This window comes from Erythrolamprus reginae, chromosome 7 (assembly GCF_031021105.1).
Source record: "Erythrolamprus reginae isolate rEryReg1 chromosome 7, rEryReg1.hap1, whole genome shotgun sequence".
NCBI classification, from domain to species: Eukaryota; Metazoa; Chordata; class Lepidosauria; order Squamata; family Dipsadidae; genus Erythrolamprus; species Erythrolamprus reginae.
Genome location: NC_091956.1, coordinates 68337402 through 68467686, shown reverse-complemented (window position 1 = coordinate 68467686; position 130285 = coordinate 68337402). Strand labels below are relative to the sequence as shown.

The 130285-nt window shown below is 39.0% G+C and overlaps 2 protein-coding genes across 4 annotated transcripts; one reads left to right on the top strand and one right to left on the bottom strand.

The window, feature by feature from the left end:
- Nucleotides 1-11172: 11172 nt before the first annotated feature.
- Nucleotides 11173-32318, bottom strand: ZNF330 (zinc finger protein 330). Of its 2 annotated transcripts, none has more exons than XM_070757754.1 (10): nucleotides 32132-32318; nucleotides 30938-31067; nucleotides 29836-29855; nucleotides 29647-29717; nucleotides 25293-25372; nucleotides 23857-23983; nucleotides 22914-23018; nucleotides 20439-20485; nucleotides 15359-15476; nucleotides 11173-12200 (listed from the first exon to the last, which is right to left on the bottom strand). In XM_070757754.1, the coding sequence occupies exons 2-10, from the start codon at nucleotides 31055-31057 to the stop codon at nucleotides 11926-11928; spliced, it is 963 nt and encodes a 320-aa protein (XP_070613855.1). In that variant the 5' UTR covers nucleotides 31058-31067; nucleotides 32132-32318; the 3' UTR covers nucleotides 11173-11925. The 2 variants fall into 2 exon arrangements, with proteins under 2 accessions (XP_070613855.1, XP_070613856.1); XM_070757755.1 differs by lacking the exon at nucleotides 32132-32318 and adding an exon at nucleotides 31387-31405.
- A 17890-nt stretch (nucleotides 32319-50208) lies between these two features.
- Nucleotides 50209-129991, top strand: RNF150 (ring finger protein 150). 2 transcript variants are annotated; one of them, XM_070757752.1, is made up of 7 exons: nucleotides 50209-51169; nucleotides 109667-109917; nucleotides 110258-110329; nucleotides 110704-110786; nucleotides 111961-112057; nucleotides 113654-113864; nucleotides 128289-129991. In XM_070757752.1, exons 1-7 carry the CDS (start codon nucleotides 50665-50667, stop codon nucleotides 128405-128407), a joined length of 1338 nt encoding a protein of 445 aa, XP_070613853.1. In that variant the 5' UTR covers nucleotides 50209-50664; the 3' UTR covers nucleotides 128408-129991. The 2 variants fall into 2 exon arrangements, with proteins under 2 accessions (XP_070613853.1, XP_070613854.1); XM_070757753.1 differs by lacking the exon at nucleotides 50209-51169 and adding an exon at nucleotides 108727-108786.
- The last annotated feature ends 294 nt before the right edge of the window (nucleotides 129992-130285 follow it).

Here is a 130285-nt window from a genome sequence, read left to right as displayed (position 1 = left end):
AAATAAAATAAAATAAAATAGAACTTTTTGCCATTTCATTCTGGAAAAGTCCAATTAGATGAAACAGGAGAGTTTAAAGAGTTGGCCATTATTTTTCCCCCTATTCATATATGAGTTTAATATTATATAATATTAGAGCAATATTTGTTTCTTCGCTTTTTGCAACGTTAGTATTTGTGGACACACAGTTCTTCACAGGAAGACATCTGGTGTTTTCAACATTGCAGTTCCTGGGCTCAAATAAGCGGTTGAGAATCAAATAAATTGCTCAAGAAAAACACAGGCAGTCAGGCACTTCACACTTCACCAGCTAGTGTCTAGCTCCAAAGAAGAGGGAATCACCAGTGCCATTTTGAGTCCTGCTAGAAGTGAGAATTTTCAGGGCGACTTGCATCTGAAAAGATTTGGATTGTCCTGGATTCATAGCTCCGACTTGAGGAAGAGGTCTGGCCAGGAAGCCCTTTGCACAGCTTCATCTGACGTGTGAGTTGCATTCTCTCTTAGATCAATATGCCTGTATACATTCACTCATGTCCTAATCACCTCCCAGCTTGATTATTATAACACAGTATAGTGGTACCTCGGTTCTCGACCACAATTCGTTCTGGAAATGTGGTCGAGAACCAATTTGGCTGAGAACTGAAACAATTTATCCCGTAAGATAAATTCCCCTTCTCAGCTGTCTCTCTCTCTAGCTTGCCGGCTTCTGTCCTCAGCTCTCTCGCTCGTTCTCTCGCCCACTTCTGTCCCCGTCTCTCTCTCTCTCTCTACTGCAACAATATCGCCAAAAAGGCTTCTAGAATTATTAACCTGATCCTATGTAGCTTCTGCTCCGGCAATCTCACACTACTCACCAGAGCTTACAAAACTTTTGCCAGACCCATCCTCGAATACAGCTCATCTGTCTGGAACCCATATCACATCTCGGACATCAACGCCCTCAAAAATGTCCAAAGATACAATCCCGGGTATAAAATCTTGTACTCTGGAAACATGTTTATCTATATCTATATCTATATTATATCTATCTATCTATCTATCTATCTATCTACCTATATTTATTTTATTTATTTATTTATTCTGTCCGATATATAATACACATTGAAGAGAAAGATATGTAATAATATAAGTAAAGAAAAGAATAGAAGATAAGATATAAAAGTATTGGTGAACATATTTGAAAGGAAGAAAAGATAAATGAGATAAGGAGAGACAATTGGACAGGGGACGGAAGGCACGCCCCTTACTGACCTCTAAGGAACCTGGAGAGGTCAATCGTGGATAGTCTAAGGGAAAAATGTTTGGGGTTAGGGGTTAACACTACTGAGTCGTGTAATGCGTTCCATGCTTCGACAATTCGGTTGCTGAAGTCATATTTTTTACAGTCAAGTTTGGAGCGGTGAATATTAAGTTTGAATCTGTTGCGTGTTCTTGTGTTGTTGCAATTGAAGTTGAAATAGTCATTGACAGGTAGAACGTTGCAGCATATGATCTTGTGGGCAATATTTAGATCGTGTTTTGGGCGACGTAGTTCTAAGCTTTCTGTTCTTCAAAAAGCAAAACAATTAGACATGTCATTGTGTTTCATATACACAGTGCAGTTTTTTCCATTTTGGTTCTAGTTTATTCTTACTTTTATTTTTTTTGTACTTCAGTAAAAAAATAATAATAATAAAAGGATTTTAAAAATAGACAAAGGACTGTGAGAAAACAGTTCCACTGACGAGAAGGAGAAAACATTTTTTCCACAATAACAGGAAATTTGTACATTGCTTGGATGCTTGTTCTGAACTCAATAAGCCAGTTTTCCTTTCAGTTTACTTTTAAGCAAATGCAGGTTGATTTTAGAGTTTTGCCAGAGTGGTGCAGCAGTTAATGCTAGTTATGGTCTGTCTGCTATTGAATGTAAAGGCCAATCACCCTCTTTGAGCCCTACTTGCTTTAACAGGGCTGTGAGGTTAATTGGGCTCCTGAATGGGGGAAAAAGGATATGCATTAAGTGAATGAATTTGTGGTGCATCATCAATTCAGGCAAATCATTACTTGATATTGCTGCCACCAAGTGATGTGTATTTATATCTGAATAAATATTGAGTCATAATCAAACGTTTTTATCTTTCCTTTATTTAAAAAAATGTAAAGCTAAATAAAGAGAGTAAAAGCATTATTTCCCCTATGCTTGAAAGAAGAAACAGAATATCTCCGAGACTGCCTTCTGCCGCACGAATCCCAGCGACCGATTAGGTCGCACAGAGTGGGCCTTCTCCGGGTCCCGTCAACTAAACAATGTCGGTTGGCGGGCCCCAGGGGAAGAGCCTTCTCTGTGGCGGACCCGACTCTCTGGAACCAGCTCCCCCCAGAGATTAGAACTGCCCCTACCCTCCTTGCCTTTCGTAAACTCCTCAAAACCCACCTTTGTCGTCAGGCATGGGAGAACTGAGATATCTCCCCCGGGCCTATACAATTTATGTATGGTATGTTTGTATGTATGTCTGCTTAATAATGGGGTTTTTAAAAATATTTTTAAATTGTAAATTATTAGATTTGTCATGAACTGTTTTTATTGTGTTGTGAGCCGCCCCGAGTCTACGGAGAGGGGCGGCATACAAATCTAATTAATAATAATAATAATAATAATAATAATAATAATAATAATAATATCCAAATAAAGCAGGTGTTGGCCAACTTATTTTTAAAATTTAACTTTTACATAAATGTAAATTGAAAAGCATAATCCAAAATAAATAGCAACTTAATGTCTCCATATTCCATACCGCATTCTCCTCTCTATGCCAGAATAAAGGCTTTGAGCTACAAAGTGAGATTTCATATTGGACATATCATAGAATATAAAATAACAGAGTTGGAAGAGATCTTGAAGGTCTTCTAGTCCAAACCCCTGCTTCAGCAGAAGACTTTATGCTATTTCAGACAAACGGTTTTCCAGTCTCTTTTTAAAAGCTTCCAGTGAAGGGAACAGCCACAATTTCTAGAGATATCTGTTTTGATGATTACCGTATTTTTCAGAGTATAAGACGCTCCCTAGTTTTGGGAGATGAAAACAATGGGAAAAAGAAATTGTATTTCTTTGCATGTAAATCTGACCCATAGAAATATCAAAGAATTGGAGAAATGTACATTATGGCAGTATATTAATGCCAGAAAAGTGTCTTAAATGTAGTCACAGTAACTCCTCCCAATTATTTAAATAGAACTACTCATTTCAGATTATACTTTTACAGATCTTTAAATTTGATGTGGCTTTCTGGAAGTACAGTTATTCTCTACTTTTTCAAAGAAGATACAATAGCACCAGGCCTTTTCAGATCAAGCATTTATTTTAAAAAGCTTGATAAGCTTGTTTTTTTGTTTGTTTTGTCAAACAATTATAGGGTGGTAATTTGTACAAATAAAACTTTTAACAAAAAGTTCATCTATTTACTCTGCTTGGTTGGGTGGCCTATACACCTATGGCAATGTCATTATTTTTTCTTTTTGTATTAACCCGGTTGCATTCAAGAAGGCTTGATTTTGTACATGTCAATGGAGGTGTAATGATTTCTTACATAGAATGAACACTTTCTCTTTTGTAGGTCTCTTTCTTTTGAACAACTTAACCTTGATTCTAACCATCATTTAACTGAATCCTTTCTCATTGTTTGGAAATTATTTAAGATCATTTTTTTAAAAACAGGAGAAACCCCCTCCACAAATTAAATAAACCAATCTCTTTCCTTACTCTGATCTGACCAATTGATGCTTATGGGTATTAAATGTTGTGGGAGGCACACATGAAAGATAGGATTAAAAACTCTGAAAAAATAGAAAGTTATTTTTATCATGATTATCAAGGAGATAAATTAGAAACAAGATAGACATTCTTAATACTAGTTAAACCAGTTATTGCTGTGTACAGTGGACATGTTCCAACATCAATAAAGTATGTCTGTTTTATTTTTCCTACTCCAAAATTCCCTTCACATTGCCACCATTGTTTTGCTCACATCTCTCCAAAACCGAGTTACTATTGTTCTCAGCCCTAGGAGAACATTTGCAAACAATTAGTTCTCCTACACACTTTCTCATTTGTCTAATAATTTGTCAAAATCACTGTGGTTGCTAAAAATAGGAGAAAGTTACCATGGCACTATTGTTCTCCTCACAATTTAAAAGTTGGTGAAATGTTTCACTATATGTAAGTTTTTACCACACTGCAGTAAAACAGAGGCCACAAGCTGTGAAGTAGAAAATTATACAAATATGAAAACAGCCAAATCTCTAAGCTCTGCAGAGCTCCAGTGTTTCAGCTGGAAAATTTGATTTGCAACATTTTTGGCTGTCCAAGAGTTGGGCTAGAAATAAATTGTTTCAGCAGACACCAGTTGAACAGACATTGTGCAATATTTCTGGAGTGGTGTCATTTATAGAGTGAGTCCAAAATTATATTTTAGACTGCACATCATGGCAAAGCCATTGTAGTTTGTATTCCGTGACTTATGATTTGATGACATATTCAATAAACCACACTAGTCAAACCATCATTTAATGTGGTCCATAAATGCAAAACTGTAAAAAATATGACTTTAGCAATCGAGTTGTCGAAGCGTGGGAACTCATTACCGGACTCAGTAGTGTCAACCCCTAACCCCCAACATTTCTCCCTTAGACTATCCACGATTGACCTCTCCAGGTTCCTAAGAGGTCAGTAAGGGGCGTACGTAAGTGCACTAGTGTGCCTTTCGTCCCCTGTCCAATTGTCTCTCCTTATCTCATTTATCATATATCTTTTCTTCCTTTCATATATCTTCTCCACTATTTTTATATCTTTTCTTCTATCCCTCATGTCTAATACTTCATGTCTATTCTCTTCAATGTGTATTGTGTATTGGACTAACTAAAATAAAATATAATAAAATAAAATAAAATAAAATAAAATAAAATAAAATAAAATAAAATAAAATAAAATAAAATAAAATAAAATAAAATAAAATAAAATAAAATAAAATAAAATAAAATAAAATAAAATAAAATAAAATAAAATAAAATAAAATAAAATAAAATAAAATAAAATAAAATAAAATAAAATAAAATAAAATAAAATAAAATAAAATAAAATAAAATAAAATAAAATAAAATAAAATAAAATAAAATAAAATAAAATAAAATAAAATAAAATAAAATAAAATAAAATAAAATAAAATAAAATAATAAAATAAAATAAATAAAAATTTGGGCCACCCATAAAATCAAACTATTAAGGAAAGAAAGGTTGAATGTAACCGACTGGGTAATCTCAATTTTGACAATGCTGGGATCCTTTTAGAACCCCCAGTATCTTTAAGAAAGCATTATGTGTTGCAGTATAGCATAAAATATGTTAGAATAGGATTGTATTATAATTATATATATCTGGACCTCTAGCATAAAAATGCTCTGCTTATTATAATCCAGGATAGGAGGGCACTAAACTTGCCTAGTCTGCATTCCTGGTAATTACAACAGAGAAACAAAAGGGCTCTCACTAATAAACAAAGTTTACATCACTCCAGACAGAACGTTATATGATCAAAGGGGGAGATTTACATTGCCTGAAGCATACACAGGATGAGAGGGTGATTAAGGAAGATTAGTTGAGATAAGGTAGAAGGCTTCAGAGAAACTAGGTGTGAGAAACATCTGCTTTGAGGAAGAGGTTCTAGGAAATTGTTTTGTGATATTTGTGGGAATAGGAAGAACTCAAAGATATGTTATTGGATGTATCACTTGACATGTACGTGTAATTATCCCCATTTCCTTATGTTCCCAAATAAAAAGAGGTGCATGGCTCTATACCATGTCACTTCACCCAGAGAGAGAATGTGCCCAAGTCTCCTTTCTAGGATTCGCGTTCGTGAGTGACCCCACACGGCTGGGTTGCACTTAGTCCCATTGAAGACATTGTCTCTGTAATAAAAAATGAGCAGCCAATTTGGTTTGCAACGTAGTCCATGGCACAGCATTAGGAGGCTCAGGATCTGTCAAAGTCCCTGCTAACTCAAATATGTGCGTGCCACAATAACTCTTTATTTCTCTTAGGCGCTTAACGAGCGGCTGAAACACTTTCACTCCAGGCGCGAGTGAAGCAGAAGGCGCGTAAGACAGGGAGCGCTTCTATTTAAAAACTTTCACCCAGCAACAACCGGCGGCTGACAGCTCTTCCATTTTGGCGCCTGCTACAGCGACCAATAGGAAGCAGGTAAACAATTCCTATGGGTTATTACGATTTCTGCTTAACAACACCTTTTAACAAGTTAACCTAGATATAGAAAATTACAGAAACTTCAGGATTCAACAGTCTCCATCAGGGACTTTGGCAGCATCCACTATTATGATTCCTTGCTCAATAGTGCAAATATTACCAATAGGAGATTAATTACTCTAAAACCAAAATTGTGGTGTTTTGCCAGGATTAAAAACTATTCTTGGCATATCAACAGGATTTAATATTGCACAGGTTTCATGCTTTAAGTACTTGAGGATGGTACTTTAGCCTGAAGTAACTGCAGGATACATGACACTTATGTTAAACTAAGTGCACAAATGCCAACTTGTTTTTTTACAGGACAAGAGAGGGACAGCTGTTAAATTATTTCAAGCCAAATTTTGTCTCAACTCATGTACAGAGCACAACCTGGGTAATTTCCCAGCTGTACCTCCATAATGAGTCTCATTAAGATTCTCTAAGGTGTTGCTTCAGATGATGTTGTGCCTTTAATATGTCCTCTCTTTCTCTCTTGAATCAGGTATGATTAAAGTAATTTGTATTTGTATTTATTAGATTTGTATGCCGCCCCTCTCCGAAGACTCGGGGCGGCTAACAACAATATAAAAAGACAATGTAAACAAATCTAATATTAAAACAATCTAAAAAAACCCCAATTTAAAGAACCACTCATACATACAAGCATATCATGCATAAATTCTATAAGCCTAGGGGGAAGGGAAATTTCAATTCCCCCATGCCTGACGACAGAGGTGGGTTTTGAGAAGTTTACAAAAGCCAAGGAGGGTGGGGGCAACTCTGATATCTGGAGGGAGCTGGTTCCAGAGGGCCGGGGCTGCCACAGAGAAGGCTCTTCTCCTGGGTCCTGCCAAACGACATTGCTTAGTCGACGGGACCCGGAGAAGGTCAACTCTGTGGGACCTAACCGGTCGCTGGGATTCGTGCGGCAAAAGGCGGTCCCGGAGATATTTTGTTCCGATGCCATGAAGGGCTTTATAGGTCATAACCAACACTTTGAATTGTGACCGGAAATTGATCGGCAACCAATGCAGACTGCGGAGTGTTGGTGTGACATGGGCATACCTTGGGAAGCCCATGATTGCTCTCGCAGCTGCATTCTGCACGATCTGAAGTTTCCGAACACTTTTCAAAGGTAGTCCCATGTAGAGAGCATTACAGTAGTCGAACCTCGAGGTGATGAGGGCATGAGTGACTGTGATCAGTGAGTCCTGGTCCAGATAATGCCTGTCGGGCTCTTATTTTTTTTTATTCTCGTTGAAACTTACCAAGGCCCTTACTCCTTTGATAACTCTTAAGTTTCAGTGAATGAAATCCTGATAAATTACAAACATATGGTCTTTTTTTAAAAGAAGAACTAAGGAGGGACTGGGTCCTACACCATTATTTATTAAATAATATATTAGGCTGACCTAAGCAGAACTCCTAAATTACCAATAGACCAGTCCTGATTAAAGAATATATTATGCTGATCTAGGCAGAGCTGGTAAATTGCCAGTAGATCAGCCCATAAGCTACTTTCTAAAATGTGCCTCAGGCCTCACAGAATTGGTTTACTCCAGACATAGAAGGACCTGGAACAATGTGATACTATTCCTCAGCAGGGTTAGAGGGAAGATTTTTTTAAAAAAATTGTCTATCCATAAGAATTATGCTCCTGCAGGGATAGGAAGGTAGAAGCTATTTACAGTATAGAAGTCCTCATAACTATAACGGAGCTTGCCCATTAGGTTCATAACTTGTAATGTTCATAAATTAGGTAACCCTGGGATTATGGTTATTTATGACCTTCAAGGTGGTGCCGTGGATATTGCCTACCTGGACTTCAGCAAAGCCTTTGATACGGTTCCACATAAAGAGCTGATACATAAATTAGTGAAGATTGGACTTAATCCCTGGATAGTTCAGTGGATTTCAAGCTGGCTGAAGCGTAGACATCAGAGTTATTGTTAATGGCGAGTATTCTGAGCAGAGACAGGTTACAAGCGGTGTGCCACAAGGGTCTGTTCTGGGTCCTATTCTTTTTAATATGTTTGTGAGTGAGATAGGGGAAGGTTTGGTAGGGAAGGTTTGCCTATTTGCCGATGACTCTAAAGTGTGCAATAGGGCTGATATTCTTGGAGGCATCTGTAATATGGTAAATGATTTAGCTTTACTAGATAAATGGTCAAAGCAATGAAAACTGCAGTTTAATGTTTCCAAATGTAAAATAATGCGCTTGGGGAAAAGGAATCCTCAATCTGAGTATTGTATTGGCAGTTCTGTGTTAGCAAAAACTTCAGAAGAAAAGGATTTAGGGGTAGTGATTTCTGACAGTCTCAAAATGGGTGAACAGTGTAGTCAGGCGGTAGGAAAAGCAAGTAGGATGCTTGGCTGCAGAGGTATAACAAGCAGGAAGAGGGAGATTATGATCCCGCTATATAGAATGCTGGTGAGACCACATTTGGAATACTGTGTTCAGTTCTTGAGATCTCAGCTACAAAAAAATATTGACAAAATTGAATGGGTCCAAAGACGGGCTACAAGAATTGTGGAAGGTCTTAAGCATAAAACGTATCAGGAAAGACTTCATGAACTCAATCTGTATAGTCTGGAGGACAGAAGGGAAAGGGGGGACATGATCGAAACATGTAAATATGTTAAAGGGTTAAATAAGGTCCAGGAGGGAAGTGTTTTTAATAGGAAAATGAACATAAGAACAAGGGGACACAATCTGAAGTTAGTTGGGGGGAAAGATCAAAAGCAACATGAGAAAATATTATTTTACTGAGAGTAGTAGATCCTTGGAACAAACTTCCAGCAGACGTGGTAGATAAATCCACAGTAACTGAATTTAAACATGCCTGGGATAAACATATATCCATCCTAAGATAAAATACAGAAAATAGTATAAAGGCAGACTAGATGGACCATGAGGTCTTTTTCTACCTTCAAACTTCTGTTTCTATGTTTTTGTGGCAGTTATTAAAAAATGGTTTGCTATGGGCGAGTTTTGCTGAAACATCAGTGTCCATCACTGAAATGAAATTCCAAAATGTTTTGGGGTCATGTGACGGTGCAATGCCACAAGTGGGCATTAATGCACCCTAGATGCCAAAAACCTGATTAAGTCATTGTGTTGATGAGTGAAGGCTGTTGCAACTTCAAATCTAGGTTGTAAGTACTGTATCCCAGAAATGTCTAGTATAACTTTGAATGGTCACCAACTGTCTGGGTGTAAGTTAAGTACTACCTGTACTTATTGATTGTGATTTCAAGGCTGCCCCCAACTCCTCTGCAACTCTATAGGTAGCTTCCAGATTGAAGAAACTATAGATATATGCCTTGACGACTTGGAAAACCCAATAGTAGTGACGTGAAACTCTAATCTTTCTTGTTGCCCTACAAAAGCCCTACCATAATATTTATTTTGTGGCAAAATGTTGGGTTGCAGCATCTCAGATGAAGATTTTGGTTCCTCTTATGTTGCTAACATTGTTTTTCTCCTCAAACCTTCCCCCATTCCAAACTCCTTTGTGTACTTTTAAAAAAAATATTTAGGTTTTCTTTTAATTTGCGTGCTGTTTTCAGCCAGAATTCTTAGACTTATTTTATGCATTTTCTACTACCGTGATGGTGAACCTATGGCAGGTGTGCCACAGGCGGCATGCAGAACCATATCTGGGGGCACGCAAGGCCCTTAGGTTTCTGAACTTTCAATAGGCCCATTGGGTCCATTTTTCACCATCCACAGGCTCCGGAGGCTTTCCTGAAGCCTGGTGAGGGCGAAAAAGAGCACAATGAATCTACCGGAAGTCCGTAGGCTTCAGTGAGTTTGCGTTTGGGCAGTATGGAAAGGATGTCTGCTATTGTTCCATTTGTCTACAACAATCATTACCTATAGTTACCCTTTCTAATTAATTTTCTCTGCAGCTATTTTTATCAACGATTTAGCTTCCGTCAGTTAACACAGCCATCCAATCACTGATACCTTTTGGGCTGCACCTCCATGTTCGATAAAAATGTATTTCCTCCCTATTAGCTAACATATTTAGAATAGATGCCCCTATACTAGCAAAATGCTATTAATTAAACAGCAACAATTACAGCAAATGCTTTAGTCATGGTTGCACATGCAAAACATTAAAAAATAAGGTTAACACTTGCCTGATTATTCTTTCCCACTGCTTACAAATATGTCACATTAATTTTATTCCGCTTTTCATTTTCAACTACAATTGTAATTTTCACTACTCACATATTGGAATTTCTTCAAATAGCAATGCCAATGATATACAGTAGTACCTATAGATACGAGTTGCTCCGCATGCAAGTATTCCAAGTTACGAGCCACGACGCAAGCAAAATTTCTGTTCGACACCCGAGCTCAAATTCGGGATATGAGCCGAGCTTCCACTAGGTGGCGCAAGAATCCTTGCTTCTGGTTATCTGGGCGCGAAAAACAAAGTCTAAAGGCATTCGTTCGAGATGCAAGTTGATCGACTTACGAGCTCGGGTCTGGAATGAATTAAACCCGTATGTCGAGGTACCACTGTATATCTCCACTATGTGAATAGCACACCCATGAAAACTCTTTTGACAGGCTATGTATACTGTACATGTGAATTTGGGTGCACAGAGAGAGCTATGGATGTAACATACGAAAGTTCTTCATAAGTTAGAATTTTCTAGACGTATTGTATTTCATCTGATTTATCTCTCCTGTCCGTTACCAGGCTGCAAAGGCCAATTTATCCGTACTAAATATATATTTAGGTTTTGTCCCACTACTTCATTTTTTCACTCTTTTACGAATTAGAGAGCTTCCATCTTATATCCACAGATTCAGTGCCCTCTTGCAGGAAAGTCTAAAAAACACAGAAAGTGAATATGATTGATAGATGCAGTGTCAGTTTTATGGCGATAAATAGAAGATCAAAAAATTTATTTAGATCACGTTGCAGGTGGTTGCAAAGTTTCCAATTAATGTATAGCATGTCAACATGGCAAGAACTGATAATGTTACAGAAGTAAAACGCAAAGAAATGTATTGATCGGCCTTGCTGACACAACCGCCAAGCTAAATTTAATTTCAATTTATATATTCAACTATAATAGCTTGCAGCGAGCATTTCCCCATCGCCAAAGCTGGATCAATATTTAGGAAAAACAAATCATTTGCACGTGACAGGAAATAACTTTTGATACAGAAAAACTGTAGATGCCCATTGCCACTGATTTTCTTAAAGGAACATGTCAAAACCCGCCACCAGAATTACTCAAGAACTTCACATTTGATGACTGCGTGGAAGCCAATGTTGCCTCGCTTTCCTCACTCTTTTATAACCTGAATGGCAGAAAGAATATGAGGTCCCCTAATGTCATGTGAACACCCACCCAGGATGATCCATTGGACCATCTAAACCCTTTCTTGGCCTAATTCTACTGCTCCATTCCTTCACTGCCTAATAAGCTTTCCTATCCAAAACCTTCCATTATACCAATGCCACACATAAATTTCACTAAGCACATACAGAGATCTTCTCACTGTTTATTCCTTTCCAAGCAAGGCCTAGACCTAGACCTAAGCACAGATTTTACCCCAAAGGTAAGTACTACTAGGTTCAAAGGGACTTAGTTCTTGCTAAGGTGTGCTAAGGTGTGTTTTATTCAGCAGACTCTTCATAGTGTGCATAGCCACTAGCGTAGGTCCTTCCTAAATTCAGGTTGCTGAACAGATCAGTTGCCTCCGAATCCGAATCCCTCCCTCCTTCCTCATTATCCTCTTCGTCATCCTCTGCCTCGTAATCATCGTATTCTTCATCATGATCTCCAGTATCAACATCTCTGCCAGATGCCAGATTCTTCCAATAGGCATCATAACCAGAAGCCCCATCAGCTTCGTCGCCTCCTGTCTGACGGCCAAATCTCAGGGAGCGAGCTGAGAAAAAGAAATGGAGAAAGGTACAGAAGTTTCCGTTATTCATTCATTCATTCATTCATTCATTCAATTTTTATGCCGTCCTTCTCCTTAGACTCAGGGTAGCTTACAACATGTTAGCAATAGCACTTTTTTTTAACAGAGCTAGGCTATTGCCCCCACAAACCGGGTCCTCATTTTACCCACCTCGGAGGGATGGAAGGCTGAGTCAACCTTGAGCCGGTGATGAGATTTGAACCGCTGACCTTCAGATCTACAAGTCAGCTTCGGTGGCCTGCAGTACAGCACTCAACCTGCTGCGCCACCCCGGCTCGTTATGTTCTGCTTATCTATGTATCAAGGAAAGTGCTATAGATATTGGGTATTCCAGGGAAAAGCGTGAGAATTTATCTTTTCTATGGAGCATCGTGGATACAACAAAAATTTGGAAGAAATTAGTTAACGAACCCCAGCGACCAGTTAGGTCCCACAGAGTGGGCCTTCTCCGGGTCCCATCAACTAAACAATGTTGTTTGGCGGGACCCAGAGGAAGAGCCTTCTCTGTGGCGGCCCTGGCCCTTTGGAACCAACTCCCCCCCAGAGATTAGAATTGCCCCCACCCTCCTTGCCTTTCGTAAGCTTCTTAAAACCCACCTCTGCCGCCAGGCATGGGGGAACTGAGATATTCTTTCCCCCTAGGCCTTACAATTTACGCATGGTATGTTTGTATGTATGTTTGGTTTTATAATAAGGTTTTTTTTAGTTGTTTAGTATTGGATTGTTACATGCTGTTTTTTATCACTGTTGTTAGCCGCCCCGAGTCTGCGGAGAAGGGCGGCATACAAATCCAATCAATCAATTAATCAATCGATCAATCAATCGATAAATAAATAAATAATAAGTCATTGCTTATTTGACCCCTATGACAATCATTAAGTATTGTACCACATGATACTTGACAAATGTATCTTTTTCTTTTTTGTACGCTGAGAGCATATGCACCAGGACAAATTCCTTGTGTGTACAATCACACTTGGCCAATAAAATTCTATTCTATTCTATTCTTAAGGAACTGATGTCCTTGGTTGTCCAGGCTTAATGATGCTGAGAGCTGAAGATTTTAAAAATTAAAGCTTTGTATATAAAAATACGTAGCCATTATATGAACGTTCGTTTTGAGACTGATTAAAAGTGACCTTTGTAACAAAAAGCAGAAAAGTAAATAGTTAAGTATTGTAGAAACTTGGAAAAGATACGGCACATAGATTAAACTACTAAGCTACTATGTAATACACTAAAAAAGATATCGCACATAGATTAAACTACTATTGTTTGTGATTCATTTTAAGAGACAGGATAACTGCACGTAGCATTTTAGATAAGGACAGGAGATAGGAGAAACGCACATATCGGGAGATGAAATTAATTTGTAACTCAGATTAGCTCTTGTACCTGGGAGGGGTCTGTGTTAGGGTATAAGTAACCTGCATTTTGTTCTGTAAGTGTACACCCCGGGGGGGGGGGGGGACACCGCGCTTTGCAAACCGCTTGGGACAGTAGAGAGATTACCATGGCCAAATAAACCCTTTTTCTTCTCCGAAGCCTTCATTGTCTGATTATTGCTTTTTAGGAATTTCAGCGAACAATGCTAATTGAGCCTGGAAATTCCCTGAGTAATTTATGTAATCCTAAATCAAAAGGCCATGTGAGTATGTCGTTTAGCAACAATTCTGGCAATCATCAATAACCAAGGGCCTTGTATATTCCAACTAACTGGCTTCCCCTTATATTTACTTGTTGGAAGCCTGCAGGGAAGGTTGCAAATCATGTGTCACGCCAGAGACATTCAGAGACATTCAGTAATTAAATAGTTAACTCATGTATGTTAATTTAGCTCCGCCCATTATGATGTAAATCCTGTCTAGTCACTTCCTCTCAGTTTGGGGAAGAAGGAGATAATCTCCATCTTGCTTAAAACTTTCTAGCCATGTAGACGTGCGTGAAAGCCTGTGATCAGGCAAAATTGATTTTATTGTTTTCTATTAATAAAAGTAACTTCGTTTTGAAGCTTTTCTCTTATTTCATCCATCGACCTCTGGATTAGATTCATTGCAGCTCACGCAGGCTGTGATTAATGATTCCTAATCTTGACATCGTGATCATGTGATTGCTGGATTGCTGCAACGGCCATAAGTATGAGAACTGGTTGTAAGTGCCACCAGTTTAGTACAGTCATAAGTCTGAATAGTCACTGAAGGGTCATTAAACCAGGGCTACTAGTATTGCAATAGGTAATGCATTTGTAAGTGTGTGACAAAATCTTCCACTAAAAGTGTTGTGATTCAGCCTGAGGCTGCTCAGGGACCAGCTGTGTCTCTGCTGGCTCCATGGCCGGAGGAGGAGGACAGCGCAGAGGAGGGGGCTGAACAGTCGGACGGGGGAGAGGAAAATCAGGAATGGGATGAAGGAGAACAGCATGAGAGCCCCGGGGGGGCGGGGGGGCTCTCCCCAGCCAGTAGCTTGGAGTCATTAGGTGATGATGCACAAGCTGTCATTGACATGAGACAGCGACGTTCAGAGCAACGAAAGGAGCAGTTAAAGAGATATTTTCACCATTGAAGTAGAAACAGCTGGGTTTGGGTGTGGTACTCATCAGCAGGGTTTAAAAGGCAGGCAAGCCCTTTAAGCCATGTGGAGTGTTATCAGCTTGGCGTGGCGTTATCCTGTCTTGTTTCTCGGCGTCTCTGTTCCTGGCTTGTGGCCCAGCAGCTTTGGAAGATCCGTGGGAGGTATAGGTCTGCTATCTACAGCTTTGGTTTGGCAGCAAGAATTCTGTATTGCTGCATGGACTTTTGGCCTTCGTGAATATATCTGAAGATAAAGCATTTTCCTGTTTGTAAGGACATTTTCTGTTACCTGTGTTTTTCTTGGATTTTATAAAACTGCCTTTGCCTTTTACCAGTGTGTCTGGCTTCTCTTTTTGGGTTGGTATTGGCTTCTGGAGTGACCCAGACAGAACAAAAAGTATGAAAACTACCCTTAAATTCAGAATAAGCACTCTTAATCAGTTGACATACAATGCTACACGCTCTGTTATCTCAGCCAAATCTTAAGTACGGTAGATCCTTACTTCCATTCTACTGGGTGTGAAAAGTACAAATCTTTGAAGGCAAACTTACTTGACATGCTCAGGTCCTTGGTTTCTTGTGTTTCGTGCCCACACTTTGGACAGGGGGGCTCTCTCCCCTTTTCATGTTTGAAAACCTTGCTTCGTGTATGGTCATCACAGAAGCATGCCTGAAAGTATAATTTATATATCAGTAGAAATGAGTGTTTGGGTGAACGATGAAAGTAAAAACAAATCTTTAAAGAAATTTATTACTTAATAACACATGTACTGGTTGCGGCAAGAATTGCATTTGCACAGAAATTGAAAGAAAAGGAAATACACTATTCTATTCTATTCTTAAGGAACTGATGTCCTTGGTTGTCCAGGCTTAATGATGCTGAGAGCTGAAGATTTTAAAAATGAAAGTTTTGAATATAAAAATATGTAGCCATTGTATGAACTTTCCTTTTGAGGCTGATTAAAAGTGACCTTTGTAACAAAAAGCAGAAAAGTAAATAGTATTGTAGAAACTTGGAAAAGATACGGCACATAGATTAAACTACTAAGCTACTATGTAATACACTAAAAAAGATACCACACATAGATTAAACTACTATTGTTTGTGTTTTATCTTAAGAGACAGGATAACTGCACGTAGCTTTTTAGATAAGGATAGGGGATAAAGGATGCAGAAGTTTTTTTAAAAAATTATGGAATGTGCAGAATAAGATATGATGACAAAACGCTGGAATAATCAAGTAGAAACAGAATTTTACAAAATATGGGACAAAGTATACGAATGGTGGAACTTTTAAAAAAGCAGTAAAAGTTAAAGTACAGTGATGCCTCGTCTTACAAACGCCTCGTCATACAAACTTTTCGAGATACAAACCCGGGGTTTAAGATTTTTTTGCCTCTTCTTACAAACTATTTTCACCTTACAAACTCACTACTGCCGCTGGGATGCCCTGCCTCCGGACTTCTGTTGCCAGCAAAGCACCCATTTTTGCACTGCTGGGATTCCCCTGAGGCTCCCCTCCATGGGAAACCCCACCTCCGGACTTCCGTTGCCAGCGAAGCGCTCATTTTTGCAATGCTGGGATTCCCCTGCAGCATTGCAAAAACACAGAAGTCCGGAGGTGGGGTTTCCTATGGAGGGAACCCTCAGGGGAATCCCAGCAGCCCAAAAATGGGCGCTTTGGCTGGCAAAAAGGGTGAATTTTGGGCTTGCACGCATGAATTGCTTTTCCATTGATTCCTATGGGAAACATTGTTTCGTCTTACAAACTTTTCACCTTAAGAATCTCGTCCCGGAACCAATTAAGTTTGTAAGACAAGGTATCACTGTAATAAGAATGTGGAATTATTTGAACTTATTATTTTGAAATTTTATAAGATAGAGTGAAATAGTTTAAAAAGAACATCAATGCAGAATTTCTGTTCTTTTTTCCTCTTTTTTCCGCTTATAGTGCGATAAGTTAGATGTGTTATTCACTATATTTTATTTCTTTGAATAAGTATTTTATAGATAAAGAAATTTAATTAACATAAGAATATAGAGTTAAATTTAACAAGTATCTAATATATATGTGTATTATTTCTGTATTGATCTGATCACAGTTAGGTTTTTGCTTTTTGTAGTAGTTAGACTTCTAAGATAAGCGGAGCAATGGCAGTTCCTTGAGTGTTTAATGTTGTATGTCTTTGTTTGTCTTTTTAAAAAAACAATAAAAAATATATTGAAAAAAAAAGAAAGTAAAAATAAATCCCCACAATTATTCTGCTCAAAAAAAAATAAAGGGAACACCCAAATAACACATCCTAGATCTAAATGAATGAAATGTTCTCATTGAATACACTTTGTTCTGTACAAAGTTGAATGCACACAACAGCATGTGAAATTGATTGTCAGTGTTGCTTCCTAAGTGGACAGTTTGATTTCAAAGAAGTTTGATTTACTAGGTCCCACAGAGTTGGCCTTCTCCAGGTCCCGTCGACTAAACAATGTCATCTGGCGGGACCCAGGGGAAGAGCCTTCTCTGTGGCAGCCCCGACCCTCTGGAATCAACGAACTGCCCCACCCTCCTCGCCTTTCGTAAGTTATTTAAAACTCATCTTTGTAGCCAGGCATGGGGAAAGTGACATATCCCCCAACTATCTTGGTTTGTGTATGGTTTGAATGGATTGTGTGATTATTTTACTATAAACATTCTTAAATTGTTTTTTAAATATTGGATTTGTACACTGTTTATTATTGTTGTAAGCCGCCCCGAGTCTTCGGAGAGGGGCGGCATACAAATCTAATAAATTATTATTATTATTGTTATTATTATTATTATTATTATTATTATTATTACTGCTCTTCAAGCAGAAGCCAGATTCTAGAAGAATCCTCAGATTGTGAACTAACTGTGGAGTCTCATCCTATTCTGAGGTAGAGATATAAGTAATCCTTGATGTATTACCAGTTGATTACTGATTGTTTGAAGTAATGACAACCTTACTCTTCCTACGATTATCTGATTTTGGGAGCCTAGCAACCAGCTCACCTTTATGGCTGTTGGTACTATCTCATGGTCATGTGACTGCAATTTACAATGTTTCTGGAGAATTTCCAGTGTTCATTTCTGGTTTCAGCAAAAACATCCATTTGGAGAAAATAATTTAACAACCAAGGCATTCATTTAACGAATACTGCAAAAAATGTTTAAGAATTGGGTCTGGTCATAGAAACATGGAAACATAGAAGACTGACGGCAGAAAAAGTCCTCATGGTCCATCTAGTCTGCCCATATACTATTTTCTATATTTTATCTTAGGATGGATATATGTTTATCCCAGGCATGTTTAAATTCAGTTACTGTGGATTTATCTACCACGCCTGCTGGAAGTTTGTTCCAAGGATCTACTACTCTTTCAGTAAAATAATATTTTCTCATGTTGCTTTTGATCTTTCCCCCAACTAACTTCAGATTGTGTCCCCTTGTTCTTGTGTTCACTTTCCTATTAAAAACACTTCCCTTCTGGACCTTATTTAACCCTTGAACATATTTAAATGTTTCGATCATGTCCCACCTTTTCCTTCTGTCCTCCAGACTATACAGATTGAGTTCATTAAGTCTTTCCTGATACGCTTTATGCTTAAGACCTTCCACCATTCTTGTAGCCCGTCTTTGGACCCGTTCAATTTTGTCAATATCTTTTTGTAGGTGAGGTCTCCAGAACTGAGCACAGTATTCCAAATGTGGTCTCACCAGCACTCTATATAGCGGGATCATAATCTCCCTCTTCATATGTTGCAACTTATGACCACTATGGTTTATAACCATAATTTCAGACTCAATTACAGTTGTAAGTCGAGGATTAATTATAATGAAATATAGGACTGCACTATCAATTGCAACAATTGATCTTTTGAATCAGTAAAATAATGGATTGTGTTAACACTAAAAACACAGAACAAAAGCAAACGATACAGTCATCCCATCAAATAACTGCACATATCTGCTGGTAAATACTGATGCCTGTATCAACCACCCTGCAGGAAATCCTATCACTTTTAAACAGCTGGAGAATCCAAAGCAGCATGGGTACCTGAAGACAATGAAATAATTCATTTACCAGAATTTCCTAAAAGGTATTACCAGTAGGTGTAAAAAAAAATGTAGGAAATTCAGCATAATTTCCTCTGGCAATCTCACACTACTCACCAGAGCCTACAAAACTTTTGCCAGACCCATCCTTGAATACAGTTCATCTGTCTGGAACCCATACCACATCTCGGACATCAACACCCTTGAAAATGTCCAAAGATACTTCACCAGAAAAGCCCTTCACTCCTCCACTCGAAACAGAATACCCTACGAAAGCAGACTATCAATCCTAGGTCTAGAAAGCTTAGAACTACGTCGCCTAAAACACGATCTAAGTATTGCCCACAAGATCATATGCTGCAACGTTCTACCTGTCAATGACTACTTCAGCTTCAATTGCAACAACACAAGAGCACGCAACAGATTCAAACTTAACATTAACCGCTCCAAATTTGACTGTAAAAAATATGACTTCAGCAACCGAGTTGTCGAAGCGTGGAACTCGTTACCTGACTCAGTAGTGTCAACCTCTAACCACCAACATTTTTCCCTTAGACTATCCACGATTGACCTCTCCAGGTTCCTTAGAGGTCAGTAAGGGGCGTGCATAAGTGCACCAGTGTGCCTTCCGTCCCCTGTCCAATTGTCTCTCCTTATCTCATTTATCTTTTCTTCCTTTCAAATATGTTCACCTATACTTTTATATCTTTTCTTCTATTCTTTTCTTTACTTATGTTATTACATATCTTTCTCTTCAATGTGTATTATGTATTGGACAAAATAAATAAATAAATAAATAAATAAATAGGGGTCTGGTCACATGTTGCAACTTATGATCACTATGATTTATAACCATAATTTCAGACTCAATTACAGTTATAAGTCGAGGATTAATTATAATCAAGTCCAGGACTGCACTGTCAATTGCAACAATTGATCTTTTGAATCGGTAAAATAATGGATTGTGTTAACACTAAAAACACAGAATAAAAGCAAGCGATACAGTCGTCCCATCAAATAACTGCACATATCTGCTGGTAAATACTGATGCCCTGTATCAAGCACCCTGCAGGAAATCCTATCACTTTTAAACAGCTGGAGAATCCAAAGCAGCAAAGCAGCAAATGAAATAATTCATTTACCAGAATTTCCTAAAAGGTACTACCAGTAGGTGTAAAAAAAATGGGAGGAATTTCAGCATAATGAAGTATGCTTTTAGCAATACCAGTTCTAAGGCAACTGCTGCAGACATATCAAAACTTACAACGCTTTGAATGAAAGGGAACCGGCAGATGGTAGCCCGAACAATAACTCAGGGCAGGTGGTGGTGTTTTATGGTGACTGGAGGGTAAATTTCAGCATCCCATTGAAATCACAGCATGAAAGTTAATCAAAATATAATAGAAACGGGACACAGACCATTAAAAAGAAAAAAAAACCCCACCACAAAGCATTTTTAATGTATGATGGGAAAAGAACGGTGAGAGCTGCCAGCAGGTTGAAATTATGGGAATACAAAATGTGATACATTTATTTGGAAATTGTTTTTGCTTGTACCTTGCACCGGAGACATGAATGCTGCCCCAACCGATTGCAGGAAACACCTAGTAGGCAAGATAAAAGGCATGGTTGAATGAGGAGTTTTCTCTTGTTTTCTTCTCTTTTTCTTTGTTTTGTCTTTTAAATCAAGGTCGGTTCTTTACTTCAGTGATTTTCAACCTTTTTTGAGCTGCGGCACATTTTTTACACTTACAAAATCCTGGGGCACACCACCAACCAAAATGACACAAAGTGACACTCTAAGACAATACATATTATACATATTATCTCCCCCTTGTGTGTGTGTATACACACTCTTGAACCATTTCCAAAAACAGGTGAGGGCTGTGTTTTTTCCTCTCTTATTCTTTGGGTGCTTTTTATCATATGCTTTAAATCAAGAGTCACTTCTCTCTTTCTCTTTTGTTTCTCTCTCTTTCCTCTCATTCTCCGCCTCAGTCATTTTCTCATTTATTTATTTTCTCTCATTTCTCTCTCCCTTCCTCTCCTCTCTCTCTTTCTTGCTTTTTCTGTCTCTTTCTCACTCACTCACTTTCTCTCTCTTGCTTTCTCTCTCTCTCTTTCACACTCTTTCTTTCTCTCTATTTCTCTCTCTCTCTTGCTTTCTTTCTTTCTCTCTATCTCTTTCTTTCTCTCTCTCTTTCTCTCCCCCCTCTCTCTTGCTCTCTCTCCCTCAGTCTCGCTCTCTTTCTTTCTCTCTCTTTCTCTCCCCCCCTCTCTCTTGCTCTCTCTCCCTCAGTCTCGCTCTCTTTCTTTCTCTCTCTTTCTCTCCCCCCTCTCTCTTGCTCTCTCTCCCTCAGTCTCACTCTCTTTCTTTCTCTCCCTCCCCTCTCTCTTGCTCTCTCCCCCTCAGTCTCGCTCTCTTTCTTTCTCTCTCTTTCTCTCCCCCCTCTCTCTTGCTCTCTCTCCCTCAGTCTCACTCTCTTTCTTTCTCTCCCTCCCCTCTCTCTTGCTCTCTCCCCCTCAGTCTCGCTCTCTTTCTTTCTCTCTCTCTTTCTCTCCCCCCCTCTCTCTTGCGCTCTCTCCCTCAGTCTCGCTCTCTTTCTTTCTCTCTCTCTTGCTTTCTTTTTCTCTCTCTTTCTTTCTCTCTTTCTCTCTCTCTCTCTCTCTTGCTTTCTTTCTCTTTCTCTCTCCCCTCTCGCACCACACCTAACCATGTTCCGCGGCACACTAGTGTGCCACGGCACACTGGTTGAAAAACACTGCTTTACTTCAATGGACAACCTTAGGCTCTCCCTTAGCAAAGTACAATGGAACTGAACACTTAGAGATGAGAGGAAACGGGGATTTTAATGAGGCACCAAGAGCAGCTTCATTTCGGTAGCAAATTGCAGGAGTCCTGATCTAAGACCAAAGACTGCGATGATTTCCCCCAAAGGCACCTCATGCGAGGAACTGTCCAACAAAGCATTAATTAATTAATTAATTAATTAATTAATTTATTATTTAGATTTGTATGCCGCCCCTCTCCGCAGACTCGGGGCGGCTGACAGCAAAAATAAAACAATTCATCACAAATCTAAATTGTAGTTTAAAATATTTTAAAACCCCATTGCTAAACAAACATACATACAAACATACCATTCATAAATTGTATATGCCCGGGGGAGATGTCTCAGTTTCCCCATGCCTGACGACAAAGGTGGGTTTTAAGGAGCTTTCGGAAGGCAAGGAGAGTAGGGGCAGTTCTAATCTCTGGGGGGGAGTTGGTTCCAGGGGGCTGGGGCCGCCACAGAGAAGGCTCTTCTCCTGGGGCCCGCCAACCGACATTGTTTAGTTGACGGGACCCGGAGAAGGCCCACTCTGTGGGACCTAATCGGTCGCTGGGATTCGTGCGGCAGAAGCTGGTCTCTGAGATATTCTGGTCCAATGCCATGAAGGGCTTTAAAGGTCATAACCAACACTTTGAATTGTGACCGGAAATTGATCGGCAACCAATGCAGACTGTGGAGTGTTGGTGAAACATGGGCATACCTAGGTAAGCCCATGACTGCTCTCGCAGCTGCATTCTGCACGATCTGGAGTTTCCGAACACTTTTCAAAAGTAGCCCCATATAGAGAGCGTTACAGTAGTCGAACCTCGAGGTGATGAGGGCATGAGTGACTTTGAGCAGTGAGTCCCGGTCCAAATAGGGCCGCAACTGGTGCACCAGGCGAACCTGGGCAAACGCCCCCCTCGCCACAGCTGAAAGATGTTTCTCTAATGTGAGCTGTGGATCGAGGAGGACGCCCGTCTTTGGACCCGTTCAATTTTGTCAATATCTTTTTGTAGGTGAGGTCTCCAGAACTGAACACAGTATTCCAAACGTGGTCTCACCAGCATTCTATTATTCAGTCATGAAAGTAACAGGTCCAATAATCTCCCACATCATGAGACTTCATTATTGAACTGCCCTGTGGGTTTGAACTAAATCACAGAAAAAGTTAAAATCATGCTTAATTTGATAATAGAGTCACTAGGAATAAACTTACATTTAAAGGTTTCAGCTTCCAGAACTTGGCAGCTGGCTTGATGCTCAAACTGATCATCCTCACAAAGGAAGTTATGGCAGAAGGAACAGCTAAATATCCTGCCACCTGTAGGATTCAATGGAAAGAGTGCAGATTGATCAAAACCAATTGCAGCATATCATACCAGAGACTGAAAACTGAAAACAAATAAAATCTGAACTTACAAAAATATATTAAAAGACCTCCAAACCCCAATGACTTTATGGCTTATTTACCGTATATGTTAAGCCGCACTATGTACAATGTGTTTTACCAAATAATTGTGTAAAATTGCATTCTCCTTTTCTTAAATATCTAAAAATATAGTTTTAAATTTTAATTTTTTAAGAAACAGACTTCAGAGGATAATCAGAACTGCGGAAAAAACAATTGCTGCCAGCCTGTCTTCCATTGAGGACCTGTATACTGCACGAGTCAAAAAGAAGACAATGAAAATACAGTGTTCCCTCGATTTTCGCGGGTTCGAACTTCGCGAATAGCCTATACTATGGTTTTTCAAAAAATATTAATTAAAAAATACTTCACGGTTTTTTTTCCCTATACCACGGTTTTTCCCACCCAATGATGTCATATGTCATTGCCAAACTAATAATTTTTGCAAATAAATAACAAAAAAAATAATTATAGTTAATAAATAATTATGTTTATAAATATCAGGATCACTAAGTGTCTTATTCAATGGTGAATACCAGTAATAATGTTGAGTAAATGGTTGTTAAGGGAATGGGAAATGGTAATTTAGGGGTTTAAAGTGTTAAGGGATGGCTTGTGATACTGTCCATAGCCAAAAATGGTGTATTTACTTCCGCATCTCTACTTCGCGGAAATTCGACTTTCGCGGGCGGTCTCAGAACGCATCCCCCGTGGAAATCGAGGGAACACTGTATTTACTGAAACAACTTACCATGATCCCAGACACCTCTCTCACATTCAATGCATTCTGCATCAGCCAGAGGGCAGATACAGGCATGGGTGCTCAAACATTTTCTGCCATGGCAAACCCAAGCTTCGCAAAAATCACATATTGCCCCCTATGAAAAAAGAGGTAACAGATTTATTATAAGCTAGGTCTGACTTCTAATGAAAGACATTTACTTTGACTACACTGCATTTTCAGGGACAATAAATCCCCCCCAGTGGACTCCTCCTTCTTACACTTTCTCAATTTCCAGTGGCACCTTTAATTTACTACCAACTCTATTTCCTATTCTTGACACAGTCACACCAACACTCCGCAGTCTGCATTGGCTGCCGATCAGTTTCCGGTCATAATTCAAAGTGTTGGTTATGACCTATAAAGCCCTTCATGGCATCGGGCCAGAATATCTCCGAGACCGCCTGCTGCCGCACGAATCCCAGCGACCGGTTAGGTCCCATAGAGTTGGCCTTCTCCGGGTCCCGTCGACTAAACAATGTCATCTGGCGGGACCCAGGGGAAGAGCCTTCTCTGTGGCGGCCCCAACCCTCTGGAATGAGCTCCCCCCTGGAGATTAGAATTGCCCCACCCTCCTTGCCTTTCGTAAACTTCTTAAAACCCACCTCTGCTGTCAGGCATGGGGGAATTGAGATATCTCTCCCTGGCCTATACAATTTATGCATGGTATGTTTGTGTGTATGTTTCTCTTTTTTAATAAGGGGTTTTTTAAAGTGATTTTTAAATTATTAGATTTGTTGCATATTGTTTTAATGTTGTTGTGAGCTGCCCCGAGTCTACGGAGAAGGGTGGCATACAAATCTAATAAGTAAGTAAGTAAGTAAGTAAGTAAGTAAGTAAGTAAGTAAGTAAGTAAGTAAGTAAGTAAGTAAATAATAAACAAACAAACAAACAAACAAACAAACAAACAAAACAAGATAAAAGTTGAAAAGTTCATAGGATCTGAAAAGAAAGCAGAATTCCAAAAGAGTTCCGCTAGTGATGGAACATGCTGTTTGGCCAAATGAAAGCGCCAAAGCACCCCAAGAGCTCCTGGCAACTTTTTCTGGATAAATTATCCCTGGATAAATTGTCTACTGTTGCCCTTTTCTAAGAGGTCTGTAAGGGGTGTGCATAAGCGCACTGTAAGGGGTGTGCATAAGCGCAATATTGTGCCTCCTGTCCCTGTCCTTCTGTCCTATTATCCTTTTTATCACTTTTTTATACTTTGTTATGTTAATACAAACTATAATTCTATACTTGTATGACAAATATATAAATATAATATAAATATTATATAATATAACTATAAAATAATTATTATATTATATAATATTTAATAATTATTTTATAAATATTATATATTTCTGCAATAATTACTTAACCCATCATAAAGCTTAGCCATGTAATTGACTTCAGATACATACCACCATTGCAAGCCCAGTGCTATACACTCCAGCATGTTTTATGACACAGTCTGAGGATTTCATCATACATTTTGTCTTTCCTATTACAAAGGACATAAGAATATTGTTTAAGAAGTTAAGAATTATTAATGTCATTCAATTAATATATTTCAATTAATTCTATCAACTTGTGGTTGCTTGTTTACATATCAAATTAATAATTTAGGGAAAGAAAGATTCCATTTTTGTTTTGTTTTAAAAATGTGGGATGTATGAACCACAAGGGGAATCCAGCTAGGATCCAAAGGTGGTTTTACAGCTCTTTGAACATAGAAACATAGAAGACTGACGGCAGAAAAAGACCTCATGGTCCATCTAGTCTGCCCTTATACTATTTCCTGTATTTTATTTTATTTTTAAATATTTTTTATTGATTTTTAACAATTTAACATCACACAACATAAAACAGTGCGTAGTGAATTGTGCCCACCACCCCGACATACACACATTCCCCACCACCAAATTGGGGGTATTTCTTGTATAATCCACTTAACCCAAGAGCAATATATCTGTTTACATATTATAGAGTGATTCCAATTTATTCCTTGTAGCTTGGTCTCGGATTCTGCTCGTCATATATCGTCTTACCTTGTCCCACCGTCCCATCAGCTGTCCCAACTCAGTTTCGTTATCCAAATTTATCCTTTTTTCCATAATTTCAAATTGAATATGGTCCACCATGTACCTATACCAATTTTGCATTGTCCATTTTGTCGCATCCTTCCAACCCAGAACTATTACTGCCTGAGCACTTTCTATTGCTGCTTTTTTTATTTCTCTAAATTCTCCCATCGCATTGCTTTTTACTAGTACTGCCATTTCCTTAGTGATTGTCCATTGTATATTTAACATTCTATTGATATCCTCTTTCACTTTTTGCCAAAACTCCTGCACTATCGGGCATTCCCAAAACATATGCATAAACACTCCTTTGTCTTGACACCCATGCCAACAATTCCCCCTGACATTCTGCTGAAAATGTGCAAATTGAACGGGAGTAAAATACCACTTATGTAATATTTTTCTTCTCATTTCCCTGATTCTTGTATTTTTAATTTTCCTTATATCTTCTACTATATTTTCCATTTCTTGTACCTCTACTAATATCTCATTTTGCCACCATTTAGTCAATCCATCAATCGTGTCCCCATCTGACTGCACTAGCAATTTGTATATATTAGTTGCTTGCGCCTTTATCCCCTCACTTTTTTCTCTTATTATTTTCTCTAACCCCTATTTCCTGTATTTTATCTTACAATGGATATATGTTTATCCCAGGCATGTTTAAATTCAGTTACTGTGGATTTACCAACCACGTCCGCTGGAAGTTTGTTCTAAGGATCTACTACTCTTTCAGTAAAATAATATTTTCTCATGTTGCCTTTGATCTTTCCCCCAACTAACTTCAGATTGTGTCCCCTTGTTCTTGTGTTCACTTTCCTATTAAAAACACTTCCCTCCTGAACCTTATTTAACCCTTTAACATATTTAAATGTTTCGATCATGTCTCCCCTTTTCCTTCTGTCCTCCAGACTATACAGATTGAGTTCATTAAGTCTTTCCTGATACGTTTTATGCTTAAGACCTTCCACCATTCTTGTAGCCCGTCTTTGGACCCGTTCAATTTTGTCAATATCTTTTTGTAGGTGAGGTCTCCAGAACTGAACACAGTATTCCAAATATGGTCTCACCAGCGCTCTATATAAAGGGAGTCACAATCTCCCTCTTCCTGCTTGTTATAGCTCTAACTATGCAGCCATGCATCCTACTTGCTTTTCCTATTGGCCGACCACACTGCTCACCCATTTTGAGACTGTCAGAAATCACGACCCCTAAATCCTTCTCTTCTGAAGTTTTTGCTAACACAGAACTGCCAATGCAATACTCAGATTGAGGATTCCTGTTCCCCAAGTGCATTATTTTACATTTGGAAACATTAAACTGCAGTTTCCATTGCTTTGACCATTTATCTAGTAAAGCTAAATCATTTACCATATTACAGACCCCTCCAGGAATATCAACCCTATTGCACACTTTAGAGTCATCGGCAAATAGGCAAACCTTCCCTACCAAACCTTCCCCTATGTCACTCACAAACATATTAAAAAGAATAGGAAAAAGCTGCTTGGATGAGAAGCAAAACACCTTCAAAGAAAAACCAGAAAATCCAGTTGCCTCTTGAAAAAGCACCTTTGGGACAACCATGACCTGGGTGACCGAGAATCTCCATAGACCAGTGGTTCTCAACCTGGGGTTCATGATCCTTTTGGGGGTCAAACGACCATTTCATACGGGTTGCCTAAGACTATGGGAAAAGACAAATTTTTCATGGTGTTAGGAACTAAAACTTCTATTCTGGCGCCTTGGAACATATTTTTACAATCAGACCAATCAGGCATTTACAGTGGGGGTGTCTCTCTGACCTGCCAATCAGCTTAAAGTTCTGTTGGGAGAATTGGCGCTAGACTTATGGGTGGGGGTCACCACAACATGAGGAACTGTATCAAGGGGTCGTGGCCTTTGAAAGACTGAGAGCCACTGCCATAGGCAATCTAGGAGAGATACTTGCTTCCCTCTTCCTCTCGCTAAATGAAACTCAGAAGTTTATTAGCACTTTTTCCAACGAGCAAATTTTTATTAAAAAGCACAAGCTTTCCTGAATTGCAGTTTATTTTATCACAAGCACAACTCTCACACTTCCAGAGGAAAGGGAAAGGTAATTGTTGGCACGGTTGCCAAAAGAAAAGAATCTTTATGCATATGTTCTGGGAGTATGTTGAAGTTCAGAAATTTTGGAAGGAAGTGCAGAACGAAATAAATAAAATGTGAAATATTAAGTGGATAATTACAAAAGAAATAGCGATATTAATTAAACAAAGAGAATTAAGAGACTTCAAAGAAATAAAAACTGCAGCATTGGAAAGCGCTCAAGCGGTAGTGGTATTGGGTTGGAAAGAGTCTATAAAATGGACATTACAGAATTGGTACTGGTACATGGTGGATCATATTCACTTTGAAATTATGGAAATAAGACTAAACAACTTTGACGAAAGTAAATTGGAGAATCTGATGGTACGATGGAATAAGGTGAAAGATTATATGCCAAGTAGAATTTGTGACGAAAAGGTGAAAAATAAACTCCAATCACTCTTTTCATAATAACAAATGCAAAATAGAGCTAAGGAAATATAGAATATAAATTAGTAAATATTTGAACCCCCCGCTATTGGTGGTGGTGGTGGTGGTATTGTCAGTCGGGTGATGGGCACATGCACTGTGCACTGTTTTATGTTTGTTTATGTAATTCTTATGTGCAAAACCAATAAAAATATATTTTTTTTAAAAAAAACTTTATCAGAATAGGGATGGTTTTGACTTACCTTCCCTACCAGTTCGCAAATGTGAGCGTGCGCTCACAATACTTAAATAATTACAGTGATACCTCATCTTACAAACGCCTCGTCATACAAACTTTTCGAGATACAAACCTGGGGTTTAAGATTTTTTTGCCTCTTCTTACAAACTATTTTCATCTTACAAACCCACTGCCGCCACTGGGATGCCCCGCCTCCGGACTTCCGTTGTCAGCGAAGCACCCGTTTTTGTGCTGCTGGGATTCCCTGAGGCTCCCCTCCATGGGAAACCCCACCTCCGGACTTCCGTGCTTTTGTGATGCTGCAGGGGAATCCCAGCAGTGCAAAAACGGGCGCTTCGCTGGCAACGGAAGTCCGGAGGTGGGGTATCCCAGCGAGGGGAGCCTCAGTGTAATCGCAGCATCACAAAAACACAGAGGTCCGGAGGTGGGGTTTTGAGGACTTTGGTGTTTTTGCAATGCTGCGATTTCATTGATGCTCCCTTTGCTGGGAAACCCCACCTCCGGACTTCCGTTGCCAGAGAAGTGCTTGTTTTTGCGATGCTGGGATTCCCCTGCAGCATTGAAAAAACACAGAAGTCCGGAGGTGGGGTTTCCCATGGAGGGGAGCCTCAGGGGAATCCCAGCAGTGCAAAAACGGGCGCTTTGGCTGGCAAAAGGGGTGAATTTTGGGCTTGCACGCATTAATCGCTTTTCCATTGATTCCTATGGGAAACATTGTTTCGTCTTACAAACTTTTCACCTTAAGAACCTCATCCCGGAACCAATTAAGTTTGTAAGACAAGGTATCACTGTATACCTAAAACCACTATACTTAAAGAAGTACAAGAATGAAAGCCTAAGAACCTCTGAAACATGAAATGGAGAAGAAAAGGAAACTAACCCCAAGCAGAAATCTAATTGCATATCTAGTAATCAAAACATTAAACCAGGCACACTTACCACACTGTGCACAAATGGGTAATTTTTGAGTAGAGTTGCAAAAGTAGCAAAAGGCTCTATTTTTCTGCCGCCTGTTAAAATAAACAAAACAGAATGAAACAAACAGCTAAACCAAACAGGATGAAACAAATAGCTAAACAAAATGTATTTAAACATTGTACCGTAAAATCCTGAAAAATAAATCTTTACCTTTGACATTTGTCACATTCCTGTAAAAGAAAGAAAGAAAGAAAGAAAGAAAGAAAGAAAGGGTTTTTTAAAAAATATCCATATTTTAGGCTTGGCCAATTAAAGGCAATTTGTAATGCAACGTAGAATACATACTTTGGAGAGGCAATGCACCCTGCTCACCTTTCGCAAGAGTCTGAAGACTCATTTGTGCCATCAGGCTTGGGGGCTATTAAGCACTTGTCCCCTGGTCGATGAATGAAATGTATGGTTGTGTGAGTCAGAGCGAGTGATTGGAAATAAATTGGGGTTCTTAAACTAGTTAATTTTAAGCTAATTGGATTTAAAATGTTTTTACTGTCTTTTTCATCTGTTGCTGCCCCGAATCCTCAGAGTGGGTTGGCATATAAATCCAAATAAATAAATAGATAGGTAGATAGATAGGTAGATAGATAGATAGATAGATAGATAGATAGATAGATAGATAGATAGATAATGATAGATAGATAGATGATAGATAGATGATAGATAGATGATAGATAGATAGATAGATAGATAAGTATATAGATGATAGATAGATAGATAGATGATAGATAGATAGATAAGTAGATAGATGATAGATAGATAGATAGATAGATAGATGATAGATAGATAAGTAGATAGATGATAGATAGATAGATAGATAGATAGATAGATAGATAGATGATAGATAGATAGATAGATGATAGATAGATAGATAGATAGATAGATAGATAGATAGATAGATAGATAGATAGATAGATAGATCATAATAAGAGTCAATCTATAATCCTTGATCTTTCTATATCATTCATTACTCTGACTGGACCTGTACTAACTTCTTGGTATTGAATATGTTTTAATTGTTTCATTTCTACTGATCATCTTTAAGTTTGAATCTCTCATCTTTTTCCCTCTTAAGTCCTCTATATACCATTAGTGAGTTTTATAAGGCTACACATGTGTTCTCCTTAGTGCAAGAAAATGTGAAAATATTTGACCCAGCCTTATTTCTGTGCAGGACAAAGGAATGAGATCACTTTTAAACGTTTGATTATTTTATCAGACATCTGACACTGAAAAAGTTTTAAAAACTAAATATTACCATCGAAGCATTGCAGGGATGTTTGGCCAAGTCAATATTAGCCCTCGAAGCTCTAATTTGTTTTTCCCGTTCCTTCCGACTTTCAGCTTTCTTGCGGGCACCTGTCTTCTTCTTAGGCATTTTTCACTTTCTGGAAAAAAAAAACATTTATCAGGATTAGTCTGCCCTATATTTTCCACGCAGAATGCATGCCTCCACTTCTGAATTTTTATTCATGAATCCGTAAAAATGCGCAGATGCAAAGGTGTAGAACTGTTAAATTTACAGTGGCCATTCCTGGGCACTGATCCCCAAATAGTGATAGATTATTACACTCCTCGGTAACAATAACCACTAAATTAGGAAAAGATACTCTTGTTCTTAAAATTATGAGCCACTGAGACAAAAAGTTAACAAAGAATGAAAATAAATTGTCTAATAGAGATAGAAGATATTTGACTACATCATACAATAAAACATCTTTTGCTTAACAATGTGTTGCCCAATAACTGGTTTATCCAGCATGCTAAGCGAAATCAAGCTTCCTGACACATCTGGTTTAAATCAAGCACAAAGCAAAGGCACCATCGTTCGAAATTCCTTGGAAAAAATGGAAGGAAAAGGAGTCAGAACAAGACAGGTGCGGGGCGTGAGGGGAGAAAAGTTTGAAGAAACTATTCCAGATTTCAGTCTGTTTGCAAGAAGAAAACCAAGCAGCGCTGATGCGGGCTCCCGACGAAAGTCTTCCTAATTGAGGGAGCCAGAAGCTGCTTCTTATTGTCACCCTTAACAGGAACACCCCCAACCTTGGCCGCTTTAGGACTTGTGGACTTCAACTCCCAGAATTCCTCAGACAGCTTTGCTTTGCTGGCTCCTGAGCTTTGCTGGCTGAGGCATTCTGGGAGTTGAAGTCCACAATTCTTAAAGCGGCCAACGTTGCAAGACACACACACACACACACACCCGCCCTGGATGGTATCCGCTCTCCTCCAACCAGGCGATCTCTAAGGCGCTTCGGCCTACAACTCCCACAATCCTCAGCTACCCCGTTTCGCAAGGAATTGTGGGACCTGTAGTTCCCCCCGCGCCTTGGCTGCCACGAATCTGGGGAAGGCTGCTCCACCGCCCGCCTTTCCGAGCGCCCACCGTGCCCGGGTGACCTCGGACCCGTCCCGATCCCTAGCTCGGGAGTCTCGCCCCCGACCCGCCGCTCACCGCCTTAAAGCTGGCCTTCAGTTCAAGGCCCTTCAGGGCAAATCAACCTCCCGGAGAAGCCGAAAACCGCGCGTGGGCTCCGGCCTCCGCTGCTGCTGCTGCAAAAAAAAGGCAATGCCGGCGCTCGCTGAGCATGCTCGAGGCCAGCGGAGCAGGCGCGGTTGGAGCCCCAGCCGCCGCTTCTTCCGGCTTTGGTTTTGCCCTCAGTCGGGAGTGAGGTGGTTGGTGGGGAAGGCTAAAGCCTCAGCAAGGAAGGGAGGGCCGCTTGAGTGGTAGACTGAGAAAATGGGTTTAATGCGCGAGGTGTAATGTAAACCGCTCCAAACTTGACTGCAGGAAATACGACTTCGGCAAGAGAATGCTCAGTCCCTGCAATGCACTATCTGACTCTGGTTTCTTCTACTGAGCACCGCACACCAAGACAACTAGACACAAGAACATTTTCTCCCGAACGCCATCACTCTACTAAACAAATAATTCCTTCAACACTGTCAAACTTTTTACTAAGTCTGCACTTCTATTCTACTAGTTTTTCTCATCATTCCTATCATCCTTTTCCTACCAATTATTATTATTATTATTATTATTATTATTATTATTATTTATTAGATTTGTATGCCGCCCCTGTATGACTGTAATTTTTTGCTTGTATCCTAAGATTTTTATTAATATTGATTATTCCCTCATTGCTTATTTGACCCCTATGACAATCATTAAATGTTGTACCTCATGATTCTTGACAAATGTATATCTTCTTTTATGTACACTGACAGCATATGCGTCAAAGACAAATCCTTTGTGTGTCCAATCACACTTGGCCCATAAAGAATTCTATTCTATTCCATTCTATTCTATTCTTCCCCAAACCCCAAAAACTTTAAGCTTAGACTGTCTACAATCGATCCCATTCCTAAGAAGTCTGTAGCACCATTGTGCCTAGCATCCCTATCCTACTGTCCTAATTTTCCGGTATCTACTTTGCTATTTTATTTTATTTATTTTATTTTATTATTTATTTTATTATTTTATTTTATTTATATGCCGCCCAACTCCCGAAGGACTCTAGGCTACTTCCATTCCTACAATCATTCCTACATTCCCCATTCCTACAACCCATTCCTAACTTTTAAGCTTGGATTATCCACATCCCATTCCTAAGAAGTCTGTAAGAGGTGTGCCTAAGGGCACCGTTGTGTTTAGCGTCCCTGTCCTACTGTCCCAATTTTCCTGAATCTACTTTGCCAGTGTTTCCCAACCTTGGCAACTTGAAGATATCTAGACTTCAACTCCCAGAATTCCCCAGCCAGCATTCGCTGGCTGGGGAATTCTGGGAGTTGAAGTCCAAATATCTTCAATTTGCCAAGGTTGGGAAACACTGTACTTTGCTATTTTATTTATTTATTTATTTTATTTTATTTATATGCCGCCCAACTCCTGAAGGACTCTGGGCGGCTTCCAACAGATAAAAATATTTTTTTTTATAATTTTAATTGATTTTTATAATAACAATATAACAGTAAAACATTCACACAACACATAACAGGGTACTCAATGTTCGAAGTGCCCAGCACCAAACAACATTCATACCTCTTCACCCAAATGGGGGCATATTTTATATATACCATTTTAACTTAAGAGCAGTACAGTAATCCCTCACTGTTCATCTTTTGCGGATTCGCTACTTCATGTTTATTTTTACGTGAAAGGACCGCCCTTTACTTGCAACGCCGCTGCGGCGTCCTTTTTCGTAATAGAATAGAATAGAATTTTTATTGGCCAAGTGTGATTGGACACACAAGGAATTTATCTTGGTGCATATGCTCTCAACGTACATAAAATAAAATATACATTTGTCAAGAATCATGTGGTACAACACTTAATGATTGTCATAGGGGTCAAATAAGCAATGAAGAAGCAATATTAATAAAAATCTTAGGATATACGCAACAAGTTACAGTCATACAGTCAACATGGGCGGAGAGGGGCGGCATACAAATCTAAATAATTAATAAATAAATAAATGGGTGATAGGAATGATGAGAAAAACTAGTAGAATAGAAGTGCAGATTTAATAGAATGTTTAAATAATGTTTATTTTTACGTGAAGACCTCCCTTTGAAGGAGCTGGGGAATCCCTCCCACAAAGAGATTCTGGGGGCGGAGCTTTGACGTCACTGGCAGGTTACTAAGGACGTCAAGGTGATCACTTCCTGGATTCCATGGAATCCAGGAAGTGATCACCTTGGCATCCTTAGCAACCTGCTGGTGACATCAAAGCTACGAACGCCAAACACGACCCCGAACTTTGCCTGAAGTTTGAAAAAAATTCGGATTTGTGTTCGGCATACCGAACACCGCAAAATTCGATATGGATCTGAATTGTGCGGGTTCAGTTCGCCCATCACTACCCAACACTAGTTAGGAACAATTCACCTTCAAACAGAAATGTTCGTTGGCTAACTTTGAAATGGTCATTTATCTGCTCACCAATCTAGCTCTTGGGATTGTTATTATATAGGGGGAAACAAGAGAATTGTATAATGCTAGCTTAAAGACTGTGGTTAAAAGGCAAGATACAAGATCTAATGTATATTTTCCAAACTGCAAAACAACAACAACAAAAAAGATTTTTAAACATGCTATGTCTTTTTGCTACCCTCTACTGGTCAAAATTTGTTACCTAGATGTCTCTTAATTTAATTTTTTTTAAAAAAAAATATTTATTTTGTCCAGTATACAATAATACACAATGAAGGTTATAGAGGATATAGGAGAGAAGAAATACGAGATATAGGAGATAATGTAGGACAGGGGACGGAAGGCACTCTAGTGCACTTATGTACGCCCCTTATTGACCTCTTAGGAATATGGAGAGGTCAACCGTGGATAGTCCGGTAATAAGTTCCACGCTTCAACCCGATTACTAAAGTCATATTTTTTACAGTCAAGCGATTAATATTAAACTTGAATCTGTTGTGTGCTCTTGTGTTGTTGTGGTTGAAGCTGAAGTAGTCTTTGACAGGCAGGACATTGCAACATATGATCTTGTGGGCAATACTTAGATCATGTTTAAGGCGTCGTAGTTCTAAGCTTTCAAGACCCAGGATTGTAAGTCTAGTTTCGTAGGGTATTCTATTTCGAGTGGAGGAATGAAGGGCTTTCCTCAAGCTGTGTTGGGTCCTCATTTTACCCACCTCGGAAGGATGGAAGGCTGAGTCAACCTTGAGCCGGTGATGAGATTTGAACCGCTGACCTTCAGATCTATAGTCAGCTTCAGTGGCCTGCAGTACAGCACTCTACCTGCTGCGCCACCCCAGCTCATGATTTATAATGCCAATGCATTTAAAGTGCACCCAATTTAGAAAGGACATGCCATGCCATATTCCTAACTGCTAACTGCGAGGACAATATGAATTTGCTTGGACCATTATAACCTCCTTCCAAGTGTCTTCGGTTTCTAAGACAAAAAACCCATTCAATTTTGCTACCCTTTAATAAGAAGTACATAGTTTAGCTGGCTACCACTTTTGCACTGACCCCAACTTCTGCAGTTTTAAATATAAGCTGAAAATCATACTATTGTCTCTTTTACACTAACCCATCTGGAACGGAGAACATTACTGTTAAAATATTCTGCTACTCAAACCTTTTTCTAACTGCATAATCACAGCTGTGCCATCTATCTAGAATTAGGAGAAAGTGCTACCATAGCAACATTCCCTGGTCATCTTTCCCATTAGAATTCACTGTTCCATCAGAGTCATATAAAGTAGGTACCGGTAATTGGCATTTTTGCCCTGAGTAGTATCTTCAGACTTGGTACCTTCTGTATAAGGTACTACTGGACAAACAAGTAAGAATGTTCTTCACCCAAGATCTGACTTCATTTTTCAGGTTAGAATATTTTCCGACAAATAATATGTAGCAGTTTCTTGCTATTTTTGTTTTCTAAGAATTTATTTGAGAGAACTAGGGGTGTATTTCTAAAGAATCAAATGTGTCAGCTGATATTTTGGCTGGTTGCATGTTACTTTACCATCTCATTTATTTAAAAAAAAACGATGGGACAGATCATGGATTAAAAAACAGTGGATGATATTTAATGGTCAATGAGGAAGTGAGAAAACAGTTCGATTTTTCACTCGTATTCATTATTTATAACTTGTGAACACCATGTAGGCATTAGGAAAGACTTCCATGCCATAAACATAGAAACATAGAAGACTGACGGCAGAAAAGGACCTCATGGTCCATCTAGTCTGCCCTTATACTATTTCCTGTGTTTTATCTTAGGATGGATATATGTTTATCCCAGGCATGTTTAAATTCAGTTACTGTGGATTTACCAACCATGTCTGCTGGAAGTTTGTTCCAAGGATCTACTACTCTTTCAGTAAAATAATAAACAAAGTGTTGGTAATGACCTATAAAGCCCTACATGACATCGGGGTAGATTACTTGTGGGCCTGCCTACTGCTGTATGAGTCCCAGCAACCGATTAGGTCCCACAGAGTTGCTCTTCTCCAGGTCCCGTCAACTAGAAAATGTCACTTGGTGGGGCCTAGGTGAAGAGCCTTCTCTGTGGGGGCCCCGGCGTCCTGGAATCAGCTCCCCCCAGAGATTTGCACTGCCCGCCAACCTCCTTGCCTTCCACAAGAGTCTTGACTCATTTATGCCACCAGGCTTGGGGCAATTAGATCTTAGCCCCTTGGCAGACAAATGTTATGTGTGCCTGTTGCCTGAATGGGTATGATTGATTTTTTCTTAACAAAATTGGTGATTTTAGATTAGTTTATCTAGTTTTAATTAATTGAATTTATCTATTGAATTTCACTGTTTCCTTTTATATGTTGTAAGCTGCCCCGAGTCCTCGGAGAAGGGCAGCATATAAAACCGATAGATAGATAGATAGATAGATAGATAGATAGATAGATAGATAGATAGATAGATAGATAGATAGATAGATAGATAGAGAGAGAGAGAGAGAGAGATGATAGATAGATAGATAGATAGATAGATAGATAGATAGATAGATAGATAGATAGATAGATAGATAGATAGATAGATAGATAGGATAGATAGTTAGATAGATAGATAGATAGATAGATAGATAGACAGACAGACAGATGCTCAGCTCCATCCAGTCGCTCCATCCCTTCCCTGAATTAAAAGACTATAGCATTGTAAAAAGAAAAAAAACACATTATAACAAAAAGAGCCATGGTGGTGCAGTGGTTGGAATGGAGTATTGCAGGCTAATTCTGCTGACTGCCAGGAGTTCAATTCTGACTGGTTCAAGATTAACGCAGTCTTCCATCCCTCTGAGCTCGGAAAAATGAGGACCCAGATTATTGAGGGAAAAAATATGACTTCAGTAACCGAGTTGTCGAAGGGTGGAACTCATTACCGGACTCCATAGTGTCATCCCCAAACCCCCAACACTTTACCCTTAGATTATCTACGGTTGACTTATCCAGATTCCTAAGAGGTCAGTAAGGGGCGAGTACAAGTGCACTAGAGTGCCTTCCATCCCCTGTCCTATTGCTCTCCTATATCTCCTCTACCTTTCTTCTATTCCTATACCTCTTCTTCTATTCTTTCATCGATATGTTCTATTACTATACCTTCTTTTCTATTATTTCTTAGATATATTTTACTATGAGTATCTCCTCTATAACCTTCATCATGTATTTTACTATGTCTATATAGATATATACCCACTAAACCCCTCATTATGTATTGGACAAAATAAATTTAAAAAAAACCCCGTTGATTCTTTAAGCTGCTTAGAGAAAGCTATGAAGGCACTATGAAGCGGTATATACGTCTAAGTGCTATTGCTATATACTTTAAATCAGTGATGGGTTCTAAATCCCATTGCTACTGGTTTGTGTATGTGCTTATGTGTGCGTGTGACACTTCTGCGCATGCGCAGAGGTGTCGGGTGGGTTGGCGGAATCTGCCACTGCTACCAGTGTGTAGAACTAAACCATACCAGTAGCAACCCACCGCTGCTTGTATATGAGTAGTTTAAACCTTTCAAATAGATGTTTTCATAAATACTGGTGGGAGTTAAGTCAAGTGAATGAACTCTATATCCTGCAAATCTGACTGTCAAAGATTTACAGCATTCATGAAACAACATTACCCTCTAGTGGCAACCTTGACATTAATTCTCTTGTATATTAGGCATGTTTATTTTTCAAGAAATATAATTCTAGCCAAAAGGCTTCATACTGTAGCCAGAGTAAAACACAGGAAGAGCCACTTGATTTCATTCCAGGCTCCAACCAAGCATTTCTACATATAAAAATAGTTACAATTAACTTTGATCTTATTTTGAATGTAGTTAGTATATAGTTGCTCATTACTTGGCACAACATTGGTCTGCCAGGCCTTTAAAGAGCTCACTGCTCAACATACTGTGTTCCATATTTATAGTAGGTGTAGAAGAGAATTCCTTAACTTAAAGTAATTTTACAATGCAAAAATATGCCTTAAAAATCTGGATTCAGTTTTAGCTCTTAATTTTTCTGTATTATTTGGCAAGCATTGACAGGCTTTCTAGCTACAAAATCAGAGCATATACAAAATCAGAGCATATACTGTGTTCCCTCTAATTTTTTGGGGGGGGGGCGGAAAAGTATAGTGTCTGAGCGGCAGTCCCTTCGGGACTGGGCGGCACCGAAATAATAAACAAACAAACAAACAAACAAACAAACAAACAAACAAATAAAAACCCCACCCTGTTTTGCCTCAGAGAATTTCAAAATAAAATACTGTACTGTGTGTTTATAACAGTGAGCTCATAATAGGGCAACTCTATCAATATCAAAATGCCACTTAAATAGTTGATTTTCTTTCTCTCTTCCTTACTCCCATTCTTTTTCTTTCTCTTTTTCTTCCTCTCTTTTTTCTATCTGTTTCTCTCTCTTCCTCTCTCTCTCCTTCCCTCTCACTCTTTCCCTCTCGGCTTCTGGGCAGGTTTGGAAAACTCTGAGTTGATGATGATTTTTAAGTGAGCGATTGCTCACTGCTCAGCTTAGAGGGAACTATGCTATGCAGTATAATATTTTTGAGATCTCTTTTAAAGCCTAATATGAAATTAAAAGATTTTTTTTGTATTTATGGGAAATCGAAGTGCTTACTGTGTATTATTTTGAAAATTAAAACAGGCTTCATTTTATATGCAATCAATACTCACTAATTTGTTGAGAATTCTATCTGTTTCTATCACAAGGACCTCTGCAACCTTGTTGCATTTTTCTAGTTATTTTCAAAGTAACTCACCATTTTGTTTTGTAAGGATACGTAAAATATTATACTGATATATCTATCCTAGTCTCCCTTAATTTTCAAATTTCAGCAAAAAACATGTGATACATACAGAACATAGTTTGTTGGCTATCAATAAATTAACTGCCTTGAAATGGCCCTGGGTTGGGCCTAGAGGCAAAAAGGAGCTGTGACATTCCTTCAATATACCAATATACCATAACATATATATGTGTGTGTGTATGTGTATGTGTATATGTATATATATATATATATATATATATATATATATATATATATATATATATATATATATATACACACACACACACAGAGTATATATATAATGAGTGTTTATTTATTTGTTTGTTTGTTTGTTTATTAGTTAGTTAGTTAGTTAGTTAGTTAGTTAGTTAGTTAGTTAGTTAGTTAGTTAGTTAGTTAGTTAGTTAGTTGCTGGTAGCAGTGTGGGGCTTTAAAGGTGATAACCAACTTCTTGAATTGCACCCAGAACATAATGCACATACTTTTAGGGTGGTGGGAGTTTCAATTCACTGTTGATGCTTGCAATTGCCTGGGTTATTTTTAAGGAGAATGCATGAGAAGAGGGAGTAGACACAATGGGTTATTTACATTTGCAAGAGTAGGATGAAATTATTTTAATAAGGTTAAAGGAATTCAATGTGGAATTCAATTAGAAGAAAATTTGGATATCTAGATGACAAAATTAGAGGTCAAGGTTGGGAGGTACAATGAATACTGAAAATAATTAATTTGGAATTACAGTATTAATTTTGGGGGGAATACATGCTTTACTAACCAAATACTGTTCTTATTGTAATTTGAAGGTATTTTAAAATGTATTGAAAAAAGTTTGTATGGAGGAAAAAATCCCCCCCCCCCCAAAAAAGTGGTTTTCTACGGCTTCATTCCTAGGGCTGAGTAAGAATGATTGGCCCAAAGTCACCCAACTGGCTTTGTACCTAGGCAGGATTAGAATTCGGTGTCTCCATGTTTTTAGCTTGGTGCCCTAATCACTGCACCAAACAGACATTCCCTAAGCATAATTAATCCCCAATCATACTTAGCAAGCTGTAAATCCCAGGTGATATCTTGAAACCAGCTTTGTGTTTATGCATGCATGTATGTTGTCAAACACAAAGAGAGCCTTAATACTGCCACTGGGGCATTCTTTTTAGCAAACAGTATACAGTATATTCAGTAATGGGCTCCTATGGGTATGGTCAGGTACGCAGTACCGGTAGCAAAATTTTGGTCAATTTTTCCCTTCTGGGTTCTGGATATGTTTTTCCTATTGCAGTAAATGAGGTTGAATGTGTATAATTTTAGAAGAGCTGTGCCTGTATGCGTATGTGTGTGTGTGTACATACACAGACAGTTTATATAGCAGATAATGTATATTTTTGTGTCCCTGTGTGTAATATGTATGTACACCTATGGCATATATACATAGAATTAAAGAGTATATTTTGGATGTTCTGTCATAATAAATAGGTAGGGAAATTGTATCTCTCTTTGAGGCGAGGCACCCTAACCCAAATGCTTGATATGAGTGACGTCAAGTTGGCCACCTTTAAGCCAGTCAGATGACCTTTAAGCCACCCCTGGTCACATGATATGTTATTTAAAATATTAGATTTGTTATATGTTGTTTTATTATTGTTGTTAGCCACCCTGAGTCTAGGGAGAGGGACAGCATACAAATCTAATAAATGAATGAATGAATGAATGAATGAATGAATGAATGAATGAATGAATGAATGAATGATCATAAAGACACTCCCACCGGGTCACATGGCCAGAAAGCCACACCCACCAAATAAGCCACGCCCACAGAGTGGTAGTTTAAAAAATTATAGCCCTTCACTGAGTATATTGTACATCAAAGATCAAAATCCTAACACGAAGGTTTGTAAGAATGAATAAAAGATAACAATTTCCATCAATTCAAGCCAATGTAGCAAACGTGGCCTAAGTTTTCAGAAGCTCCTTTCTTTCTTGAGTGTTTGCTTTTAAACTATAATTGGAAAGAGTTCAGGAATTGTGCATTCGGGCCAAATATTGGCTCACAATTTTTCTACAGCTGTGTTTGATAAGATTTTGGCAGCTGAGGAAGGAAAGTCCCAGTCTTAAAATAGTTCACCAGCTACGATTGCAACCAGGTGGGGGTTGCTGCTCCCGCTGCTACTGGTGCACTGGCGTGCAGCTCCTATTTTACTACCAGTGCACGGTATGGCCCATACTGGGTAGGAACCTGATACGGATTGCAACTATATGTTTTGATTTTGGTTTTGGTTTTGGATTTGCTTATGTGAACCCAGCTTTTGTGGCTGTAAATCACAACTGATCGGTGATGAGCTCCTGCAGGTATGGTGAGGTACGCAGAACTGGTAGAAAATTTTTGAATTGTTTTCTTTTTTTTCCCCTTCTGGGCTCTGGTTATTTTTTTCCTATCGCAGTAAATGAAGTTGAATGTGTATAATTTTAGAAGACCTGTGCGTGTGTGTATGTGTACATACACGTACCGTTTATATGGTGCCGTTTATATATTGGTGGACAATCAACTAAACATGAGCCAACAATGTGCAGCAGCAGCTAAAAAAGCCAACACAATCCTAAGCTGCATCAACAGGGGAATACACTCCAAGACCAGGGAAGTCTTAATACCACTCTACTACGCCCTGGTCCGACCACACCTGGAGTACTGTATTCAGTTCTGGTCACCACACTTCAAAAGAGACATTGAAACTCTGGAGAAGGTGCAAAAAAGAGCAACCAAGATGATTAAGGGACTGGAAACCAAGACTTACGAAGACAGACTGAGGGAACTGGGCATGGATAGCCTAGAGAAAAGGAGGGCCAGAGCGGACATGATAGCAGTCTACAAGTAAATGAGGGGATGTCACAGAGAGAAGGGGATCACTTTATTCTTCAGGGCACCAGAGGGCCAGACGAGGAACAATGGCTGGAAGCTGACCAAGGAGAGATTCAACATGGAGATAAGGAGGAACTTCCTGACGGTCAGAGCAATCAACCAATGGAACAACCTACCAGTGGACATTGTGAACTCCAACACTCTGGACATTTTTAAGGGAAGATTGAACTGCCACTTGACTGGTGTACTATAGGGTTCCTGCTTGGGCAGGGGGTTGAACTCGATGGCCTTCATGGTCCCTTTCAACTCTAACAATAAATAAATTAAATAAATAAATATAGTAGATAATGTATACGGCTCAAAAAAATAAAGGGAACACCCAACTAACACATCCTATATCTGAATGAATGAAATATTCTCATTGAGTACTTTGTTCTGTACTAAGTTGAATGTGCACAACAGCGTGTGAAATTGATTGCCAATCAGTGTTGCTTCCTAAGTGGACAGTTTGATTTCACAGAAGTTTGATTTACTTGGAGTAAATGTGTTGTTTAAGTGTACTTGTGTTGTTTAAGTGTTCCCTTTATTGTTTTGAGCAGTGTATATTTTTGTATGACTGTGTGTAATATGTACGTACACACATGGCATATATACACAGAATTAAAGAGTATATTTTGGATGTTCAGTACTAGTAAATAGATAGGGAAATTGTATCTCTTTGAGGCGAGGAGACCTTAACCCAAACCCTTGATGTGAATGACGTCAAGTTGGCCACCTTTTAGCCAGTCACATGACCTTTAAACCACCCTTGTCACATGATTATCAAGCCACTCCCACCTGGTCACATGGCTAGCAAGCCGCACCCACAAAATAAGCCATGCCCACAGTGTGGTAGTAAAAAATATTGCAGCCCTTCACTGCAACTGATCATCTAAATCCACAGTCTACATTTTAAATGTGGGAGAGACATTTATTTTTCTTTGCTGCTTTTTTTTCTTTACAGGACTGACAACAATGCATTTAATGACCATTCAAAGTGACACCACTGCTCAAAAACATGACTTATGACCATTTTTTACACTTACAGCCATTGGGACATTCTCCATGGTCCTGTGATCAAAATCCAGATGCCTGTCAATTGACTCAAATTTATGACAGTTAGTGTCCCAGGATCATAGGGTCAGCTTTTTTTACTTTCTGACAAGTAAAGTCAATAGGGAAGCCAGAGTTACTTAACAATCTAAAGCAGGGGTAGGGAACGTTGGCTCTTCTATGACTTGTGGACTTCAACTCCCAGAATTCCTGAGCCAATCATGCTAGCTCAAGAATTCTGGGAGTTGAAGTCCACAAGTCACAGAAGAGCCAACGTTCCCTACCCCTGATCTAAAGGGTTCCTTGCTACTTTCACAGCCTAAGTAAACATCCCAAAATGCTCCATCCCACCCTGTTTTCTGCCGACTACCAAACAAAATCAAGGTTTCTGGCAAAACATTAGGTTTCAAGCATTATTTGTTTTATTATCTAGAGCAGGGGTCCCCAAACTTGGCAACTTTAAGACATGAATTTCAACTCCCTCAATTCTTCAGCCAGCTATGAAGACCTCTGTTCTAGAGCAGTGTTTTTCAACCAGTGTGCCGTGGCACACTAGTGTGCCGCGAGACATGGTCAGGTGTGCCGCGAAGAAGGAAGCTCAGGTTCCGATCTTGCAACTTTTTGCTGAGAGAGAGAGAGTGAGAGAGATAGAGAAAGAGAGAGAAAGAAAGCAAGAGAGAGAAAGAGAGAGAAAGAAAGAGAGAGAAAAAAAGAAAGAGAGAGAAAGCAAGAGTGAGAGAGAGAGAAAGAAAGAAAGAGAGAGCGCGAAAGAGAGAGAAAAGAAAGTAAGAGAGAAAGAAAGCAAGAGAGAGAGAGAAAAGGAGAGGAAGGGAGAGAGAGAGAAATGAGAGAAAAAGGGGGAGGAAAAAAGAGAAATGAGAAAATAATTGAGACAGAGAATGAGAGGAAAGAGAGAGAAACAAAAGAAAGAGAGAAGTGACTCTTGATTTAAAGCATATGATAAAAAGCACCCAAAGAATAAGAGAGAAAAAAACCCCAGCCCTCACCTGTTTTTGGAAATAGTTCAAGAGTGTGTATACACACACACACACACACACACACACATGAGGGGGAGGAGACAGGGATGGAAAAAGAGAGAAGAGTGTCTTAGGGTGTCATTTTGTGTCATTTTGGTTGGTGGTGTGCCCCAGGATTTTGTAAATGTAAAAAAATGTGCCGCGGCTCAAAAAAGGTTGAAAATCAGTGTTCTAGAGAATACTATAGCAATTCGGAAAGGAGGAGGAAGCAGAAACCCAGATGACATAGAATTAATTCCAGATCTTATCTCCTTATACTTTTCCTAGGTACTTTTGTTTGTAGCAGAATCATCGACTTTGGGGGTTTTAAACGCTTTTGGGAAGAACGCAAAGGCTGCTCAAAGAAGGTACCCTGCATTTTCTTTCAAACATCTTTTGGTGCAAATTGGGTGTTCTGGGGCAGAGCTCAATTTTTGCTACCCCACTGCGTTCCCCCCCACCAATCCAGGCAGTACCCCAGCTCTGGCCATACCCCATAATCATCTCTTTTTTTTAAAAAAAAAAAAATTTAATTGATTTTTTAACAAGTTTAATATACACACAACATAAAACAGTGCATTTCTTTTCACTATGCACCCCATAATCATCTCAATTATGACAAATCATGGCTTGAACTATCTTGCCTTGCATGTTATCAGTATCTCTCGTATATTACATTTCACCTTTTAAGTTACATTACTGAAATAAATGAACGTTTGCACAATATTCTAATTTTTTTAGTTTTACCTGTACATACAGACAGTCCTTACTGTAGATAGAAGAAGGCAATTGACTAGAGAGACAAGAACACACTGCTGCTACAGGGCCTACATTGCTTTGCTAATGTATCAAGCAGAATCCAGCAGAATACATGGTAATTCATGATAGATACCCTGTTTTCCCGATAGTAAGACACCCCCGATTGTAAGACGTATTGGGGGTTTCAGGGGGGTCGGCTAATATAAGCCGTACCCCGAAAGTAAGACATATGTCTTACTTTCGGGGAAACACGGGGGTATTGCCGGAGGGGAGCCCGATGACGTCGCTTCCAAGTTCCCCGCGCGCCCCTCGCCTTCGCCTCGCCGCCACCGCCTCTTCCCCGGCTTGGCAAAGCGAAGGACGGCGCTGGTCCGAAGCGAGCCGAGCGGGCGGCAGCTTGCAGCGAAGGCGCTCGTCCCAGCAACCGAGTCCTGCCGAGGCTCGGCTGCAAGCGGCCAGCGAGGCCGACCAGCTCCGAGGCGAGCGGCCGGAGCTGCGCCCTCCTTCGCCCGCCTCCTTTCCGGCAGGCAGGTGGGGCTGCCCAACTGCGCAGAGCGGCTCCTCCCCTCCAGACACACGCTTCCCCGACACGCGTCTGCGGCTCCACGCGTGCACGCCGCTTGGAGCCCTGAGGTTGAACTTGGAAAAGGGCTCACGAGGCTCCTGTCCCGGGGCTGCCCTTCTGGACTCTGGGGAGATGCCTTCGGGAACGTGACCCTTTCAATTTTTTTCCAATGTAAGACATACCCCGAAAGTAAGACGTAGTGGGGCTTTTGGGGGTAAAAAGAAAGTAAGACACTGTCTTACTTTCGGGGAAACACGGTAGATTAGATTTATTGGATTTATATGCCGCCCCTTTCCGCAAACTCGGGGCGGCATATAAATAGGATAGATAGATAGATAGAAAGATAGGTAGGTAGGTAGGTAGGTAGGCAGGCAGGCAGGCAGGCAGGCAGGCAGGCAGGTGGATAGATAGATAGATTTTCCCTATCTATCTGTGGTTTTTAAATCAGCCAATTATACTGTAACAGTTTAACATTTTAATAAACCATGGGAGTTTATTATATAAAACAAAATAATCTAGCTCAGTATCTTGCTTACAGAGAGGATCAGAGTCAATTAGATATCTTTACATACTCATATAAATGTTATATAGGTAGAGATGATCAGACCTCTGCAAAGTGTTTGGAGAATGTTCGATGCTACGCCTCACAGAACTACTAATAGTTCTACAGCTATAATTCTATAGCTATAATTATAATTAGCTTATATAAAAGGATACCAAGTGAGGGCAGCTAGACATTGTGGTTTTATGAGAATATCCTTCGATTTGCTGCACTGAAGGAATTTAGGATCCACAAACAACCCAATTAATTTATATACATTATATTTAGTTAAATGGAACTTTTTCACAGGAGTTGCATGAAATTGTGTTAGTAACTAATGAGATTAAAAGCTCCCTGATACCCTTTCTAGACTGACAAGAATGAAAGCAAAGACTCTATTGTTTGAACAGATCTTTATCTTCTCTTTAATATTGGATTATGGGATGGCCCTTATACTTAATATGTTCTCTCAAGTTGTTTCTAACACACTTTCAAATGTGTGCCTAATCTCATTAGCACTACTTGAATTTTTAAATAGCTAACACTGTGTATTGAACAGATTGACTGGTTGGATGCTGCTTCTTGTTCTGTCGGCCTCTCTGATAGGAGCCTCCCGAAAATTCAAGGATACAAATTTCAGACACACACACGTTTGAAAATTCAAAACAATGTTCTTTATCACAAAAGTCAAAATAAACTAAGCACTCTTTTTGTATTGCAAAGAGCACTCTTCCCAAAACAATCCGGTAGTCTGTACAATGTCCTTTAAGCAGTCATTAAGTACTTAGCCTGCAGCTGTGGAGAAACTTCACACCCCTTCTTCTTCCAATGAAGGGAGACACATACACGCTGCTCTGCCTTGATTTCAAAGGCGTGAAAAAGCAACAAAGTTCAGCACACAAGATTCCTGATGAAATTGCAACAGATATTCTTCCACAATGGCCAAACCCACAATCTGTGATTTATAGCAGCAGCCCTAATTACTGGAGCCCCACCCAAACACAGGTGGCCTCCCTTATTTCCTGTAATATGTTCTTACTTGGTCTCTTCTACGCATAATTCTGCGCTTGTGTGGGTCCAAAATGTCATCATCTGAAGCTATAGAAGATAAGGAAGATTGACTGCCTTGGCTGTGTGCCAAATCCTCCTCTGCAGAGTCACTCCCATCTTCTTCTTCGTCCGAGGAAACTAAACTCTGCACTGATTCTGTCAGCAATAACACAGGCCTGTGAGATGTTGAATTTTCCCCTGCATCCACCTCCCCAAATCCCTGGGGCAGGAGCTGGGCCAGAGCCAACCACAACACTTCTCAAGGACTAATCTACACATTGTCACTGGGTGACTCAAAATTGGTGTCTCAGATAAATGGGGAAATGTCTGCATTTAGGGCTGTTCCTTTGTAAGTGAGAGGCAGACAAAATAAACTATGTTGGAGATGTTTGATTTGGGATTATTGCTCCAGGTTTCCAATTTATAATCTGGAATGTGTCCACATCTGTTTTTATGCAGTTCCTGTGCATTCATTTTTTCTTTGCAGGAGTCCCTTTTTAAACAAATGCAAAAGATGTTGCAGCGTCTTGAACTAGACACAACTCTTCCTTTCCTTTCCTCTTTTGTATCAAACTAAGCGCTTTGTTCAAGTAAAACACAGAACCATTGTATCTTTCCGTGAATAAACTGAGCTCCAGTAAACCAAATGTACAACATGTGAATCAATTCACTATTCAATAGAAATTCATCTCTTTCTTGTGCATAACAGTTAAATCCATGAATACATTTATTTAAAACATTTGCTGGTCAGTTTTGTGCTAGTCAGATTTTTTTTCCTAATGATCAAAAGCTTGAAACAATTCTTAATTCAAGATTTATGAAACAAGTTTTATTATTGTTTGTGTGTCTAGATTTTTTTTTTTACAAGAACTCAACGTAGTGTTCTGTCGGGCTCTCTGGTACACTCCTCCCAAAAATTCACAGGTACAAATTTCAGACACACACACACACACACACACACACATTTGAAAATTCAAAACAATGTTCTTTATAATGAAAATTCACTTAATCTAAGCCCTCTTTGGTATAGCAAAGAGCACTCATCTCCAAACAAACTGGTAATTTGTACAAGTCCCTTATCAGTTCTGTGATACTTAGCTTGCAGCTGTGAGGCAATTCACAGTCCTTCTTCTTTCACAAAGTGAAACACACTTTGCTCTGGTTTAGTTTCAAAGCTGGGAAAAATCAACACACAAAAGGTCAAAGTCAGTAAAGCAGTCACGAAACACAAGGATCAGATAATCCTCCACAATGGCCAAACTAATCATCACAGCCCCACCCAACCACAGGTGGCCTCATTTTCTTTGATAATAATCTCTCAGTTGTTGTTGCCTATGCATCGCTCTCCGCATGCGTGGCTGTATCATTAACTCTTGTTCTGAATCCAAGGAGGAGCTAGATAATTGATCTCCTTCTGAGCTGTCTGCCCCACTCTCCTCCTCCCTGTCACTCATGTCTTCTTGGTCAGAGGAGCCTTTATCATCAGATTCCACGGGGGGGGGAGGCAAAACAGGCCTGCAGCATGTGGATGTCTCCCCCACATCCACAGTCCTTGGGGCAGGAGCTGGGCCAGAGCTAACCACAACATGTAGTATGCGTGAAAATTCTGCTTTACTTCTTCTTCCAAAAGTTTGAAATGTGTTGGAATGTTGGAAGTTTGGAATGTATGAGAATAGCTGATCTGTAACATGGAAGTTGCCATATGATCTGGAAATAAAATCTTCAAGTCATATTTGATGTCTCATGACCACAGGGCAACATCCATGTAGTTTGCTTAACAAAAATAAATCAGAATTGGTGTGCTATTTGGTTTGTTTTAGAATTTCCCCAATTATTTAGTTAATTCCACACCTTGGGATCTTATAGTGGGTTCTCATTCTCATAATAACCAGTTCCAATTGAGATTTTTCAAGGTTAGTTGGATGCTGCTATCTGCTAAGAAGCAGTTATTGTTTACTTGTGTCAGTTTTCTTTTGTCCCCAGTGATATCTCTTGATGAAAATTTTATTTATTTATTTATTTATTTATTTATTTATTTATTTTGTCCAATATACAATGAGGGTTTTAGTGGGTATATATCTATATACACATAGTAAAATACATGATGAAGGTTATAGAGGAGATACTCATAATAAAACATATCTAGGAAATAATAGAAAAGAAGGTATAGTAATAGAACATATCAATGAAAAAATAGAAGAAGAGATATAGGAATAGAAGAAAGGTATAGGAGATATAGGAGAGCAATAGGGCAGGGGACGGAAGGCACTCTAGTGCACTTGTACTCGCCCCTTACTGACCTCTTAGGAATCTGGAGAGGTCAACCGTGGATAATCCAAGGGTAAAGAGTTGGGGGTTTGGGGATGACACTATGGAGTCCGGTAATGAGTTCCACGCTTCGACAACTCGGTTACTACAAAATGACACTATTCCTACAGGAACAATTGTGTGTGTGGAGGTGGGGGGAGGCTCCTACTGGATTGAATCTACAAAAAGTTAGATGCTCCACTCTTTAATTATCTGCTGAAAGCATCCATAAACACATCAGAAGAAACAACTGAAGCCATTATCCTCCCTCTGCTCGTTCTTCCACATGCTGATTCTTCTCTCAAAGGAATTGACTACCATAATCATGTAAATATCATCATCATCATTAACTACTGCTCGGGCCCCTGCCATCCCCCCGTCTACCGGCAGGGGTCGACCCTGCTCCTCGAACCCCCGAGCTGGCTTTCCGAAGCGGGGCGGCGGGAGCCCTTGACATCACATCCAAAGCTCCTCCCGCGCGCGACCCCTTCCAGCTCTTCGACTCCCCCCTTTCTCTTCTCCCCCCTCCCCAAACAAAACATTTCCGCTGGCGAGAGTCGGCCGTAAACCTCGCCCGGGCAAGGGGCGGGGAGGCATGGGAGAGGTCAAGAGCAGAAGTCGCCTCGACGCCGGCGGAGCAGCGCGCGGAGCTCGTCTCCCCGGGGCTTTTCCTTCGGCTGGTGAGGGAGAAGCAGAAGCCGCTTCGGACGCGCCCCGCCGGCAACGAAAAGGCGCCTTTTCGGCCAGGCGCGCCGGCCGAAGCCTCGCGTCTTCCCTCAGCAGCCGGCGGCTGCGAGAGGCGTGAGGCGAGGCGGCGGGCCACGGCTCGGCGAGGTGTGGGGGAGAGGCCATTCGCGCCCGTGAGGTGACATGCCAGCCTCGGGGTCGCGAAGGTGAGGGAGGCGGCTCGCCTCATCTTAAAAAAAAATTTTTTTTTGAGGGGGTCGCCTTTCGCGCGCGCAGCGGCGGGTCTCTCCCTGCCTCCCTCACGCGCACACACGCGCCTCCCCGCGCGCGCTTTCGCTCGCCCCCATGCAGACGCGCGCCCGGGGGGGCGAGCGGGAGCCGCGGAAGATGGCAATGTCTGTGATCCAAGCGTGCCGCAGTCTGGCTCTTTCAACATGGCTGCTTTCCTTTTGTTTCGTGCATTTGCTCTGCCTGGATTTCACCGTGGCCGAGAAAGAAGAGTGGTACACGGCCTTCGTCAACATCACTTATCCGGATTCCGGCGGCAGCGGCAGCGGCGAGCTACGTAGCGAAAAAACCGAGTGCGGCCGCTACGGGGAACACTCGCCCAAGAACGAGGTGTGGGGCCAGGTGGTCATGACCTCGGCCACCGCCGACAGGCAAGCTTGCGACCCCAACGCTCGGTTCGCCGCGCCGGGCTCGGGCAAGTTCTGGATCGCCCTTGTCCCTCGAGGGAACTGTAGTTACAAGGACAAGATCCGGCACGCCGCCTCCCAAAACGCCTCGGCCGTGGTCGTCTACAACGTCGGCTCCAGCAACGCCAACGAGACGCTGACGATGCCCCCCGCAGGTGAGTGGGAGGCACACAACCTCCCCATCAGCACCACACGCACACAAACACACACACGTTCGCCTGCACGTCCCTCGGATGGAGGATTTCACTTTAGGCTGCCAAATAGCCAAGGAGGTTATTAATAGCCCAGGCTTAGGCCGGGAGGAATATCCTAAAGGTTGGGCTATATGCGCCTGTCTTATTTGATTTTATTGATTTGATTTTTGATGGATTGGTTTTGTCCAATACACCAGTGTTTCCCAACCTTGGCAACTTGAAGATATTTGGACTTCAACTCCCAGAATTCCCCAGCCAGCGAATGCTGGCTGGGGAATTCTGGGATTTGAAGTCCAGATATCTTCAAGTTGCCAAGGTTGGGAAACACTGCAATACACAATGAGGGTTTGAGTGGGTATACAGTACACATAGTAAAATACAGGATGAAGGTTATAGAGCAGGGGTTCTCAACCTTTCTAATGCTATGACCCCTTAATACAGCTCCTCCTGTTGTAGTGACCATAAGTCTAGCGCCAACTCTCCCAACAGAGCTTTAAGCTGATTGGCAGGAAGGTCAGAGGGACACCCCCACTGTTAACGTCTGATTGGTCGGATTGTAAAAATATGTTCCAAGGCGCCAGTATAGAAGCTTTAGTTCCTAACACCGTGGGAAATTTGTCTTTTTCCATGGTCTTACGTGACCCCTGTCGACCCCCAAAGCGATCCCGACGCCCAGGTTGAGAACAACTGTTATAGAGGAAATACTCATAGTGAAATATATCTAAGAAAGAATAGAATAGAAGTTATAGGAATAGAACATATCAATGAAGGAATAGAAGAAGAGATATAGGAATAGAAGAAAGGTATAGGAGATATAGGAGAGCAATAGGACAGGGGACGGAAGGCACTCTAGTGCACTTGTACTCTCCCCTTACTGACCTCTTAGGAATCTGGATAGGTCAACCGTAGATAATCTAAGGGTAAAGTGTTGGGGGTTTGGGGATGACACTATGGAGTCCGGTAATGAGTTCCACACTTCGACAACTCGGTTACTGAAGTCATATTTTTTACAGTCAAGTTTGGAGCGGTTAATACTAAGTTTAAAGCTGTTGTGTGCTCTTGCGTTGTTGTGGTTGAAGCTGAAGTAGTCGCCGACAGGCAGGACACCAGGCAAGATCTAGTGCAGTGTTTCCCAACCTTGGCAACTTGAAGATATGCGCAATTTTGCTACCTCCGTCAGGTGCAGAAGCAAAATCGTGCTGGTTGCCCAAGCACTCACGAGCCGCAGCGGTGAGCCCAATTTATTGTTCCGGCTAGTAGCCCACTGCTGGTTGTATCTCATGTATATTTTCTTTTATGTTCACTGAGATCCTAGGCACCAAAGACAAATTCCTTCTGTGTCCAATCACACTTGGCCAATAACGAATCCTATTCTATTCTATTGAAAAGCGGAGCCGTGAAAGTGGGAAAAATTGACCAGGGAAAGTGTTGGGTTGAATGACAGTAGATGTTTTTTCAATGGACAATAATCATCAGGGGAGAACAAGGTCATGTGGTTGCAGCATAGGCTGGGGTGCCCCGCAAAATGCTAACGCATAGCTAACCAAAGCTTGGCTCACTGACTTTGCACAATGCAATGAAGCATCACGTTCATTCATAAAATGCTGGTGAGATGGCACAACGTATTGAGTCACAAGGATAGCCACACACATTTCCAGCTAAATGTGTTGGGCAGGACCTTGCAAAATGTCCTTGGCTTTATGGCTCCCCAGCTCGCATAAAACCAGATAATGTAATTTAATCAATCGCTGCTCATTCAACATTGGTAGGATGTGAACACAGCCTTAAAAAATTGTTGAGGAGACATCAGAAAGGAATAGATTGAACAGGAATCAGAAGCAAGTAGGAGCTTTGATGGAATATTGTGCATTTTATAATGGAGTAGAGGGGACATCAAGGTTAAAATACAGTACCTATTGCCGTTGGCGGGCCCCAGGGGAAGAGCCTTCTCTGTGGTGGCCCTGGCCCTCTGGAATCAACTCCCCCCAGAGATTAGAACGGCCCCCACCCTCCTTGTCTTTCGCAAATTACAACCTTTATCACCAGGCATGGGGGGACTGAGACATCCTCCCCCAGGCTTTTATATTTTATGTTTGGTATGTATGTGTTGTATGGTTTTAAATTGCTGGGGTTTTAGATATGTTTTATTTTAATATTAGATTTGATTCACTGTTATATTGTTTCTATTACTGTTGTGAGGCGCCCCGAGTCTTCGGAGAGGGGTGGCATACAAATCTAATAAATAATAATAATAATAATAATAATAATAATAATAATAATAATAATAATATTGCAGTGGTTCTCAACCTTTCTGATGCTGTGATCCCTTAATACAGTTCCTCATGTTGTGGTGACCCCCAACCATAAGTCTAGCCCCAATTCTCCCAACAGAGCTTTAATCTGGTTGGCAGGAAGGTCAGAGGGACACCCCCATTGTAAACGCCTGATTGGTCGGATTGTAAAAATGTGTTCCAAGGCGCCAGAATAGAAGCTTTAGTTCCTAACTCCATGGGAAATTTGTGTTTTCCCATGGTCTTAGGCAACCCCTGTGAAATGATCATTCAACCCCAAAGCGGCCCGGACCCCCAGATTGAGAACCACTGACCTATTGGAACAATGTTGAAAAAGCTGCAGAATCCTTCACTGTTTTATCCCATTGTTTTCAACCTCCCCTTCAAATTTAGTCATAAATCTCAGTTGCTAATAAGGAGTAGCTATGTTGACTGATACTGTGTTTTTTTGATGCAACATGGAAAGTTTGAAAGTTCTGTGCCACTTCCTGAGTTCATGGGTTTGTGGTTTCTATGCTGAGTAGCAATAGTGTAAGCAGTTTTAGTGGCTTCTTTGGCTTCTGTTACTGTAGTTGAGAAGCAGCTGTGCTACGCCAGGAATTCAATTAGATTAATTACTGCTGCAAGATTTTACTTGGGAATTGCAATCTTTGCACAATACCTGTGATTCAGGGCCAGAATTTCATTTATACACAAACATAGAGAGTGTATATTTCAAATATCTGTATATATAGCGTAAGCCTTTGTGTTATTTATCACTTAAAACACAATATTGAAGTTACTATGTGATGATGCTTCTGGACATAATCTAGTTTGCTGTAGTGTTAGAAAATGTTACAAAATAGTTTATTTTATTTATTTATTTTATTTATTTATTTTGACCAATACACAATGAGGGTTTTAGTGGGTATATATCTATATACACATGGTAAAATACATGATGAAGGTTATAGAGAAGATACTCATAGTAAAATATATCTAAGAAAGAATAGAAAAGAAGCTATAGTAATAGAACATATCAATTAAAGAATAGAAGAAGAGATATAGGAATAGAAGAAAGGTATAGGAGATATAGGAGAGCAATAGAACAGGGGATGGAAGGCACTCTAGTGCACTTGTACAGTACTCGCCCCTTACTGACCTCTTAGGAGTCTGGAGAGGTCAACCGTGGATAATCTAAGGGTAAAATGTTGGGGGTTTGGGAATGACACTATGGAGTCTGGTAATGAGTTCCACACTTCGACAACTCGGTTACTGAAGTCATATTTTTTACAGTCAAGTTTGGAGCGGTTAATATTAAGTTTAAATCTGTTGTGTGCTTTTGTGTTGTTGTGGTTGAAGCTGAAGTAGTCGCTGACAGGCAGGACATTGCAGCATATGATCTTGTGGGCAATACTTAGATCTTGTTTAAGGCGTCTTAGTTCTAAACTTTCTAGGCCCAGGATTGAAAGTCTAGTCTCGTAGAGTATTAAAGGTTGTAAAAGTTGTAAGTCTTAAAAGGTCCATGCTATATATTTATTTAAATACTGTTATTTGGACAAACTGGAGCGTACACATATTGTCAGTTTTGGAAGACATATTTCTTTTTTCATTGGGGGTGCTTTGGGCACACTCATATGTATACCCATATAACACCTGTGACTGCTTCTTCAGGGCCGTGACCCTAGTGAGCCAAGGATATTTCGTTTTTTTATAATTGCAAAAATAACTTTATACTCACAGTTATATGCCATTTTAAGATATTTCTGTACCCAATTTTCTTGCCAAACCCATTTCATATTTGTTTGCAAAATAAGAGTAAATATGAAGTTTCTTAAATTATGAAATTAAAAGGTGCTGAGTAACCTTCCACAGTGTTGCAGTTATTCTTCAAACCTGAGAAATCTATTAGACAAAATTAGATTTTTCTTTTAACACAGAAGCATTGCATATATAGATCTCATTGAATTTATTTCCAGCTAAATGACTTCAAAAGCATATTTCCTGCCTTACAAGAATTACTGTACAGGAAACATGAAGATACTGTATTTTATTAATTCAGTATCTTGTTTTCCCTAGAAACTCAAATGGTGTGTTTTAGATAAGGACTTGGGAAGTACAGTCTTTTAAAAAACAAAACATGCCATTTTTATGCTTTCTAGGCATAACTGACACTTTATAACAGCAATGTATTTTTATATTACTAAATTCAACAACGAATGTAGCAAATGACAGAATGCTACATCACTCCTTTATGTTCATCTCTATCATTTGCACTTTGGTTGCTTTAACAAGAAATGGGACGAATTTTCACTAAAATCTGGTTAAGTTCATTGCTTTTAGATTGTAAATTGAATACTTGGACAGATACTTAAATAGAAAACCATGTGTGCTGAGAATATTTAAGAAAAATGTAGGTTTAAAAGTTAGAATGATATGTTTTTTTCCATATAATTTAGCTTGCAACAAATATTTCACCATTTCTCTTTAATAGTGAGCTGCCACGAACTGCCATGAACATAATTCACAGCTTTTGAATACTTATTTTTAAGTACTGAAGTTAATCTTTTTTTTAATTTTATGGAAATATGCAAATATATTTAGTTCTCTGTTTTAAAAAAGGATAATTATTTCAGTGACATTCACTGTAATCCTGTACTACAGATGATGTTACATTCATATTATATGTTTTGAAACAGTAGAAAAGTCATTACTGCACTTAGAAATTAAAACAGCACTAGTAAAATTCTGCAAGTATAAATCCTATATTCAGTAACTCCTATCTGTTCCTTGAAGGCTTTCACAGAATTCAGTCCGGTCTTTAAAGAGCTGCAGTAACTGGAAAAGAGTTGGAAGTTGTAAATATCCCAAGAGCAGGAATTATCTCAAGTATCCTAGCATAAAAATCATCTTCAAAAACTTGTGAATTTATTCATGGCTAAAAGAAGACTTTATGTTAGAATAGAATAGAATTTTATTGGCCAAGTGTGATTGGACACACAAGGAATTTGTCTTGGTGCATATGCTCTCAGCCTACATATTAAAAAAAAGATATATTTGTCAGATTATTGAGATTATTGGCAGGATCAGTCACCATTACAATTGCACAAGATGGAAAAACTACATTAATCTATGAAAATTCAAATACATAGCAGTATTGTTCCTTTGAAGAAAAACCCTATTAGTTACACAATACTGTTTAAAGAATAAGACATACTATCTATCCTGAACAATTAAAGATCTTACAACAACATATCAGTGTGCTTGGTATGTGTAAGGTTCTTAACCTGCTTGGATGTTGTTGTGATTCAGCCTGAGGCTGCTCAGGGACCAGCTGTGTCTGCTGGCTCCATGCCCGGAGGAGGATGACAGCGCAGAGGAGGGGGCTGAACAGTCGGACGGGGGAGAGGAGAGTCAGGAATGGGATGAAGGAGAATAGCATGAGAGCCTGGGGGGGGTTTCTCCCCAGCCAGTAGCTTGGAGTCATTAGGTGATGACGCACAAGCTGTCATTGACATGAGACAGAGACCTTCACAGCAACTAAAGGAGCAGTTAAAGAAATATTTTCACCATTGAATTAGAAACAGCTGGGTTTGGGTGTGGTCCTCATCAGCAGGGTTTAAAAGGCAGGCAAGGCCTTGAAGCCATGTGGAGTGTTATCAATTGGAGTTGCGGTGACCTGTTTTGATTCTCAGTGTCTCTGATCTTGGCTTGTGGCCTCGCAGTCTGGAAGACTCGTGGGAGGCGTCTGTTTGCTATCTACAGCTTCGTCTTGGCAGCAAGAATCTGGTATTGCTTCATGGACTATTCCCTTCGTGTATATATTTGAAGTTCCAGCGTTTTTCCTGTTTGTAAGGACATTTTCTGTTACCTGTGTTTTCCTTGAATTATATAAACTGCCTTTGCCTTTTACCAGTGTGTCTGGCTTCTCTTTTTGGGTTGGTATTGGCTCTGGAGTGACCCAGACAGAACAGATGTGATGGAGAAAACTAGGTAACTATCAGGCTTGAGATGCTTAAACCAATCTCACTTTGCTGCAGCCCTGGTGAAATTTTCTGCCTTAAATGCTGTTGCTTTTAAGAGAAAAGCTGCCTCTGATAATCAAAGTGCATTCCTAGAGGAATTAGTTTCAGATCAAGAGAGGGAAGGAGGGAGGGAGAGAGATTGACTTTCTAAGCAAAGGCTCATTGCCTTTCCTTGCTAAGACGGTTATAGATTGTTAGTGATGTTTGATTCTAGGCACTGTTATTTGCTAGCCACGGGAAAGTTAACCATCTTTCCTGTATGAGTCAGGCAATTATGGTTGGTACAATAAGTATGAATAATATAAAAGTCAAATGTAATGGCAAAGCCACATTTTGAAGAAGAAATGTGTTCTGAAATTCCCCGAGTTTGCGGAGAGGGGCGGCATATAAATCCAATAAACCTAACCTAACCTAACCTTTTCAGTATCATCTTGGCTGTCAATTTTCTTTTAGTCTTGATTTAATAGGAAAGTGAACACAAGAACAAGGGGACACAATCTGAAGTTAGTTGGGGGAAAGATCAAAAGCAACATGAGAAAATATTATTTTACTGAAAGAGTAGTAGATCCTTGGAACAAACTTCCAGCAGACGTGGTAGATAAATCCACAGTAACTGAATTTAAACATGCCTGGGATAAACATATATCCATCCTAAGATAAAATACAGAAAATAGTATAAGGGCAGATTAGATGGACCAGGAGGTCTTTTTCTGCCGGCAGACTTCTATGTTTCTAAGCAAAGCTGATTGTCATTATGCCTATTTTACACCCATATCCCAATTCCTACCTTTTTAAAATAGAGCTTATATCAGTGTCATTTGAATGGCTTAAAAAAATCCCAGACAGCACTGTGTACCATTCCTAATATTGTCCATTTTTGGCATTTCTGATTATACCAATTCTCATAGCTACTAGCGCTGACATAATATATTGCAGATTTATTCTCATATGGAAAGCATTACAGTGGAATGCTCTTTCACATTTCCCCCATTTCTGCCAATGATTCCCCAGATAAAACAATAATGTAGTTTCTGACAATGTCTAGTTGTGTTGTGCGGCATATTTGTGTATGGGAAAAGAAACCTTTTGTGTTCATAGGGTTGAATACTTTAGTCAGTTAACTTTTAATAGCAGAGGAGGCAAATGCATAATGCCCAATTTTTAAAAAGCCTTTCACATGGATAATGCTATATTTGTGTATCTTTTTACACATAGCTTCTTACATAGCCCCGAAGTTAGTTGTTAGCTGTTAAAACTTGTGAATTATCCAGCTTCATCATCTTACAGGATTGTATATCTTGATATGGAAGGATTTGTTAGCTTCAGTGAACTTGGAAGTCAAGCTGCCAGCCAGAAGCTTTCAGTAGTGCTATTTTTTTCCTGGCAAGAGAGAAGTGAAGCTAAAATAATCCCCAATAAAGATGTGAATTTTTTTAAAAAATCAGATAAATCAAAGAGCAATTCACAGCTATGATAAGAGTATTTCAATAATCTGCTGCAGGAATCCCAGCGACCAGTTAGGTCCCACAGAGTGGGCCTTCTCCGGGTCCCGTCGACTAAACAATGTTGTTTGGCGGGACCCAGGGGAAGAGCCTTCTCTGTGGCGGCCCCGGCCCTCTGGAACCAACTCCCCCCAGAGATTAGAATTGCCCCCACCCTCCTCGCCTTTTGTAAGCTTCTTAAAACCCACCTCTGCCGTCAGGCATGGGGGAACTGATATTCTTTCCCCCTTAGGCCTTTACAATTTATGCATGGTATGTTTGTATGTATGTTTGGTTTTATAATCAGGGTTTTTAATTGTTGTACTATTGGATTGTCACATGTTGTTTTATCACTGTTGTTAGCCGCCCGGAGTCCACAGAGAAGGGCGGCATACAAATCCAATAAATGAATGAATGAATAAATAAATAAATAAATAAATCATGGAAGAAATCTAAGAGAAGCAAATAGAATTGAAAAAAGGAGGATCCTCTTTACAAACGAGGTGGAAAAACGTTTGCAGGGAAGGAGTATATTTACCATGTTTCCCCGAAAGTAAGACAGTGTCTTACTTTCTTTTTACCCCCAAAAGCCCCACTACGTCTTACTTTCGGGGTATGTCTTACATTGGAAAAAAATTGAAAGGGTCGCGTTCCCGAAGGCATCTCCCCAGAGTCCAGAAGGGCAGCCGCGGGACAGGAGCCTCGTGAGCCCTTTTCCAAGTTCAACCTCAGGGCTCCAAGCGGCGTGCACGTGTGGAGCCACAGACGCGTGTCGAGGAAGCGTGTGTCTGGAGGGGAGGAGCCGCTCTGTGCAGTTGGGCAGCCCCACCTGCCTGCCGGAAAGGAGGCGGGCAAAGGAGGGCACAGCTCCGGCCACTCGCCTCGGAGCTGGTCGGCCTCACTGGCCGCTTGCAGCCGAGCCTCGGCAGGACTCGGTTGCCGGGACGAGCGCCTTCGCTGCAAGCCGCCGCCCGCTCGGCTCGCTTCGGACCAGTGCCGTCCTTCGCTTTGCCAAGCCGGGGAGGAGGCAGTGGCGCCACGGCGAGGCGAAGGGCACGCGGGGAGCTTGGAAGCGACGTCATCGGGCTCCCCCCCGGCAATACCCCCATGTTTCCCCGAAAGTAAGACATATGTCTTACTTTCGGGGTACGGCTTATATTAGCCGACCCCCCCTGAAACCCCCGATATGTCTTACAATCGGGGGTGTCTTACTATCGGGGAAACAGGGTAGGAACTAACAGCAAATAAAAGTGAGTTAGTGTAAATAATAGACCAATTGTCAAACAAAAAAAGCACCTGGTACAATTGAAATGCCCAAAGAACTGATTAAAAGTGCAGGAGAAATGCAGATCTGAGTCAGCAGTATGGTATAAGACATTGGAAATGATTAGGGAGTAGAGTTAAATGAAAGAAGGCTGATACCAGATATTGTAATTGACTAAATTATTCTACTAATGTCTCATGCAAGCCAGCTTTTGATTCAGATAAATGTGAGTCATTCATGGGAATAGAAATGTACAGTTTGGTTTCAAAAAAGTAGAGAGGTGTGGACAGATATTTAATGTAAGGTGGAAGAAATTAAGAAAACTAAACAAAAAAAAACACATTTTGATTGTATGGATTATGCCATCATATAGATTATCTATGACACTGATAAAATGCCAAAACGCAGTTGTAGTTTTCCGGAGAATCTTTACCATGAAGAATTCCTTTATGAGCCAAAATTAGAGAAAGGGGGTAAAATAAGATTACCTGTTTCCTCTTTTATATGCCATATATATCATAAGAATGACAGAGTTGGAAGAGCCAGAATTAAAATACAGAGCCAGATCACTAACAGTGTGCTAGTGTTAAATATTAGGGAGATGCTTGTTTGAGTGGTGTGATGGCTAATAAGGAATGACCACAATTCTGCTGCTGATTAATTTGGTTGCGTGATGAAAAAAACCTCCCTGCACCCTCCTGTAGGTCAAAAATCAGCTGGCCAGCGCAGCTGAGATAGGCCAAAGCCTTGCATACCATCAGATATGGCTCCATGTGCCACCTATGGCACACGTGTGATAGGTTCGCCATCATGGCATTAGACTATCCTAGCTAGTAGACTTACAATATTTACATCATTTAGTTGTGTTTCATTCTGTAAACTGTAGTTACCTGAGTTTTTCTATACAATATGTTCAGTGTTATACAGTATGAGTTGGAAGGGACCTTGGAGGTCTTCTAGTCTAACCCGCTGCTTAGAAGTGCCCCACACCATTGTTTCCCAACCTTGGCAACTTGAAGGGTTCTGGACTTCAACTCCCAGAATTCCCCAGCCAGACAAATGGTTATCCAACATCCTCTTAAAAACTTAAAAAGTTGTGTTGAAGCATTCACAACTTCTGGAGGCAAGCTGTTCATCGGATTAATTGTTCTATCAGGAAATTTCACCTTACTTCTAAGGTGCTTCTCTCCTTGATTAGTTTCTACCCATTGCTTCTTGTTCTACCCTCAGATGCTTTGGAGAATAGGTGCTCTTCCTTTTGTTCGTGGCAGCCCTGAGATATTGGAACACTGCTATCATGTCTCCCCAATTCAGAGGATGTATTTCATGCAGGAATCCAGGGAACCTTCTTAGGAGACATTCTGTTACAGTATGATGTAAAGTTTGTTGAACACTCCTACAGTCAGTTGGGATTATCAGCCAGCCTCCATTTGTATTTTCAGTATTGGTTCTGTTGTGGTTAGCTCTGGCCCAGCTCCTGCCCCAAGGACTGTGGATGTGGGGGAGACATCCACATGCTGCAGGCCTGTTTTGCCCCCGGTGGAATCTGCTGATGAAGGATCCTCTGACCAAGAAGACATAAATGACAGGGAGGAGGAGAGTATGGCAGACAGCTCAGAAGGAGATCAATTATCTAGCTCCTCCTTGGATTCGGAACAAGAGTTAATGATACAGCCACGCAGGCGGAGAGCAATGCATAGGCAACAACAACTGAGAGATTATTATCAAAGAAAACGAGGCCACCTGTGGTTGGGTGGGGCTGTGGTAATTAGTGAGGCTGCTATAAATAGCAGCCTGTGGGTTTGGCCATTGTGGAGGATTATCTGATCATTGTGTTTCATGACTGCTTTACTCACTTTGACCTTTTGTGTGCTGATTTTCCCCCGCTTTGAAACTAAACCAGAGCAAAGTGTGTTTCACTTTGTGAAAGAAGAAGGACTGTGAATTGCCTCACAGCTGCAAGCTAAGTATCACAGAACTGATAAGGGACAAATTACCATTTTGTTTGGAGACCAGTGCTCTTTGCTATACCAAAAGAGGGCTTAGTTTATGTGAATTTTCATTATAAAGAACATTGTTTTGAATTTTCAAACGTGTGTGTGTCTGAAATTTGTACCTGTGAATTTTTGGGAGGAGTGTACCAGAGAGCCCGACAGAACAGGTTCCTACCATGGTTAGTTCAGACATGAATGTCTTCTCTAATTGCTGTCCATGTTTCCATAGCAGATTCTGAGATTTGAGCCTGGATATTTAATTATGATAGTCCTTGTGTATAGACTAGCCTCCTTGTGGTGTTTCTTGACGACGTGACTTTGTTATGGGGAGACATAAACTCACATGCTAAAAAGAATCAGGAAGCAGTTTTCTCTCTAATTTTTTTTTTTGGGTGAGCGGAAAAGTATAGTGTCTGAGCGGCAGTCCCTTCAGGACTGGGCGGCACAGAAATAATAATAAAATTTCCCTCTCGGCTTCTGGGCAGGTTTGGAAAACTCTGAGTTGATGATGATTTTTAAGTGAGCGATTGCTCACCTGCTCAGCTTAGAGGGAACTATGCCAGGAAGAGCATATATTTCAACCAGATCTATAGTTTAAATGGATACACGAGAAAAACAGTGTGCCTACATTAGTAGTGGTGAAATGTGTGAGAAAATTGTAAAAATAAAAGAGGTGAAAATAATGGAAACATATTGAAGTGAAAAAGTAGATTTCTTACTGATTACTTACTGAAAGAAATACATTCTTGACCTTTTCCTCACCTTAGATCCCTTCAGTTAAATTTTCTAGGCTCATTGAAGTATTTGTTTTGCTGTCATTGAATGGAGAACATATCCCGTTAAAGTTTTCAGTAGCTTGCACATTCTCTTTCTTTGTGGTTGGAGAATACTTTCTAATATTTTCTCATCTTTCTTCTTCCCCATATATAGCTTTGAATTCTCTGGCACAGAAGATTTTTTTATATTATATTCTGTATGGCAACTGATACATTCCTGCTGATAACTAAGGGGGAAAAACATTTTTCATTTAAGAGGAAAAGTTCCACTGGACAGAAAGAATAACAGTGCCACTTCTGAAATTATTATTCTGCTAGCTGTTTCCTCTCCTTTCCTCTCCTCTCCTGTCCTCTCCTCTGAGGTTATAATACACAAACCCAACGGTTAACTATATTATTAAGTAGAGAAAAATGCATACTTTTCTGTATCCCTTACACCAGTTTCATCTAATATATACAGGAACTAGACTGGTATTCTTAGCATTAAAAAATGGCATAGAATTTTATTTTTCTTTTGAATATGGACCTGGTTAAAGCAAATATTCGGTTGAACATAGCATAATTAAGGAGTACTAATTTTGTAGATCTCTCTTTCAAAGCAGTAAGCACAGTTTGTATTAGTGACACACTAAGGTGTTTGGAATTACTTGGTGTTCTGTCGGGCTCTCTGGTACACTCCTCCCAAAAATTCACAGGTACAAATTTCAGACACACACACGTTTGAAAATTCAAAACAATGTTCTTTATAATGAAAATTCACTTAAACCAAGCCCTCTTTTGGTATAGCAAAGAGCACTGGTCTCCAAACAAACTGGTAATTTGTACAAGTCCCTTATCAGTTCTGAGATTCTTAGCTTGCAGCTGTGAGGCAATTCACAGTCCTTCTTCTTTCACAAAGCGAAACACACTTTGCCCTGGTTTAGTTTCAAAGCGGGGGAAAATCAGCACACAAAAGGTCAAAGTCAGTAAAGCAGTCATGAAACACAAGGATCAGATAATCCTCCACAATGGCCAAACCCACTGGCTGCTATTTATAGCAGCCTCACTAATTACCACAGCCCCACCCAACCACAAGTAGCCTCATTTTCTTTGATAATAATCTCTCAGTTGCTGTTGCCCATGCATCGCTCTCCACATGCGCAGCTGTATCATTAACTCTTGTTCTGAATCCAAGGAGGAGCTAGATAATTGATCTCCTTCTGAGCTGTCTGCCACACTCTCCTCCTACCTGTCACTCATGTCTTCTTGGTCAGAGGAGCCTTCATCATCAGATTCCACCGGGGGCAAAACAGGCCTGCAGCATGTGGATTTCTCCCCCACATCCACAGTCCTTGGGGCAGGAGCTGGGCCAGAGCTAACCACAACACTTAGGGATGGTATTTTTAAATTGTTATCTAAAAATAAAAAATAAAATAAAAGATTCATACTTAGTTAGGCTACTTCACTTGACATTGTAAGCACACTGATGCCATTTCAATACTTCCCAAAGAGATCGGTGTCATTGTGACTACAGTGTAGACTTGTACTGGTCAATAAATGCTGCTGCAGAGTTTAAGGGAGGTGACCTGGAAAAAAATATACCAGCACCATTATTTAGGCAAAGGGGGCTGAAAAATTCTTTAAGGTGGGAAAGGTGATAATGTGAGTTGCCCCGAGTCCTCACAGAGCGGTGGCATACAAATCTAATGAATAAATAAATAAATAAAATAAATATTTGGATGTGATTTAAACAAATGCCTTCCTAATTTATGAAAGGTAAGAGGGAGAAGGATGTGCAGCACAATCAGTTTTGCGGGATTTTGTCTGTATAAAGTGTTCCCTCGATTTTCGCGGGGGATGCGTTCCAAGACCTCCCGCGAAAGTCGAATTTCCGCGAAGTAGCGATGCGGAAGTAAATACACTATTTTTGTTTATGAACAGTATCCCAAGCCTTCCCTTAACACTTTAAACCCCTAAATTACAATTTCCCATTCCCTTAGCAATCATTTACCATGTTTATTTATTAAAGTTTATTTTAAAAAAATGTTTTTTAAAGGCAGACAAAAGTTTGGCAATGACATATGATGTCATCGGGCGGGGAAAAACGTGGTATAGGGGGGAAAACGCAAAGTATTTTTTAATTAATATTTTTGAAAAACCGTGGTATAGACGTTCGAACCTGCGAAAATCGAGGGAACACTGTAATCTATTTCAGTAAAGTATAATTTTGGTCTTCCTGTAGAGTTGAATGTTTTGATCCGGTTTATCTAGAGGGAAAGATAGTATTTACTAACATTTCTCCAAGTGGAAAAAACCTAGTTAGGGGACAGAATATAATTATGATTCAGCTTCTGCTGTTAGTTAACCTAGAATAACATATATTACTCCATGATCTGGAGATAAGATAGGAGATATTGGCACTATCGTTTCCAGAATTCTCAGCCCACGTAACATATTTTGAAGGGGGGGGGAACCTGCATATAAGTATATACAATTTGTTCATTTTATTTATCACCTGAATTTTTGATATCTTGCTGCACTGAATGTAGGGTAGTTTTATTTATTTATTTATCTATCTATCTATCTATCTATCTATCTATCTATCTATCTATTTATTTATTGTTAGAGTTGAAAGGGACCATGAAGGCCATCGAGTTCAACCCCCTGCCCAAGCAGGAACCCTATAGTATACCAGTCAAGTGGCAGTTCAATCTTCTCTTAAAAATGTCCAGAGTGTTGGAGTTCACAACATCCGCTGGTAGGTTGTTCCATTGATTGATCGCTCTGACCGTCAGGAAGGTCCTCCTTATCTCCATGTTGAATCTCTCCTTGGTCAGCTTCTAGCCGTTGTTCCTCGTCTGGCCCTCTGGTGCCCTGAAGAATAAAGTGATCCCCTCCTCTCTGTGACATCCCCTCGTATACTTGTAGACTGCTATCATGTCCGCTCTGGCCCTCCTTTTCTCTAGGCTATCCATGCCCAGTTCCCTCAGTCTCTCTTTGTAAGTCTTGGTTTCCAATCCCTTAATCATCTTGGTTGCTCTTTTTTGCATCTTCTCCAGAGTTTCAATGTCTCTTTTGAAGTGTGGTGACCAGAACTGAATACAGTATTCCAGGTGTGGTCGGACCAGGGCGTAGTAGGGTGGTATTAAGACTTCCCTGGTCTTGGAGTGTATTCCCCTGTTGATGCATCTTAGGATTGTGTTGGCTTTTAGTTAATTCAATACAAGAAAAAGTTAATGACTAGCACATAATCATCCAATGATTATCATGACTGCTGGCAATCTGTTAAAAGGGCATTATAAATAAACGTTTATTATTATTATTATTATTATTATTATTATTATTATTATTATCTGAACCTAGTTTTAGGATGATAGTGATTATACAAATCTATCAGCTTGTCATAATTTGATTTGATTTTGATTTTTTACATTGGTGCATCTAGTTACGTAGATTTATTTGGGTTATGGGTTATGATTTTATAAGATGGGTGACTCCATTCACTGTGACATAGTCAAGAAACATTGGCTAAAAATAATGGGTATGTATACGATATATGAACCCAGCTATTTTAACCACTGTAGAGATAATCTATATTTCTCTTTGCCACTAATGTGTTTTACGTGTGTAGCATTCCTGAATTTGTACATTTAGTAGAAGTATAGGCTCACAGAATGACAGGGTGGCTAGAATTTCCAGAATCTGGAAAACCAAACTGTCTTTGCATTACTTGGTGAGGCTCACTAAATTGAGACTCTGCTTTGCTAGATGTTTTCTTAAACTCTCCTTAAAAACCAAGCAATAGGAAATTGTTGGGATTTTCAAGCTCTAATAAAAGAGTATTTTTAAAGACTATGCTTTCATGGGAGAAGAATGAAATGTATTAAAGCCCACAAAAATACTGAGTAAAGATAAAAATATTCCGGGGTAGAGGTTTAATTCCAATGGCATTCATTTTGTGGTAGGATTTTTCAGCCCACATAATGTATAGTACATTGCAATTGCAGGCAATATTATCCATCTTCTCCTTGAGTCTCATTTTGCTTGTAAACAGTTTTATAGTGTATGAAAATATGAACATACATAGCATTTTGGAGGGAAGTGTTTTTAATAGGAAAATGAACACAAGAACAAGGGGACACAATCTGAAGTTAGTTGGGGGAAAGATCAAAGGCAACATGAGAAAATATTATTTTACTGAAAGAGTAGTAGATCCTTGGAACAAACTTCCAGCAGACGTGGTAGATAAATCCACAGTAACTGAATTTAAACATGCCTGGGATAAACATATATCCATTGTAAGATAAAATACAGGAAATAGTATAAGGGCAGACTAGATGGACCATGAGGTCTTTTTCTGCCGTCAGTCTTCTATGTTTCTATGTTTCTATTTTGGGGAACTTATTAAATGCAGCTATCTATATAGTATAAGTAAATCTTGTTATGTTCTCCCTTTGATTATATGGAGCCACATATTTCTTGAGGGTAAAACAGCTGAAATATTTTTTGTGCCCATTTCAATCTATTATTTGTTTCGCACAATGCTGTCCTTTCTATGTGGCAGCAGCATTCAGGTAGTTTAATTAGATGCTTGAAAAAGTAACTAGAACTCAATTCTCACCTGGTTTTCTATGTGCAACCTGAATTGTATAACACTGTACAGTATGGTTATACTTGATCCATAAGGTTCCTGGAATGGACTAAGTACATGGGTGCACATATATTTATATATACTGTATGCACACACAGAAACACATTCATACACACACATACATGCTTGGCGGGACCCAGGGGAAGAGCCTTCTCTATGGCGGCCCCGGCCCTCTGGAACCAACTCCCCCCAAAAATTAGATTTGCCCCCACCCTCCTTGCCTTTCGTAAGCTGCTTAAAACCCACCTCTGCCGTCAGGCATGGGGGAATTGAGACCCTCTTCCCCCTAGGCCTTTACAATTCTATGCATGGTATGTATGTATGTATGTTTGGGTTTTTTTATATTAATGGTCTTTTAATTATTTCTCACATCAGACTACTATTGTACACTGCTTTATTGTTGCTGTTAGCCGCCCCGAGTCTCCGGAGAGGGGCGGCATATATATATATATTTATTTTATATATATATATATATATTTATTTTATATATACAGTATATATATATTTATTTTATATATATATATATATATATGTATGTATGTATGTATGTATGTATGTATGTATGTATGTATGTATATATATATGTATATAATTAATAAATAAAATAAAATAAAATAAAATAATACATATCCACCACCAACCATCAGGTTCTCAACCTTCCTAATGCCATGACGCTTTAATATAGTTCATGTTGTGGTGACCCCCAGCCCTAAAATAATTAAAATTATTAGGAAATTCAGAGGGGCCCCTCTAACTTACCTTGCTGCTGGTTCACTTCCTCCTGCGCTGCGTGGTCATACTTCATGGGCGCATGGGTGAACATGTGCTTTCCGTGTGCATGCATGCGCAGTGCCAATGTAAAAAAATTGTGCAAAAAAAGGTGAAAACAAGATGGCGACTCATGTGCAGTGATGGAAATTTGGCTTCTGCACATGCTCAGAAGTTACCATGGTACAGTTTGGGGTTTTTTTTGCTTGCAATCGTCTATTTGCATGTGGATGGACCCACCTGGAGACGGATAGAGGAGCTGTGTCTCAGTTCCTAAGACCATCAGAAATATGTGTTTTCTGGTGGTTTTAGGTGACTCCTGTGAAAGGGTCATACGACCCCCAAAGAGGTTGCGAACCACAGGTTGGGAATCTCTGTTATAGACTGTTGGTTCTAATGTTCTTAATCTATAGATGCTGTCAAGCTGATTCGATGATATAGGTTTATTGATGTATGTTTCACACACGTAAAAACCACCTAAAGATTTAGTTAATAGTTGCAATGTTTTATTGTAAGTCAAAGTCACTGTGGAATTGACCAATGGGATGTTGTGGACTGAGAGAGAGTCACTGGCCCAAAGTCATTTAGTTGGCTTTCATGCCTAAGCAGGGGGGGAAGGCCTAGAACTCACAGTGTCTTGATTTCAAGCCTGGTGCCTTAACTACTAGCCAAAAAAACCATGCACAGTATTGATAGGACTGTATTTTAATGTTGAAGAGTTGTGTTAAAACCAAGGGTGATTACATTTAAACACTTTAAGCCTTCTCTGTGGTGGCCCCGGCCCTCTGGAATCAACTCCCCCCGGAGATTAGAACTGCTCCCACCCTTCTTGTCTTTCGTAAACTACTCAAGACCCACCTATACCGCCAGGCATGGGGGATTTGAGACATCTTTCCCCCAGGCTCCTTATAATTTATGTTTGGTATGTATGTGTTGTTTGGTTTTAATATGTTAGGGTTTTAGTTATTTCTTTTAATATTAGATTTGTGCCACTATAATATTGTTTTTATCATTGTTGTGAGCCGCCCCGAGTCTTCGGAGAGGGGCGGCATACAAATCTAATAAATAATAATAATAATAATAATTATTATTATTATTATTATTACTACTACTACTACTTCTACAACAACAACTATATTTTCTTCCATAGTAGAGTTCCATGATAAATCTTGTGATGTACAATGCACTTCGCATATGATTTTTTAAAAATAGAAGTAACAGTGAACATGTAGTTGATTAAAAGCAGATACATGAATGGGATAACAAAGCACAAAGAAACAAAGGGCCTTTGTTTGCAAAACCATAAAAAAGAATTGAGTAATTCAATTGCAAGAAATGGATCTAATCAGGTGTTCATTCGACTCCACTTTCTCCCTTTCTTGCTGCCTGTCTCCCATGCCTATGAGCTACACTAAAAGAATTTCAAATGGCTTCTCCACATTCCAGTACCTTTTGCATGGTCATGCTACACAAAGACAGCATTCAGCCTGGTCTAGGTGCTCTCCTCGTTTTTTAATTTCATATGGTAGATTATTTGGCTTCTGAAGTTTACAATGCATTCATTGATTTACTGTAGTGTGATGTTTAAAAAGTTCATTAAGTTGTGTAATATTATCTCTAGATAATGGACTATTATATATACCCCAGTGCTTTTGTATCACTTCAAAGCATCTATATCACTTCTCTATTAGCAAACGTTGTTACTAAGAAAAGAACATTGTAGACCTTATCACAACTACAAGCCAATTGTATTAATACAGTATTGCCTAGGCCAGTGATGGCGAACCTTTTTTCCCTCGGATGCTGAAAGAGGATGCATGCGTGGTATCGTGCATGTGGGAGTGCCCACACCCATAATTCAATGCCTGGGGAGGGGGAAAACAGCTTTCCCCCTCCCCAGGAGGTCCCCTGGAGGCCAGAAACGGCCTGTTTTCCAACTTCTGGTGGGCCCAGTAGGCTCAGTAGCCAAAAATGCCCTCCCAGAGCCTCTGTGTGAGCCAAAAATCAGCTCACCGGCACACACATGCACGTTGGAGTTGAGCTAGGGCAACACGTCGCATGCCAGCAGATATGGCTCCATGTGCCACCTATGGCACCCATGCCATAGATTCGCCATCACTGGTCTAGGCCTATACAGCACATCAGATTCAATTGCCAAATGGTCACATGAAGAAATATAAACATAGCACATAGAAGCAACCAATTAGATCTTAGCTAGTTCCATCCTGGAATTTTATTGAAAATTTTATTGCAAATGTTCAATATCAATCTTCAGCCAGACTAACCCAAACAGCCAAACTGGTTCTCAAGATTAGATGCAAATAGCCAAAATATTGGCCTATGGTCAGCAATGTCTAAAAAGCACATATGGAAATCCAAAATGTTTTAATTCTGGGTACTTTTATATACTACTAAAATCCTTCTGCTAATTATGGTACCGTACAATGTTTCAAGTGTTGGGCTGATACTAGAGATGCTCAAGTTCTAATCTATTGTTATCCACAGGAGTTATTGAAAAAAAAATTCCTTGATGAAGTTGGTTCATATTAACTATCTCATTAACTGTAATTGTGTACTTTATTTCCTATGATTTAGGATTAGTTACAAGATTGTAATAGAGCCCCTACATTTTTATGTTATGCATGCCCACAAGTATGTTAAGAGTATAGCCTCTGTTGAGAAACTCAATATTTGTTTGTTTGTTTGTTTGTTTATTCGATTTATATGCCGCCCTTCTCCTTAGACTCAGGGTGGCTTACAACATGTTAGCAATAGCACTTTTTAAACAGAGCCAGCATTATTGCCCCCACAATCCGGGTCCTCATTTTACCCACCTCGGAAGGATGGAAGGCTGAGTCAACCTTGAGCCGGTGATGAGATTTGAACCGCTGACCTTCAGATCTACAGTCAGCTTCAGTGGCCTGCAGTACAGCACTCTACCTGCTGCGCCACCCCGGCTCAAATTCTACAGGGAATAATTCTTTAATTACCTTACATTCTTCTATGCTTCTAAAAATAAATCACATCTTAAAAATGAAAATCAATCATTAAAAGTACTCTTCTTTTCACTGACCCAATGAATAGCTGGAAAAGGAGATTCCCTCAGATACAAGTTTTTGCTGCTTCACAAGGTCCCCTAACTGCAGTTTCCTAATCTTTCCCAGGTTTGTAGAAAGAATTTGGCAGTAACAGCTAAAGATAGTGTAAGAAAATCTGCTTAATAAACATCTTGAATACCATATATTAAGGAAGGTGAATCAATAGTCTGGTAAAGTATAAGACCCCCTCCAAATTTATTTTTCCCTTGAATTTTGAGATAATGTGAGGTAGCATGAATAGGGCTGCTGAGATTTGATGTGCTTACTTTGTGAGGAGCTATTACATTTTATTTAAGTTTTAATGCATTATCAAATCAATAGAAAAAGTATGTTTACATACATACATACATACATACATACATATATCAGGTGTGAAATACTATTGGTTTGGCCTGATTCAGTTCGAAGCACAAATTGGTAGGAAAGGTAAGTAGATTTCACTGCTGACATATTATTATTATTATTATTATTATTATTATTATTATTATTATTATTATTATTTTATAATCAGATTTGTATGCCACCCCTCTCTGAAGACTCATATCATATATTTGTGTGTGTGTGTGCGTGTGTTTGTGTGTGTGTCTCTCTCTGTGTACTCTATTCTTAATAATTAATACAAAATCACATCAAAATGAATTTAGTATGAGGATATTTATGTTGTGTGCTTTCAGGTTAGTCTTGATTCCTGGCAACTTCCTGGACTAGTACCAGTAGGTTTCTTGGCAAGTATTAAAAACAGAAGGTGAGGACAATTGCAAACAGAAAAAGTCCCAATAAATTTACAATATTGCTGAAAAGTCTTCCTTCTTGCCCTTTGGTAAACACAAAACACATCTTCTGATGTTGTCCGTTAATAAATAGAAAGGCATTTTTGCAAATCTGTTCTGAATATTTTTGGTTGCATATCCTCTCTGGATTAGTGATCCACGTAACTCTTGCTGACATTTTGACATAATCTGATTTTAAATAACTGGAGACTTGAGGCACTTGTCTTGAAAGAAGAGCTTATGTAATGGGGAACAACCATTCTTCTTGCTGGTCACTTAACTGCCTCCTCAGATTTTCATCCAGACACTTACATTGTATGGTGAGCAAAGTGGCTTCCTGAAATGCTCAATTTTATGTTATATTTCTATTTCAATTTTGTGTCTAGCTAACCGATTTACATCCTTTGACATCCTGCAGGAATTGCTCCAATGTCCTTTCGACCATCTATTAATAGCCCCAGAGTATCATAGTATTTTGTATCCACTCGTTAAGGAGCTCTGTTCACCAGTGATCATCTATAGCTTATTCTTCAATCATAGAATTTTATGTACGGTATATTTCCTATTGAAAGGGCTGCTTGAGCATTTTGCTTGTAGAACACAGGTTTAGAATGTGTTGGACATAATCTAATTTTCTGGACAGAATCCATAGAGAGCAGTAAATTGTGACAACATTACCACAGAGATGATTTTAGACAGTTGTCATCTAAAAATTGTGCAGAATTTTCCTAAAATTCTTAATTTATTTTTTAGGAGAAGTATTTCTGTTTGACTTTGATTTGATTTCAATCAGTATTATGTTTCCGCAACATAATTTAAGACAACATTAATGTGTCTTAAATCAGTCAAAAATTGTTATCCATTAAGTGTTAGAAAACCAAACATAAATGGTAATCTTAACTGTTTCTGATATGTAGACAAACCCTTGCAATTTGCTTAACAAGGTTTTGCCATTAACTCCTTAGAACTGAGAAAAAGTGAGTGGCCCAACATCACCCAAATGGTTTTGAACCTTAGGTGGGACTAGATCTCCTGGTTTCTAGCCTGATGCCTTAACCAGGACATCAACTGGCTGTCAAATCAGACTATGATCTGTCTAACTATATCCATCACTATGATACTTTCTAGAGCAATGATTTTTATTTATTTATTTATTTATTTATTTTGTCCAATACACAATAATACACAATGAAGGTTATAGAGGATATAGTAGAGAAGAAATACGAGATATAGGAGAGACTATAGGACAGGGGACAGAAGGCACTCTAGTGCGCTTATGTACGCCTCTTACTGACCTCTTAGGAATCTGGAGAGATCAACCGTGGATAGTCTAAGGGTAAAATGTTGGGGGTTAGGGGATGATACTATAGAGTCCGGTGACGAGTTCCACGCTTCGACAACCCAAGTACTAAAGTCATATTTTTTACAGTCAAGTTTGGAGCGGTTAATATTAAGCTTGAATCTGTTGTGTGCTCTTGTGTTGTTGTGGTTGACGCTGAAGTAGTCTTTGCCAGGCAGGATATTGCAGCATATGGAAAACCTTTTTTCCCTCGGATGCTGAAAAAGCATGTGCACATGCTATCAGGCATGCACAATTGCCAATACCCATAATTCAATGCCTGGGATGGGCAAAAACACATTGCCCACCCCCCAGGGGCCCTGTTTCCCAACTTCTGGTGGGCCCAGTAGGCTCGTGTTTCGCCCTCCCTAGGCTCCAAAGGCTTCCTTGGAGCTGGGGAAGGGTAAAAACACCCTCCCCACCCCCCTGGAGGCTCTCTGGAATCCAAAAACACCCTCTCAGAGTCTCTGTGTGAGCCAAAAATCAGCTGGTCAGCACACACATGCATGTTGAAGGTGAACTAGGGCAATGGCTCGGGTGCCAGCAGATATGGCTCTGCGTGCCACCTGTGTCACCCATGCCATGGGTTCGCCATCACTGCTCTAGGGCGTCATGCAAAATATCAGGAATCAAACCTTTTGATATAAGTTTTCCTATATCACTGAGCAATGCCTTTCCATTGCTCCTAGGCTTCCCTTCTATTACTTGTCAGTAAAGCAAAACCTCCTGATGCTTCAGGAATTAATTTATTATTTTAGGCAGACTTGTTAGAAGCCTCGTGGTCTCATAGGCTTGGCTTTGTTAAAATCTTTACCATCTACAAAAATGAAGCCATACATAATAGTTCATTGCCTATGAGTCTATGGGAATGCTACAAGTATCGGTCAGGGTGTGGTCTTCTCCTTGGTAGATCCTTGATTAGGATATTGTTTTCTGCTTGATTGTCTGCTGATAATCCCTGCTCAATATTAGAAGAGCAGGATGCTCTATAAAAACAGGAAGCAAATCCACAGTGACTAGCACTGATGCTACCTAGTTGGATAATAAAACATCTGAAGACAAACCATCAAGCTCAGATAGCACAAAGGATTCTATAGTTCAACATCTTCTACCCCCCAATAAAAGTAAAAGCCATACCGTAATTGTAAGCTTGTCTTTCCTCTCAAATTAATAGAAGATTAATTTGTCACCTAAGAAATTTTTATGCAGCACTCATATTTTCTCTTCTTGCTCTCATTCTGATTTCTAGTTTCTCCAATGTTTTTCTTCTGTATTTTTTTTCATGCAACTCTAATTTAGATTTAAAGTTAGAAAAGGTGCTCTCAGATTCCAATTATTTCTGTCGCCATAGAATAACACTAATCTCTTCTTACAATATGTTCTGTCGGGCTCTCTGGTAGAATCCTCCCAAAAATTCACAGGTACAAATTTCAGACACACACACCTTTGAAAATTCAAAACAATGTTCTTTATAATGAAAAGTCACTTAAACTAAGCCCTCTTTTGGTATAGCAAAGAGCACTGGTCTCCAAACAAACTGGTAATTTATACAAGTCCCTTATCAGTTCTGTGATACTTAGATTGCAGCTGTGAGGCAATTCAAAGTCCTTCTTTCACAAAGTGAAACACACTTTGCTCTGGTTTAGTTTCAAAGCAGGGAAAAATCAGCACACAAAAAGTCAGTCAGTAAAGCAGTCACGAAACACAACGATCAGATAATCCTCCACAATGGTCAAACCCACAGGCTGCTATTTATAGCAGCCTCACTAATTACCACAGCTCCACCCAACCACAGGTGGCCTCATTTTCTTTGATAATAATCTCTCAGTTGTTGTTGCCTATGCATCGCTCTCCGCATGCGTGGCTGTATCATTAACTCTTGTTCTGAATCCAAGGAGGAGCTAGATAATTGATCTCCTTCTGAGCTGTATGCCACACTCTCCTCCTCCCTGTCACTCATGTCTTCTTGGTCAGAGGAGCCTTCATCTTCAGATTCCACTGGGGGCAAACCACAACACAATACCAAATAGTTTTTATCATTTTCTGTAAATAGTTTTATATTTTTACATTTTTACTTATTCAAATTAACATGTGAACAACAGATTTTAAATATTTTATAAGCCTTTTCCCCCCTTGGTTACTCTCATTGATGTTGCATCTTTAAATGACATAGTACCTTTTTCTGTATATTCTTATTTTGTTTCTATCCATCTATCCATCCATCCATGTCATGTAATAAAATCATTAGATCCTCTGGATTATAGTATATTACATAATTGTTGCTAAAACTCATCTGATTCTTCTGTTATTACCGTATTATTATTATTATAATAATAATAATAATAATAATAATAATAATAATAATAATAATAATAATACAACAGCAGCAGCAACAACAACAACAGAGTTGGAAGGGACTTGGAAGTCTTCTAGTCCAGGGGTCCCCAACCGCCGGTCCGCAGACCAGTACCGGGCCGCAAGGCATGTTGCACCGGTCCGCGGAGTCAGCAGCTGCTGTGGAGCCGGCGAGTGCCAAGCTGTTTCCTGTCTCTTTCCCCTCACGTTCACTTGGGACCGCCATTTGCCTCGGGCTGAGAAAACCTTTGCTTCCTTGCTTTCTTCCTTTCCTGTCTTTCTTCTCTCGTCGAAAGTGGTCTATTTCCTCCTTGCGAAGCCCTTGCAAAGCCCTCGCTCTGCCTGCAGCTCAAACGAAAAGGCTTTGGCATTGTGCAGCTCTTTTTTTGCTAGGCTCCCCCACTCTATTCCCGGGGTCCTGGGTGGGAGCGAAGCCAGGGGTGTGTGTGTGACCATGAAACCCCCACCACCAGCTCTGGTAATTTTCTTTTGGAAGGATTCCTTGCTGCAAGAAAATTACCAGACCTGGCAGTGGTGGGCGCTCCAAGCAGGCAGCGATCGCAAAGGAGGGTGACTGTGTCCGTGGAGGCACCTCCCCCTGCTCTGGGATTCCTTGCTGCAATCCCAGCCGGAATGGGGGGGGGATGTCCTCTGGAACTGCTGAAAGGCAAACGGCGGTCCCGAGTGAACAGGAGGGGAAAGAGACAGGAAACCGCCCCCTCCTACCCTTCCTCTCTCTGTCACCTCAACTTCCCCGCAAAATTAAAAAGGGGGGGGGAGAGAGACAATGGAACGATAAGCTAAACCCCCTTTCCGCCCCCACCGGGCCATAGAAAAATTGTCTTGCTGAAACTGGTCCCTGGTGGAAAAAAGGTTGGGGACCACTGTTCTAGTCCAACCCGCTCTTAGGCAGGAACCCTACACAACTTCAGACAGATGGTTATCCAGCATCTTAAAAACTTGCAGTGTTGCATCATTCACAACTTCTGTGGGCAAGTTGCTCCACCGATTAATTGTTCTAACTGTCAGGAAATTTCTCCTTACTTCTAAATTACTTCTCGCCTTGTTTATTGGAATATAGCATACAGCTGTAGCCAGTTCATGAGTTTTTAATTTTATATGCAGCACAATAATTGAGATACCAGTAATGCGTCTTTTTGAAACATGTAATTTAGCCTTTTTCTTTGTCTCTTCCTCCCCAAGATCTGATAATCTCCTTTGCAATATATCCTTCCTCTTCTCTTGAATTGTCAAAGAGGCATCTATTTTTATTTCTGTCATTATTTCTTCGGCATTTATTCTTCTTTCATTCCAAATTACAGTCTTCCATATGCCATTACTGTTCCTAGGTGAAGTTATAAATCTTGGTTTCTGCTGAGTATTGGGCTTGTTCTGTCAAGACTTTTGCATAACACTTTTTAAATAAATAAATAAATAAATAATTGTAGACTATCCTTGCACAAGCTGATCTACATGCATCTTTCCCTTTTAACAGTAAGGCAAATAACATAAGTTTGGGCACGTTTGTCTAGTATGTCATAAGAATATGCTGGCCTAATTTTCCCCCAGGAATGTTAACATTGTTTTACACAAGCTGAAAATTCTAATCTAACAGCTGTTTTACAAGTTAAAATACTATGGTCCATTTCATAGGCTATAACTAAAAGATGGAAGAGTGTAGCTCTCTTCTAGCAAAATTAATATTTCATCATTTCTCATGCCAAAAATGGGTGGCAATGCATGAGAACAAGGGATAGATTTATTTATTTAGAGTAAGAGCTGGAGAATGTGTACTACCTAATGTAAAATATGAGAGAGAGTTAGTATGTAGCCAACTGCAACTTGGATAGAAGCATTAGAAAAGCTTGCTGTAAAACTGCATTCCAGGTATGTGAGGACATTTTTTAAAAGTGTTACAGTATTGTTGTGATACACTGTAGAAACCTAGCAGCCTTCTTACTCAAGAATGGGTATTACAAATTACAATGGTTGTATAGAAACATAGAAACATAGAAGTCTGACGGCAGAAAAAGACCTCATGGTCCATCTAGTCTGCCCTTATACTATTTTCTGTATTTTATCTTAGGATGGATATATGTTTATCCCAGGCATGTTTAAATTCAGTTACTGTGGATTTATCTACCACGTCTGCTGGAAGTTTGTTCCAAGGATCTACTACTCTTTCAGTAAAATAATATTTTCTCATGTTGCTTTTGATCTTTCCCACAACTAACTTCAGATTGTGTCCCCTTGTTCTTGTGTTCACTTTCCTATTAAAAACACTTCCCTCCTGGACCTTATTTAACCCTTTAATATATTTTCCTTGTGTGTCCAATCACACTTGGCCAATAAAAATTCTATTCTATTCTATTCTATTCTATTCTATTTAAATGTTTTGATCATGTCCCCCCTTTTCCTAAAGTATCAACTTTAATACTTGGGCCAATCAAAAATATAGAACAGTTGCAGGAATCAGCTGTTAGACCCCTAAAATCAGGTGACAGAATATTTATGTAGCTTCCTCATAAGTACCATAACTCAAATTTTGCAACAACATGGAAGGAATGATAATGAACAACATGTACCAAAATGCTTTCCTTTGTTTACTCTCTTTAAAGATGTCATTTGAAATTAAACATATTGTGCTACAGCAACTCTTTTTTACAATTAGTTGTTCAAGCAAAAACCAAACAAGTTTAATAATTTCATTAGTGTCATGAACACGGTCTGCCGTAAATTAAAACTGACAAGCTCTATTAACAATCTACAGATTTCAGGAAATTTCTACTATTTGACCAGCTGGTTGTTTTCCTAGATTACAGTGGTTTGACTTTTCTACAAAATACTCTGCTCAGATAATACATTTTTAAAGAAAATGGCGAAAAGTGATTTTTATGGCTTTGATTTTTATGGCTTTAATATCCACAGCGTCACCAAAATGAGCCTATGTTGGGTGGGCAAGAGAGAACAAATGACATTATTTATGGGATGACATCATCATTGAAAAGCTGTAACATTTGTTTGTTTCAAATCTCATGGCAGCACATATACATTTCTAGATGCTCAAATGTGATGTTTCCTACATCAAGTTCACTGCCATTTTAGAAGAATCATTGAAGTGCTACTTCTGTAATAATGGTTAAGTGTTATTATCAGTCCTTGAATTACAGTAGAAGAGCAGAGTTGCCTGAAGTAGTCAGAAAAAAACCCAAGTGTTTGTACTTTAAAAGTGCAAGTGCTACACTGAGATTTCTCAGTATTAAAAAAACCCTATTTTATGAGAACAAAATGGACTGGAAAAACGGGAAGAAATTAACAACTATGTGATACAATCATCTATGTTTCTGTATTTAACAGTGGGCCAATTCCCCGGGGGGGGGATTTGATTTTTAATGGGGGCAATTGGAACCTTGTTTAAACCAAGTCAGTGGCCTGAGTGAGTAGGAGTTCACTTTTTGAATAGTAAGAATTATATGTCACTGAGTGGGGGCATCAGGATTTTAGAGATGCTTAGGTGGGGCATGGCCAAAAATAAGGTTGGGAACCACTTGCTTTAAAAGCTTTCCTAAAGCTTGGGAGGGCAAAAACAGCCTCCCCTACCTCTAAGGAGGCCCTCCAGAGGCCACAAATGGCCCATTTCCTGACTACCAGTGGGCTCAGTAGCCTGTTTTCACCCTCCCAGCTCCAGAGGCTTTCTTGGAGCCTGGGGAGGTTGAAAACGTCCTCCCCGTACCCCTGGAAGCCAAAAATGCCCTCCCAGAGCCTCCATGTGATCCAAAAATCAGCTGGAACTGAGCTAGGGCAACAGTTTGAGTGCCGGCAGATATGGCTCTGTGTGCCACCTGTGGCATTTGTGCCATAGGTTCGCCATCATGGGTGTAGGTGAATATTACATATATGTATACATCTACATATACACACACATATACACATTTTCCAACTTTGGCAACTTACAAACCTGTCCCAGCAATTTCGATAATAGTCAGGCCAGTTGTAAAATTCTAGAAGTATAGTATACTTCTAGTAAAGTAAAAGTATAGAAGACTATACTTCAGTAAGTGCATCCATGCAGCAACGTGGACAGTTTTGAAGGCCTTCCTACAGTGGTACATGTAAAACCAATGTTAACACAAGCTGCATTGACTACCAATCTGCACATGGGTGTGTTGTAATCATAGGTTTTTAGGCACTGAAATTTGGAATGGAATATTGCTGAAGGGTGATGTTTTAAGCCTAATGGGTGCTGTATAAAACCTTAATTCTTCCTCTATTGAAAGGAAGCAAGAGTCCAGGCTGAGTAAGCAAGTTGCAGAATCCATGACCATGTGGAAAATAATTAACTTGATATACAAGATGAAGAAAGCCTATAGCTAACTTCCATATAAGGAAATATATGCCTTACCCTTATTCCTTTGCCAATCACCAGTAAACACACAATCCAGGAAAAGGCAAAGAATGGAGCTTCCGTTAACCTATAGGGAAGTCACAAGGAGGTTGCCTTATATAGTGCATGAGTGAATGGTAGTAGGGGGATGGCTTAATGTATGTGGCATTCGCGAATTGGTTATTCTGTACCACATGTCAGGAAAAGTGAAATACAATAAAAGGAGTGATCTTGATTCAACCGAGGTCGTCTCATTGAGAAAATTCTCTCAGTTGCTTCATTTTGATGTGGCAATTATGGCATACTGTGCCTCCCTAGAGGTCGGCCCACTGAGGGAGGGCTGTTTGCCTTCATGGGTGCAATTCAAAGTGTTTGTTATCACTCTTAAAGCCGCCTATGGCATGGGTCCAGGTTATCTACAAAGCCATTCCCCAATGGAATTGGCCCACTCCATGGATGCTGGCAGAAAGGGTCTACTGCAGATTCCATCAGCCAAAGAGTTTTACTACGAGAAAATATATTTCTGCCTCAGCGCCTGATCCTTGGGCAACACAGTGGCTCAGAAGTTAAAATGCTGAGCTTATCGTCTGGAAAGCAGGCAGACTAAGTTCAAAGAATTCAAGCAAACTAAAAACCCTAGAGTGTTGTTACTTTCCCACTATTCGTACTTATTTACCTACTTGCATTTGTATGCTTTCAAATTGCTAGATTGGCCATTTGAGCACCATGCGACAGGATGAGTTCCCATCCTTGCCCCAGCACCTGCCAATGTAGCAATTTGAAAGCATACAAATGCGATTAGATAAATAAGTACCATCGGTGAGGAGGTAACAACACTTTATGACATCATGCTGACCAAATGACAGGAAATATCTTTGGACAGTGCTGGCTCAATGGCCTTGAAATGGAAAGGAGCATTGCCGCTTAAATTCAGCAACACAGATAGTCCAATTTTACCTGCCCTTTGGAACATCTTGCCACAGGAAGCGAGATCCGCTCACTTCTCTTTTAGTTTTCAGGAAATACCATACCTCAAAACCTGGCTATCCTAGTTTGCTTTGAGATATAAAAGAGAAGTGTTGACTGAAAGTGGTTGGTGCAGCAATAGAGAAGGCACCACCATTTTTCTGCTCCAAACCAGTAGTGAACTCTACTTACCTTTTCTACATGTTTGTGAATGGTCCCAATGCTTCTGCGCATGCACAGAAGCTTCTGCGCATGTGCAGAGCATTTTTTTGATGACGTTCAGGCTGGTGGGTGAAGCCTCCTGCCACTGCCAATACCAGTTCACTGTACTGGGTTGAACTGGTAGCAACCCACCACTGCTCCAGGTTTTTAGTTTGTTTGAATTTTTGGCCTTTTAATCTGTTTTTATATTTATAATTGTCTGTTCTGTCGGGCTCTCTGGTAGAATCCTCCCAAAAATTCACAGGTACAAATTTCAGACACACACACGTTTGAAAATTCAAAACAATGTTCTTTATAATGAAAATTCACTTAACCTAAGCCCTCTTTTGGTATAGCAAAGAGCACTCGTCTCCAAACAAACTGGTAATTGGTACAAGTCCCTTATCAGTCCTGTGATACTTAGCTTGCAGCTGTGAGGCAATTCACAGTCCTTCTTCTTTCACAAAGTGAAACACACTTTGCTCTGATTTAGTTTCAAAGCAGGGAAAAATCAGCACACAAAAAGTCAAAGTCAGTAAAGCAGTCATGAAACACAACAAACGATCAGATAATCCTCCACAATGGCCAAACCCACAGGCTGCTATTTATAGCAGCCTCACTAATTACCACAGCCCCACCCAACCACAAGTGGCCTCATTTTCTTTGATAATAATCTCTCAGTTGTTGCCTATGCATCGCTCTCCGCATGCGTGGCTGTATCATTAACTCTTGTTCTGAATCCAAGGAGGAGCTAGATAATTGATTTGCTTCTGAGCTGTCTGCCACATTCTCCTCCTCACTGTCACTCATGTCTTCTTGGTCAGAGGAGCCTTCATCAGCAGATTCCACCGGGGGCAAAACAGGACTGCAGCATGTGGATGTCTCCCCCACATCCACAGTCCTTGGGGCAGGAGTTGGGCCAGAGCTAACTACAACATTGTCCTTGCATATTTTATCACATTGTAAGTTGCTCAGAGTTGCCTCAAACCACAAATATAATTGAATAATAATCCTGTTCTACCTAGCAGTTCTGAAAAAGCAGTGACGCCAGCACTCATATTGACTGACTTAATCCTTCTGCTTTCAATAATTGGATAACAGCAGCCAGCCATCATTCCCTCTAAATCTGGAGAGCATCATGTTAAATGGTACCAGCTCATAAAGAAAGAGGAAGAACAAGAATCTGTTTTAAATTATTTGCAACCATGTTAGACTAATTTGAAATGTTGTACAGAGTAGAAACATTTAAAAGGCTTGTAGATGTAAGGCTCTTGCATAAGGTATATGTAATGTTTATAAATGTCAATTTCATTTTTCTTTGTGATTGTTGTACAGCAATACAGAGTATCCCAAAAAGGGGTAATTCAATCCACAGGAGATAATAAATTCAGGTAGTCATCACTGAATGACCACAAATAGGATTAATCATACTAAGTGGCATAATCATTAAGAGAGATACCATGCAACCACAACCTGTGATTTTATTTCTGGTTTCTCTGTTGATTATACTTGCTGGAAGCTGCCTGTTAAGTGTGAAAATTGGTATCCTGTGACTGCAGGTTGATGAGACAGTTGTAAATTTGAGGATCAGTCATAGTTACTTTTTTTTTAGCATCGTAGTAATTGTCAGCAATCTACATTGGGCTTACAGCCAATGATAGAAACACTGTATTTGAAACAGAGTATATGTGGCTGTTCAGCCAATAACACAGACTAAGATATAGTAAAGGTATTATTTTTCAGCTCAGATGCCAAAAGGGTGCATTTATGCATGATAGCATGCAAGCACGTGCCCACACTTATAGTGCTAAGCCCTCTTCCTGTCCATGCGCACAACCCCATGCTGCCACCCATGCATGTGCACAGACCTCATTGAGGCTTTCTAGAACTCCGGTAGGCCCACTGGGCTGTTTTTCACTGCCCCCAGGGTTCAGGAAAGCCTCCTGAAGCTGTTGGGCCATTTTTGTTGGGCGCACTGGAGTTGACATAGGGGAAGGCCTCGTGTGCCCTCAGATATGGCCCTGTCTGCCATATGTGGCACGATGCCATAGGTTCGCTATCACTGTCCTAGAATGTGAGAATATGAGACTTAATAAAGAACAAAGGGAAAAGCTGGAATTAGAACAAATAACAATAGCATTTAGACTTATATATCACTTCAGAATGCTTTAAAGCTATTCTCTAATCAGTTTTAGAGAGAGTAAGCATATTGCCCCCAACAATCTGAGTCCTCAGAGAAGCCCAGAAGATGAAGAAAGGTGTACATTGGTGAATCGAAGGCATTTTCTGTATCTCCATTGAAGAATATTATTTTGAATGTTTTAACTTAACTTATCTTTAAGTTAGAAATTAATAAGGACCAACAGACTCTGATAGTCACCTTTGGAATAGAAAGAAGCTATCACGGTAGCTGCCCTTCAATTCGGTAATTGATGTATGTTTGAGGACAGCTTTCATTCTTTTGCCCCTGATTCTGTGCATTAATAGCTTGGTATATAAAATATTTAGTAAATGCATGAATAAGCCTCCTTGTATTCTCCTGCTTGATCGTTCTAAAGAATGATGCATTTTAAAAGGAAAACTATTAAAAAATTAAATATGGCATTAAAAGGTTATAAAAGATCCCACTATTATGTCCTTTTTTAAAAAAAGACCATCTGACTAATAAGATTATAGTGTAGTGCTAAGTGAAAACTTTTACCAAGAGAATTGCCTGTTCCCAAAATATTTATGATATTTACATGATTATGGTAGTCAGCTCCTTTGAGAGAAGAATCAGCATGTGGAGGAACGAGCAGAGGATAATGGCTTCAGTTGTTTCTTCTGATGTGTTTATGGATGCTTTCAGCAGATAATTAAAGAGTGGAGCATCTAACTTTTTGTAGATTCGCTACCACCTGCTGTTCTCCTGCTTTCTTCCCTACACCAACAGGGGAATGGAGACAAAGATGTTGAATTGGAAATGTAGTTGTCCTGGTAATTTGAATTTGTTTTGTTTTAAAAGATATCTAAAGGCAGACTGACTTTGAGAAAACTTGCTGATGGCTTTTCCCCCCACATTCCTGGTGTTTGAATCCTATTCTATGCAATTAAATGCAATGGGATTTTGATATTCCTGTCACTGTGATGTATCAAAAGAAAAACAACGCATAGAAACATAGAAGATTGACGGCAGAAAAAGACCTCATGGTCCATCTAGTCTGCCCTTATACTATTTCCTGTATTTTATCTTAGGATGGATGGATGTTTATCCCAGGCATGTTAAAATTCAGTTACTGTGGATTTACCAACCACATCTGCTGGAAGTTTGTTCCAAGGATCTACTACTCTTTCAGTAAAATAATATTTTCTCATGTTGCTTTTGATCTTTTCCCCAACTAACTTCAGATTGTGTCCCCTTGTTCTTGTGTTCACTTTCCTATTAAAAACACTTCCCTCCTGAACCTTATTTAACCCTTTAAGGCATGTCTTGTATATGTATACAAACTTAAAATTTGTAACAATCTATATATATAAATACATAAAAACAAAAACCACTTACACATTAATCACAACATTGCCAGAACTGTAAAGCCTACACGTATGTTCCTCTTGGCTTCTAGTTGCTTATTAAGAAAGGATTGTTCAAAATGACCATCAGAGTATGAGTATTTCCTATATTATTATTATTATTATTATTATTATTATTATTATTATTATTATTATTATTATTATTAACAAGCTCTGATTCCAAGGAGTTTTACTCTTCCCTCCCAACCAGGAAAGAAATCTGATCCAAATGCAAAACATAAGCAGAGGAGTTTCAGTTTCACTTTTGCTTTCACAGTAACAAGCAGCTTTACTACAGAACAGTTGAGATAAGTTGTGCTCAGAGTTCTTCCTGTCTCCTTCTTGCTCACATAGCAAATACTGTATGAGAAAGAACAATACCCTCAACTCTTTCACACATTAACAGGACACTAGCCAGATGAATACCACTGGATGCTGAGACAGATTTCCCCCCTTATTTTTCTCTTCTGCTCAGACAAATCTCTTTGTTCTATTGTAACACCAATTAAAGGGAAAAGAGGCAAAAATGTAGGGAAAGATTTACAGATGCAATTAGGAAAACCCAAGTAAGAGAAGCTGCCTGTTTCTGCCATGGCCAGTTCTATGTGGCATGCTCCAAAGTCAGTTCACCTGACAGCCTGGTCATCCTCTGGCCAGCCAGCAAAACCAGGAGTGTTGTTTACCAATTCATCTGAGGGACGAATTGAAAGCCTAAGTTATGCAAAGAATGTCTTCATCTGTAACAGAAACTTAGCTCACCATCTTTAATGAAATAATAATCCCTTTTTAAACTACTCTTTAATTTTCAAGCTTTGTCAATTTATCAAGCCTCATCACATACCATGTTTTCCCGAAAATAAAACAGCATCATATATTAATTTTTGCTCCCAAAGATGTGTTATGTCTTATTTTCAGGGGATGTCTTATTTTTTTTCAATGAAGAATTCACATTTATTGCTGAACAAAAAAAATGAACATTTATTTTATAATGTACAGCAGTTGTCATCACAAACCAGCATAACCAGGCAAACTGTGATTCCTGTCAAGAATTTCTTACTACTACCGTATCATTATTTCCATATACAACAATTATACTTTCTTCAAATATATGTTATATACAGTATGTTCTGTTCGGGAATGCTGCGAAATGAAACATTTCCTATATCTTACATTTGGGGGATGCCTTATATTAGGCAATTCTACGAAACATCTATGTCTTACTTTCGGGGGTGACTTATTTTCGGGGAAACAGGGTAGTTTCATTGTGAAGAACAAGTATCAGCTAGTTGTAAATAAGGTTTTATTAATTATCAGAATATGAATTTTATACAATAAGATGCAATAACTGATGAACATTGCCTTGTTAAATGCAAATAACATTTTAACATATCACATTGTCAGATATCAACATTTTTAATGGACTATAACTCCAATTATATAGAATAGAATAGAATAGAATAGAATAGAATAGAATAGAATTTTTATTGGCCAAGTGTGATTGAACACACAAGGAATTTGTCTTGGTGCATATGCTCTCAGCGTACATAAAATAAGATATACATTTGTCAAGAATCATGTGGTACAACACTTAATGATTGTCATAGGGGTCAAATAAGCAATGAAGAAGCAATATTAATAAAAATCTTAGGATATAAGCAACAAGTTACAGTCATACAGTCAACATGGGAGGAAATGGGTGATAGGAATGATGAGAAAAACTAGTAGAACAGAAGTGAAGATTTAGTAGAAAGTCTGACAGTGTTGAGGGAATTATTTGTTTAGTAGAGTCATGGCGTTCAGAAAAAAAAACTGTTCTTGTGTCTAGTTGTCTTGGTGTGCAGTGCTCTGTAGCGACGTTTTGAGGGTAGTAGTTGAAACAATTTGTGTCCAGGATGTGAGGGGCCAGTAAATATTTTCCCCGCCCTCTTTTTGTCTGGTTTTCTGTTTCTATTCCAATATCTGTAGTCTGACTGGCTGTGAGATGATGATTAACTGTTCTTTATTAAAATTAATCTTTCACATTGTCTAGTATTAATTTTAGTGCCCCGCTACATTTTAAAGACTTCGTACGAATGTTCACAGACTATCACTATCCGAATAACAGCAAAGAAACAAACCAAACTCTCCTGTAGTTTCATAATGGCAATAGATTTGTTTGAAATGGAGAATCATTAGTTCCCCAGAAAGCTCTAAAGGCCCGGAAAATGTATTAAAAGAGGAAGGAGCATTAAGAGATAGTGAGGCTTTCATTCTAGGTTAAGCTCCCTTGGAATGCCAGAGCCCTCACTGCCTTGTCACTTTGGTTGATTGTGGGAATAAAAAGGAAAGCTTGAGATAGAGAAGAGATAATGTGCTATAGATCAGAGCAGGGTTAAATAAAGACACACATTTATGTTGGATTAAGTCCATATTTAAAAGATTACTAGGCCCAGATAATACAGAAATAGTGTGGCGTATTGTTTTCCACTGATACCTTCTCTCCCTCGCACAGACACAAATAAACAGCTTTGAAGCACTGAACAATTTATGAAATGGATTCATCTCCTGTTTTTGGTTTATTTTGTTTTATTAATACTGAGGTTTGGTATTCCTCTCTAATTAATAAAAGTTCGGGAGAACAAGCCGGATATGTATTCCTGCTGAAGCAGGGAATTAAAGGATTTTAAAGCTTTTGACATAATTGCACAATAATTTTTTTTTGCAAACATTATACATCGTGGCATCTATTTTAAGGCATTCAGATTTGCTTTTTCAGTACACAAATCAAGGAACAGAGGAAACAGACTGGATTTTCTCTTGTTCTGAATACAGTGTTCCCTCGATTTTCGCGGGGGATGTGTTCCAAGACCGCCCGCAAAAGTCGAATTTCCGCAAAGTAGAGATGCGGAAGTAAATACACTATTTTTGGCTATGAACAGTATCCCAAGCCTTCCCTTAACACTTTAAACCCCTAAACTGCAATTTCTCATTCCCTCAGCAACCATTTAGATTATTACTCACCATGTTTATTTATTAAAGTTTATTTAAAAAAATATTTATTAAAGGTGGACGAAAGTTTGGCGACGACGTATGGTGTCATCGGGCAGGAAAAACCGTGGTATAGGGGGGGAAACCGCAAAGTATTTTTTAATTAATATTTTTGAAAAACCGTGGTATAGCCATTTTGCGAAGTTCGAACCCGCGAAAATCGAGGGACCACTGTATAGTCTTCTGTGTGTTTTTCTCTTTTCTTTTTTGAAAGCATAGCCTTAATGTGAACGGTATTAAGACCAGTGTTCCCTCTAATTCTTTTGGGGAGTGGGCGGAAAAGTATAGTGTCTGAGCAGCAGTCCCTTCGGGACTGGGCGGCACAGAAATAACAAATAAATAAATAAACAAACAAACAAACAAACAAATAAAAAACCCACCCTGTTTTGCCTCAGAGAATTTCAAAATAAAATACTGTACTGTGTGTCTATAACAGTGAGCTCATAATAGGGCAACTCTATCAATATCAAAATGCCACTTAAATAGTTGAGCTAGTTTCAAACTAGATTTTGATTTTCTTTCTCTCTTCCTTACTCCCATTCTTTTTCTTTTTCTTTTCCTTCCTCTCTTTTTTCTATCTGTTTCTCTCTCTTCCTCTCTTCCTCTCTTCCTCTCTCTCTCCTTCCCTCTCACTCTTTCCCTCTCGGCTTCTGGGCAGGTTTGGAAAACTCTGAGTTGATGATGATTTTTAAGTGAGCGATTGCTCACGGCTCAGCTTAGAGGGAACTATGATTAAGACTCAGGTTAATTTTGCAAATCATACCTTTGTAAAAAAAAAAAAATCCAGAATCTTCACAACAATTGTCAATACAGACGAGCAGTTCTGCTGGAAGTTCATCCAGCTACTTATTTTCCTTCCCCCATTTAACCGTAAATCTCACAATGATAAGACAAATGGAGCTTAAGTCATGAGAAGGATCCTCAGCTCATCAAGAAGCAAGTCTGCCATGGCTGATATGAAAATTGTGGACAGAGCATCCATTGTGCTTCGGTCTCTTTTTAGTTATGTAGAGTCAGCTTTGCTGGTTTATTTCACTGTAAAGCAACATCTGCTTGTGATTCCCCCACCCCTCCCAGCCTTCTGCATTCTCTAAATCTGTTCCAGAGAATTGGGATATCTTCTAAAGCTAATCTGGGCTATGCAAGCATCCACTGGAGAAGGGAAAAACAAAGGCATGTTCTGCTGGATGTAATTGTGCTTATGAAATATTGAATTTAGCTCCATATCAGAATTGAAAGCTTTGTCAACCCAAACGTGAGATCCATAAAATCTGAAGTGCAAGTTTAATTCAAATTTATCGGTATCTATCTATCTATCTATCTATCTATCTATCTATCTATCTATCTATCTATCTATCTATCTATCCTATCTATCCATCTATCTATCTATCTATCTATCTATCTATCTATCTATCTATCTATCTATAACTAGGGTATCTATCTATCTATCTATCTATCTATCTATCTATCTATCTATAACTAGGGTATCTATCTATCTATCCTATCTATCTATCTATCTATCTATCTATCTATCTATCTATCTATATCTAACTAGGGTATCTATCTATCTATCTATCTATCTATCTATCTATCTATCTATCTATATCTAACTAGGGTATCTATCTATCTATCTATCTATCTATCTATCTATCTATCTATCTATCTATCTATATCTAACTAGGGTATCTATCTATCTATCTATCTATCCTATCTATCCTATCTATCTATCTATCTATCTATCTATATCTAACTAGGGTATCTATCTATCCTATCTATCTATCTATCTATCTATCTATCTATCTATCTATCTATCTATATCTAACTAGGGTATCTATCTATCTATCTATCTATCTATCTATCTATCTATCTATCTATATCTTACTAGGGTATCTATCTATCTATCTATCTATCCTATCTATCTATCTATCTATCTATCTATCTATCTATCTATCTATCTATCTATCTATATCTAACTAGGGTATCTATCTATCTATCTATCTATCTATCTATCTATCTATCTATATCTAACTAGGGTATCTATCTATCTATCTATCTATCTATCTATCTATCTATCTATCTATCTATCTATCTGATTTGTATGCCACCCCTCTCCGTAGACTCGGGGCGTCTAACAACAATAATAAAACAGCATATGACAAATCCAATATTTAAAATAACTAAAAATCCTTATTAAAAGCCAAACATACACACAAACAAAATAATGCTTTCATATTTTTTGATGCTCTCCAGAGAAAAAAGTTCAGCAGTCAAGGGAATTAGCAAACACTACTAACCATTAGGCACGTAATAGTTACAACCGGCAGTGGGTTCCGACCAGTTCTGACCGATTCTTAGAACCAGTAGCGCTGGTAGTGGAAGGCTCCGCCCACCCACCTGGGACACTTCTGCGCATGGAAAGAAGTGTTATGCACACATGGAAGCTGACAGCAAAATTATTTAGAACCCACCACTGATTATAACTGATCGAACAAAATAAAGCTATATATTTTTAATCACAAACGGTGGTATAATTCTACATGGCAACTAATATACATCTACAGTAGTCCCTCACCTATCGCTGGTGTTACGTTCCAGACCTGGCCGCGATAGGTGAAATCCGCGATGGGGAATTTATTGACTGATAGTACTTATTTAAGTATTTATATTGTAATTGTTTGGTAAGTTTTCATTGTTTTAAGTGTTTATAAACCCTTCCCACACAGTATTTATTTTAGACACAATATTTAAATACAGTATTTACAATTTTAGATATATATATTTTTTTAAAAACCTGCCGATCGAGTTCGGCGGGCTGTTTAAATCTGCCGATTGACTTCCTCAGAACGTGATGAAGTGAAGCCGCAGTAGGTGAAGCGCGGTATAGCGAGGGACTACCGTAATTATTTTTGTGTGATCATTATGCCTCAATAAAAAGAATACCATTTTCATGAAAGGATATAATGCCATTTGCTAATACCCTGAACAGTTCAAAGAGAGATCTACAGTAATTTCTATGTTCTTAAATGGAGAAGAGCTATCATACGTGAAAAATGAATGGTGTTGCTTGGTCTTCTCATAATGTTATGAGATATTAGATAAAATATATATATGTGGATATAAAAAGAGCATTTATAGCTGTTGTTGTTGGCTCTGGCCCAGCTCCTGCCCCAGGAAATGTGGAGGTGGAGTCAGGGGAAACGTCAACATGTCCTAGGCCTGTTTTGTTGCCGGCAGAGTCAGGGAGTGCAGTTTTAAAAGACAGGGGCGCAATTAGAAGAAAAGAAGCAAAAAGTTTTGCTTCAGACTCAAGTTTATCTTTAAGAAAAATATAAATATTTTAAGTAGGCGTGGCATCAAATTTAATTTTTAATTTTTGTCTCTTGGTGCTGAGGTTCAACTTTCTTTACATATTTGTTGTACAAGCTTAGTAATTGTATAAAAGTATTGCATTTATCACAATTCATCAACTAATGTATCAGGACATGTATAAATAGATTTATTTCAAATATTTTGAGTTCATACTTTTCCTATAGATGTAGATGAGAATTACAATAAATCAATGACATATTGTATTCTTTGCTGTGTTATAATTAAACTTGTCCCATGTTGGAGGAGTAAGTCAAGGTTGTTGCCTTTCCCCTACTTATTTTTATTGGCATTAGATAAATAGGCAATGTTAATACATCAAGAGTATAAAATACCAAGAGTCACATTCTAAACATAAGAAAAGAAATTGAAATTGCATACTTATAATTTACAAATAAGATACTGAGTCAAAAATGTTTTGTATTGATAGAGAAATATATAGCAGTATGGCTTTGTGTCAGGTTATTATAAATTAAATTAAATAAATATAAAATTCACATTTTGTTGTGGAATTTAAAAAGAAGAAAAACAACATATGCATTTAATAACAGGGTTTAACACTACTGCAGAAAAGTCAGAATATGGAATTTACTTGACAAAAATATGGATCTATTCAAGAATAATTATTCACAGATTTGGAAAAATATAGCCATAGATATTTCCAGATGGAAAAAGTTGAAGCTGTCTTGGTTAGGAACAACTGCAGCTGTTAAAATGAATTGTTTACAAAAACAACTTTGTCTTCCATTGACATATATTGAAAACAAGTTATTAAGTGACTGGCATAAACAAGTTATGAACTACAGTACATATGATCCAATTAAAAAACAAGGACTACATTCAAAATTTTACATGGTTGAAAAGAGTAAGGCAGACTGGTGTGTCCAAATTTTAAGTTGTATTACCATGCCAGTTGATTAATGTGGATTAAGGAATAAATTGTTAATCCTTATAAATCAGCACTTCTACAGAAAGGCAGGAATATACTGTATCTGTAGGAATATATCTGGATTACTACAAAGAGAAAAATCAAATTTATAAGACATGGAATATTAATCAATATGTTGAATGTCTGGTATAAATACAGAAATAGAATTAATCCAGAATTTTCTCTTTTTGCTCTGTTAAATGTTCACTTTAAAATTTTTTAAAACTTTCAAAAATATATTATCTACAAATGGACATTGAAGTGATAATGCTAACTGTAATCTATATACTATAAAACTCTCCTGTTTGTGTTGTGGTTGGCTCTGGCCCAGCTCCTGCCCCAGGGAATGGGGAGGTAGATGCAGGGGGAAATTCAACATGTCAATAACATGTGTTATTGCTGACAGAATCAGTGCAGAGCTTAGTTTCCTCAGACGAAGAAGAAGGTGGGAGTGACTCGGAAGAGGAGGGCTTGGCACATAGCCAAGGCAGTCAATCTTCCTTATCTTCTATAGCTTCAGATGATGATATTTTGGACCCACGCAAGCGCAGAATTATACGTAGAAGAGACCAAGTAAGAACATATTACAGGAGATAAGGGAGGCCACCTGTGTTTGGGTGGGGCTCCAGTAATTAGGGCTGCTGCTATAAATAGCAGCATGTGGATCTGGCCATTGTGGAAGAATATCTGTTGCAGTTTCGTCAGGAATCTTGTCTGCTGGACTTTGTAGCTGCTGCAACGCAGTAGTGGGTTCTAAAACCCATTGCTACCGATTTGCGTGCACACTCCTGCACATGCTCAAAAGCATCCTGGGTGGGTGGGTAGAGCGTCCCGCAGCCAGCGTTACCAGTTTGCAGAACCAGGTTGAACTGGAAGCAACCCACCGCGGCTGCAGCACCCCTATGGTCATCCATGGGCATGTGATTTTGTTGTTTTTTGCCAGCTTTTCACAACTATTGTCAAAGGGGAAATTTGCAGGAATTTAGAAATTCTGCTCTCAATGGTTTTTTCTTACTTGTGGTCATTCTATTTCTCTATTTAAGAGTCTTACTCAGAATCGTGGCACTACTTTTTCAGTAAATTCTGAGCCAGAATTTAGCTTGTAAGCAGCACTAAACAAACTATGAAAATAACTGTGTTCTGTTTAGCTCCTTTTAATGGCCAATGAACAAACACACACAAAAAGCAAAAAACCAACAACTAGAGACAATCAAGAAATAAACCCAGCGTGTTTTTCATCTCCAATAACACATAATTTGTACGTTTGATTTACTGTGAAATCCAGGTTGGCCCGCTTGTTGATCTTGTCTGAACAATAAATAAATTACTATACGTAGTGCCTTTTTAAAAAACCCCACATAATCTCTGTTAATAATAAAGAAGTAAATATTGAACCCAATTTCTGTTATTGTGATCGCATCACTAATATGTTGTTTGCTTTGATCTATACTATAGTTCATATTTACACTGAGCACTTGAAAATAACAGATGGAATCCAATGGAATTGAAAAATTCTTCATTTCTAATGCATAAATATTGCTGCACTATTAAGTATTCTGCACCTGATATTAGAACTTTAGTAGATAATTAGTATGTAATTTGAATTTGTGATATCTATAGGGGAGGACTAGAGATTAGATGCTGAATCTTTAAAGAGTAGATTATGATGAGCTCAGATACTGTAAAGTAGATAAGATCTGTGATTTAATATCTAGAAGGAGAATCAGGTGGAATAAAAAATGCTGTAGTTATAAAATGCTGAAAAATAGGGGATATGTACATAAATGGAAGAATAAACATAAGGATATACATAACAATTACCAGAAATGGAAAGAATTGTGTCATATGGTCTTAAACTGAAAAATAAGGCTCACAAGAAATGCCCAAAGCAACTAGAACAGCATTTCTAGCTACACCAAAAACAAAAAGCTTTGAATCTTGTATAGAGACAAAAGGCAGAAAAGTTGTGTCTTTTGTGTAGAGAAAGAAGCACATTGATAACAGGTGGCCATTTTAACATTTATTTTTTATGTCAATCTTCCTTCAGAAGGGAAATAAATCTCCTCACTGGAGTAGGAAGGGAGCTGCAATTTCAAGATAGACCAAGGAGGATAAACAAAGAGTGACCCAGAATTAAATAGAATTTAAGTCCCCAGGATGAGATAAATTGTATTGTAAAACCCTGAATAAATGGAAGAGATGGCTGCAGAACTGCTCACTGTAGTTTTTGAGAACTCCTGGAGAATTGGCAAAGTACCAGAAGGCTGGGGGACAGAAATCTTGTCCCCATTTTCAAAAGAGGAGGGGGACCACCCAGGAAATTACAGACATGTCAGTTAGGCAATGTCTACAAGAAGATTATTAAACTGCATATCTATGAGCACTTGAAAGGAATGCAGCAATTAATAAGAGCCAGAATGGGTTTCTCGCAAATATGTTGTGACAGATTGTTCTATGTTTTTGACAGAGTTACTAACTTAATAATTTGGTGATATTCTGTAAACACAGTGTACCTTGGTCTCAACCAAGCATTCAACAATGACCCACAATATTCCAATTAAAACTGCTAAAATACACAATAGGCTGGAAGATACAAGTGTTAGCTGGCTTTATCAGTTGTTGAATGATTCTCCATAAATTTGGAGAGTACTATTGAGTGGAACACCACTGACTCAGAAGGTTTGTGGGGTTGGTATGCAATCTGCATGGCGTTAAATTAGGAGGATTGGATACAGTCCTCTTAGACAAAAAAGAGATTAAAAAAAATATCTAGAGATTTTAACAATGAGCTGAAACGAACATGATAAAATCCAGCATTAAAAAATGTATGGGAGTGGGGAAATGAAAGGCACAAATACACAATTTGCCTTTGCAGTTGTATAAGAGAAAGGAACTGAACATTCGAGCAGCTCACAAGTTGAACATATGTCAACATCATGTTGCAGCTGCTCAAGAGGCAAATGCTATTTTGGGACCTAGCAGAGTCCGGATCACAGAAAGTAATTGACCTGCTCTACACTTCCTTTTTGGCCCCACTTGAAATACTCCCCCCCCCCAGTTCTAGCACTACGGTCTAATAAAGAGATTGACAGACTAGAGTTCAGGGGACAGTTAAACAAAATGGTCAGGCGCAGAGACTAAGTTTATTTATTCATTCATTTATTCATTCATTAGAATTGAAAGGGACCTTGCAGGTCATCAAGTCCAACCCCCTGCTCAAGCAGAAAACCCTACACCACCCCAGCTAGATGGCAGTCCAATTTTCTTTTGAATGTGTCAAGTGATGGGGTGTTCACAACCTCTGCTGGCAGGCTGTTCCATTGGTTGATCGCTCTCACCGTCAGAAAGTTCTTCCTTATTTCCAGGTTGAATCTTTCCTTGGTCAGTTTCCATCTGTTGCTCCTGGTCTGGCCCTCTGGTGACCCCCTCCTCTCTGTGGCAACCCCTCAAATATCTGTACAGTGTTCCCTCGATTTTCGCGGGGGATGCATTCCGAGACCGCCCGCGAAAGTCGAATTTCCGCGAAGTAGGGATGCGGAAGTAAATACACTATTTTTGGCTATGAACAGTATCACAAGCCTTCCCTTAACACTTTAAAACCCTTAATTACTTTTTCCCATTCCCTTAGCAACCATTTAGATTATTACTCACCATGTTTATTTATTAGTTTATTTAAAAAATATTTATTAAAGGCAGATGAAAGTTTGGCGATGACGTATGACGTCATCGGGCGGGAAAAACCATGGTATAGGGGAAAAAACAGCAAAGTATTTTTTAATTAATATTTTTGAAAAACCGTGGTATAGCCGTTTCGCGAAGTTTAAACCCGCGAAAATCGAGGGACCACTGTATACTGCTATCATGTCCCCCCTGGCCCTCCTTTTTGCTAAACTATCCATGTCCAGTTCCAGCAACCTCTCTTCGTATGTCTTGGTTTCCAGTCCCTTTATCAATTTAGTTGCTCTTTTCTGTACTTTCTCTAGAGTTTCAATGTCCTTTTTGTAGTGGGGTGACCAAAATTGAACACAATACTCTAGGTGTGTTGTTGTTATGCAACAGTCAAACAAAATGGAAACGCTATAGGGAAGATTCAGACGAGATATGTTGAAGGGAATGGGCCAACTCATCCTAGCCAATTTGCAGCGGGAGAACTCGCCACAGCCAACTCACTGCAAGACAACTCATTGCGGGACAATTTAACAATTCTATTTAATTATTTAAAATGAATAAAAAACTATTTTAATTTTCGCCATTCACATTTCTACCAATACGCTCTAGAAACATAGAAACATAGAAGACTGAGGGCAGAAAAAGACCTCATGGTCAATCTAGTCTGCCCTTATACTATTTCCTGTATTTTATCTTACAATGGATATATGTTTATTCCAGGCATGTTTAAATTCAGTTACTGTGGATTTACCAACCACGTCTGCTGGAAGTTTGTTCCAAGGATCTACTACTCTTTCAGTAAAATAATATTTTCTCACGTTGCTTTTGATCTTTCCCCCAACTAACTTCAGATTGTGTCCCCTTGTTCTTCTGTTCACTTTCCTATTAAAAACACTTCCCTCCTGGACCTTATTTAACCCTTTAGCATATTTAAATGTTTCGATCATGTCCCCCCTTTTCCTTCTGTCCTCCAGACTATACAGATTGAGTTCATTAAGTCTTTCCTGATATGTTTTATGCTTAAGACCTTCCACCATTCTTGTAGCCCGTCTTTGGACCCGTTCAATTTTGTCAATATCTTTTTGTAGGTGAGGTCTCCAGAACTGAACACAGTATTCCAAATGTGGTCTCACCAGCGCTCTATATAGCGGGATCACAATCTCCCTCTTCCTGCTTGTTATACCTCTAGCTATGCAGCCAAGCATCCTACTTGCTTTTCCTACTGCCTGACCACACTGCTCACCCATTTTGAGACTGTCAGAAATCACTACCCCTAAATCCTTCTGAAGTTTTTGCTAACACAGAACTGGCAATGCAATACTCTACATTCAGCTTCGTGTCTCCGGTGTGCACATGTGCGCGTTCAAGTGAGATTTGGTTCTGCGCATGCACAGGAAGCAAAATCTTGCGAGGGGATGCGCGTGTGCGTGAGATTTTGTCAATGTTTTTGCTTCCACGTATGCTCAGAAGCAAAAAAAAAATCACTGGAATTTCACACACATGTCCCCTCACAGCATTTAGTTAGGTGACTGTTCTATTGAAGTGTCTGAGTTTAATGCTTAAATTTCCATTTAATCATCAAGGGCACTTTGTCAGGGACAGCTACAGCTTCAATTTGATTATAAAATGCACTGGAATTGTCATCTCAGGCTACAAACATAGAACAGAATATAAAGTTCACAAACTCTGGATAAGCATGTTCCCAAGTGAAGGGGGGCGTTTGCCCAGGTTCGCCTGGTGCACCAGTTGTGGACCGGGACTCACTGCTCACAGTCACTCATGCCCTCATCACCTCGAGGTTCGACTACTGTAATGCTCTCTACATGGGGCTACCTTTGAAAAGTGTTCGGAAACTTCAGATCGTGCAGAATGCAGCTGCGAGAGCAGTCATGGGCTTACCTAGGTATGCCCATGTTTCTCCATCACTCCGCAGTCTGCATTGGCTGCCGATCAATTTCCGGTCACAATTCAAAGTGTTGGTTATGACCTTTAAAGCCCTTCATGGCACTGGACCAGAATATCTCCGAGACTGCCTACTGCCGCATGAATCCCAGCGACCGATTAGGTCCCACAGAGTGGGCCTTCTCCGGGTCCCGTCAACTAAACAATGTCGGTTGGCGGGCCCCAGGGGAAGAGCCTTCTCTGTGGCGGCACCGACCCTATGGAACCAACTCCCCCTGGAGATTAGGATTGCCCCTACTCTTCCTGCCTTCCGTAAACTCCTTAAAACCCACCTTTGTCGTCAGGCATGGGGGAATTGAAACATCTCCCCCTGGGCATGTTTAATTTATATATGGTATGCGTGTGTGTATGTCTGTTAGTATATGGGGTCTCTTAAATCTTTAAACATTTTAAAAACTGTTGGATTATTTATGATTTGTTGTTACATGTTGTGAGCCGCCCCGAGTCTTCGGAGAGGGGCGGCATACAAATCGAATAAATAATAATAATAATATTGTCAGTCATCCTATTGGTCCATGTGGCAGTAGGGATAACTAAAGGAAATTGCCCTCAAGTTTCTGAAAAGGAAGACTTCTGACAAATATGTTATTTCAGAAACAAGTCATGACCAAGGATCACATGAAAGTAACTTCTGCTGCCAGCAATGTTCAGCTCATCATAACATACTGCTCAAAAAAATAAAGGGAATACTTAAACAACAGAATATAACTCCAAGTAAATCAAACTTCTGTGAAATCAAACTGTCCACTTAGGAAGCAACACTGGTTGACAATCAATTTCCACTTGGTACAGAAGGAAGCATTCAATGGGAATATTTCATTCAATCAGATCTAGGATGTGTTCTTTGAGTGTTCCCCCCCCCTTTTTTTTTTGAGCAGTGTGCATTTGTCAAGAATCAAGTACAACACTTAATGATTGTCATGGGGTCAAATAAGCAATCAGGAAAGAATTATATTAATAAAATCGTAGGTATACAAGCAATGTTACAGTCATATAGTCATAAGTGGGAGGAGATGGGTGATAGGAATGATGAGAAAAAACTAGTAGTAATAGTCCCTTTATTTTTTTGAGCAGTGTATTTCAATTTAAAAAGGCACTTCAACTGCTTTATGTTAGAATAATTGTTTATCCAAATTAGAAAGTGCTGACCATGATGTATGTATATGTGCATTTATAATAAGGGTATTATAATTGTAGATTAGTTGGTTTTAGGCACATGCCTCTATGATTATGTAATTAAGATTATAATAATTAGAACTCTTTATCTGGAATGATGGTGTACAAAAGGGAGATGTAGTAGAGGTATAATAAAACCATGGAATGGAAAGTGAGAATAAACTGAAATGTTTCTCCTTCTTTCACGATGTTTTAATTTCATCTACTTAAAGTGTGGAAAGATTCATGACTGATAAAGGAAGTGCTTCATTGTGTGAGATTTGAAATTTTCTGCCATCGAATTTAGATCATTTTTAAAAGGGATAGGTGAATTTATATAGACTTGAGCTATTAAGTGTGTCTACTCTTGATAGCTGCTTACTATCCCCAAATCACAGCATATCCTAAATAACGGTTGTTAGGGATTATCTGGAAAGGTGTTTTGTTGTTCTCTGTTTGTGCTTGATGTTTGCCTGCTCACCAAATTTATAACACATATAACATGACTAGAAAGATCTTGGGGTTGATGCAACATAGCTTTCCTCCATAGGGGAAAGATTGTTTTGTATTGTAATATAATTCCAAGACATCCCAGTCGAAGTCCAATGCAAAAACGTAGGCAGAAGAATTTTGAGCCTCATATTTTGTTTTGCCAAAACTAAAATAAATTCTTAGTCCATACATATTGAAACCCTTAAAAAAACACCCTCATTTTCTTCTTGTCAGAATGTAATCTTAGTTGCACTGTTAAATAATTGGAACTCAGCAACCCTCGCTAATCTACTTTAAATCATCCAAAGATCTATCAATGAATTCTAATCTACCATCTGCTCGCTTTGTTTAGAAATGGGGCATTGTTTTTAGACGTCATAATAGTCTTTTTATTTAGACACCGGTTTCATTCAACAGGAATGACAGATTTTTTTTAAAGCTAAGACTATACACTTGTAATCAACACCAATATTGTAGGTTTTTTTCCTAAATGGCTACAAACAAGTCCACTTCACCAACATACAACAAATAAAGATCAGAGGTAACCGTTAGACAAACCCCTTAAAATTTAACTCCACTCAAGAGTCCTCATTAGCAAGGTCAATTAAAGTAACTGATACTGCTTGTGTATACACAAGTATTCATTACAGAATTATGTTACCGATAAGGAGTCAGCCTGCAGTTTCCTCAAATTAATATCTAGTTACTTCAAACATTCAGTATGCAAAGCTGTATCCATTCAGTGTAAATGTTTCCCTTGTATTTTAAAATGTTTCCCTGAGATTAGATGTCCATCCGTCAGGGGGGCATTAATGCAGATTCCTGCATGAGTGGGAGTGGGATTTCTGTGGGCTAAATGGTCCTTTTCAACTTTATGAATTTATGATACATCTTTTCCTTTTCAAATGGTGAATGTCAAATCAGAAAAGATGAATCAGAACAATCTTTCTCATTCTGTCTTGCCATTTATGTTGGATCCAGAATCGCTGTAAGAATGTTTACATTATTTTCTTGTTAATTTTTCACGGTTGCTTCAAATGTTATGAATTGTGGGCAGAGGTGGGCTCCTGCCGGAACGGCTACATTGCGTGTAGCTCCGCGGCTCTGGAATGCGAGTGCGGAATCCAGGGCAATTATGCGTCCTGCACCTATCACACGGGGACATGCGCCCGGGCACGTTTCAGTGAGTGGGGAAGCAAAAAACCTCGCCAGAACGTGCACGCATGTCCCTGTGTCAGATTTTGCACCCTGAACGGCTGCAGGAAACAAAATTGCCCTCGATCCCACACTCGTGTTCCAGAGCCACGGATCTGCATGCAATTAGCTGTTCCAGCAGCAGCTCATTGTGGGTCTCTATTTGAAATCATGGGACTGAGCAAGCCATGATTCTGGACAATTTGTTGAATAAACTTCAGTCATCTCAGAGACTAATGGATGGTATGATCTAAGAAACTAGTCTTCGGAGAAGGGCGGCATACAAATCTAATAAATTATTATTATTATTATTATTATTATTATTATTATTAATTATTATTATTATTATTATTTCAATACAACACAGCAAAGGAGATCACTATGCTGGATTTCGTATTTCATCACCAGTCGGGCGCTTCCCAAGCACCTAGGACTGCGTGATGTAGCGGCGAATTATGTTTGCCAATCCCAGTAAAGCAGCCTTTTGCAATTGACAGATGGAGATTTTGTCAATTCCAATGCTTTTCAAATGTCCACTGAGATCCTTTGGCACTGCGCCCAGCGTGCTAAGTACCACTAGGACCACTTTCACTGGCTTATGCCAGAGACGTTGCAGCTCGATTTTTAGATCTTCGTATTTCACTAATTTCTCTAGCTGCTTCTACTCAATTCTGGTGTCCCCTGGGATTGCGATGTCGATGATCCATACTTTCTTTTTCTCCACAATCAGGATGTCTGGTGTGTTATGCTTCAGAATTCGGTCAGTCTGAAGTCAGAAGTCCCACAGTAGTTTTGCTTGCTCATTTTCGACTACTTTTTTGGGCTTATGATCCCAATTATTATTATTATTATTATTATTATTATTATTATTATTATCATCATCATCATCATCATCATCATCATCATCATCATCATCATCATTATACTAGATAGATTACTATTAGAAGAGACACTAGGGGTTCCCAAACTTGAGTTGAAGTCCACAAATCTTAAAGTTGCCAAGTTTGAAGACCTCTGGAATAAACCCTTGTCTTGTAGCAGGACAGTTATAAATTCTGAAGGAACACTATTCCATTTGCTGAAAGGAAGAGATGCAATGGGACACAGGCTTGCCAAACTTAGCATTGGCACAGTGACAACCAAAACAGGAAGAAACATCCTTCTTAACATTTGCTCCAATGTATCACCAAATGTAATTGACAAGATGAAAACTTTTAAATATTCCAAAATGTCGCAGCCAGCAGATTCTTGTGGTAGAGGAGATGATGTTCTCCCTTACGGAAGGAAAGGACACACATACCTAGTTATTTTGGCACAGCTCTCTTGTGTTCTCAGGAAAAGGGGAAGGGAGACAAAGGCTTAAAGGATATGTACTTATGACTACATGTAGGGGTCACACTCTTTTTTGCTCCTTTCTAACTCCGAGAGTTCCACGGGAGAAATTGAAGAAATAAGAAAATTGAGATTTCACAATGTAGATCAGTGATGGTGAACCTTTTTTCTCTTGGGTGCCGAAAGAGCATGGGCATGTGCTATGCCCGAGTGCCCACACTCATAATTCAATGCCTGGGGAGGGCAAAAACAGCTTCCCCCAGCCCTGGAGACCCTCTGGAAGCCAGAAACGGCCTGTTTCCCAACTTCTGGTGGACCAGTATTTATTTATTTATTTATTTATTTATTCGATTTTTATGCCGCCCTTTGCTATACCAAAAAACTTAAACAGTTATTCTGCCCCCTTTTGCTTATTCAGGTATTTGGTAACCCACTAGTTATATAGGACATGATAGTATTACAGAGCTAAATGTGTCCTCTTGTTGCAGTATTTCGATACTATGACAGACCTCTTCCTCCAAGAATTTTATTTCATAGTTTTTTAAACTTGAATTTCAAATTCATAATTTTCATCTAATCAAGATTTTAAAAATGATGCTTTGCAAAAGCAGGCATCTGTCCTATGTTTTACCAGAAATGTAAGCATTTATTCTATGTAATGAAGCTGTTTTGCTTGCCATAACATACTGCATTTATTGTGAACAAAAGCTTTCTTTGCCATGTACAGTGTTCCCTTGATTTTCGCTGGTTCGAACTTTGCGGAAAGTCTATACCACGGTTTTTCAAAAATATTAATTAAAAAATACTTTGCGGGTTTTTTCCCTATACCACGTTTTTTCCCACCCGATGACATCATATGTCATCGCCAAACTTTTGTCTGCCTTTAATAAATATTTTTTTAAATAAACTTTAATAAATAAACATGGTGAGTAATAATCTGAATGGTTGCTAAGGGAATGGAAAATTTCAACTTAGGGGTTTAAAGTGTTAAGGGAAGGCTTGTGATACTTTTCATAGCCAAAAATAGTGTATTTACTTCCGCATCTCTACTTCGCGGAAATTCGACTTTCGCGGGCGGTCTCGGAATGCATTCCCCGTGAAAAGCGAGGGAACACTGTAATAGTTTTGGGAAGTGTTTTTGAAATCTCTAAGACTGAGAGGAAATGGTCCACAGTCACTGAATTGACCACCCTGCCTAAGACAGAATTCAGGTTTTTCTTCTCCTAATCAGCACCTTAATCACAAGACCAAATTGGTTCTCAATTATAACTAGGTTTCATTAATTTTAGAACAGCCAATTTTGTCTGGAACCAATCAATATCTCTCAGCCAGGTTTTCTACTCTAAATAATTTAATAGCCTCAGTACTACAATAAGGAAAATGTAAGAAACCCACAGAGAAGAAACTACTGTAAAAAGTGCAAAATAAATTTGTGAAAATAACTCCACAATATATAACAAAGTGAGACAGGATTTTCTCATTGTGTAAGTCTATCAGTCCAGGATTCTTTACATTTGCTTTCACATCTGCCTGACACAAAAAGCACCAAGATCACTTCCACCTTATGCTTATTGTAGGTTCTTTATTTCTGTGACCAGACAGCCTGGGTTGGTGCCATGGCAGTAAGACTGGAAATGTAAGTTTAAAGATATTATTTGGCAGAATCCAAGTGCAATTCAGGATATCTGTCGGCCAAGAATCTGAGTAATGCACGGGCAATTAGATGTTCCAAGTGTGGAATCACTATAAGTGAGGAAGAATTAACTCTTTTTGGCTGTCAAGCAGGGAGAGAGGGAAACTAGAGAGGGCCATTGGTAATAGTTAAGAAATGAAGCCATTCTTTTAAGGAGACAAGGGTTTTTTTTGTTTAGAAGAAACAATAGACCCAAGAAGACGAAGAGCTGCCAAGCAAGTTATAAAAAACTAGAAATGGATCCGGGCAGTGGTGTATGATGGAAAGCAGTATATTTGGAGCAAAAAAATTGATTCAAGTGGATAAATAAATTCTGTTCAGTAGGTTATCATATTCATTAAAATCTGAAATTTACAACAGAAAAAAGGGGAGGTGCTTCCTGGTGAAAAGTTATGGGTGGTTAGCTGTTGTGGTTGGCTCTGGCCCAGCTCCTGCCCCAGGGAATGGGGAGGTGGATGCAGGGGAAAATTCAACATGTCACAGGCCTGTGTTATTGCCGACAGAATCTTTTCAGAGTTTAGCTTCCTCGGACGAAGAAGAAGGTGGGAGTGACTCGGCAGAGGAGGGCTGGCCACACAGCCAAGGCAGTCAATCTTCCTTATCTTCTATAGCTTCAGATGATGACATTTTGGACCCATGCAAGCGCAGAATTATGCGTAGAAGAGACCAAGTAAGAACATATTACAGGAAATAAGGGAGGCCACCTGTGTTTGGGTGGGGCTCCAGTAATTAGGGCTGCTGCTATAAATAGCAGCATGTAGGTTTGGCCATTGTGGAAGAATATCTGTTGCAGTTTCATCAGGAATCCTGTGTGCTGGACTTTGTTGCTTTTTCACGCCTTTGAAACCAAAGCAGAGCAGGGTGTGTGTGTGTCTCCCTTCATTGGAAGAAGAAGCGGTGTGGAGTTTCTCCACAGCTGCTGGCTAAGTACTTAATGACTGCTTAAGGGAAATTGTACAGACTACCCGGTTGTTTTGGGAAGAGTGCTCTTTGCCATACAAAAAGAGTGCTTAGTTTATTTTGACTTTTGTGATAAAGAACATTGTTTTGAATTTTCAAACGTGTGTGTGTCTGAAATTTGTATCCTTGAATTTTCGGGAGGCTCTTATCAGAGAGCCCGGCAGAACAGTTAGCTATATCTGCGATTAGTTCTGCAGACAGAGATAGCACTGAGGTAGTTACCAGCAAAGGTTCAATTCTGACTGGCAGAAAATTTCTCCGGAAGAAGGAGAAATTATAGTACTATCCATTTGTGTTCTGGAAGACCCGTTCCTCTCAAAAACTGCATGGATTTAGTTTTGTTGTTGTTGTTTGTGAGTTGAATATGTTGGAGACAAAGATTTACAATGTGCTTTAAATGAGTCCTAAATGGTTTGGGGCCTTTTATGGATATTTGATGGGCAAAAGTCTCATTTTGCTTAATCACTTTATGATTTAACTGTTTTACAACCTAAAATAGATATTCTGAACACCAGTGACGATTAAATAATCTCAGTGAATGTGGGGTTTTTATATGAAGAACTCTGTTTTAAAAAAATTGAATTTAAAGACAAAAAGCTTGACGAGATTGTGATATTAGAAAACATCAAACTGAAAACAAGGACAGTGATTTTTTTTAAATAGATTTTTTCTCTCTGAAAAAAGTACCCTGTTTTCCCGAAAATAAGACATACCCCGAAAGTAAGGCATGTCAGAGGTTTTGCAGAATTTGCTAATATAAGGCACCCCCCCGAAAATAAGGCGTAGTCAAGTTTACATACGGTACGGTGGAAAAACATACGGTACCATTCAAAGCTGTTCATAGTGGTACCGTAATAATGTGGCATCCCCTGCTGGCCCCTTCCATCGCTTTGTACCGCCCAGTACAGCAGACACAGTCTGCTGCTGTCTCACCGCCATTACAGTCTCCACTACAGTGCGTAGACTGTAGTTCCTCTGGTGGCCAGAAGCTGCAATAGTGGGAGTATACTGTTGTACCATATAAGTGCCGTCGTTTGTGTGTGTGGGTGCCATACTGACAGGTACCATACCGTAATCAATGTACCGTACGGTACACTTTCTTTGGGGGTGTCAGCTTTTCCGCCTGTGAATTTGTCTTATTTGAGAAATATAAGGCGGCACCCCCCCCCCCCCCGAAAATAAGACATAGCACAACTTTTGGAGCAAAAATTAATATAAGACAGTGTCTTATTTTCGGGGGGGAAAGTTTGTATACTTAATTAGATTAACATACTCTACCTACCTGGGAAACGTGACCACTTAAATAGACTAATAGACTCAAGACAGAAAAAACAAAACTAAAAAATGGTGCCTTTTATTCTCACCATAGTAACTGGATAATTTGGTAAAATATAACTACAACAGTTGAAAAGTAAATGGAACATTTTGCAAGTACAGTATTTAAAAAAGATCTGAAAGAAGTAGTTAAGAAAAATGAAAAATCTGTTTCGCAACTTACTTCACATTAAAGCAAACTACTAGTTTTGAAAAGTAAAACAGAATACAGTATATAAGCACAGAGATGAAGAGGACTAGGGCAATTTTGCATTTTTGGAACTTAGAAGAAAATACATTTTTTTTTAAGAGTTGGAGCAATTTCAGAAGAACACAGAGAGGCTATTAGAGGAAAGATTGTTAAATTCTTTGAATTTCTGGACTGGTGCACCAGTTGCGGCCCTATTTGGACAGGGAGTCACTGCTCACAGTCACTCATGCCCTCATCACCTCGAGGTTCGATTACTGCAACGCTCTTTACATGGGGCTACCTTTGAAAAGTGTTTGGAAACTCCAGATCGTGCAGAACGCGGCCGCGAGAGCCATCGTGGGGCTTCCTAGATTCGCCCACGTTTCTGCAACACTCCGTCGCCTACATTGGCTGCTGATGAGTTTCCGGTCACAATTCAAAGTGTTCGTTTAAAGCCCTGCATGGCATTGGACCAGAGTACCTCCGGAACCGCCTGCTACCGCACAAATCCCAGCGACCGATAAGGTCCCACAGAGTTGGCCTTCTCCGGGTCCCGTTGACCAAACAATGTTGTTTGGCAGCCTTCTCTGTAGCAGCCCCGGCCCTCTGGAATCAACTCCCCCCAGAGATTAGAACTGCCCCCACAATCCTTGTCTTTCGTAAATTACTCAAGACCCATCTATACCGCCAGGCATGGGGGAGTTGAGACACTTTCTCCCCAGGCTTTTTTATATTTATGTTTGGGTATGTATATCTTGTTTGCTTTTTAAAATATGATAGGGTTTTATGTGCTTTTTAATATTAGATTTGTTTTCGCTGGAATATTGTTTTTATTATTGTTGTGAGCCGCCCTGAGTCTTCGGAGAGGGGTGGCATACAAATCTAATAAATTGAATTGAAATTGAATTGAATTATTGATATAAAGATTGGTACATCTTATAGGATCATTATGCATTTTGCAAAATTAAGAAATGTTACTCAAATGATTTCTACAACAGTGTTTTAATACCAGATAGAGGACTGATAATATAGACGTAACTATGCTGAAGAAACCCTAATTGGAATATTACATAAAAGAAAAAAATACTTTTTTCTGATAGACAATCTTAAACAGAAAAAAATCCATTTATGGTAGGTGGAATAAGCTGGAAGAAGTGATATTTTTTTCTTTAAAACACCAGGCATTTAAGATGAATTCTGTGCAAAAAGCAAGTTTTTTTTGTAGAAAAAAATATATTTTAGGAAAAAAAATATAAAATATTTAATTTGCAAATATTTGGAAGAGGAAATTTTATTTAAGCAGATTTGAAGAAAAAATGGAGTTGTTCTACATACAAACCTTCAACTATATCCAAAACTTATATTGACTAATTATTATAGCAGATTTGTTAGGCTGGAAGCTGGAGTAAAAGTAGAACCTAGAGAGAACTAAGAATTTATGCTCTAAATTATCTATGTTAACAGGGAGAAGATGAAAATAAAGCTATGTTATACAAAACAAAGAAATTTTGAATTTACAAATAAACTAGGGAAATAGTTGACATATAAGTCTATGGAGAGGGGCGGCATACAAATCTAATTAATAATAATAATAATAATAATAATAATAATAATAATAATAATAATAAGTGGGGGGGAAGTGATATTAAAGTTATAAGAAGGGGATACTTTAATAACAGATAATGTGAATATATGAAAAATGTTTTATCAGTATACATTTATTTATTCATTTAGGAAATTTATACTTCTGCCTAATCGGGCATGGCGACTCAAAGTGGCTTACAGAATATAAAATCTCATATAAAAACAATAAACTAATAAAAGAAATATAATAAATTAATATAATAAAATATCACACACACACACACACACACACACACTACCCCAGCAACAGCACCTTACACAAGCCATTTAATGGGCTTGTTACATAAATGTCATGAATTTTCCTTGGAATAGTCATATAACCTATATTTACTTAAGCTAACAGACAATCTGAGAGTATTTTTTAATGGTCCTATAATAATAAGGAGCTATGGGAAACTAACTAAAAGATTAAAACAGAAAAGGATCTAGGTTTAGATGGGCTACTGGCCTCTTATTACAGATGTTTTCAGGATGGGTTTTTACAACTTTAGAATAATGAATACCATTTTGCAAAATTGAAAGATTTCTGATAGCTGCAAAGACTCTAATATTAATTTGGCTGAAAAGTTGAGGATTATTTTGCAGAACTTTATTCATAAAGGTGAATGCAGGTTTTGAAAGAATTAATTCAAAGGAAAGAGAAGAATTGGGTCTACTTAATTTAAAATTGTATTTTACTGCTTATTGTATGATCTGGATGAAAGGACAGACGTTGCTGAGAAACATGAGATGTTTACAAGTAGACGGTCACTACCTGATGTTGGATGGCATGGATATTTATGGTATGTTAAAGTTAATATGGTCGTGACAAAATATTTTTTTAGATATGCCACTTTGAGAATACGGAATAGATATGACCCCAGGTTATGCTCAAAAATGCCTTTATGGATATTAGCATATTATACAGATATATCAGCAAACATAAATTCAATTTGCAAATTGATTTTGGGGAATAAGTTCTAATTCTCAAGGTAGGTCCTACATCTATGAACTTTGCTTCTTAAAATTCATAGAAAACCACAAAATGTGGGTTATATTCTGATCTCACTTCTTTAGGGAATAAAAAAGGAAAGCAGGTAAGCAGTTGATGACTTTTAACTATATATTTATTGGATTTGTATGCTGCCCCTCTCCGTAGACTCGGGGCGGCTAATAACAATGATTTTAAAAAACAGCATGTAACAATCCAATTAATAAAACAACTAAAAACCCTTATTATAAAACCAAACATACACACAAATATACCATGCATAACTTGTAATGGCCTAGGGGGAAGGAATGTTTTAACTCCCCCATGCCTGGCGGCATAAGTGAGTCTTGAGTAGTTTACGAAACACAGGGAGGGTGCGGGCAGTTCTAATCTCCGGGGGGAGTTGGTTCCAGAGGGCCGGGGCCACCACAGAGAAGGCTCTTCCCCTGGGGCCCACCAAACGACATTGTTTAGTTGACGGGACCCGGAGAAGGCCAACTCTGTGGGACCTTATCGGTCACTGGGATTCATGCAGTAGCAGGCGGTTCCGGAGGTAATCTGGTCCAATGCCATGCAGGGCTTTATTGTTTTTGTATTTTTTCCCCACTGATGATATCACTTTGAAGAACATAAAACTGTTTTGGGGATCACTTGGAGTATTTCTCTGTTAATCGTTCTTTCTTTTCTGATAGGTATTGATGATGTTGTGGCGATAATGATCCCTGAGCCAAAGGGAAAAGAAATAGTAAGCCTACTGGAGCGGAATATTACTGTGATGATGCACATAACCATGGGAACCCGTAACCTGCAGAAGTATGTTAGTCGTACTTCTGTCGTGTTTGTATCCATCTCCTTCATTGTGCTGATGATCATCTCCTTAGCATGGCTGGTCTTCTACTACATTCAGAGGTTCAGATATGCAAATGCCAGAGACAGGAATCAGGTGAGTGATACTTCATTTGCAAATAAATATCCTTTCTCTTCCTTTAAAAACAAACAAACAACATAAGTGGTGGTGTATATATGTTTTTACCTTCAGATTCCAGAAATCTGAGAAATACTGATTGGGAATTGTTAAAATGTAACAGCCAGAATTGATTTGGTCTATGTCACATTTAAATTTTTTAGTGCCATCATAACGAATATTTCTTCATAAGTATTAAAGGGGATATTCATTATTTATATTACATTTGGGTAAGAAGTATAGATGTATTCTCCAGCCATCTGGATAAGCCCCTAGTTTATCCTGTAAATATAAAAAGATTGTGGTTTTTTCCCCCCAGCGCCGTCTTGGAGATGCTGCAAAGAAAGCAATCAGCAAACTCCAAGTCCGAACAATAAGGAAAGGAGATAAGGTAATTTAAAAAATGCTTCTCTTTTAAAATGAACACTTTGTTTGGAGACAATATTAAGGACAAAATAATAATTAAAAAATAGAACTGAAAGTATTTTACTTGCAACAAAATGAAATGAGTAAAGAGTGGTCAGAAGATTGGATAAACCTAAACAAAGTTCATGCAAAGCTACCATTTTCATAGTGATCTTGAGTTTAGATTATCCATATACAAGGGGGGGAGGAACCAGGAGAGTTATATCCTATCACCATTTATTTGCACATCGATATTGGCCACATCAACAAGGAAGCATCTCTCTGAGTTTTACTTAACTTGCATTTTTGTTATTTAAAAATATTAATTTGTATTATTATTGTTTGGTGTGTTTTTTTTAGGAAACTGAGTCTGATTTTGACAACTGTGCAGTGTGTATTGAGGGTTACAAACCAAATGATGTTGTCAGGATCTTGCCTTGCCGGTAAGTTGTTATCATTATCATTACCTCAGGGACCGCCTTCTGCCGCACGAATCCCAGCGGCCAGTTAGGTCCCACAGAGTGGGTCTTCTCCGGGTCCCGTCAACTAAACAATGCCACTTGGCGGGACCCAGGGGAAGAGCCTTCTCTGTGGCGGCCCCGGCCCTCTGGAACCAACTCCCCCCAGAGATCAGAATTGCCCCCACCCTCCTTGCCTTTTGTAAGCTACTTAAAACCCACCTCTGCTGCCAGGCATGGGGGAATTAAGACTTTTTCTCCCCCTAGGCCATTACAACTGTATATATGGTATGCTTGTATGTATGTTTGGTTTTTATATATTAAGGGGTTTTAATTTGCTTTTAGTATTGGATTTTATTGTACATTGTTTATGATTGTTGTTAGCCGCCCCGAGTTTTCGGAGAGGGGCGGCATACATATCCAATAAAACTTGAAACTTGAAACTTGAATTATCCCAACAAATTTATTTTAATAAAGTAATTGGTTTTAAGAAACAATCAAGTTTCATCAAATTCAAATTCAAAGACAAATTCCTTGTGTGACCAATTGCATTTGGCCAATAAAGAATTCTGTTCTGTTCTATTTTATTCCATTCCATTCCAATCCAATCTAATCTAATCTATTGCCTGAGATAGAGGTTTGTATATTTAGTATTCCGTAATGTCATAATATTTGGGGTGTGTATAAATGTGTCTTAACATTTAAGACAAATGTATCACTGATGTCATAAATAAAGTATAATGAACTGTTTCTTTATCATACTGGGACAAAATGCTTTATTATCTATATTTATGTTTGGAATTGCTATTACGGGTGGTGGATTTGTTCATTTATTTGTGCTGGTTTTCCTATACAGTATATCCAAAACTTCGTCTGTATATATTTTTTTAAAAGTTTCTATAATAATAATTTGTAATATTTATAATAATGAAAAGTTATCTATCCATTTTTTTCTTTTTTTTATTCTAATAGTGCTTCATAATCAATTCCAAAATACTTCTGTTTTTCAGCTTTGACTTCATTTTTAGCTTTTTCTATTGATAAAAAAGTTTGCTATACAAATATGTTAAGATTCTTTATATTGCCAAACAAATTGTTTCAGCTTAATAATTGACAAAAAAACCCATTGAACTAAATATAATTTTCCTCCATTTCATAGGCATCTCTTTCACAAATCTTGTGTAGATCCCTGGCTCCTAGATCATCGTACCTGCCCTATGTGTAAAATGAACATACTAAAAGCACTAGGGATTCCGGTAAGCATGCCAAGTAATACAGTAAGTAAAACTGTATTCCTGCAAATATAATTTTTATTCTTCTTTTATAATGAAAAGCAAGTCACATATACTAATTTATAAGCAATGCAGCATGAAAGACCCAAGTATTCTATGGCCATTTTGTATGCTTACAAACGTAAATAAAGAAACTATTTAAAATTGGTACCATTTGGTATTGGTATAACAGTTTCTTCCCAATTCTAATGTTTTAAACACAACAAATTTCTTAAATCTTGAGTTTTCTAAAGCAGTGAAGGTTCAGAAAAAAGGAGTTGTAGAAAGAAAAATATAATCCTTTCAGCTGCATTGAGCTATAACTTTTCCTGATTCCCAAACAGCTTGGATTTGGTTAGTTTTGTTCCCAGAAAAACACTAGTTGCTTATACCTTTTAAGTGAGGAAGACTGTTTCATTGTAGACTCTACTGTTATTAAAAAGTTAAAGATTGCATTTGCTTAATTAAAAAGTACTCTTTTATATGCGTTTCTCTCTTAATATTTTAACTGAATTGATGCTATAAAGTACTACATGTAGTGTATTTTGGAGAAGAGATGGCCATCCCAAAAAAAGAAAGAATGCCCATAATAAGTATAAAATGTTTTGTATTCCAATTAATGTGAAAATGCTATTTATTGATAAATTGAGTTGTGTCTTAATCCCAGGCAATTTTCAACAAAAATCTATCATAACAAATATCTTATTTCTAGCTCAATATAGAAATAAATATAGTCTCCATCAACTTTTATTTTTGTTTAAAATAAAATGAAAATAAATAGTGAACGATAGGCTTCCTGATAACATATGGAATATATTGAGATGGGAACACATATCAAGTTATAAGGAAGATTTTTTGGGAGGGAGGGAAAACTTTTCCATCGCTATTGTTCCTGAACATTATCAGGCGGTAGGGAAAGCAAGTAGGATGCTTGGCTGCATAGCTAGAGGTATAACAAGCAGGAAGAGGGAGATTATGATATCGCTATATAGCGTGCTGGTGAGACCACATTTGGAATACTGTGTTCAGTTCTGGAGACCTCACCTACAAAAAGATATTGACAAAATTGAACGTGTCCAAAGACGGGCTACAAGAATGGTGGAAGGTCTTAAGCAGAAAACGTATCAGGAAAGACTTCATGAACTCAATCTGTATAGTCTGGAGGACAGAAGGAAAAGGGGGGACATGATCGAAACATTTAAATAAGTTAAAGGGTTAAATAAGGTCCAGGAGGGAAGTGTTTTTAATAGGAAAGTGAACACCAGAACAAGGGGACTCAATCTGAAGTTAGTTGGGGGAAAGATCAAAAGCAACATGAGAAAATATTATTTTATTGAAAGAGTAGTAGATGCTTGGAACAAACTTCCAGCAGACGTGGTTGATAAGTCCACAGTAACTGAATTTAAACATGCCTGGGATAAACATATATCCATCCTAAGATAAAAATACAGGAAATAGTATAAGGGCAGACTAGATGGACCATGTGGTCTTTTTCTGCTGTCAGTCTTCTATGTTTCTATGTTTCTATTTTACAAAGTTTCTCCCCGATTCTATGATTCTTTTCTTTTTCATTCCTTTTAGCCAAATGCAGATTGTGTGGATGACATCCCTCCAGATTTTGAAGCTTCTATAGGAGGGCCCCCAACCAATCAGATCACAGGAGCTAGTGATATCACGGTGAACGAAAGCTCCATAGCAGTGGATACTCCTATCCGGACAGTTGGAGTACTACAAGTTATTCAAGGTGCAGATCCTCTTCCGCAAGCTGGGGAAAGTAACAATACCACAAGCAGTAAGTCTCCATTGATGTCTTTGCTTTGAACAAAACATTACAGATGCAATTCATAAAAGTACATGAGGTGGCTTTTCTGAAATATTTTCATTCAGTGGATCCTTTGGATTCCAAATGGAAAACATTCAATAGGACTAGAATTTTCATAGTGGGCTATAGTACAATTCGTTTTCCCCGCTTGATATTAATTCAAAACCAAATCTCTCACTAGAGACGTGGAACCATAGGACCAACATGTTCAGCACACGATTGCTGAGTGGCTGTGATCATGCTGTTATATTGAAAAATAATGTTTTACAAGAAGACATGGGGATGTCAAGGTTATAAATTAAATTGTAAAATCTTGCAGATTACTCCCACTCGGTAAAAGACCTCGGAATATACTATTTATGTATGGTATGTCTGTGTGTATGTCTGGTTTAATAATGGGGTTTTTAAATGTTTTTTAAATTTATTAGATTTGTCATGAATTGTTTAATTGTATGCTGTGAGCCGCCCCGAGTCTACGGAGAGGGGCGGCATACAAATCAAATCAAATCAATCAACAAACAAACAAACAAACAAACAATACTAATATCAAATGACCTAAGTGCCAAAGCCCACTGCAACAACATCGCCAAAAAGGCTTTAAGTGTAGTTAACCTAATCCTACGCAGCTTTTGCTCCGGCAATCTCACACTAATTACCAGAGCCTACAAAACTTTCGCTAGACCCATCCTCGAATATAGCTCATCTGGAACCCATACCACATCTCGGACATTAACATCATTGAACATGTCCAAAAATACTTCACCAGAAGAGCCCTTAACTCTTCCACACAAAACAGAATACCGTACGAATCAAGACTTACAATCCTGGATCTTGAAACCTTAGAACTACGATGCCTCAAACATGATCTAAGTATTGCCCACAAGATTATATGCTGCAACACCCTGCCTGTTAATGATTACTTCAGCTTCAACCGCAACAACACAAGAGCACACAACAGATTCAAGCTTAATATTAACCGCGCCAAACTTGACTGTAAATCGTATGACTTTAGCAATCGAGTTGTAGAAGCATGGAACTCACTACTGGACTCCGTAGTATCATCCCCTAACCCGCAATACTTTACCCTTAGACTATCTATGGTTGACCTCACCAGGTTCCTAAGAGGTCATTAAGGCACGTACATAAGTGCACCAGAGTGCCTATTGTACCTTGTCCTATAGTCTCTCCTATATCTCCTATATCTTCTCTTCTATCCATCATCTATCTATTATATCTCTTTTATCTCTTATATTTTCTGCTATTCTCTCTAGTTATATTTTACTCCTATATTTCTCTTCTATACTCATTTTGATACATTCTACTCGTATATATCCTCTATAACCTTCATTGTGGATTGGACAAAACAAACAAAAATAAAAAATAAAAATTACTACATTATGCACTGAATACTGCTTACCCTTCAAAATATTTTCACATACAGACAAAATTCAATAATTATTTTTTTCCATGTTATAAAATATAGGTCTGATATAAATCAGTCTTGATTTGAAATATATATATATATATATATATATATATATATATATATATATATATATATATATATATATATGTAGATTGTTCTGAGTTCGGGTTTTGCCCTGTGTAATGTTTTGCATGTCTATGCGACGTTTCGGTGAAATCACATTCACCATCTTCAGGCTGGAGTTCCAATCTTTGTGTTGTTGTAAATGGAATATTAGCAAACTGACATTTCTTCCTAGCATGTAGTGTGGGGGTGGAGATTTGCTTTGAATGTAGCAAATAGATTGGGTGACTATGCTTCAGTGATCTGATTGGTTGGTGTAATCATAGTTATTAGAAGGAATGACATGAAGATTTTATGAAGTTTTTTGTTTAAGGCTGATTTCCAAATATAAAATTCTAAAATCATAATAATTAGAAGGATTGACATGTTGATTATTATGAAGTGTTTATTTTGTTTAAGGCTGGTTTCCAAATCTCTGGCAGGCGGGAGGTATCATCTCTTTTATTTAAACAAAGGGGTCTCCTCTCAATTTCGATAGCTTCTAGAGAGATTCTTTTATATAAATTCTCTGTTTTGTGGAGTAATTTAGTTTTTTCAAAGTCAATTTCGTGCCCTGTTTTTTTAATGTGCTGGACAAGGGAGGAGGTCTTTTCTTGTTTTTTGACTGCATTCACATGTTCTGCTATGCGTTGGCTCACTCTTCGGTTAGTTTGTCCAATGTATGTGGCTGCACATGTTTTGCAAGGGATTTCATAGATTCCTTGGTATTCCAATTGGATTTTATCTTTGGGGCTCCTTAGGATATTAGATATTTTTTGGTTAGTGCAAAATGAGGTTTTGATGTTATGTTTGTGCAGAATTTTACTAATTTTATCCGTGGTGCCTTTGATGTAAGGAAGGATGGTGGTGCCATTGTCCTGTTCTTGATCTTGTTTTTTGGGGGGTGTCTCTTTATTGATTAGGTTTGTTATTGTTTTCTCTTTGAATCCATTAGAAATTAGTACATCTTTGAGTTTGTTCAATTCAGTTTTTAAGTGCTCATGGTCAGCTAAGCGTTTGGTTCTGGTGATGAGAGTTTTGGCCACTGAGGTGATTTGTGCGGGGTGGTGGTGTGAGTGTGCATTTAGATAACGGTTGGTATGGGTTTTCTTTTGGTAGATAGTATGTCCTAGGCTGCCATTGGGTTTTTTATAGACCAGTACATCTAGAAAGGGAAGTTGATCATTGATTTCTGTTTCCATAGTAAACTGTATTTTGGGGTGTAGGCTGTTGAGATGTGTGAGGAAATTGTCTAGTTTTTCTTTACCATGTGGCCAAATTACAAAGGTATCATCAACATATCTCAGCCAAAGTTTGGGTTTGTATTTGGCTTGCTCTAAAGCATTATTTTCGAAATATTCCATATAGAGGTTGGCTATGACAGGTGATAGAGGTGATCCCATGGGGGCTCCCTCTATCTGTTTATATCTTTGTTCATTATAGATGAAGTATGTATTGGTCAGGCAGTGGTTGGTAAGGTCTAGGATATATTTGGGGGGTTTGTGTTTGTCCTGGATAGCTGTCAAGGCTTCTTTAATAGGTATTTGTGTGAACAGGGACACGACATCGAAACTTACAAGTAGGTCATCGGGTTGTAGGTTTTGTTTTTTAATTATTTGTATAAAGTGGAATGAATTTTGAACATATGAGGTAATAGTTTCTGTATATGGTTGAAGGTATTTGGCTAAAAATTTGGCAAGGTTTTGTAGAGGGGAGCCTATAGAACTGACTATTGGTCTGAGAGGTATTCCTTCTTTGTGTATTTTTGGAAGGCCATAGAGTTTTGGACATATGGAAGATTTTTCTCTGGGGATGATTTTTTGCTGGATTTCTTCGCTGATGGGAGAGGCCTTGATTTTAGATTTGGTGGTTTTTTCTAGGTAGGTGGTAGGATCTGTGCTTAGGAGTTTGTAGGCCGGGTTTTGTATATATATATATATTTCAAATCAAGACTGATTTATATCAGACCTATATTTTATAACATGGGGAAAAAAATAATATATATATATAACCGTTTAGTGACCTAGATATGTGCCTTTTGTCCAGCCTTTGAGGTATAAGCCCTATGATTTCTGACATTTAGTCCACGTTATTCTGGATAGATCTGGAAATCAGTTGCAAAGGTCTGTGTTTGCAAATCTTTGCTACTACCTATCCTTCTCTTCTAATCTTATTGCTACAAATGTACTCTTTTATGTGCTGTGAGGGAAAACAACTAAGCTTAAGCTTTCAGGCTACAGTAGCTGGCTTCAATTTCAGCAATATTTATGCTTCCAGGTTTTACTATTAAAAATGCAGCTCCAGCAACTGTTGTGGTTAGCTCTGGCCCAGCTTCTGCCTCAAGGACTGTGGATGTGGGGGAGACATCCACATGCTGCAGGCCTGTTTTGCCCCCGGTGGAATCTGATGATGAAGGCTCCTCTGACCAAGAAGACATGAGTGACAGGGAGGAGGAGAGTGGGGCAGACAGCTCAGAAGGAGATCAATTATCTAGCTCCTCCTTGGATTCAGAACAAGAGTTAATGATACAGCCACGCATGCGGAGAGCTATGCATAGGCAAGAACAACTGAGAGATTATTATCAAAGAAAATGAGGCCACCTGTGATTGGGTGGGGCTGTGGTGATTAGTGAGGCTGCTATAAATAGCAGCCTGTGGGTTTAGCCATTGTGGAGGATTATCTGATCGTTGTGTTTCGTGCCTACTTTGCTGACTTTGACCTTTTGTGTGCTGATTTTTCCCCGCTTTGAAACTAAACCAGAGCAAAGTGTGTTTCATTTTGTGAAAGAAGGACTGTGAATTGCCTAACAGCTGCAAGCTAAGTATCACAGAATTGATAAGGGACTTGTACAAATTACCAGTTTGTTTGGAGAGGAGTGCTCTTTGCTCTACAAAAAGAGGGCTTAGTTTAAGTGAATTTTCATTATAAAGAACATTGTTTTGAATTTTCAAACGTGTGTGTGTCTGAAATTTGTACCTGTGAATTTTTGGGAGGAATCTAACAGAGAGCCCGACAGAACAGCAACCATAGCAGTTGTCCAAAGATTCCCAATCTCCCTTTATTTATTACAGACTTTAGCATTACAGTTCTCAATACACCAGTTAGCCTCGTATCATTCTGTTCTATTCAATACATGATCTGGCCTCACCAATACTAGTTTATAATTCTTCTTAATTATCTGCTTTATCTTGCCAGATATCTTTTGCAAGTAATTTTTGTCTATATTCTTCTGGGTCACTTATGAAATATTTTTAGAAATAGATTTCACTTTCATATATCAGGGCAGCAAGATATAGCAACATGACGACTAGAGTTATGATATGGGTTAAATTTGGAACTGCCTGCAAAAATCTGTTAAGCTTAAGAATTGTGACATGTTTTTATAAATACCTGATGGTCTTCTGCATCCCTGATCAAGGATTGTAAGCCAATATAATATATGTTGGAGAAAATATAAATGTAAAGGGTATATTAATAACAACATCAGCTCTTCCAGGTCTCTGTACTACTTGGTTATGATTCAAGTCAGTGATGAAGGAGATATTTTGGCAGCAAGAGAACACCAAATTTAACTTTGTTTGCTTATTTATTTAAGGCAAGGTTGTAAAACTAGAGGAAAATGTGGGTATATAATTAGACCACCAGAGTTGTAAATTAAAAACCAGGAAGAGTCAGAATAAGTGGTTAGGGGCAATATAAAAACAAAATTGAATTTATTGAAATTCAGGTAAATACAGTTAATAGGATCATTTCCTGTTGTCCCTATCTTTCATATTCAATTTTTATAATTTCATGTCTCATGTAAGAATTTTATTTACAAAGTCACTCACTATGCCAAGCCTGAACAACAGAAAAAGGAAATTTTATCAAGAAAATGCCTTCCCATTCAACTTAATATAGCACAAACAACACAAGCCTTAAAAGGGATAATACTGCCATACATAAAAAAACATCTCAGAAACACTGATAGACTATTATAACTGCATTGCATCAGCATAGCACACAAGCCACTTAAAGCCCCCCAGAACATCCTAAGTAAATCCAAAGAACTACTGGTAGCAGCCTCAGAAGGAAAAAAAAACAGGAGCCATCCACAACATACAGTATAAAGATTGCAACAGCCCATGTAGAACTAACAGGCAGAAAACTCGCAGAATACATCCATGAACATCAACTGGCACTCAGAAGACATAATGACAACTCTTTAATCCCACAACATATAAACAGGCTTAACCATAATTTCAACTGTGACCATCCTACACTGAGCCAAGTTTAAAAATGCTGGAGAATTCCTGGAAGCCAGGCACTGTAATTGGCCATCAGTAGACATATTGGCATAAACAACACAGTGCAAAAAAGACCCAAACACCTCTCCACCAGCAGTCAACACTCAGGTGAATGTAAGCCAACATGGTTATGACCTATAAAGCCCTTCATGGCACCGGGCCAGATTATCTCAGGGACCGCCGTCTGACGCACGAATCCCAGCGACCAGTTAGGTCCCACAGAGTTGGCCTTCTCTGGGTCCCGTCAACTAAACAATGTCGTTTGGCAGGACCCAGGGGAAGAGCCTTCTCTGTGGCGGCCCCGGCCCTCTGGAACCAACTCCCCCCAGAGATTAGAATAGCCCCCACCCTCCTTGCCTTTCGTAAGCTCCTCAAAACCCACCTCTGCCGTCAGGCATGGGGGAACTGAGATATTCTTTCCCCCTAGGCCTCTACAATTTATGCATGGTATGTTTGTATGTATGATTGGTTTTATAACAAGGGTTTTTAGCTGTTTTACTATTGGATTTCTACATGCTGTTTTTATCACTGTTGTTAGCTGCCCCAAGTCCAAGGAGAGGGGCGGCATACAAATCCAATAAATAAATAAATAAAATAAAATAACATCAGATCAAAAATCAATACCCCAATCAAGAACTAGTACTTTTTTCATAATTGCCAATGATCATTGTCTGAGACAGTCATTAAAAGAAGAACCGCCTGCACGTAGTATCCAGTCATAAACATTTCCAGAGTAATTTAAAGCTCAATAACAGATTGTGCCTATCCTCTGGTTTAGAATTAAAAACAAACATTAAAAAATAGCTATCTGGAATTTTTAACAGCGATCCGTAAATTTTTAATTGAGCTGGAATATCTTCCTTTTATGGCTTCCTGTGATAATCCCCACTCGGTTAAAGACCTTGGTATACTAGTAACAAAAGATTTAAGTGTCAAAGCCCACTGCAACAATATAGCCAAGAAGGCTTCAAGAGTTGTAAACCTAATCCTACGTAGCTTCTGCTCTGGCAATCTCACACTACTTACCAGAGCTTACAAAACTTTTGCCAGACCCATCCTCAAATACAGCTCATCTGTTTGGAACCCATATCGCATCTCAGACATTAACACCCTTGAAAATATCCAAAGATACTTCACCAGAAGAGCCCTTCACTCCTCCACTCGAAATAGAATACCCTATGAGACTAGACTTTCAATCCTGGGCCTAGAAAGTTTAGAACTAAGACGCCTTAAACAAGATCTAAGTATTGCCCACAAGATCATATGCTGCAACGTCCTACCTGTCGGCGACTACTTCAGCTTCAACCACAACAACACAAGAGCACACAACAGATTTAAACTTTATATTAACCGCTCCAAACTTGACTGTAAAAAATATGACTTCAGTAAACGAGTTGTCGAAGCGTAGAACTCATTACTGGACTTCATAGTGACATCCCCAAACCCCCAACGCTTTACCCTTAGATTATCTACAGTTGACCTATCCAGATTCCTAAGAGGTCAGTAAGGGGCGAGTACAAGTGCACTAGAGTGCCTTACGTCCCCTGTACTATTGCTCTCCTATATCTCCTATACCTTTCTTCTATTCCTATATCTTTCCTTCTATTCTTTCATTGATATGTTCTATTACTATACCTTCATTTCTATTATTTCATAGATATATTTTACTATGAGTATCTCCTCTATAACCTTCATCATGTATTTTACTATGTGTATATAGATATATACCCACTGAAACCCTCATTGTATATTGGACAAAATAAATAAATAAAAATAAATAAATAAATAAAATAAGTAAATTTAAATGGCTAAAAGAGTGAGAAATGCTGAATTTGCTTTGATTTCTTATGTGACAGGATGATGCAGGAACTGCTAGATGAGCACTGAGGAGAGGCAACTCCTTCTCAAGAGGACTGTTTTTAAGTCCATTATGTGATCTACTGTTTTATTAAGGATTATGTTGCGCAACACTTTTGGGTTTTTGCATATTAGAAATACCGGGCTCTAGCTACAGCAAATATTTTAGTTTTAAACTTCCTGGAGTTTGTTGTCTGTTTACAGTGCTTAGAGTTTAACAGAAGTCATTGCCCTTCTAAAATATCAACCCAAGAGTTCATTCATTTTCAATATCTGCTGATGCTGTCATGACATAAATTTGGTTCCATCAGAGAAAGATCAGAGGTTATATAGTTTCAAACTACAGGCCATGGGTGTCAAGTTCTTTCAGACAGTCTCTCCAATCTATAAAGTTGTAACAATAGGATTGTTTGATGGTAGTTAGTTCTCTCAAAAATATATTCTCAAGTGGTTTCTAATTGTTGCAGTGGTTTCCAATGGTTTTCCTTTGAAAAGGAAAAACAATCCAGTTGAAATCCTATTTTGGAATGTCTTGTTCTTGCTTTTCCAGCTGTTCATATGATTAATAACATTTCCATATGGAAAAATAACCTTTTAAATAAACCCTATTTTTAGGGTTTCAGCTTTTATAGGAAAAGCTGAAGCAATAAATGTAATTGGATTTTTTAAAAATACAGCCTTTAATTATTTGGCACAGAAAATATAGTTGTTGTTGTTTTTTAAAAAAACTCTGCAATTGTTTTTAGAAAATATATATCTAATGGACCAAAATGCACTTTTAGGATCTTTTCACCTTGCTAATCTCAGATATATTAAGATATAACTTCCAAAATTCATAAGATGTTAGCTGAACACTTTGGGAGTCCTAGACTTAACATCTGGAGAATGCTGTATTGGAGAAAAATAGATGCATGTGTATATCTTGCCTCTGTGGGTTTTTTTTTAAATTAAAATAACATTAACAAATTGTAGTTTTGTTGCATCTTTTTAGGATGCAATCATAAGAATGCTTACTCTGAGTAACTTCTGACTTCAAATTAGCTAAAGGAGAAATGGGCAGAAAGCATTTGATAATGTAAACTGGCAATACCTAATAGAACTAATTAAAGAATTAAAATTAGGCAACAAATTTGAAAATGTCATCAGAAATATATATACTACCCAATCGGCTAGAGCAATAATAAATAGCGACATGACAAAACTAATTCCTATAGAAAAAGGAGTATGCCAAGGTTGCCCAATGTCACATCTTCTATTTATACTAACACAAAAAGTATTACTAAACAAAATACGATATAATAAAGAAATAAAAGGAATTAAAATAAAAGACGAAGAATATAAACTGCAGGCATATGCAGATGATATAGTCTTTTTTGTGTGTGCATGCTTTTTCACCCTCTGTGCATGTGCAAACATTATGTGCAGAATGCTTTGTGCATGCTCAGAGTGTTAAAAAAGGAAAATGGTGGTGTCCGGGCAGTGGGCGGAGCCTCTCGCTGCCGCCACTACTGGTTCTCTGAACCACTGCCGCTATCAGTATGCCTGAACAAGGCCAAACTGGTAGCATTTCACCCCTGATATAGACTAGCGGTAGGTTGCTCCCAGTTCAGCCCTGTTCTAAGAACCGATAGTGCCGGCCACGGGAAACTCCGCCCACCCACACAGGACGTGCATGCGCACATGGGAACTGTTTTAGAACCCACTACTGATATAGATGGTGTCATTGGTTCCAACAATATCTCAGTTAAATAACAAATAATTTACCGCATCCCTTTTTTAGTGATTAAAAAACAGATTTTATCTCTCCTAATAATGCTCATAACATTTCAGAATATAAGGATTATTTAAATGGTGCCCTTTCAAATACACACCAGAAACAATGTTGAATCTATTTCCATTGCGTTTATGAAATCATTTATGTGGCTTTTTATGTGCACAGAGATCTACATAAATACTCAAGGTTACAGAATGTTGAATTTGGCTCAGCTATAGTGTAGTGTTAGCAATAGCTGCATTTGTTGGTTTGGCATGCGAAAGGTGTTCAGTTGTGCATACGTGATATAAGCTTTTGCCAATTTACATGTCATTGCATTGCCATTTCCTTTGGCTGGCTATCAGCTGTAGTGGCATGGCACTATAAATCAGATCAGATTTCATTATACATTTCCTTAAATCAGATAGATTTTGTTTTAAATACAAACTCAAATACAGGTTGTTGGGGTCTGGATGGGTGTCAACAGACTCAAACTCAACCCTGATAAGATGGAGTGGCTGTGGGTTTTGCCTCCCAAGGACAATTCCATCTGTCTGTCCATTACCCTGGGGGGGGAACATTGACCCCCTCAGAGAGGGTCTGCAACTTGGGCATCCTCCTCGATCCACAGCTCACATTGGAGAAACATCTTTCAGCTGTGGCAAGGGGGACATTTGCCCAGGTTCGCCTGGTGCACCAGTTGCGGCCCTATTTGAACCGGGACTCACTGCTCACAGTCACTCATGCCCTCATCACCTCGAGGCTTGACTACTGTAACGCTCTCTACATGGGGCTACCTTTAAAAAGTGTTTGGAAACTTCAGATTGTGCAGAATGCAGCTGCAAGAGCAATCATAAGCTTCCCAACACTCCACAGTCTGCATTGGTTGCCGATCAGTTTCCGGTCACAATTCAAAGTGTTGTTTATGACCTATAAAGTCCTTCATGGCATCGGACCAGAATATATCCGGGTCCGCCTTCTGTCGCACAAATCCCACAAACCGGTTAGGTCCCACAGAGTTGGTTTTCTTCAGGTCCTGTCAACTAAACAATGTCGTCTGCCGGGTCCCAGGGGAAAAGCCTTCTCTGTGGTGGCCCTAACCCTCTGGAACCAACTCCCCCCGGAGATCAGAATTGCCCCCACCCTCCTTGCCTTTCGTAAGATCCTCAAAACCCACCTATGTCATCAGGCTTGGGGGAACTGAACTACCCTTTTCCCCCTAGGCCTATACAATTTATGCATGGTTTGTTTGTGTGTATGTTTAGTTTTAATAAGGGTTTTTTAAAATTACTTTAAGCATTAGATTTATTACATACTGTTTATTACTGTTGTTAGCCGCCCCGAGTCTACGGAGAGGGGCGGCATACAAATCAAATAAATAAGTAAGTAAGTAAGTAGGTAAGTAAGTAGGTAAGTAAGTAAGTAAGTAAGTAAATAAATAAATAAATAAATAAATTTACCCAACTCTTATTTAGAATAAATATGTGAAACCCAAAGCTTTCATCCTTTTGCCTCGAGTATTCTATGCCTATCATGTTTCTGTATTTAAAGATCTTATAGTATTTGATTAATTTTTATGGCCTTCATCAAAATAAATTAGCTTGATGTACAGTGGTACCTCTACTTACGAACTTAATTCATTCCATGACCAGGTTCTTAAGTAGAAAAGTTTGTAAGAAGAAGCAATTTTTCCCATAGGAATCAATGTAAAAGCAAATAATGCGTGCTATTGGGGAAACCACAGGGAGGGTGGAGGCCTTGTTTTCTCCAAGGAGATTCCTAGAGAGGCCCCACAAAGGCTTCTCCCCACCTTTTCCACCCGTTTCCTCCCAGGAGATTCCTAGAGTGGCCCCATGGAGGCTTCTCCCTCGCCTTTTCCGGTTACAGTTTCAGAGGCTCAGGTTTGTAAGTGGAAAATGGTTCTTGAGAAGAGGCAAAAAAATCTTGAACACCCAGTTCTTATCTAGAAAGGTTCGTAAGTAGAGGCGTTCTTAGGTAGAGGTACCACTGTGCTTTGTTGGTGCCCCAAAGTTTTGGGCACCAGGGATCAATTTTGTGGAGAGAGGTTTTTCTACAAACCAGAGGGTTTCACGTTCTGCTTGCATCCCTGGATGAGGTTTCGCTTGTTTGCACGGCCCAGTTTCTGGCATGCAATGGACCAGTGCTGGTCCGCAGATTCCCAGATTGGGAACCCCTGTTCTAAGATACATAAAATCACCACAATTCCTAATAAATGAATAAAATAATCTCATGCATACAGAGATGGAGGGGAAAAATAGAGAATTATTTATTTACTTTACTTACTTACTTACTTACTTACTTACTTACTTACTTACTTACTTACTTACTTACTTACTTGATTTGTATGCTGCCCCTCTCCGTAGACTCGGGGCGGCTAACAACAGCAAAAAGACAATATGAACAAATCTAATACTAAAAGTAATGTAACAAAAAATACCCAGTTTAAGAAACCAATCATACAGACATACCATGCATAAATTTTATAAGCCTAGCCTGACGACAGAGGTGGGTTTTAAGGAGCTTACGAAAGGTAAGCAGGGTGGGGGCAACTCTGATCTCTGGGGGGAGTTGGTTCCAGAGGGTCGGGGCCACCACAGAGAAGGCTCTTCCCCTGGGTCCCGCCAAACGACATTGTTTAGTCGACGGGACTCGGAGAAGGCCAACTCTGTGGGACCTAACTGGTCGCTGGGATTCGTGCGGCAGAAGACGGTTCCGGAGATATTCTAGTCTGATGCCATGAAGGGCTTTATAGGTCAGAACCAACACTTTGAATTGTGACCGGAAACCGATCGGCAACCAATGCAGACTGCGGAGTGTTGGTGTGACATGGGCATATTTAGGAAGGCCCATGATAGCTCTCGCAGCTGCATTCTGCACGATCTGGAGTTTCCGAACACTTTTCAAAGGTAGCCCCATGTAGAGAGCGTTACAGTAGTCGAGCCTTGAGATGATGAGGGCATCAGTGACTGTGAGCAGTGAGTCCCGGTCCAAGTAGGGCCGCAACTGGTGCACCAGGCAGACCTGGGCAAACGCTCCCCTCGCCACAGCTGAAAGATGTTTCTCTAATGTGAGCTGTGGATCGAGGAGGACAACCAAGTTGCGGACCCTCTCTGAGGGGGTTAATGATTCCCCCCCCCCAGGGTAATGGACGGACAGATGGAATTGTCCTTGGGAGGCAAAACCCACAGCCACTCCGTCTTATCAGGGTTGAGTTTGAGTCTGTTGGCACCTTATATCCTATATTCAGGGGAAACTCCAAGAAGAGAAAAGGTAGAAAAATATCTTTAAAAAAACATAAAAGGAGGAAACATTTGAACAATAACACAGTAGAATAAAATGTTGACAAGCCTGAGAGAAGGGGAAAACTGACAATCAAATTGAAGAAGAAATAGTATGGCATGATATTGGAAAACAGGAGAAAAAATTATAGATGTAGCATGTAGTAGAATGATTAGGAAAAATAAAAACCGTGAAACATAGTGACTAGAATAAAAGGCAGAAGAGCTGTGCACAGATAGAAACTGGAAACAATCATTACATAATACTGATTTTGGAGTTAAAGGGAAAGATGAATAATGGAAATAAGTGGGTAGAACACAGAGTATGAAAATTCCATATTGTGGCATTTTATTCAAGGCCCACTTGTATATTCATGACATGTGCATAAAAATTCAAATAATTACCTTCTGGTGGATGGTTGCATTTACATATTGACATTACGCACCTGGCATTCTGTTTTTCACTGTTTCAGTAACTACGATCCAACATGGGTGCACACTGGTTAGCATGTGGGTGTACATTACAGAGACAGAGTTGTAGTTCTTCAAATTAGCATGAAGGGCTATGAGCATACATTAGTTTTATCCTGAATATAATGGTTCCCAAGAAAACCTTTGGGGAATTTAAAATGAAATTTTGTTGCTGAATAGAGACTGTAAGATGTAAATAATTACAGTAAGTCCTTGCAGTGAAAGTCCTAAAAAAGAAATTATTAAAGGCAATTATTTTTTTTTAAACATATTTTATACTACTAGTTTTATGTCCATTTCCAATGTGGAATATAGAATCTGAGTCATCTATATAACCATCTATATAAAAAGTGTGCCAAGTTATTTCAAGACCGTTGCCCCCTTGCTTGGTAAGGAGACTCATTTCACTATTCTTGTTCTTAATTCCACTCTACTCAGAGAGTCTTGGGTTCATGCCCCATCATCTCACTACTTTGGCTGTTTTGATGGTACCTGTATTTATTTATTCAATTTTTTATGCCACCCTTCTCCTTAGACTCAGGGCGGCTTACAACATGTTAGCAATAGCACTTTTTAACAGAGCCAGCCTATTGCCCCCACAATCCATGTCCTCATTTTACCCACCTCGGAAGGATGGAAGGCTGAGTCAACCTTGAGCTGGTGATGAGATTTGAACTGCCTCTTTGTGGCACCATCTCAAATACTAGGATACTGCTATCATGCCTCCCTCCCCAGTTCTTTTCTCTAGACCAGCTATGCCCAATTCCTGCAACTGTTCTTAATATGTTTCCATTTTCAGGCCTTTAATCATCTTAGTTGCTCTTCTTTGCACTTTTTTTTTTCAAAGCCTCAACAACTTTTTTGTAACGTGGTGACCAAGTTTAAAAATGAAACATCTCCCCCTTGCCCATGTTGTTTTGGTGTTATATTGATTGTGTGCTTGTTTTTTAATATTCTGGGGTTGTTTTTAATGAATTTTTTAGCTTAACATTGTAATTGGATTGGTGGGTATTGGATTTGTTATTATGTATTGTTTTTACTTTGTTGTGAGCCGCCCTGAGTTTGCGGAGAGGGGCGGCATATAAATCCAATAAATCTAATCTAATCTAATCTAAAATAGATGAGGAGAACAAAATAGAAGTATGAAGATGATTTTTAAATGTTGAAAGACTGGCTCTAATTTTTCTTTCTTCTTTTCAGGTGAGCAAGAACCAGCAATCAGTAGTGATTCAGATATTTCATTGATTATGGCGATGGAGGTTGGACTCTCTGATGTGGAGCTTTCCACCGATCCAGACTGCGAAGAGGTGAAATCCTGAAAAAAAGGAAACAATCGACACATCCTTCTACTAAACTAACAGGCAGTAGCAGGAAGGAGAGATCAGTTGTGGTACACACGATTATCCATGTACATATGTGCACCTATGTAAGATTTGGGTCAGTAGTACATACACGAATACCCATATACACATGTGCACATATGTAACTTGAAAGGCATCCGGAACATTGTGCGAACTCCAGTTAATTCCATTCTGGGATGGTCATGAAAAGCAATAGTCACAGATGTGTCTGTCTGGATGCAGTTTCATTATCTATTACATTTGTTCATTTCATTGAAAATGGAAGTTGAAAATGTATTGTTCCAATCCACGTGCCAGAAGAATATGCCCTTGGTTGGTGGCTTAGAACCATATAACTGAAATGAAGTCCTCTCCTGCCCCCTGCCCCCACACCTTTTTTTAAAAGAAAGAAAGAAAGGGGATACCATAAGAGGATTATAGCTGACATTGATGGACAGTATTTTTCTTTCTTCTCGATAACCCAAGCTTATTCAAGTATTCAGTTTAGAGATCTGAACATTATGGTGGGTCACAAAAATGTATGAATGCCAGGTGTTTTCTACATGAAGAAAGCATGTCTTCAGGAAGAAATGGTGCTTCCAACTTTGACTTGATATGAAGACTCTTTTTATTAAGATATTATCGACCCTTGGAGATCTGTGCTTCCAGGGTTTTTTTCCCAGACAAGAGAACAAAGACTGGTTTGATTGAGGTTGGCAAATTGCTATTTCATCCTGCTGGGTCCCACTCTGAGCTTTAGGACGTTGATGTATAACTTCTGAGCGAGAGAAGAAGCGTGAAGACAACAATCGGGATGAAATTAAAGGTCAACCAATATATGTGGCCCTTTGTACCACTATATACTCTTCCTGCCTTAATGGCTTTCATAGTGATTGATTTGAAAGTAGCTTTAATTAAAAAAAAAAAGCTTTCCCAAGAATTTCTGACCTATGAATGAGTGGAATGTATTGATATTATTTGCGGTTAGATGGAAAGAAAATAATAATGTTGGTAGGAAGGCACCAGGGGTATGGTAGTTTAGGGTAGTTATCAATGGACTGTGATTGTTTATCATGCAAGGTGTATCTTGAAAATCACTTTATCCTTCAAAAAACATTATTAGTTGCTCTTGATTTTACAAATGACAGTTTACCAAGTTTCCAAGGAATATTTCAAGGATTGTGGAAAAAGGATACTCAGACACAGTCTCATCTCTATTTAACTACATCTCAACATGTTTGGTTAAATAACCAGTAATCCAATTCAGGGAGATCCTTTCATTCCTAGACAAGAGTAAAATTATAGTAAGAACAGACTGCTTTTCTAAATACCCCTTAATCAAACTGATTGTACCACATTTAAATTCACCTTAAAATTATTCAGAAATTCTCAGGCATTTTTATTATGATGTGTGAAAATATGCTACAAACACCTTTTATTGTTGTTTATGGTCCACATGTGGAATATATAGGCTAAACCTGGATAACTTTAGAAGTAAATCAAAAGGTGATTATTTGTAATCTTATTTCTGAATCACAATTTAAAGCTGAAACAATTTAAAGCTGAAATCAAAGCCAAATACACTAAAGAGCTGTGTGTTTTCCCTAACTAATTTATGTTGAAAGTAAGTGCCATTAGCTGCTGGAATTTAGGTGATCTTGTTTTATGCTGTCGCTTAATGGGGTGTGCTATTTATGCAGAAGAGCAATTTGTATTTTAATCAAAGTACCTAAGAAGGACTTTTCATCCTTATTTTATGTCACAAAAGGTTAAGCTAATACTTCTGACAATAAAAATAGTAATTTCAGTCACAGTAGATAAATAGAGGTAAAAGAGTCACTTGTACTTATAAACTGA

Excerpts from the sequence above, each read along its gene's own strand:
- ZNF330 (XM_070757754.1), bottom strand. The coding sequence starts at position 31,057 with ATGCCTAAGAAGAAGACAGGTGCCCGCAAGAAAGCTGAAAGTCGGAAG. Across the intron at positions 29,856-30,937 it reads ATCCCTGCAATGCTTCGATG|GAATGTGACAAATGTCAAAG; the intron begins GTAATATTTAGT and ends TTTCTTTTACAG. Across the intron at positions 15,477-20,438 it reads ATTCATGTCTCCGGTGCAAG|GCATGCTTCTGTGATGACCA; the intron begins GTACAAGCAAAA and ends TTATACTTTCAG.
- RNF150 (XM_070757752.1), top strand. The coding sequence starts at position 50,665 with ATGCAGACGCGCGCCCGGGGGGGCGAGCGGGAGCCGCGGAAGATGGCA. Across the intron at positions 112,058-113,653 it reads TAAAAGCACTAGGGATTCCG|CCAAATGCAGATTGTGTGGA; the intron begins GTAAGCATGCCA and ends CATTCCTTTTAG. Across the intron at positions 113,865-128,288 it reads AAGTAACAATACCACAAGCA|GTGAGCAAGAACCAGCAATC; the intron begins GTAAGTCTCCAT and ends TCTTCTTTTCAG.